Consider the following 144,179-nt stretch of genomic DNA (forward strand, 5'->3'; position numbering starts at 1 on the left):
GGCCTTCTAGCTCTCCCTATAAAATTATGCTGTACACTTACAAGGGGTGAATTATATATATATATATAATTTTTCAATAAAACTGTTAAAGCAAAACAAAACAAAAGAAACATACCCTGGTAATTATGTCCTTGGGTAATTTTTAAAAATTTTTTTAAAATTTTAATTATTTATTTATTTTTTAGTGATTATGTGTTTGAGAAAGTAATATATTAGTTTAGGGAACATAAATTGACAACTCACTCATTTTAAACTCTGATGATCCTTGATGCCAAAAACAGGAGAGAAATGCTAATGGCTAGAGCCATCTTATAGATCCCGCTTTTTTTCTGGGGCAGATCTTTCTCCACAAGGACATACTACTGCCTTCCAGTGTAAATTAGGTACTCACACTGCAACATGCCACCTAGAGTGAAAACTCTTGATTTATACCCATTTGAGCAACTGTGGTGCCTATTTTATTCAATATTAAACCCCACAGTCAATCATACATAATAAAAGTGAAGCCTACATAACTCACTGAGATACAGTGCGAGCCAGCCCCGTGCATGCTGACAGAGCTTACAAACAACTAAATGGCTGTCATTTCTGAATGGCCCTATATCATGAAATTTATATTTTACTTTAATATAAAGGCAACCTAAGTGCTTTGCAATTTTTACAAAATTATAAGAATGGAAAATGTAGGGCCTTTTTGAAGTATCCAGTGGAGGCATACAGATATGGGCAGAAAACAACACATTCGAGTAAACATTGATATGACTTCCACATTAGAAGGAAAAGGAGGAGAAGGAGGATGGACAGCCAGATACACTGAGATTCTAATTCGATAAGTAGCATCCATATTTTTGCCTAAATTTTTGTCAAAATTATGTAAAATCTTTAAAAAAGACTATGCAAGGGCGCCTGGGTGGCTCAGTCGGTTAAGCGTCTGCCTTCAGCTTAGGTCATGATCCCAGGGTCCTGGGATGGAGTCCCGCATCGGGCTCCCTGCTCAGCAGGAAGCCTGCTCTCCCTCTCCCACTCCCCCTGCTTGTGTTCCTGCTCTTGCTATCTCTCGCTCTGTCAAATAAATGAATAAAATCTTTTAAAAAGGGGGGGTCACCTGGGTGGCTCAGCCGTTAAGCGTCTGCCTCCGGCTCAGGTCATGATCCCAGGGTCCTGGGATCCAGCCCCGCGTCGGGCTCCCTGCTCAGCAGGAGGCCTGCTTCTCCCTCTCCCACTCCCCCTGCTTGTTCCCTCTCTCGCTGTGTCTCTCTCTGTCAAATAAATAAATAAAAATCTTAAAAACACACACACAAAAACTGTGGTCCTGGGGCGCCTGGGTGGCTCAGTCGTTAAGCGTCTGCCTTCAGCTCAGGTCATGGTCCCAGGGTCCTGGGATCGAGCCCCGCATCGGGCTCCCTGCTCGGCGGGAAGCCTGCTTCTCCCTCTCCCCCTCACCCTGCTTGTGTTCCCTCTCTCGCTGTGTCTCTCTCTGTCAAATAAATAAAATCTTAAAAAAAATAAAAAATAAAAAAGACTATGCAAATTATAAAGAAAATGAGAGCTTTTTAGAGGCTCAGATGCTATCAACTGGTTTTTATTGCGGTATTATTCTAAACCTTCATTAAGTATTGTAGTCAATGCTATAAACAAGACAGAAATTAATTTAAATCCCTACTATTTTATACATCATGGTGGTCACAGTACAAAGGTTTTTATTTGTTTGTTTGTTTCAGTGTTTAAGGATACAGGTCACAAAAGAATATAGATTAAGGGTAGAAAATCGCTGCAGGTAGGAACAGGCGGTAAATAAAATCTTCACAAATATGTACTTTAAGCCAGTTCTTAAAGGGTAGATAGGTTGTATTGGTGAAGGACGACAGTAGCTGGTAGGATTGATTGGCTAGATTGTTTGAAACACTGTAATCATTCACTTAAATTTTACTCTGAACCTCGTTTCAAATAGTATATATGGATATTTATAATTTTTTACTTAAGTGAATAGCATTACTGGTAGTTTTTTGTAATTTTAAAAGGCATCTTTAAATAAAAGATAACTTTACTATTGAAAAGACAATGTAATATCCATTAAGAATTAAATAAAAACAAAACCCATAATCCCACGTTATATTTATACTTTTTTAAATTGACTTTTAATGTTGCCATATAGACTCCCTTGCTTGTATTTTTCAGGAAATTTGTATTTTTTTTTTCCTGAATCTTGGATCTCAAGAAAAAATTAGTTGAGAAGTCGGGAAAGTGGTTATTTTGCAAGAATTAAAGCTTAAATCAACATAAAGACATGCCTGGTTTGAAGGAAGAAAAGCTGACACAGAGTCCATAGTTAAGGATGCTGTTTTTCGGGCTGAAGAGAAATGATCCTGACCTCATCAGCCAGTCTTACCTGTATCCTTCGCTGTGTTATGGGCATGTGTTTATGATCCCGTTTTAGGCTAACCCTGAGTTACCCTTGAAAATAAGGTGTCCGGGGCGCCTGGGTGGCTCAGTTGGTTGGGCGACTGCCTTTGGCTCAGGTCATGATCCTGGAGTCCCGGGATCGAGTCCCGCATCGGGCTCCCTGCTCGGCGGGGAGTCTGCTTCTCCCTCTGACCCTCCTCCCTCTCATGCTCTCTGTCTCTCTCTCTGTCTCAAATAAATAAATAAATAAAATCTTTAAAAAAAAAAAAGAAAATAAGGTGTCCAAGAAATAAGTTTAGGCAACAAAGTAAGTCCTTAAGATGGTGATTTGGAATCACTCTTCCTTTGAATCCTCATTCACAGGAAATACTGTAAACACAATTTAAAGAGTGTCATCTTGACAGAGTTTCTAATAATGTTTTCCTGCACATATGGTGTTATTCTTAGCACGTAATACTTGTCTCTGACTCAATATGAGGTCATTTCTGTGATTTAGCAAATCTACCGTCTGTTTGTACAAACATGCAAATACAGGGTGCCTTCGTTGTTCATCTCACTGCTTTTCGTTGTATTCTTCCAAGGCTTATGTGTCAACATCATCAAGTTCTGTTACATGACCTTCCACCAAAAGCCATGTGAAGATCTACAGAATAGTTTCACTTGCCATGGGATATTAAAGTTTTAATCTAAATATTTTAGACTTATTTATCTTAAACGTATGTTTTTGATGGTCTGGTTGGAGATTTCGGCATTCTCAGTTCATACATTATGAGAAGTAGGTTTAGGAAGTAGCTAAGAGAAAACTCTAAGGATTATAATAAGCAAGACACATTTTGATAAGAGTACAAGAATGATTTATCACTCAAATCAGGCTACATTTAATATCCTTGCTTGTCTTGTGGAAATTGACACATCGCTTTTTCTTTCACACTTTCTTCTGCAAAGCCCCTGAAGCAATCTGTTTTGAGAAGAAGGTCAAGGAGGAAGAATGCTGTCTTCAGCATCATTCTGATTTCAAACCTAAAATTACATCTGCCCTGGATTCTAGAAAACATCTTTAACTAATAAAATGCTTCATCTAGTAAATCTGCTCTAATTCCACAGTCACATTTCCAGTGAACCCTGGGAAATTTGAGAAATTGTGAGCCACAGGTGATAGAAAATAATAGCTGTGCGCACATATTTTAAAAAGTAGTTTTTTAGGAGATACTACATTTTTGACAGTGACATAATATAACATCCAAAAAAATGATTCAGTAAAGCAACGGGAGACTGATTTGTTAAAGAATCACATGACTTTCCATATGCTTGTCATGTTGATTTCTTAATTCCATCTACTCAAAACTAATCATTTGCTTGAAAAGTGAACAGTTATTTTCCATATGTGTTATACAAAGAAGAGCACGTGAAACCTCTGTAAAATGGGGCCTCATTAGGAGCCCAAAGAGCAGCGAGTGGGTTGCAGACACGGGGGGAGGCAGCTGGTGAGGCCCCTCAGCCGTGGGGCCATTTATCTTGAATTCCCACGAGCGATTCCCGACCTTGTAGCTAAGTGCAAACTTGCTTGTTTCCTGCGTAAGAAGATAAACACCCCAAACAACAGCACTGCACAGCAGAGGTGAACTTTTTGTCATGCATAGATTTGCAGCGTGCTGGGCCAGGCTGCACGGTGAAAGTGTGGGCCCAACCATCACACTCAAAACTAGCTCACCGTGAGGATGCTACAGAAAGCAACGATAGTCAGAGGGGAATGTGACACCTAAGAGTGGGTGCCACAGGGCGGTTTTCTGTGAATGATGCTGTGTTTTAGTACCTAAATTTTAAGTGTCATCTCAAAAAGTCTTCTAGAACAAAAACATTCATGAATTAAGGCATTCCAAATGAGCTAAAATGTTAGGTATCCTGGAAAGAATACCTCTGTCAGTTGCCCCTCACGTGCTCCTAATTGTCCAGGAAACTAGAGAGGGTGTTCATTCTACTTGCCTTTGCAGGTGCATCTTCAGGGTGCTCTTCTGTTCACTCCTGTCCCGATTATCAAGGCTCAAGAGCCCCTGAACTTCGCTCGAACACGGTGAAGCTCTCCCTATTCCACTACACCAATCCCTTGTAATTGCCAGAGCAAGAACTAGTTTAAGAACTTAATTATCATTTCTAGGTTATGATAAGATTAAAGAAAGATCTCCTTCCCCGTCCTTGCCTTCATTGTCCTTAGTGGTTAGGGGTTCAGGCTGTGTGATCTTGGTGAAATTATCCAATTTTTGTGGTCCCAAGTTTCTTCATTAATAAAATAACATTAATACAACTCTTTTTTATTAGGCGATTATGAAGATTCTTTAAGGTAAACCTGGCAAAGTGTTTATCCTGATGTCAGGCATATAAAGAACCCCTAATAAATAGTTAGCAGTCGCTGTTGTGTTGCTGTGCTTGGCCCCGTCATTGTCCCTGACATGGTAACAGAAGTGGGCTGCAGATAAGACCTCGCACCATGTGTTTATTAAGGACCTGGTTTTACTTGTTCATCTCTGTATCGTTAGCAGTTAGACAGGGTTTGATAAGTATACTTTGGAATGGAGTAGAACTTTACTGTGGATCCTAAGATATCACTCAGATGGCAGACATTTCAGATCAATTAAGAAGGAGAGGAAGTCAGCTGACGCTAGAAGGCATGAGACGGTGCCCAAGGTGTGTGTCTGGGAGTGCGCCCCCGAATATTCCAGCACCTGCGTAGAGTCGATGGGCCAGCCTGGGGTCCGTTATCCTGCCTGCTCTTAAGGTTTCACTCTTTTTTCTCCGGAGAACATAGACAGTTGAGCCCCCACGGAGGGTGAGGGAAGTAGTGTGAAGGGTGAAGGACAACTACACAAACAGCTAGAGGAGTTCCAGGTTAAAGGTAAAGGCCCTTTACTGCAGATGCTCAAGGTTATTTTTCTCCCAAGTTTGACTATCAGATTATCCTTTACTGTCAGTGGTAGAAGCTGTGATTCACGTTTTCTCATTTTCACAGCCAGGAGTATACATGTGACTCTTCCTTGTGGATGAGAAATTCCTACTGTGTTTGGAAGAAAGCCTCCGGGCACATTTTCTTCTGCTGTACATGACAGGCAACAACTAGGTAAAATACTGCACTCACTGAAGCGATCTGCGCTTTCTACCAGATGCTGGGCCACAGAAGGGACATCAGGCCATCTTCCAGAAGTTAGGGGTTCAACTCAAACAGTGAACCTATAGGTAATGCCTGGCTCCCCCATGATGAAATCCTGGGGCAGTTACCTTTCTGGGCCACACTTTTATCATATGTAAGATGAGAACAATAATAGGATCCATCTTACTAGGTTGTCTTGGAGGTTAAATGAGTTAATCCCAACAGACCGTTTAGAACAGTGGCTGGTCTGTATCCATGCTCATTCAGTAATAGCAAATAGAAGTAGCTTTTACCCTCCCCAGGAAGAATCACCTTCTTTTCATTTAGTTATTAAATGTCAACAAGTCAGGCAATTAGGTAAGTCTCTTACTTTATTAAAATCTCAGGAATAGTGGTTAACCAATGTCCTACCAAAGCCTTCATTTAGCACCACATAAAATCTGGTCCTCTATCTCAGTTTACAAATCGGGTTTGAGAAACTACCTGGTTGGGGGACAGAAGAGTTTTCAAATTCTTCCACATCTCTCTTCTCCCCTAAAACAAATGCCTTTGTGCATTTCACTCGGCCCTGATGCTGATGGCTGTTGATTCATTGTAATCCACCACAACTTACTTTTAATAATTCTTGAGATAATCATAAAAATGTAAACTCACAAAGGTGAACAGGACTTTGTGGTCTTTGATTTCAAAATTTACATTTATACTTGAAGAAATTTGTCTTCATTTGGACTCAATTAAACCCTTTCCCTTTCATTTTGAGGAGGAGAGTCTAGAATGGGAATCGCTTGCCTGCTGCGTGCACTCCCGGGTACTTGCCCTGAGCGTGTCTGCTGAAGGCAGTTCAGGGCAAGGACTGGACAACCCTGCTTTGCCATACACATGGGGCCTCGTCTGACCCACTCCGGCCATCATGTGATCACCAAGCCCACAGGTACCGTTTCAGCAGCAAAGACCTATGTGAAGCTTCTTGAGTTCCAAAGGACAGTGTGGTGAATGTAGATATGAATCCCTTCTTGACCTGGAATTCCTTTGAATTTATTAATATATGACCTGGCATTGAAGTGTTCTGGACTTTACACTATGCGTATCGATGTTTATACCTAATTGCAGTGGGTTCTGAGTAAGTGGACCCCATACAGGACAGTGCTGAGGTTTTTCAGTTCAGATTTAGAATGGCTGGATGACAAAGACAAAAGTAAGTAGATGTAATGCATTTAATCCCCTAATAGATGACAAAAGTAAATCGGGGTAGAGTAAATATGCACAGTGGCGCTCATAAATACTAGTATGCATCTGGTAGACCACTCGCTGGAGGAAACATGATGGCCCAGATACTGCCGGTGACAGCTTTGGCCCGAGGTAACCAGACAGCACCCGGTTCCATTCCAGATGACACAAGAGGCTCTCCATGGTGTGGCGTTTGTCTAAACTGTGATCATGCAGTTTCGGCTCCCACGACTTCTCAGAGGGAGCATATCACATTCTTTTTTTTTTTTTTTTTTTTTAAAAGATTTTATTTATTTATTCATGAGAGACAGAGAGAGAGGCAGAGGGAGAAGCAGGCTCCCAAGGAGCAGAGAGCCCGATGCGGGACTCGATCCCAGGACCCTGGGATCATGACCTGAGCCGAAGGCAGACGCTTAACCATCTGAGCCACCCAGGTGCCCGCATATCACATTCTGATACAACTGTCATAGAAAAAAGGGAGAGAGTATAGCTTTACATGCCTAGGAAATGGAAAAGGGGAGTATTATTATTGTTTTAATATTGAGTTTAGTATATTTTTATGTTGCCAAAAAAATAAAACAAACTATGCATGTGTATGTGCACATAGCACATTAGTAGCTCTCTTATTTGTGTATATTCAAATAGTATTTGAGAGTTTCCTCTCATCTGCAATAAAGGATGGTAAATGGAATTTTCAAGATTAATATGCTAAACAGTTGAAACGATGAAGGAAAGCACACATATCTTGTATAGTGATATCCATAGAGACGGGAGACCAAATGGAAGATTACTGGTTTGTTTGCTTTTTTTTCCATTACATATGTAGAAAGGTTTCTTTTTCTGACATTGATTTTTCTTGTTTAAATACTGTTTATATAAATCAATCTTAAGGGCGAATGACTACCATCTGTACACATCTGTATTAATGGAAGTGATTAAGAATATAGATGATTCGTAAGCAGTATGTTTTTGATATGCATATCGCTTTCTACAGCCTTGAAGAATACACACAGGACAAGCAGACATACGCACGTGCCCCTTCAAAAAAAACACAGATAAGGGCGCCTGGGGGGCTCAGTGGGTTAAGCGTCTGCTTTCGGCTCCAGTCATGATCCCAGGGTCCTGGGATCGAGTCCCGTGTCAGGCTCCCTGCTCAGCAGGAAGCCTGCTTGTCTCTCTCCCTCTGCCCCTCCCCCTGTTCATGCTCTCTCTTGCACCTGCTCTCTCTCTCAAATAAATAAAATTAAACAAACACAAATAAAACCACATTGCATTGCTATGATGCATTATGATGCAAAATAAAGTTGTTCCTTTTCTCTTCCTCAAGTGCAAGGGCATATACTCTTGAAGAATAAATGAAATGGTAGAGCAGGTATGACTATGACATAAGGTATGGAAGTTTCCCAGGGAAACAACAGCAAAGTTACTGTGAGTGACAGCATCTTTCTAGGACTCTATGCAATACTGCAAAAGACTATTATGAATTACAGGTTTGTTAGGAAGTAGTTCACTTCACAGGAACATCCTGACCTCTCACTTCTCAAGACTTTATGAGAAGGAGCTCTCAGCCAGAGCTGCCAAACACATTAGAATAATCTGGAAAGTTTTTTTAGAAATACTCGCAGCCCAACTCCACTTAATTTTCACTTCCTGGAATATTAGAAAACAAAATATACAAAAAGAAATAAGATCTGACTTTTAGACCTCAATATTCCAGTCACTAATACATTAGGTAAGTCACTTAATATCCTGACACACATACTCATCTGTAAAACAGCTTCCCTTATTTGCAAAATAGTAAATTCTTATGGGGTTGTGGGTTTAAATGAGCATTAATTGAGGTAAGGGATGTCATAGGGCTTCCAAATGCAGAAAATGCCATTCAAGCGTAAAATCTTATTATAGGAACTTAAAAATCTTAAATGTTTTACTCTGTAGGTATTTTATTTTTTCTTTATTTTTTACCATCTTAATCATTTTTAAGAATACAGTTCAGTAGTGTTAATCTCTATTATGTGTTTAAATTTCTTTACTGAGGTATAACTGGCAAATAAAATTGTAAGATATTTAAAGTGTACAGTGTGGTGATTTTATATATATACACATTATGAATGATTCCCCCATTGAATTAATTAATACACCCATAACTTCATATTTGTACCATTTTTTCTTTATTTTGAAAACATTTAAGTTCTACTTTATTGCAAATTTCAAGTATACAATACAGTGTTAATAACTATAGTGACCATGTTTTACCTTAGATGATCAGACCTTATAAATCTTAAAAATGTAAGTTGGTGCCCTTTACCTACTTTTCCCTATTTCTCCCCATACCTCAGGCATTCACAACCACGTTTCTGCTCTCTATGTCTATGAATTCAACTTTTTTTTCCTTGTTTTATTTTTTTTAGGTTCCGCATGTAATACACTACAGTATTTGTCTTGTCCTTCACTGTTGGCTTATTTCACTTAGCATTATGCTCTCCAGGCTACTCCATGCATATGGCAGGATTTTCTTCTCTTTTTATGGCTAAATAATATTACATATTGTATATATCACATTTTCTTTATCCTCTCATCTGTAGGTAGACGTTTAGGCTATTTCTGTACCTTGGCTATTGTAAATAATGCTGCACTGGATATGGCAATACAGATATCTCCTTCAAATAATGGTTTTGTTAGCTTTTGATATACCCAAATGTGATACTGCTAGATCATAAGGAAGTCCTTTTTTAATTTTTTGAAGAAACTCCATATTGTTTTCCATTATGGCTATATCAGTTTCCATTCCCACCAACACTGCAAAAGGGTTGGCTCCCTTTTCTCTATATTCTCACCAGCATTAGTCATCTCTTGTATTTTGCTAATAGACATCCTAACAGGTGTAAGGTGATAACTCATTGTGGCTTTGATTTGCATTTTCCTGATGATTAGTGATGTCGAATACCTTTTTATGTACTGGTGGGCCGTTTGTGTGTCTTTTTTGGAAAAATGTCTCTTCAGATCCTTTGCCCATTTTTAATCAGATTATCTGTGTAGTTTTGTTTTGTCTTTTTGCTGTTGAGTTGTATGATTTCATTATGTATTCTGGATATCAGCTTCTTATCAAATTTATGGTTTGCAAGTGTTTTCTCCCATTCCATAGGTTGCCTTTTCATTTTGTTAATGGTTTCCTTTGCTATGCAGAAACTTTTATAGTTTGAAATAGCCCCACTTCAATTTTGCTTTGGTTGCATTTGTTTTGGGGGTCAAATAAAAAAAAAAATTTACTAGACCAATGCCAAGGAGCTTACCCCGTCTGTTTTCTTCTAGAAGTTTTAGTTTCAGGTTTTACATTCAATTCTTTAATCCATTTTGGTTGATTTTTTGTGGGTATGGGAAAGATAGGAGTCCAGTTTCATTATTCTGCATGTGGCTATCTAATTTTCCAAAAACATCTATCAGAGACTATCCTCTCCCCATTGTATTTTCTTGGATCCATGTTGTAAATTAAACAACCATATATTCATGCATTTATTTTTGTGTTCTCTATTCTGATCTCTTCAGCTATGTGTCTGTTTTTATGCCAGTACCATACTGTTTTGATTATTATAGCTTTACAATATAGTTTGAAATCAGGAAGTATGATGCTTTCAGCTTTGTTCTTCTTAAGATGGCTTTGGCTGTTCAGGGTCTTTTGCAGTTCCATGCAAATTTTAGGATTGTTATTTTCCACATTTGTAAAAAATGCCATTGGAATTTTGATTGTGATTGAATTGAACCTATAGATTGCTTTGGGTAGAATGGACATTTTAATAATATTAGTTCTTCCAATCCATGAACACAGGATATCATTTCATTTATTTGTATATTCTTCACTTTCTTTTGTCATTGTCTTCTAGTTTTCACATACAGATCTTTTACCCCATGGGTTAAATTTATTCCTTTGTATTTTACTATTTTTGATGCAATTGTAAATGGGATCATTTTCTCTGATAGTTTGTTGTTGGTGCATAGAAAGGCAACTGACTTTTGTATATAGACTTTGTATCCTGCAACTTTACCAAATGTGTTTCTTAGTTCTAACAAACTTTTGGTGGCATCTTTAGGTTCTTTATAAAAAATATCTTATATCATGTTTTCTGCAAAAAGAGGCAATTTTACTTCTTCCTTTCCAATTTGAATGCCTTTTATTTCCTTTTCCTGCATAATTGGCTAGGACTTCAGTATTATTTGGTATCAAAATGGTGATAGTGGCTCTCCTTACCTTATTCCTGATCTTAGAAGAAAAATTTTCAGCTTTTCATTATTGAGTATGATGTTAGCTGTGGGTTTGTCCCCTCTGGCTTTTATTATGTAGAGGTACATTCCTTTTATACCCAGCTTGTTGAGACTCTTTATCATGAAAGGATGCTGAATATTTTTTTAAGTTTTTTTTCTGCGTTTGTTGAGATGATCATATGATTTTTATCCTTCATCTTGTTAATGTAGTGTATTACACTGATTGATTTGTGGCTGTTAAACCATCCTTGCATCCCTGCAATAAATCTCACTTGACAAAATGGACTTTATACCAAAGATTGTAATAAGAGATGAAAAAAGCCATCAAATAATGATAAAGAAGTCAGTTTTTCTTTTTTTTTTTTTTTAAGATTTTATTTATTTTTCAACAGAGAGAGAGAGAGACAGCGAGAGAGGGAACACAAGCAGGGGGAGTGGGAGAGGGAGAAGCAGGCTTCCCGCAGAGCAGGGAGCGCAATGCGGGGCTCGATCCCAGGACCCTGGGATCATGACTTGAGCCGAAGGCAGACGCTTAATGACTGAGCCACCCAGGTGCCCAAGAAGTCAGTTTTTCAAGAGAATATAACGTTTCTAAATATTTTTGCACCCAACATAAGAGCACTTAAATACCTAAAGGAAATATTAACAGATATGAAAGGAAAAAATAGACAGCAATACAATAATAATAGGGAATTTCAATATCCCACTTTCAACAATGCATAGATTTTTCCACACAGAAAATGAATATAGAAACATTGGACTTAAGCTCTGTTAGACCAGATGGATCTAATAGACATATACAGAACTTTCCAACAAATAGTGGTAGTATATACATTCTTCTTGAGAACATATGGAACATTCTCCAGGATAGATCATATATTAGGTCATTACATAAGTCTTATTAAATTTAAGGAGATTGAAATCATATCATGTATCCTTCCTGACAACAATGGTGTGAAATTGGAAATTAATTACAAGATGAATATTGGAAAATTCACAAATATGTGGAGATTAAACAACATGCTCTGAATAATCAGTGAGTCAAAGAGGAAATCAAAAGATCAATTAAAAAAATACCTTGAGACAAATGAAAATGGAAATGCAACAGATCAAAACCTATGAGATGCATCAAAAGCAGATCTAAGATGGAAGTTCATACTCATAAGTACCTACATTACAAAGAATAAAGATCGCAAGTAAGCAACCTAACTTTGCACCTCAAGGAACTAGAAAGAAAAGAATAAATTAAGCCCATGGTTACTAGAAGGAAGGAAATAACAAAGATCAGAATGGTAATAAACGAAATGGAGCCTAAAAAGGCAATATAAATGATCAATGAAACTAAGAGTTGGCTTTTGGAGAAGATAAGCCAAGTGCACCAATGTTTAACTGGAATCACCAAGAAGAAAAGAGAGAGACCTCCCATAAATAAAATTACAAATGAAAGAGGAAATGTTACAACTGATACAACAGAAATACAAAGGCTCGTAAGAGGCTACTATGAATAATTTTATGCCAATTAGTTAGACAACCTAGAATAAGTGGATAAATTCTTAGAAACAAACTGAAGTCTGAATCAGGAAGGAATAGAAAATCTGGACAGGCCAGTCATTAGTAGGGAGATTAAATCAGTAGTCAAAACTTCCTAATGAAAAGTCCAGGACCAGATGGTTTCACTGGTGAATTCTACCAAACATTTAAAGAAGCATATTAATCCTTCTTAGACTGTACCAAAAAATAGAGGAGGGAATATTTCCAAAGTCACTTCACAAGGCCAACATTACCATAGCCAGGCAAGGAAATGACAAGAAATGATAACTACAGGCCAATATTCCTGGTGAGTATGGATGCAAGAATCCTTAATGGGATATTAGCCAAAAGTTCAGCAATACATTAAAAAGATCATGCACCATGGTCAACTGGGAGCTATTATAATTAAAAATAACATAAGACATTGAGTGATCAATAAACCAGTACCTAAGTGCTTCTGGAGAAAAAAAAAAATCAGGGCTACTTGTCAGTGTATCTAAATTTAGTATTGGAAGCAGAGGGAATGTGTAGAATGAGAAAAGAAAATACCAGAATTTCGAAAAACAATGATATTAATGGGAGAAGGTATGAAAAAGAATAAGTTTCAATAGAATAAGTTTCATAAAATGCTATGAATTGTGTACATATAGCACAGACTTCTAGGAATTATTAATTCTAACCTTTCATTGACTTTGGTCTATTTTACAAGTCTTTGTAAATTGTAGGTCACTGATACACATGCAAATTATGTCTTGTCTGGTGGAGGTTTAATTATCTTCACTCTACCCTGTGGAAAAACCAGTCCTGCCACCATTTACATATCCATTTCCATACTCTTGATCTATAAATGTGCCCGTTTTTTAAAATATCTTTTGAACCAGATATAACATCTGTCTGATTCCCTCCCTAAATTAGTAGAGCTTTAAAATATGTTCATTTTGAAAGTCATAATCTTATCCTTTACCAAAAATTATATTTTTAAAAGACCAGAAGAAAAGTCAGCTGAAAAGAGGGCAATTGAATGATTATTCAGAGAAGCAAAAGGACATGGCGAGTAGGATGTTCCTGAGATCAAGGGAGGAAAAGGTTTTGGGAGTGAGGGAGTATTCACACAGCTCTAGGGGTGAGAGTTGAAAGAGTTTAAGAGTATTGCACTTGGCAACCAAGTGATTGTGGGTATCTCTGCAAGAGTATTTTCGTAAAGTGGTGGGGTTATCGAGTACAGTGCAGAATTTGGAGGAATGAATGAAATATGAAAAAGGAAAGCTGTAAAGCGAGACAATCTTTTTCTGACTTTTTTTTTTCTTTTGACCCTTATTCTGTAACCATAAAAATGATAAACCGGCCCCGTCAAAAAATACATAATCCAAAAATATTTTTAAAAATTAATGCAGGGGCGCCTGGGTGGCTCAGTCGTTAAGCATCTGCCTTCGGCTCAGGTCATGATCCCAGGGTCCTGGGATCGAGCCCCACATCGGGCTCCCTGCTTGGCGGGAAGCCTGCTTCTCCCTCTCCCACTCCCCCTGCTTGTGTTCCTTCTCTCGCTGTATCTCTCTCTGTCAAATAAATAAATAAAATCTTAAAAAAAAAAAAATTAATGCAAACCCCACCTGAAAACACACTGACACTTTTTGAGCATCTTTCTATATGTTACTTGAAGTGCACATGATTTAATATAAGTAGAATCATAATATATCTCCCTGCTGTTAGGTCTCTAACCTAATTTTTTAAGCCATGTTTTAATCAATCTTCTCAAACTTTTTGTTTCTAATTTTAGTGCTTTTGTTGAAAATATATACTTCTGGCAAAGAAAAGATAAATAACAAGATAGGTAATTTGAATCTGTTTGCATGACGATTAATTTCTTATATTACATCTGTATAATATTTTACAATTTACAAAGCATCTCCCCTTGTTTCATTTCATTTAACCCTCAAATTCTTTGAGGTATACTAAGGAGGCATTATTGTCTCTATTTACAATGAGGAAGCTGAGCTTTAATATAAATACCTTGCCCAAAGTCAAAAACTAAGTGGCCATTGTATATACAAACATAAAAGAAGTGTTCTTTAAGCCACTGATTCAACAAAAATATGGCAGAGACCATGAAAATAAAAATGAATAGAAAATGGTTTCTTCTCTTCATTCTGTAATTCAAAGTTTAGTGAGAAAGGCATATAAACAAACATAAGAAATCACTCTGAGAAATCTGTAGAAAAGGCCTGACGACTCTAGGGGAGGGAAGTCACTTCTCATTTGATGATAGGATCTGGGGCTCAGATCACAATAGAATAAGTATGTCATGAACTAAACCAAGAAAAAAAAATTGGACAAACTACCTCAAAGGAGATCTGGTGAGAGATGAGGTAATGCCTTTGTTAGGGATCTCTTCTTTAGATGTGGATTTGTCTTTAAAGGAAAAAAAAAAAACTTGATTCCAATAATTCACTAAATTTTTTTTATTTATTTATTTATTTATTTATTTATTTATTTATTTATTTATTTTTAAGATTTTATTTATTTATTTGACAGAGAGAGAGAGTTAGCGAGAGCAGAAACACAAGCAGGGGGAGTGGGAGAGGGAGAAGCAGGCTTCCCGCCAAGCAGGGAGCCTGATGCGGGGCTCGATCCCAGGACCCTGGGATCATGACCTGAGCCGAAGGCAGACACTTAACGACTGAGCCACCCAGGCGCCCCAATTTACTAAATTTTAGTGAGCAAGCAGAGCAAAATGAAAGTGCAAGTCTGTGGACTTCTTTTCAAGGTAAGCCTGTCATGGAGACACAATGAAGATGAGTTAGAGAGTTTTACCAAAACACTATTAAAGTATGCATGTCATCTCTTCAATTTAAAAGATTCATGCTTTCTGTCCTTACCCAGAAAAATTGGCTATTGTTAAGGAAAAACTCTTTGGAGCTGAAATATGCAGCAAGCTTAGGCAATTTCAGATATCTCTTAAAACAGCAGAGAGAGCAGGATGCCTCCACATCTGACCTGGTTCAAAGCTAGGAAACATTACTGTTTAAGCAGACAACCAAAGTCAGCAGTCTCTGTTCAGGAAGTGAGGAGGCAGTGACTGGTAACAGAAAGACAGAAAGTGTTCGCTTATAAAAGTCTAGAAGTGAAAGAGAACTCCAGAAAAATAAAAGGGTCTACTTGGAACTGAGCACAATTACCCTACTTTAGAATTGAATTCTGAGTTGATTTCAAAGGGGTTCTGCTGACCTCTTTAGATACAAAGGGTTTCTTTTTTTTTTTTTTTTTCTTTCAAAAAACAATATGAAGGGGCACCTGGGTGGCTCAGTTGATTAAGCTTCTGACTCTTGATTTCGGCTCAGGTCATGATCTTGGAAGTCCTGAGATCCAGCCCCATGTCCATCTCCATACTCAGCAGGGAGCCTGCTTCTCCCTCTCCCTCTGCTCCTGCCCCCAACCCATGCTCACTAAATAAATAATAATAAAATAAAATAAAAGCAATATGAAGAAAACTCAAAGAACCATCGGAATTACTGAGGGACATGAACCTAACCTAGGGATACTAGACTATGTTATAATCAGCTGACAGTGTTAGAACTACAGTATTGTACAAATGATGCAACCCGTTAATATTCCTTCTTTGAGGATGAGCAAATTCATTATTTTAAGGAATAAAGAAAATTAAAAAAAAAATATTTTGAAAACTCAGCATTCAAGACCCAAGGCTTCACTAAGCCTCATATCAGAATTTAGATCTTTTTCAAAGAACTTACAATCTTTAATTTTAAGAATTCTTTAATTCAGCTCTTAAGAAAGTTGCTGTGCATTGTAAACTCAGCTTTGTAGAAATAACCAAATAAAAATAAAATACTAAATATCATCCTTCCTAATGTATGTTATATCTAAGTAAGCTAATCCTAAATAAAGCATTATGTCAACCTAAGTGGGAAAGAAGATGGGTTTTTTTTTCACTTGCAGTCATTCTACTTTTAATTTAAACAGATGAAGTCATCTCTACATTTTTAGTTCAAGATCAAGAATGACACTTTGTGCATTAAGATCTTCTCCAGGAAAATAATTTATATGTAAGAGAGCAGATTTTATGAATAGGGACTGGGGCTTCATATTTAATTAACTTAAAGCTCAGTTGCAGAAAATAAGTGCCATAATAGATAGAGTGGGGATATGTGCATTGAATGGCACTTGTAATTTATGTAACCAGAGAAATTTCTTTCATTTTGAGAAGGATTTCCATTGTGTGAATCCTATAAAAATGCTATAGAATGCAGTTTGAAATATAAAACATGAAATTTATAAGTGACTTTAATATTTAATCTCTTTGGTTTAGAAATGGGATTTCATCAGTGATTGCTCAGTTACTTTCGTGTGCCTGCAACAGATGTGAGTTTTGATCTACAAACCCAGGTGAGCATGTATTTCCACATTTTTTGTTTTGTTTTTTACTGTGAACCTACTTTATTTCTACTCTGAGCACAGTTCCCAGAATTGGGTGAGAATTCAACTGTGGTTCTTACTCTTTGGATGGTACTCTCTGTCCCAGGTTTTGAGGTCTGCTTAAGTTTGGAGGTCTTACTTGGAGCCAAGGCATGAGCTTGTCTTGGCGATTAGTTTCTGTGGACACTGATTGTTGCTAAGAATCCCATTGTCCTGGCCTGTTGAGAAACATCCAAGCTGACACTGTTCTGCTGCTAGCATGTGGAGACATGGGGACCTCTGATGAGCCTGGGAGTCCCAGGCCTGCAACCAGGACTCCTGGCACACCACGCTGCTGATTCCTCAGTGGTACCCCCATAGCCTGCAAGCTCCAAAAGGGACCGTCTCCAACCTTCTGCTGCTCACTGGTCCCCAGACCCTGATCTCTTTTCTCCTACTTCAAGTGATAGTATTTGAATATTACAAATCCCTCTCGCTTCATATATTTTCTCCAGCTTTTGGAAATAAATCCCCAAAACCCTGCTACTAACTTCTTAAGCATGTATGAAGCAAGGTGTCTGCCTACTCGCTAGAATGGAAGGAATGGGAGACGAAGGTGAGGAAAATAATAAACTCAAAAATTGCTTTTCCGTACTCTTAAACAAGAATTTGATTTTCATGCTGTTTCTAGGTCCACAAAGTAATTTACTAGTTTTAATGGATCTGCTGTTAAAAACCAGCCCTTCTCCCCAACAAAAAAAATCCAGTTGGTCAACTCCTTTGACTTTTTCAGACCTGGATGTAGTTCAGCCGGCCAAAGCTGACATGAATGTAAATACGGACTTTGTATCACATTGGGTCAAGATAGTATATTTATTCTGTGTGTGTGAGTGAACATGCACATTCACAGTTCTTCTGTGTGGTATGTTGCTCATGTACTCAATCAAAATACTTTAAAGCTCCAGCACCTTCAACTATCAACCTAGAGGAAATAAAAATATTGTATCTCTGTTTCCCATCTTCCCTTCATACTGCATCTATACTTCTTTTAATGCCTCATCACATTATCTTTTGCTTATTAACCAGGTGACTGCATTTCTTATTTACCTTATTTTCTTTAGGTTAGGCTCTAGAGACAGGATTTCAGTTTCAATCCAAACATTTTCCAGCCCTGTGACATTGAAAAGCTTCTTACAACCTCAATCTCTTAATTTGAAACTGATATTATAAAAACTATCTTGCAGTGTAGGACAGGGGATTCTGTAAAAATAGGAAATGTGTACAAATCTGTTAGCATATTTTCTGAGACTTGGTTGGTGCTCAATCAGTATTATATGGTAACTTACCCAACCACTAGGGAGTCATTTGGTTAACAGATAGATTGAGTGTTCTTCTCTTCTTTTATAAATATATATGCATATCTAGAAATATATAGATAAACATCTACTTTAGCTTATTTCTGATCTAAAAATATAAACAATTTTTAATTATATGATGGATACTAAACATTAATGACTTCAGGTATCTCTAAATTTGGCATTTTTAAAATATTTATGTTAACCAAGAGTCTGGTCCCATCTTGATTTGAAATACCATCTTGGATTTTTAGTCTTCACTGCAGTAAGGTTACAATATACATTAAAGACTGACATTTTTTAAACAGTGACATCTGCAGATAATTATGCTCCATAGAGTAATTTGTAACATGGCTGAAATTAAAGAAAAAACAAAAGGAAAAGAAACTGCTGCCTACTTAAATACACCAGTCAACCTTCTCATGTTTATCTCTACTATCCTGATAGAATCTGCCTGTAGAGTGTTCGTGTTCATTCTTGGCCCAGTGGGTTATATTCAGTCATTGTCGGTTCAGCTGGGGTTTGTTTTATTCCTCGTCTTTCCTCATCACCCTCACTGTATAAAGTACTAGACGATCTTCCCTAGACGTTACCTTATGTTTTGACTTCCCTTATATACAGCATAATACTTAAAATCCAAGCATTCTCCATGTTACTACAAAAAATATTTTGTGGCTCATTTTTTTTTTCATTAATCATATGCTACCTTATAGTATATACATACTTTTAGCCTCACACATGCTGAAGCACCTGGAAAACATACTCTTACTTGAAGATTGACGTGGAGGAAGTTTGCTGGTGAATATCCTCCAGAAACAAGATTTGGGAGGACAAAGAAAACAGGACTGGGCTGAGGGAGGTGAAATGCAATGCATCTCCACCTGGGACCTCAGCCAGTCTCATGGGGCACATATCTGAGCTGGGATCAAACTTTAGGGACATACAGTATTAAAGGGTTCTACCTTTGTACCTGATCCCAACTAGCAAGTAAATGTGGGCTCTGCCCAGGGAGGAGACATGCACTTGGTGTGGCTCTTGTCTTTGTCATAAGTTAATTCATGGGGATAGGCTTCCTAGGGAGCCCTCAGCAACCAGCATTCTTTGCATTTGAGCGAGAGAGCCTAGGTCATTGGAGAGGGGGGATCCGAAGGGCACAAAACAGCATCCCCATTGAGCCCTTTAGATACACTTGCTTTGTAAAAATAAGTGTATCCTTTCTAGGAACAGCTCCTTCAGGATTCCAAATGGTCTGGTTTTTTTGTAAGGAAACTTAGATAGAGAGGGAGGAAAAGATACCTCCAGCTGTAGCTGCTGCTCCCAGGGCTACACTTGAAATTCATCACCTTCTCTCCTTTTTATTTTCCCATCACACTCTGCTAGCATCAGCTAGTTTTGGAGTATTATCTGCTGGCATGACACAGACTCACATCACTAAGAGGGCCAAATATCCTTCTAAGTTTCTGGCTGCTATACTTCTTTATGCCATTGAAATTAAGGAGGGGAGTGCCAAGACGCCCCCAGTGGGCCCCTGGATGCCAACTGTGCCTGCCCTGTCCTCCACCCCTAATATATAGCATCAGCCCTATCTTATGAAGATCAGGGTTATTTACCCATACCTGGAAGCTGACTCCATTCCTTGTCTGATCGTCTCTTGGCACAAGGAGCCCAAAATGACGAGGCAGCGGTCATAGCTAAAAGGTACTGAGATTTTTCCTGAGCGCTCGGGGAGAAGCATTTCTCCTTTGGAGGCTTCTAGAACCAAAGATCTCTGGGTTGTAGGACAAAAGAGCACAAATTCTACTTCCTGAGCTGTTAGGAGTGTCAGGGAATGGAACCACCTTCTACTTCTACCTGTAATTCTAGGACTCCTGTATTTTACCTAGTGGGTACATTGCACCATAAAATAGTATTGATTGAGGGTATAGCCTACATCCTGGAGATTGGTGTGCCATTTTTACAGAGTATGGTATCCAAACTGGAACCTCTGAAGAGACCTTCCATCATTCTTTCAGATTGGCCTCTGTGTATCGCAGTCTGTATTAGAACTGGTAGATTCATGATCAGTATCATGCCCCACACTTCCTTTTCTGTAAAACGGATTCCTTGATTGATGCAATATTATGTGGGAATCATAGGTAGATGGGAATATGTATTCCTTTGGATAGCATACTTGTTTAGGTTTTGAGGATAGGAAATAAATGTAAACTTAACCAAGAATATTTACTTATTTTGATCATGATATCTCACTGTCCCTTCCAGGATAGAAGGGATTTAGTGTGATCAACACGGCAGCAAATGCCTTGGTGTTCTCCTCTGAGGAATGCTTATATCAAGGAATCATCATTGGTCTTTATTTCTGGCAGAAATTGAGATGTTTGACTGTGACAGTAGGCTTAGATATATCAGTCTTTGCAGATACTTGATAAACAGTTTTGGTTCTTACTTCAGTAGGCATAATCTACAATCAGGGGATCTAGCTCTGAGTGAGTTGACACAGAGCCAAATTGTTCTGAGAAGAAAGGCCAGGAAGAACATTAAATGCCCAAAGAAGGAAAAGATCAAACCTAGACTACCAGATTAGTCAAGAAATATCCAGTAATGTTATGTTTGGAGTGAAATGCTTTGTGATGTGCAAAATAAATTCTTCTGTCTCTCTTAAGAAAAAAAAATATTAATATTTTTACTCCACACTAAAATTTATGGTATATATTTTCTTGGGGAATGTCCAGAAGGGCTTTTTTCCTGCTTCAAGGCTAGCTTTAAGCAGAAATAATGTTGCCACAACAGAGAGTAAGTAGTCTTTACTATGCTTATATACGAAAGAGTGAATGGCACCCTCTCAGAAGCACAGGGTTGAGTAGCATTAAGTAACTGGACTTTACTACCTCCATCTTCTTTGTAGTGTATGTATGTTTCATTCTGTATGAGTTAGATAAAACAAGATATACCTCGTCTGTTCATTTGTTACTAATGCATCCATTTGCTCAACCAATATTTATTGAAACTGTATTTTAGCATTATTATTATTATATTATACTAGTAATCAGGGGTAGACAGTATCTTTCTTGTACTTTTAGTTTAACTGCGAGATGTTCCATCAAGCGACAATTAAAATATAGAATAATAAATGCTATGACAGGGGATATAAAGATGCTGGTACTTACATGTCCTGGAAGTGAGTTTAAAAAAATCAGAAAAGGCTCTTACTAGGAAATAGAAGACTGATATTAAGGCCAAAATAATGGTCAAAAGTGATCCAAAGAAAGGGGGAGCAGAGATGCACAGCAAGTGGTCATCACATGCAGAGGTATGGTGCATGTCTGTGGGAAAGCAAGAAGAATGAGGGACAGAGGGGATCGGTTGTGACTGGATATTAGAGTACAAGGCAGACCATAGCTAGAGACTATGATAGCTCTTATAATCAAGTCTGGTATTATTTTATCTCATGGACAGCAGGGAAATATTGGAGAATTTAGAGCAGGAAAAATACTGTAGAGACAAGGAGTCCAGTAAGGAGATATGAAAAAATTATCCATGTGAGAGACTATATTGGCCGTAATGAAAACTTTGGCAAGGGAAAGGGAAATAATGGATGACTTTGAGAGTTATAGGATTTAGATTGAATTGATGTGGATGGAGAGAGAGGAGGAAGACAAGGAGGGTGCCTTGTTTCTGGTTTTGTTGCTGATACCATTAACTTCAACTGAGAAATTAAGATGTATAGCAGGTTAGTTAGGCAGGGATAGGATGACATCACATTTGAAATTTTTGTTTTTGTTTAATTTTTTTAAGTTTTATTTATTTAAGTGGTCTCTACCCCCAACATGGGGCTCGAACTCATGACCGTGAGATCAAGGGTCACATGCTCTTCCAACCAAGCCAGCCAGGTGCCCCTGAATGGTTGTTTTTGAAACCTATCCACTGGAGAGACTGAATTCAGGGTTGGATTTATAGATCTAAAGCTCAGGAAATACATAGTTTGGAGCCATCCCTGTATACATGGCCATCGAATCCCTAGAGGTAAATAACATATGCTAGGTAAACCATGTAAAGCAAGACCTAGAAATGAAGAGATGAAAATATCAAATAGAAAATGAGCTATAAATGACGAGCCTGCCTTTGGGGAAATCAAGAGAGAAAGGCCATAGAATCCAAAGAGTCCAGGAGGTTAGAAATCAGCCATGACATTTGCTGGAGAGAAGTCAAGTAATTAAACATTTTTACTTTGAGTTTAGGAATAATCAGTGACCCTGGCAAGAGCATTTTCTGGGAAATAGTTGTGAAAGGAGTCAGACTGCAGAAGCTTGAGAAATGCGGACACATGAAAAAGTGGGAAATGTCAATTGCAACAAGCTATTGAATGCTGCCGTCATGCAGGAATTTGAGATTTTTAAGTTGAAATAAATGTGACCACAGTCAGAAGATGTCAGCAGAAGAGAAAAGCTGTAGTTAACACAGGGTACCTATGTAAGAATTACACTAGGACCATGTGGCTCTAAGTAGAAGACACGGAAAAGGGGCAGGATAGCACTCTATGTTCCGAAACTCTTGTTGTTTTCCACCATGTCCGAAACAAGTCACAATGCATTCACCCTCTCTATAATTCTTTCCGTCCTTATTTGTGATTATGGGAGTATTTTTTCCCTTCATTATTGACCAGTCTTGACATTTTTTTTGCCAGGGGGTGGGTTGGAAGAGCTAAAATCTCATCATATAAAACAATGGAGAAATTAAACCTTTATCTAATAGTCTTTTAGGAATGAATAACTGTTCCCACCCTGGTACCTCATCCATTAAACAAACTGGTACTGAGTGTCTACTAAGTGTGAAACAGTTGGGATATAGAAAGAAATAAAGTATTTTTAAAAAATAAAACAAGAGGTTCTAGTTCAAGAAGGCCACCTGGGAGGATCATGAACTCATTTCCTCCCAAGACACTGTGAATCTACAGCTACACACAGAACAATTTTTTCTGAAAGAAATCCAGAAATGAAACAAGCAACTCCTACATATCCAGCAGACAACAAAGGAAAATACTCACCCCACCCACCCTGAACTGGTTAGAAAGCCTGAGACACTCTTGCTGTAAACTTCACCCTTGGCACAGTGACATACCATCCAGAGGGAACTCCCAATTCCCAGCTGCAACCTGAGAAACAGAGGGTTTAGACCCAATATCCAGCACCTACCTGTCAACACTCCCACCTGAAGGACAGCCCCCCAAAAAGGATATCTTGAAAAACAATGGAACTTGTATCCATGAGAACCACAAGACTATAGTAGAGCAAGAAACAGTTCCTCCCAGGGCTCAGCATGAACAGAGCTGACAGAAACACTAATCTCACAGTCTCTGTCTGCAAGAGGCCTATTTCCATAGTTTAAAGCTGCTGCCTGAAGGTCAGGATGACTATGATCCTCCCCCGACACCTGGGAGGCTTAGGGGGCTTCCTCTGGCCTCCTCCATGTAGCTAGAATATCCCTTGGGAGAGCTTGTGCACATGTCTGGGACTCCAGCTTTTGTGGCTGCCACCCAAGGGAAGCACCTCTTGACTATTCCTTGGTCCCACAGGACTGTAGCAAGTGAAGAAACAGTTCTTAACCAGCTCAGCACAGAGGGAACAGACAAAAGTGTCTATCTTCCAGTTTTTCCTTGGAAGAGGCCTATTTGCATACTTTAAAAGCCACCTCCTGAATATCTGGCTTCCAATCAGCCTGCATCCAGGTACTAACTGGGCTTCTCCCCCACTGGGACACTGACAGGTCTGGGCACTCCCTCAACTACTGGGAGCCACTAAGAACAAAGAAGGTAGTTTGGACAATCACAGAGGTTTGAAAATGAATCAAGAGCTTGGGCCAGGGTGAATGAGACTGGTCTGTCAAGAGTGGGAGATGTGGCTGTTACATCTAAGGCATAGAAGTCAACACAGAGAGTCAAGGAAGATGAAGAAAAAGATGTTCTCCCCTCACAAAAAAAGATGAGAGAACTCCAGAAACAGATCTTAATGAAATGACAATAAGTGATTTACCTGATAAAGAGCTCAGAAGGCTAAGTATTAAAAATAACTATAACTACAATAATTTATTAATGGATCCACAAAGGAAAGAGATGTAAATTGTGACATCAAAACATAAAATGTTGGGAGGAGAGAGTAAAAATGTAGAGCTTTAGTATTCATATGAACTTCAGTTGTTACTGGTTTGAAATAGACTGCTATAAATATAAGGTGTTTTATGTAAGCCTCATGGTAACAACAAAGTGAAAAGCTAGAATAGATATACAAAAGATAAGGGGAAAAGAATCTAAGCATACCACTACAGAAAGTCATCAAATCATAAAGGAAGATAGAGAAGGGACAAAGGAGTTACAAAACAGAAACAATAAAATAGCAATAGTAAGGCCATATTCATTAAATAATTACTTTAAATGTAAATGAACTAAATTCTCCAATCAAAAGCCGTAGAGTAGCTGAATGGATTAAAAAACAAGACTCATGGGCACCTGGGTGGCTCAGTCAGTTAAGCATCTGACTCTTGGTCATGATCTCAGCTTGTGATATTGTGAGCATGACCCCAAGTCATGCTCCTCATTCAGCAGGGAGTCTGCTTGGGATTCTTTCCCTCTTCCTTTCCCTCCCCACCTGCCCCCCCCCCATCTCTCTCTAAAATAAATAAATAAATAAAATCTTAAAAAAAAACCAAGGGTGAATTATATATTGCCTACAAGAGGCTCACTTCACTTTAAGGGTGCACACAGACTAAAAGTGAAGGGCTATAAAAAGATATTACATGCTAATGGAAATCAAAAGAAAGCAGGGAAGATATATATATATACACACATGTGTATCTATATACATATTAGACTTTAAGTAAAGACTGTAATAAGAGACAAAGAATATCATTATATAATGATAAAAGTGTCAATTTAGCAAGAGGGTTTAACATTCATAAACATGCATGCCCCCACCACAGGAGCAGCTAAATATGCAAAGCAAATGTTAGCAGACCTGAAGAGAGGAATACATAGCAATATAATAGTAGAGACTTTACTATACTACTTTCTTTTTTTTTTTAAGATTTTTATTTATTTGACAGAGACAGAGAACACACAAGCAGGGGGAGAGGCAGAGGGAGAAGCAGGCCTCCCACAGAGCAGGGAGCCCGACTAGGGGCTCTATCCCAGGACTCTGGGATCACGACCTGAGCCGAAGGCAGACGCTTAACCAACTGAGACACCCAGGGGCCACTACACTATACCACTTTCAACAATGAATGATCAATAAGGGGACATTAGACTTAAACTACACATTAGACCAGATTGTCTTCATAAATATTTATTACATATTCCATCCAACAAACAGCAGAATACATGTTCTTTTCAGAAAATGTGATGCCTCCAGCTTTGTTCTTCTTTCTCAGGATTTCTTGGGCTATTCATTCTTTTGTGGTTCCATATGAATTAAAGGGGTTAATATCCAAAATAAAATAAATAAAATAAAATAAAATAAAATATCAATAAAATAAAATAAAAAATAAAAGAACTCATTTGACTCAATAGCAAAAAAAAAAAAAAAGTTAAAAAATGGGCAGAGGAACTGAAGAGACAGTTTTCCAAAGATATCCACATGGCCTACAGATATATGAAAAGGTGTTTAATGTCACTAATCATGAGGGAAATTCAAATCACAATCACAATGAGGTATCACCTCATGTTTGTTAGAATGGCTAATATCAAAATTACAAGAGATAGCAAGGGCTGGTGAGCCTGTGGAGCAAAAAAACCCTCGTGCACTGTTGGGAACGCAAACTGGTACAAACATTATCGAAAACTATATGGAGGTTTCTCAAAAATTAAAAATAGAACAATACATGATCTAGCAATTGGTCTTCTTGGTATATACTGAAAGGAAATGAAATCAGTACCTGTAAGAGATATATGTGTTCCCATGTTCATTGAGAACTGTGTTCACAATAGCCAAAATATGGAAACAACTTAAATTCTGTCAAAGAATGAATAGATAAAGAAATTCAGCCATAAAGAGGAAGATCGTTACCAGGAGCCTGGTGGTTAGTCAGTTAAGCATCCAACTCTTGGTTTCTCCTCAGGTCATGATCTCCCAGTTGTGGGATTGAGCCCTGCGTCAGGCTCTGTGCTCAGTGAGGAGTCTGCTCTGGATTCTTTCTTCCTCTTCCTCTGCCCCTCCCTGTTTGTGTGCTCTCTCTCTCTCTGCTCTTTCTTTCTGTCTCTCTTTCAAATGAATAAGTAAAATCTTTAAAAAAAAGGAGAAGATCCTTTCATTAGGGACAACATGGATGAAACTGGAGGACATTATGCTAAGTGAAATAAGCCAGACACAGAAAGAAAATGTTGCATGATCTCACTCATATGTGAAATCTGAGAAAGTTGTATATGTAGAAGGTGAAGATTAGAATGGTAGTTACAAGTGTGGGGAAATGTTGGTCACCAGGTGAAAAGTTCCAATTGTGTAGTATGAATAAGTCTACAGATCTAATGTAGAGTATGATGACTATAGTTAAATATACTATATTTATCCCAAAAATTTACTAAGAAAGTAGATTTCAGGTGCTCTCACCACATATTAAAAAAATGATAACTCTGTGATGAGATGAATATGTTAATTATCTTGAATGTTGTAATCATTTCACTATTTATATGTATAACAGAACATGTTGTATACCTTAAATATAAACATATTTATTAAAAGTAAAAATAAATAAAAATTGTATTCTGATTTCATTTTCAAATGTATGTTGTAGCTTCATACTAAAAATGAAAACAATATATTTTTTTTATTATTTGAGTAGAGTTAAATTTTGTACCATAAATAACCTTTACATGATTCTGCCTCATTGGCTCAGAGGAGTCATTGGTCTGCAAGACCTGTCACTTTTGAGCTTACACCATCTGTAAAGCCTAGAAAGTAGTTTAGTTATAGTATGATGTATTTGAAAGTGTAATTTTAGTTTAGTATATTTTTCATTCCACAAATTTGAAGTATAAAGGAGAAAGGAATATGACAAAATCATGAGGCTCTCAACACAGCAAGCAACTTGGAAATTGTCCAATTAGCAATAATTGCAGAATCAGCACTTATCATACACTTGAAATAAATGCCTCTTAGAGAAACTACAATTTAAATATTTCTCATACAAATATAGAAAACAACACTGTCTCAAAAGGAAATAAAATAAAAACATGCTGATTGGCAGCTGAGGTAATTGCTGCGTTCAAGTTATCTTGTCTGTTTTTACATTAAAAAACATATGCCCTACTTTATTCCCATCTACAGAGATGGAAAAATATATATATATTGCATCTGAATTGAAGCCGTGGCTTGATAGTAATGTTTCTTTGAAGATAGTAACATATACTTAATGTCTCATAATATTGGGGAAAGAGTAAAGATTGGGGAAAGGGTAGAAATGGGAAAAGATCCACATTAACAAATTTAACATAATTGATGTGTTTGTGCTCATAAATTCTCTACCAGATTTTTTGAACAAAATGGACAAAGTATATATAGTTTAACGTTTTGACTGTTGGAAGGAAGCAAAAATAAATACATTTTGTTTTATTGTGTTTTTTATCTTTTTAAAGTTTTTATTTAAATTCCAGTTAGTTAACATACAGTGTAATATTGTTTCAGGTGTACAATATAGTGATTCAACAATTCCATACATCACCTGACGCTCATCACAACAGGTGCGCTCCTTCATCCCCATCCCCTATTTTCCCCATCCCCCACTTACCTCCCCTTTGGTGACCAGCAGTGTGTTCTCTATAGTTCAGAGTCTGTTTTCTTGGTTTGCCTCTCTGTTTCTTTCTTTTTTCCCCTTTACTCATTTGTTGTTTCTTAAATACCACATATGAATGAAATCATATGGTATTTGTCTTTCTCTGACTGACATTTCACATAGCATCATACTCTCTAGCTCCATCCATGTCATTGCAAATGGCAAGATTTCATTCTTTAATGGCTGAATAATATTCCATTGTATGTATATACCACATCTTTGGACCTTTGGGCTCTTTCCATAATTTGGCTATTGTTGATAAGGCTGCTATAAACATCGGGGTGCATGTATCCTTTCGAATTAGTATTTTTGTATTCTTTAGGTAAGGATCATTGGGTAGTTCTATTTTTAACTTCTTTGAGGAACCTCCATACTGTTTTCCAGAGTGGCTACACCAGTTTGCGTTCCCACAGTGTAAGAGGGTTCCCCTTTCTCCACATCCTCACCAACATCTGTTGTTTCTTGTGTTGTTGATTTTAGCCATCCTGACTGGTGTGAGGTCATCTCTCATTTTAATTTTGATTTGTATTTCCCTGATGATGAATGATGTTGAGCATCTTCTCTTGTGTCTTTTGGCCATCTTCTTTGGAGAAATGTCTATTCATGTCTCCTGCCCATTTTTAATGGGATTATTTATTTGGGGGGTGTTAAATTTTATAAGTTCTTTATATATTTTGGATATTAACCCTTTATCAGATATGTCATCTTCTCCCATTCCATAGGCTGCCTTTTAGTTTTGTTGGTTGTTTCCTTTGCTGTGCAGAAGCTTTTTATTTTGATGTAGTCCCAGTACTTTACTTTTGCTTTTGTTTCCTTTGCCTCAGGAGACATATCTAGAAAAAAAGTTTCTACAGTCAAGGACAAAGAGGTTACTGCCTGTGTTTTCTAGGCTTTTAATGGTTTCAGGTCTCACATTTAGGTTTTTAATCCATTTTGAATGTATTAAATAAACACATTTTAAATAGTACTTTATTTCTTAGCTATTAGTATTTTATTTCTTATTACCCTTTGTCATTTGATAATTCATCAAATATGTATGGAAAATCTAGATTTTTTTTTACTTTTATGTTGAAATAATTATGGATTCATAGGAATTTACCAAAAATGCATACACAGAGCAGACATCAGTGAAAATGGCATAGTAGGGAGCTCCAAAAGTCTGTCTCAGCAACAGTAGCCATGAATCAACTGGTAAAAGCTGAATCACCTTTTTGGGAATTCTGAATATTACTCAAAAGCCTACAGCAACCAGGGGAATGCTTAGTTAAAAAGAACAGAGCAGCTGAATCTCAGTAAGAGAACTTCATAGCATTTTAACTTAGTCCCTTAATCCCCAACTTGGTAGTCGTCTTGAAGACACCAGCCCGCGTTCCCAGGACAAGTGTGTAATACCAGAAGGAGTAGAGTGGATCTTACTTTCAAAGAATTATGGTTACCCACTGTGACCCTCTCCGTCTGCCCCTCCTCCCTCCCTCTCCCTCTGCCCCTCCCCCTCAAATAAATTTTTAAAAATGAAGTACTGATACATTCTATAACATGGATGAACCTTGAAAATAGTTTTATGTTAAGTGAAAGAAACCAGACCTGAAAGACCTCATGTGGCATGGTCCCATTTACAGACAGTGTCTCAAATAGGCATGGAAAGATTATAAGGCAGAGGCTGGGGAGTGACTGCTTCATGCGCATAGAGTTTCCTTTTAGGGTGAGGAAAATATTCTGAAATTAGGGAGGGGTGAAGGGTGCCAAAGGCTATGAATACACTAAAAGCCGCTGAGTTGTACACTATAAAATGGTTAAAAGAATGAATTCTATTTTATGTGAGTTTTATCACTTACACATGCTCACGCACATACACACCGGAGTGGCTGTGGGCCACACGTGGAAACGCAAGCTGTTTAGGCCATGACTCTCCTGCTGTGTTCTGGGGTGGTAGGAGCACTGGGGTCCCCTAGTTCTTCCCCTGAGTCTGTAGCAACAGGCAAAGCCCCTTCCCCTGACCTTTTGCTTTCAGCATTGATGAATGTGGTTATTTCATTTCTGTCTTTACCAACCACACAGAAGTCTCATCCAACCTATAGGACACTAGGTTCCCACATCAGATTCTCAACAAGGGCCCACCGAATAAAGGGTATAAAATAGGAGGGGAAAGAATGTACAGAGATCCGATGTACCTTTCATCCAGTTGCCCCCAGAGTAAGCACGATGTAAGGATATGGAAATGTGTTGGTATAACCCTGTTTGAAGATAGATAGATGCATGATAAGACTTTAAGACTCAACAGTTATTAGTTTATTGGGGAGCTCTGCATTAGAGGCTTATCTTACTTTCCAAAATATAGCAGCAATAGTCAATATGATTCTGAGCCTATCATGAATATTTCGATGCAAACATGGTCTTTAAAGAAATCAGCTTCTAATGCTTAGAATTATGGGCTTGGGACTGCATGTAATGAACTTGATATCTGATCAAGATAGACTTAACATTCCCCTTGGCTTGACTGCATTTGAGGCAGACTTCTTTCTGAGTCCAGGCCCCAGTCTCTCTTTTCTTTGAGCATTTAATTTAGAAAACTTGAAATTGTGAATTCCCTCCCTGCTCCTTGAAATGTAAATTTGCTAGTCTTTTGCCGGTTTTACTGTCCAGGAGCGTCTTGTTTCAAAGACCTGAGAGCTATCTCTTTGAAGTTATCAGGAAAGATAGAGCCCTGGTCCTCTAGTCTCCATGAGAAGGCAGGAGCTTCACTTCTGTAAGTTCCAGTTAGCAAACACGGATGGCCTCACGCACTACCTAGCCTCTCCACCCGTGTCCTCCAGCACTTCTCTGCTAGTTCACCCCAGTGCTTAAAATCACTCCCTCCTTTTGTCCCAGTTGAGATCGGTCTCTGTCCCCTACTGCTGTAGTCTGGAATAAATTCTGCCTCACCTATTTGACTGGTCTGGTGCTTTTTCTCCTACATTTCTTCAAACAATATTCTGACCTGAGGATATACACTTTGGTTACAATCTGGCATTTCCTAAAATTGCTTATTACTTGCATGCTTAGGAATGCAGGTAGTCAAAGGTGGAGCCAGAAGGAAGAGTCTGGACCAGGAGATTGGCATGCAACCTGTTGGAGTTCAAATTCGTAGGGATTAATAAAGATAGAATTGTCAGGTAGAAGCAGTGTGACGACCCAGGGACTCATGTATCTGGAGACTTAGGAAAATAAATGTAGTGGGAGAGTGGAAACTTCACTGCAGTAAAGAAAGGGACAGAATGGGGAAGTTTAGCGGCAAGAACACCAGTTAACAGACTGAGAGTTGGGGGCCGGGGAGGGGTATGCAGAGGGCAAGAGATTCAAGCATATAGTATGTTGAAAAAAATAAAGGAGCAGGGACGCCAGGGTGGTGCACTCTTGGTTTTAGCTCAGGTCCTGATCTCTTGGCTTGTGAGATGGAGCCCCACAGCCAGGCTCTGTGCTTAGCAGGGGTCTGCTGGAGATCTTCTCCCTCTGCACCTTCCCCCGCTCATTCTCTCTCTCTCAAATAAATAAATGAATCTTAAAAAACAAAATAAAATAAAGGAGCAAATCTAGGCAATGATCTGTGTACATGGCCTAAGACCCCAGCTACAAAAACTATCTTTCCTTCTCATGGAAGGTACTGACTGAGTCCCAGGCAAACAGACATGATTACAGCTTACATTTCAGGAACCAGCAACTTAAAAGAGACATAATCCCCATTAACACCACATTAACACCTTTCGTCTATGTTTGTACTTATGTTGGGACATTTTTTTTGTGACCTGAAATTATCTTCTCCATCCTTTCTGATCTGTCGTTGACACATTGTACCACACTCCACTTCAAGAGCCTTTCTTGCTCATCCACGTCTGGGTTAGCTGTTCCTCCTGCCCATTCTGTGTGTGCCCCTCGGTCCCAGATGCACACCTTGAAGGTTGAATACCTGTTCATGAGAGGCCTCCCCCCTAGGCAGTCTGTGCCTTGAGGTCAGGGACCACATTTTCCCTTTCTTTGTAGCTCCAGCTCCTAGCACAGTACCAAGCACCTCACTTCTGCTAGCAAATGTCTATTAAATGTGACTAAAGTAGGAGAGAAAATAGAACCAAAAAAATTTGAATTTACTTTCTACATTATGTCTTCATCAGTGAGTGGGGATGAGTTTTCTTTGGTTGTATTAAAACAGAGTTTGACTAATAAAAGGCAATCACTTGATTCCTGTGGGGGCCAGGTGCTGGCCCCTCCTCACTTCTACCTTCTTTCTCACTCAAGATGTGGCTATTTCAGTTTTTGCCAGAACCATTCCTAGATCTGTCAGTCTTAACCTTAACTTGTTTACCAATCACTGCACTTGCCTGTTTTCCATGATAGTCTAACCCTTTGCCTGGACACCTGCCTGGCTAAAATGCAGAGGCAGATACAAACCCAAAGAAAGAGTTTGGCATTGGTTCAGACCCACAGATAGCTACTTTCAAAACATTAATAACCAGGAAAACGAGAATTATTCTAACTATGGAACATATTGTTTAAAAAGGGATAAGATACTAATTTGCTTCTCAGGTATCCACTGTAGGCAGGTAATCTATGCTATTTTTTTAATTTTCTTTTTTGTAACAAAATTTGTTTGCATTGCTTTTATTTTTGCTTTTTTATATTTTTCTATAATGCTATAAAACAAAAAAATGTTTAATGCAATTAGTGAATAAACTAGCTTACTTTGTGTATGTTACACAGTTTTTTTCCCTTTTTTTCATGCAATTTACCATCCTTTAAATTTTAAATGTCACTTTTCCCCACTTTTTTTCCTAAATGATTGTGGATAGCAACCAAGGGTTCAGGTGAAGTGAAATAACATAGACTTGTCTGTATTGTGTGGTCAGGGGAGCTCATAGCAGAAAGAGGTGTTTAAACTAGAGAGCTAGGAAAAAAGAGGAAAGTTGTTACCTGGAACCATGGTCTCTTTCTTCCTTGATTTCTAATGGCCTACAAAGGATGTGTTCTGCTAACCAGGAAGGAATAACACCAGGAAAACTCTGCTCCTTCTATCTTTCTGTTCCCTTCTCCTTGTGGGAAGCAGAGTGATTTCTCTAATTTGTGGGATTGGAAGATGATATTGCATGTACTGAGTCCGACCTCTTGCTTGCCTGTTTTTGGGGGACATGTCCTTAGAAAATACTCATTCTTTTCTCTCCCGCGAAGTGAGTTCAGCACAGCAGGGACTGTGAATGCCTCGAGAAGGAGGCTGTTGGTATGGGATGCTCGCTTACCCCACTTTCAGGCTGAAGGTGTTCAAAATCCGATGAGGACACCAATTTTATGGGTAACAAAGCGGCTGTTTTTATTTCTATTTCCCTGAATAGTGTGTGTGCTTCTTAGAACTCAGTGGGAGGCAGAAGAATGTAATTAACCATCACCCACAAATCCCAACAGTGGTCAGTGCGCTTTACCTGAACATATCCCTTGGGTAGATGAGTTCTCTCGTAGCAGACAAACAACTGAAAGCTTTAAGGATGCATAATATAATATCACTTTATATTAGTTTTGGACTTAAAAACAATAGCAACAACGACTGAAAAATTATTAAAGGATACAAATAACCCCCACTTTATACATAAGACATGTTTTTGTCTTGAGCATAGCAAGTCATGATCTGGGGTCATGGGATGATTTGTTGTATTCGGAAGCCAGGGGCGATATAATGAAGTTGAGATCGTCACAGCTGACTGCGTTATACTCTAGGAAGAAATCAGAACTGGACGATATCTCTGAGTCCTTCATGAGGTAATATTATAGCCGTGTCACCAAGATGACCCCCTCCGAGGTAGCATAGATCACTGTGTAGGTCCCACGTCAGGAAAGCTTCCGCATGTTATCAGCATCTCTCCCTGCAAATGCGGGGTTGATCTGAGGGGTCACCCAGTGATCTGAATGGAAATGAAAGGAAATCCATTCTGAAAGCTACAAATCTCTTTGTTCAGAAGATTTTCTCTTGTTCAAATAGAATTGGAAAGACGTGGAATGAGTCTCTCAAGTCATGACTCTTATTTTTCTAGGAGTCCTTATCAATATCTAACACTCTTAAAAGAATCATGAAGACCGTGTATCTAATGATGTGCTTCTGGTATCTTGGCATGAAGATAAAACACTTTGAGTCAAAAAGGATATTCAAATTATTATCTACATATGATTTTATTTCCTTCCCATCTAGCATACTCTCCGGTCTTTGTGGCATCGGCGAATCCACATAATTTGGGGGAAGATCTATATTAGTTGGGGGAGTTTTTCTCATCTCGTTAATATTTCTGAGCACCAGTTCTGTTTCACATGGTCAGGTAGGAGCTGTGATATGGGAATAAGGTAGGCATGGTCCTGACTCTGATGGAGCCTATTCCGTCCACATTGGGAGGTGTATTAATCCAAACTGTGACAAGTGCGCTGAAGGAGAAAGAAATCGCTAACTTGAATGCAAGTAGATAACAGGGCACCTAGTTTATATTAGGGGTCAGACAAGCCTCTGTGCAGAAGTACCTGTTAAGGGATGGCTGAAGGAGGCGTGTGAGCTAAGCCCGTGGACATTGACAGGAAGATTATTTCAAGCAGAGGGAGCTACGTGTGAGTGTGTGGAGGCCCCAAGGTGAGAAATCGCTCGGCTGAGTGTGACTCAGAGAGCACAAACAGTATGAAATGAATGAGCGAGGTCAGGAGGGCCTGTTGAGGATTCTGTATTTGATCCAAGGTCCCTCTGGCTGCTGTCTGAAGAACTAGTCAGAGGCAGGGGTGGGAGCGGGGTCTGATGTGATCAGGAGACGGGGCTTCTCATAGGAGTTCGGCTGGGCAGGCCTCTCCTTCCTGTTGCCTGCTGGCCTGTGAGGACATCACCTGTTGCCTAAGAAAATGTGAGTCTCCGGGTTCCTCATGCTCAGGGGGTGTCTTCTCTTCAGTGGTTTTCTTCAGTTAGGGAAGAAGCCAAAACCCTCCTTCTCCAGTTCTAAAATTATTAGAAAACAAGGATGTGTTTTTCCTGAAAATTGTCACTGAGTTCTAGGAGAGGATCAAACGTTTGTGAGACGGAGAACCCATGGAAGCAGGACAGAGTGGGGCTGAGAGAGGCCTGCCTTCCTGCTCTCGCACCCCAGGGTGCGCGTGCGTGCACCTGTGTGCCCTAGTTTGGGAGTTCCCATGTGTGCTCTGTGTACGTGTTGGGTACTGATATCATTTCTCCTTATCTTCAAAATCCAAATTGTTCCAAAGCCCACTTGTCATAACAGCATTTTTTCGACTTGCCTTCCTTCAGAAACTGAAACTCCCCAGTGAGTTCCAGGCTCCTTTTTCCTCCTTGGATCTTTCCAAGTCCGGTGCCTCACATGTTTGACTGATGCTGGTGGAGGCTTTCTCCTGCCTAGGTTTTGCTAACTCCGGTAAAAACCAGGGGCTCCATTATCTTGAGATGGGGAATTTTCCTCCTTCTCTCCAACAGTGAAAGTTAAAGATGGATTTCCTCACCAGTTACTTGAGGGCAAACATACCAGTTACAAGTTTATCAAATTTTCTCCCAAAGAATACATAGTTTAGTCTCATTACAGATTATAAATTTATTTTATTAATTTGACTTTGAGCCGACTTTAAAGTTAACAGCCGTGGCATCATGGTGCTGAGAAGCATTTGCCTCCTTCCCACGTCTCCTTCCAAGACCAAAGGCCCCTACAGTCACTGAGTATTCGTTTTGTGGGGAGTTACCATGACACAGTGATAGCCGTCAAGGACACTAACCACCCCGCTGTCCCAGAGGTCACACAACAAAAAGACTTACAGACCAAATTAAAATGACCAAATAACATAGCTTATTGGATTAATTAAAATACTGAGCAAGAAGCAAGAACGAAAAGAGGTAAGGGAATACACTCAGATAGCGCAAGATGGGTAAAAGGGCCACACTCCCTGAGTCCTGATGTGGACATTTTTTATAAATCCTGCTTCTCTCTTGCTGTGTCAGCCTTCGCAACAGATGGCTTGGCAATGACGACCAGCCTTGCAGTCAGAACAATGGAGGGTCACAGAGGAAAATCTCTTCATCTACCGACACACACCTACCCGCCCTGGAGTTGCAGGGGAAGTGCACTTGAGGCAAGAGAAGCTGCCAGTCACCTTGTTGAACAGCCTCTGGTCTTATTTTTGTTTCTCGAGTAGAGCATATGTAGAATCCAAATGGAACCATATTGGGTGACAACAAATGGTGGCCAATTTTGATGTGAAAAAGTTCTTCTCGGGGCGCCTGGTGGCTCAGTCGTTAAGCGTCTGCCTTTGGCTCAGGCCATGATTCCAGGGTCTTGGGATCGAGCCCCGCATCGGGATCCCGGCTTGGCGGGAAGCCTGCTTCTCCCTCTCCCACTCCCCCTGCTTGTGTTCCCTCTCTTGCTGTCTCTCTCTCTGTCAAATAAGTAAATAAAATCTTAAAAAAATAAATTAATTAAAAAAATAAACTTTAGAAAAAGTTCTTCTCTAAAGGTGGTGTGATCATGATGGGGGTCTTTCTATCCCTTTGTATCTTTAAGCCGCCTATTTTTGTTCTACTGCATCTTCTATTTTTTTCTATCTTTGGCATGTCTCACATATTACTAACTTACTATCTGTATTTACCAGATCATATGAATTCTGTCCATGTCTCACAAGTTATGTCTTACTCATTATATATACTAAATCTCTCCTTTGAGTTTTACCTAGAACTCTTACATTTACTTTCTAGTATATTACTATCTGTGCTTAATACTTCTTATGAATTCCATCCATCCTATTTGCTTTCCTGTCTTCTATAGCAGAATTAAATATTCCCAACAGTACAGGAAATGCCCATTACAGAATGCCATTAGCTGATCCATCTAATTTGATTAGTGTCATAATCACAAAATCCATTCTTTCTATTCCCCACTGTTTCCTCTAACAAAAAAAAAAAAAAAAAAAAGGAGAATTTGCGTATTTTAATGACATTAAGAGATGCTTGTGGTAGTTCAGGTGAGAGATGATGGTGTCTCAGCTTGGGCTGAAAGTATAGGATGGTGAGAAATTGATGAAATTGAGAGGGAGTCAACAGATCTAAGTGACCAAATTGAAGTGGAGTTTGCAGGAGAGAAAGATATCAAGTGTAACTCCCCACTTTCTGGATCTACACATGTATCATTTACTAAACGTGTGTGAGAAGACAAAATTGAGGAGTGAGGTCAGGGTGATACCTTTTTAACAAATCAAAGGCTTGTGGTCACCCTGCACTGAGAAAATCTTTTGGCACCATTTTTCCAACAGCATTTGCTCACTTCCTGTCTCTGTGTCACATTTTGGTAATTCTTGCATGTTTCAGACTTTTCCATTATTATTTTTGTTATGGTGATCTGTGATCAGTGATTATGAGTCACTGAAGGCTCAGATGGTGATCAGCATTTTATAGCAATAACGTATTTTTCAATTAAGGTATGCACATTGTTTTTTTTTTTAAGACCTAATGTGACTGCACACTCAATAGACTGCAATATAGTGTAAACATAACTTTTGTCTGCACTAGGAAACCAAAAAATTCATTTGATTCGCTTTATTGAGATATTTGCTTTATTGCAATGGTCTGGAACTGAACCTACAGTGTCTCTGAGGTCTGCCTGTAATGTATGCAAATTAAATTTTGGAATTATGCTCCAAAGGAGATGTTGAGTTGGTAATTAGTTAAATATTACTATGAAACTTAGAAGACAAATCTGTCGAGTATATACAATGAGAATATTTCTACATATAGATGATACTAACCACCATGAAATTGAATGGCATCATTTAGAAAAAGAATGTAGAAGGGAAGAGAAAATCAATATTATAAGCATATATACATACATATTTATAGTGTTGATATGCAGGTCACATTTTTAGTTTTATATTACATCCATTTAGCTAAGCTAGAACTAGGTTTCTCAAAATTTCCTTCCATGCAAATTTTCAGGTTAGCTTCATGCATATGAGATATTTTTCATGAAATTTGGAAGATTTGGAAGCAGTAGCCATGTGCTTTTTAAACATGGATGGTCAGTGAAGGACATAAGCTGCCACTCACATGCTTGGCTTGAGAAAATAGCCAGTTCCCAACTCCTCCAGGTCCAGCCAGAGTTTCTCCTTCAGCTTTTACAACTCTTGGGTCAGATGAATGTTTAGCTCCAGGTGTGAGTTTAGTGTGAGCTTCTCCTGCAGGACACGTCCATTTCTAAGTTGGAGGCTTGGAAACAGTGAGAGGCTGATGACCATTATCTTGGCTTCTATCTGATCCTTGCAGGTTTCCGCTTGTCTTGCTCCCTTCACTTCAAATCCATCTTCGGTTGCCCGGTGGACTTCTGGCTCCAGCCATACACAAAGAAGCATCAACCTCACATAGACCATTTTACTAACTTCCAGAGGCTTCTGTCTTCTGATTGAATCCTGAATGACACAGGTAAACAACCTTTCTCTTTATTATTTTGTTGTGGTGGTGGTGTTGGTGGTGGTAATACTATTGTAGCATCAAGAAGAGAGGAGCAGCATGAACTTGACCAGCAACAGAGGACAATGCCAGGCATGATACTCTTCTCTCTGGTACTGGGGATGGAATTCTACAAACTCCAAATTACTCTGGTCAGCCTACCTCCCATTAGGTTCTGCCATTAAGGAGCAAAGACAGAGATAAGAAAACCAGGGTGAGAGAAGAACCTACTTATTTCTCGGTTCCTGTCCACAGTGACCCTTCGCTCCAGAAGTAGTGGTTAGTTTCTGATCCAGGCTAATCCCATCACTCTAGAGCCCACCTAATCCCACCTGCTGAGGAACTGGCACTCCCATGTCCAGGCTCTAAAACACCAACAGCACTCCACCGAGCCCCTTCCTCCGAGGTGTGCATCCTAATTTTGCAGCATTTTTATTTTGATAACTTCAGCTCCTTCTTTTACTACCCCTCCACCTTAGAATTGACTGCCAGGTGCTTCCTGCAGATATCACCTTAGTGTTTCCTCCATATTCCCTCTTTTTGTTTTCAGTGTTTGAACACCAGACTCTGAAATCTCTGTATTAAGTTTAATTGCTTCATCTATATGGAGTGGTGTCTTTTGTCTTGTGTGGACCCTGTCTGATACATACTGCCTCTTAACACGTGTGAAAACATACTGGAGGAGTACCCAATAGTTGGGAGAAAATTATCAAAGAAAATTTCTTTGAGGAGCTGGTATCTGAGCTGAATCTTCAGTGCAGAAATGTTTATAGAATGTTTTACCAAGTTCCTAGCATAAATAAAAACATTCAAGATGAATATTTTTTCTCCTGTTTGCACATATTGCCACTGTGACTATTTTTTATTATTATTAAACTACTATTATGAGGCATAATCAGGGATTAGACAGCTAAAAGGGTTCTGGAAATGGGTGTGGTCATTCCTGGGCATGAGATTAGGACACAGAAGGGCACCTAGAACACATAGACACACAGAGAGCATGACATAGGGAAGGGTAAGTCATCGTAGATGGGCTTCCAGATGGAAGAGGAAAAGTTGAAGGGAGTTAGGGCACAACAGAGTGTGTGAATTGTGAGACCAGGTTTGCATATGGTTCTGAGGACAGGGAGCTAGTAGACTGATGGCTGACATTCCATACAGAGCAGTCTCTCTGATGGAAGTCCAGTTACATTTCCAAAGGAGACACATGTGGGTTGAGGTTGACCAGGGATGAGTCTATGCACTATTTCCGATGAAGGTTAAGGTTGTTGGACATGAATCAGAGAGAGTGGGTATGGGGAGAACAGAAGAGATTTGGAAGTCAGGAAGTAGAATTGGCAGTGTCGGTGACTGATTTGTTGTAAAAGGAGAAAAATAAGAAGAAATTAACTTGCGAAGCAAGGTTTCTGGCAATGACAATGAGTGTGAATGGAAGTACCAGCCATCAGCACAATGCTTCTAGAAAGAGGAACAGAGCTGGACTAAGATTCTTAGTTCAGTTTAAAACCTGACATGTGTTTTGGTCCATGTGGGCTACAAAGTACCATAGACTTGGTGGCTTGTTAACAGCAGAAATGGACTGCCACAGTTCCGGAGGCTGGAAGCCTGAGACCAGGGTGCCAGCACAGTCAGGTGAAGGCCCTTGCAGACGTGTCCTTGAATCCTCATGTGGGGGAAGGGGTCAGGGATCTCTCTGTAGCCTCTTATACGGTCACTAACGCCATTCCTGAGGGCCCAGCCCATGACCTTAAGTACCTCCCAGAGACCTTCTAATAGCGTCACACTGGGCAATAAGATTTCAACACATGAATTGTGGGGACACAAGCATTCAGACACTAGCTGTGTGTGTTAGCTATCTATATGAAGTAAGCTCCGTGGATGTAGCGAACTTGTCTGTCTTGTTCATGGTTACATTCCTGACAGCTACTATAACATCAGGCAGAGAACAATCACACCAACACTGTTCATGGAAGGAATGATGTTTGATTGTGAAGGAAAAAATGTATTACGAATTTTTAGCACATAAATAATAGATGTTCCCAGAGAAGAATCTAGAAAAAAAAAATAGGTTTGATAAAATAGGAAAAAAAAAAACAACAAACTAATCACTAACTTAAAAAAAAAAACCCTAAGTTTTGTATTGCCAAGAAAATAGTTTGTATTGCAAAGCCATTTGCAAAAATACGTATTTTATCTCCAGAGCTCCACAACATCATGTTTTGTACATGGATTTATTCATCTAGTCAAGAAGTGAGGGTCTGCTCTGTGCCAGGCACTGCTCTGAACTCTGTGAATCCCGTAACAGAGAACAAATCACTGCTCTCGTGGTGCTTATATTCTTATGGGTTGAGATGCACATATAGGTAGTAAATGACATCCTGTGTCACAAGTAATCAGTCCTGTGGAAAAATAATCAAGAAGGGTAAGAATGTAGGGAGTATCAGAAGCAGGACAAGGCTGGCTATTTCGTTTAGAGCAGTGAGGCTGCTGATAAGGTGTTCCTTTAGTGGATGCCCCGAGAAGGGCAGGAGCAAGTCAGGTCGTCGTGGGGATGAGAAGGCTGATCGGTTCAGGCAGAGGGGTGAGCAAATTCTCATGTAAGGCTGTGCCTTTCCGGTAAGAGCAACAGCCCTGGTGGGGCGTGGAGCCACAGCGGTGGCCCAGCAAGCAGCTCCTGGAAGGTTATGGCCCCCCACTCAGGGCTGGCAGACCGAGACGAAGCCCCAGCTAACATTTAACTTGACTACAGTGACCCATAAGCATGCGAAAGGACGCCTAACCAAGTTTGAAAGCAAACGAAAATTGAGTAATTTGGATTTGGGCCTGATAAATGAACAAAATAGATGATGCATCATGCTGGTGAAAATATAGGAAAATGGGCCATATTACGTTCAGCTCAAGGGGAGTGCACATTTGGACAATTTTTTTGGCACTACCCTACTTAGAAGATTTAAATTTTAATGCTTTGGACCCTGTCATTTCAGTTCTGAGAGTATTCCAGTAATATTATCAGAGAGAAATTTCAAGACGTATTTATGAGGAAATTTATTTATTATAAAACTGTGTAAGATAATAATAAATTCGGAAATTCCCTAACGTAGTAAAATGCATTCTGATACCTCCGTAAAATAGAATATTAAACAGCCACCAAATATGGAAGCCATCTCTGGCAGAGACCGTCGAAGAGCCCCAGTATCTGTTTTTTTCCCCCCTTTCCTGATAGAAACTGCATGTTTTTAGCTAGGCCTTTGGCCACGTAGAACAAACACTTCACTTCACCATTTCTGTGCTGCCCTGAGTTTACTCTGTGGGGACTCAGTGGTGGTTCTTGGCTTCCAGGAAGAGAAGGCTCCCTGAAAGGGAGGGGCCTGAGTCTTCTGTGTCTTCCTCTTTCTTGCTGGCTGGAGGGCTGCTCGCGGTACCAGTAAGAGCTGCAACTCCAACGGCGTCTCTGACCAAGATGTGCTCTCTGAGATACAAGGTGCTCAGTGACGAGGACAGAAGGGACAGCCTGAGGACACCTCGGAGACCCCCCCACCCCCCAGTCAGCCCTGGATGGCTTTCCCCTGCCCTCACAGGCTCACGCTGTTTGCCTTACTCATCAGAATCCTCGGCGGTTATTTTGAAAAAAGAAAAGTGCGGGTCACAGAGTATCTTAAATGGTTATGTTTCTAAATACATCTGTGAGTTTGTATATGTGGGGAGAGAGAGAGAGACAGCAGGATGGAGGAAAGGGAACATAAATCATTTCACAGAACACATGATTTTTCACTTCCTCTTTATAACTTTCCATTCTAAAGGGACATTTTTACATAATCGTATTGTTCCCAGGATTAAAACAAAGTAAAGCTTTTTTTTTTAGTGCTTATATAAATTGGCCTTCATTTGCAGTTTGAATGTTAAAATAATGAATATACAGATACAGATATATATTGGTAATTTTTTTAAAAAAAAATCAACATTCTGATAATTTTTTCATTGTTAAAAATACAATTTTATTTTTTTAAATTTTTTTATTATGTTCAGTTAGCCACCATATAGTACATCATTAGTTTTTGATGTAGTGTTCAATGATTCATTAGTTGCATATTATACTCAGTGCTCATCACAACACGTGCCCGCCTTAATGCCCATCACCCTGTTACCCAATCCCCCTCCCTTCAGCAACCCTCAGTTTACTTCCCAGAGTCCAGAGTCTCTCATGGTTTGTCTCCCTCTCTGATTTCCCCCCCTTCAGTTTTCCCTCCCTTCCCCTGTAGTCCTCTGTGCTATTCCTTATGTTCCACATATGAGTGAAACCATATGATAATTGTCTTTCTCTGCTTGACTTACTTCACTTAGCATAATCCCCTCCAGTTCCATCCATGTCGATGCAAATGGTGGGTATTCATCCTTTCTGATGGCTGAGTAATATCCCATTGTATGTATGGACCACATCTTCTTTATCCATTCATCTGTTGAAGGGCATCTCGGCTCTTTCCACAGTTTGGCTATTGTGGACATTGCTGCTATGAACATTGGGGTGCATATGGCCCTTCTTTTCACTACATCTGTGTCTTTGGGATAAATACCCAGTAGTGTAATTGCTGGGTCGTAGGGTAGCTCTATTTTTAATGTCTTGAGGAGCCTCCACACTGTTTTCCAAAGTGGCTGCACCAGCTTGAATTCCCGCCAACATTGTAAGAGGGTTCCCCTTTCTCCGCATCCTTGCCAACATTTGTTGTTTCCTGTTTTGTTAATTTTTGTCATTCTAACTGGTGTAAGGTGGTATCTCATTACATTCTGATAATTTTAAAAAATTACTACTTAGGAATAAATTCACACTGGCCTTTATATGTTTTTAGGGGGACACCTGGGTGGCTCAGTCATTAAGCGTCTGCCTTCAGCTCAGGTCATGATCCCAGGGTCCTGGGATCAAGCCCCGCATCGGGCTCCCTGCTCAGCGGGGAGCCTGCTTCTCCCTCTCCCTCTGCAGCTCCCCCTGCTTGTGCTCACATGCGTGCACTCTCTCTCTCTGACAAATAAATAAAATCTTTAAAAAAAAATATATATATATATACATATATATATATGTTTTTAGGTGAACTTATAAATGAACTCGGAGATAAAAGATTTTTGACATTCTGGGGTTCAAAAAAAATACTACTTGTCGTTCATTACAAAATATTATTAAAAATATCCTATGGCCAAGTTAGAAATAAATCAAAATAAATGAGAACCCAGTCTATAAATATAAATGTGGGAGTTCCAAGTCAAATATTAGTAACATTATCTCAAATGGAGAATAAATGACTGACCCTCTATGACAAAGATTTCATCCCAACAATATAATCATTGCTTAATATCAGGACTCCTATTAATGTAATCATATTATTTATGCATTAACTATTTTTTTATGTTTTCCTATACTTAAACTTTGTTTTGCAGTGAAAATGATTTACTTCTACAATAAAATGAGAAAACAAACATTATTTTTTAAAAAATTTATTAAGCACTAACTCAGCAACAGTATGACTGTGGTTTTAGCTTGGCGTTGGCTGAGGGTGGGCAAGTGGGAAGTTCGGTAGAAAAATATTCACGATTAAACGTTAACCTTTTAAAATAGTAGATTCACAGAGAACAGAATGGCTCAATTTTCCTGGAAAAATTAGAGAGAAGAAAACATAAGTAAAGGTGTTATTGGAGGTAAGATATAAATAGAACTAATCTCTACTATGAGGTGTGCCTTCACAGAAGGGCTATGGGCCCATCATTCCCAAAGGGGAGGATCTGCACGGGGGCCTCACTGTCTCAGCACAGACCCAACAGCCATCAGTTGACCCTGTGGTCCAGGTGGGCCTCATCATATATAGAGAAGGAATGAGACTTGGCCCAGCTGACTTCTTGGGGAGGAAGCCACATGTCAGCTGTCTGTGCAAGGCCAATTGTTTTATGCATGCATCGGAACAAAATATTTTCTACTCACTACGTAGGTCATTGAGAGACATGAAGACTGAAGAATTTTCTAGCTGGCTACCATTAGACTTACAATTTCTGATAATTTCAAATGAAAGCAGAGTTTTACCTAGGGCCATTAAGAAAATGCAGAGGAGACTGACTAGTGGGCAGTTGCTCTCGGTTCCCGCTCTCCACTCTGGATTATATGTACAGACTCTGAGAAGGGAGCACCCAAATCCGTTTCTTGGAGACATTTACCTGAGATGCTTCATATGGATTTTTAATTCCCAGGAAAGAGGTAGAAATATCGTGTCATGGATAATCTCTCAATCGTGGGCATCTGGATCATTGTATTTGGCTTCTCAAATGCATTTTGAACCTAAGATAGTAAAGAAAATCTTCAGAGATTTCCTAAGAGGGAAATCTGGACTTCTCTCTCAGGAGTAAGAAAATTTATGGAGTGTATTAAGGCTAGTATACACAGAAGAAATTTTTAGCTTTTCCTTGGCTATAGTGCATACATGAACAAAATAGTATCATCAAAAGCATTTTCTGAATAAGCAAAGCTACCAGAGTCAGAGAAACTCACTCTGGTTCCATGCGGTACTTCAAAAAAACCTCCTCTTTAAGCAAACCTGGGGTACCGGAAGGAGTGTCATGATGGCTTAAGATCTTTCAGGATTCCCAAAAAAGGGTTTAAAAATGGTTGCACAGCTTTCCAGGGCATAACAGTGAAAAGACAAGAAACCTACCTTTCGGAAAATCTCCTCCAAATGGTGACAACAAGAATACTCTCCTAAGTAGTAGATAAGTTGGGAAATGAAGACAGAGCCCTCTGTGTTCATTCTCCAAGAAACATTATCTGCAAATAAAAGGCATTGAAATATTGGGAGATATGGCCTTCGTATAAGTGTGGAGGACTCTTAGAGCCATAGCTTTTGGACACGGTTTGATTTCGATGCTTTGGAGGAGAGAGAGACAAATCTGGATAAAGCTGGGTGTCAGGTTTCCACAGCAGGCGCAGAGAAAACCGTCGCGGGCCCTCAGTTGAAAACGCCCTGCGTGTTCCCAGGCAGAGCCAAAGTTATCCCCCCGACTACTGCAGGAAGTGGAAAAGAACAGAATTCCTTTCAGCACTTACTATATAACCAAAAAAAGAATCTAGATCGCGCGATGCCTTGAGTCTGGACCTCCTCACCATCTGCACTGTTTGCCACTGTAATACTGTACCTGCACTTCTTCTTCACGCACGTGGTTTGAGCCTCTGCTTCTCCTCACTGTTGCAGCGTGATCAAACAGCCGATCGTCCCCTGTTCGTCTCTTCACCTGCAGCTGCCTCCCTGTTTCTTCTTCCTTTTTGTAGTTACATTTCTCGGGCTTGTCTCACTCACCATGTTCACACGCTCCTAGCCCGCTCACCCCGGGCTGCTGACTGCCTGCCGCATTAACTTCACGCAGAGCTCCCCTCCCCGGCCAGCCATGGCCTCCGAGTCATTAAACCTCACGGTCCCTTACTGAGCCTCACCTGTACCTGATCCCTCATTCAAATCAGAAACTGGCCATAACTCCCATAGATTCTTTTTGGTAACTCTGACAACACATACTCTTCTTACTTTGCTTTCTTATATTCCAACCATACTCTCGGGTCCATTCTGCAGACTGGGACTTCCATCTCTCCAGTTCAAGCCTCCGCTTTGGGATGTCTTCTCAATCTGTTCTCTGTTCGTGGATCATTTTGTCCACTGTTAGAACATTAAAGATAATCCCTAGGCAAGCATCTCCCCAAATCCTGATGCCGATCTCTTTTCTCAAATATACAGCCTTGTAACTCTCTTCTTTTCCTCCTGAAGTATGCTGAAGGCATTTCACACTTTCTTGCAAGATTCCCATTTTAATGAAGGCACCACAATCATCCCTGGTGACCTCAAGTCCCCTGTGTCACCCCTTCTATTCACCTGCCATTTCCACTAAACACCGGATCATACAAATTTTACATACTAATTATTTCTGGATTCAATAGCTATGTCTTCCCAAGACTGGCATTATCACCTGTGGCCCATGATATTGCAGTCACATTTTAACCTGCCTCCCCATATCGCCTCTTGCTGTACCATAACCCATTTCCCACAGAACCCCCAGAGTGGTCATCTAAAAATGTCAGTCTTATTTCATGATGTACTTTTCACCAAAATTTCCTATTACTATTACTGTAAAGTAATATTAGTAATAAAGCATGTCAACATAAAAGATCAAATCCTTCCCTAACATAGGAGGCCTCAAATTATATGGCCCCTGCCTACCCCTCCATCCTCTCTCTTGGTACTGGCCCCTGGCTCAGTGCTCCAGACACACTGGCCCTGTTTTCCAAGCTCCTCTCTTTCCCAGGTTCTCTGTGTACAATGCTTTTTCCGTCTGGAATGTCCTTCTCTTACTATTGACACAGTTAACTCCTTCATTTTTCAACACATTCTTCCTGAAAGCACATAACAGGGTTGACAGTTATTGTGTTCTTGTGTGAGGTGGTGCCTGTATCTTCCTCTCAGTCCATCTCTGCCCCTCTGCTCGTCACTCCGTAAGGCTCAGCAAGCACGTCTGCTTCAGCTGTGCATCATATGCCCTGAAACAGTGTCTCCGCTCATCGTTACATGTACAGAAAGGAATGGAGGAATTACACATACTAGACTTCATGCCCTTAAATTAAATAGTCTCTTAGAGCATACATCAGGCTGGATAAGCCTTTTTAACTTCCTTTAGTAGCTAAAAGTAGAGAGCTCTTCTTTCCAATAAAACTTTATTCAAACTCCAACATGTAAGACAAAGTAGAGCTGTTCCAGGTATGGAATGGGTGTTTTCCACACGGCCTGTTTCCTGTTTCCCCAGACTAGACTCAGAGCATCCTCCTGGGCCAGCGAATCTCAGGCCCTCCCCTGGACCTACGAATCGGAACTCTACGTGTAATGACATTCTGTGCACATCCAGGTTTGTATTCATTACACCAGAGCACTTAGAGCTGTGACTTGTGTGGGGCACCTCGGTGGCTTGGTTGGTTGGACCTCTGCCTTCTGCTCAGGTCATGATCCCAGGGTCCTGGGATCGAGCCCCGTGTCGGGCTCCCTGCTCCGTGGGGAGGCTGCTCCCCCTGCTTGTGCTCACTCTCTCTCTCTCTCAAATAAAATTCTTAAAAAGAACTGTGACTTGTGTAAACTAGATTCTGGAAATTGCCTGGGTTCTGTAAATCACTCATAAAACAATACCATAGATGACCGTTAAATAGATTTCCCACAGGTTTCACCATGATCAAGCATTATCTTCTGTTTCTATCTTTTACTATGTCTTTCCTGCCAAAGAAGGATTTTCAGTCATTGGCTCCATTACACTGAAGTCAGGCATTTGAATGTTAACTAAATTTTTAAGACTAGATTCAAATAACCAGCCAAGAGGTTCTAGAATGTGTGAAGCAAGTATTACAGTGTTACTTGATTGCCTTCTTTAACTGCTAGTAGATGATCAGGTGGACCAAACCATGGGACTAAAATACACTTCTGTGCCATTGCTATATTAAGTGAAAAGCAAACAAACAAACAAAAACAACTCTTCATTTATTTATAGTTACACTATTTTAAGTTCGGATCCTCACGAAAGTCCGGTTTACTTTGAAAGTTTCCTCCAAAATCAAGACTTCCAGCTTTCTAGTTACAAAAATAATCTCAATATTTTAAACCTCTTCTCTATAAAGCCTATCATTAGAGAAGAAATGTTCTTCTATTAGTGATCAAGTAGGATCATAGCCAGGCCTGTGATCTGGAAACTGATAGGAGATTGAGAGACTGCTCTCTAAAGTCACTTACGTGGAGTCGAAGATTTGAAAGCGATGAAGTCCTTCTCCACATGGGTCTTTTCTATGGCATCACTGGAGATATAATGCCGCAAGGGCTGGTAATATGTCCACGCAAACGCTTCTCCCACATCAGTCACCCAGACAGCCCCGTCACCTCCTGGAAGAGAAACCCTTGTCTTACGAAAGAAGTTACACACACAGACACACACACAAAATCTCTTCTACCATTCTACCCTTACTTCAGTACATTCCAGTATGGAATTTATTAAAAATGCAAGTATGTCACTACTAGAAAAACCAACTCACTGACTGGGACCCATACAGAGCCCACTTATGTTTAGAATGACCTTGTCCCAAAGGATCGGGACATTCGTTATTATTCTGGCATGCTTCACACTTCTTAAAAAATGATACAGACTTAATTTCTCTCTTTTTTTCCAGATTATTTATTTATTTATTTGAGAGAGAGAATGAGCGGGCGTGTGAGCACATGAAAGAGCAGCAGAGGGGGAGGGAAAAGCAGACTCCCCGCTGAGCAGGGAGCATGATGTGGGTCTCAATCCCAGGACCCTGGGATCATGACCTGAGCCGAAGGCAGAGGCTTAACAACTGAGCCACCCAGGCGCCCCCAGACTTAATTTCTTTCTGGCCCAGACCTGAGTGCAGTTCTAAAATGTTGTCTCTGTCACCCATCCCTGGGACAATGAAGGCTAGCTGCTAGGCGAATAGAAAAAGATGCCTGGCCCCACCCTGGGTCCCCTAACCCCAACTCACTGCCTCGGCAGGCCTGCATGATGATGACCTTGGGCTTGTCTTTGAGACTCCAGCAGTTACGGTTGTTGAAAATCTGGAAGATGGTGTCATCGGGAAGAATGTCCGGCTCTTCATCTCTGTGCTTCGTGCCACAGATCCCGTCTAGGGTGCCGTGGGACATGAACACCAGGAACGTGCTGTCGGAGAATCTGTGCTCTTGGCGGGTGGCGAAGTTCTTCAGCTCCGTTTTCATTTCCTGAAAGAATCTCTGGAGTCACTACCTAGGAGCTCTCCATCTACAGTTTGTACTCAAATAGTAGGTGGAGCAGGCTTTAAGGAATCAGACGGTTTGGACAGAATGGAATTGTAAGAGAAATTTTGTTCTGACATAAAACCAGAAAATTAGACATATAGAATGTAAAGGTTAGCAGGGTTTTGTTTTGCTTTTAAGATTTATTTATTTATTTATTTATTTGAGAGAGAGAGAGAGTTGTGGGAGGGGCAGAGAGAGAGGGAGAATCTCAAGCAGACACCATGCTGAGCACAGAGCCCAACACAGCGCTCAATCTCAGGATGCGGAGATCATGACCTGAGCCGAAACCAAGAGTAAGACGCTCAAACCAGGCACCCCTAGTGGGTTTTTCGTACAGTGTGTAGCCCGGTGGTTTTCAGTAGAGGTTTTAGGCTGGGGGAGGTGCTGGGAGGTGGAGTATAAGGAGGGGCACGTGAGGTGGCAGGTCTCCCACCGGAAGGCTTTGCTTTCATCTGTATTACATGTTGGGGTTCCCCTAAGTTTTTATTAAAAAAGAGTGAGACAGAGAGTAAGGGACTGTTTCTTATCGACATAAAGTAGAGACACTTAAATTTCTTCTGAGATTTAAAATGGTTTGTCCAAAATCACCCAAGAAATTTTTTGGCAGAGACAGGATCACAACTTTGTGTGTATGTGTGTGCTCACAATCTTTTTTTTTTTTTTTTGACTGCATACTTGGCTTTACATTTAGACACATAATATTGAAATTATAAAGGCCTCAGAGTTGTGTTTCACATAGACTATCAAGTCATCAGTGCCTCCCAAACTGAGAGCATTAGACAGATCCAACATTTTTAGCAAAATACTACCCTATAAATCTTTGCTGTAAAAATGTGCATTGGAAGAGGCTGAAACCCAGGGATGCCTATTCTGGAGAAAGAGAATTCTGTAATGTGCACTGTGTTTTTCCAGCTGCAAAGGAAGAAGTCCAAGAAGGAAAGGGGAGGAAGCTTATCCCACTCTCCTGGGCCATTACCAGAGCTGTGAGATTTTCCTTTATAACCACCGAATATCCAAGGTTTTCAAGCAGGCCTCGCATCCCTGAAATGTCATTTTCAGAGCCTTCTCGCTCAGAAAGATAGTCAAATTCTTTGTTGCAAATGATGAGGGCCAGGCGTGTTCGGCCCTCCTTCTCCATCACTGGATATATCTGCAAATAACAGACACAGGGTGAGTTACATGTGGCCTCCCCACTTTTGCCTCCAAAGTCCACACAAAACAGACTGGATGGCTGGAGGACTTGGGGATGGAAATAGGTACTCAGGCAGAAAGACACAGGACTCCAGACTGAAAGCATGTACAATAGCTGAGCATGCACTCCGGGAACCTGGCTTTGGTTCAGTGGTGGGGAGGAGTTTCAAGTATGTTGGAGGACGGGCTGAAACAGACAGGAAATCTGATGGAAGGGCCACTTAATTAGATGACATGATTAAATAACATCCTATGCCTTTTGGGCCGATCCAAAGGCATCTGTATCAAGAACTAAAATTCCCAGTGGGTTCCCAGGATGCAGTTTGAGTGGACAGTCCTGTGTGTTCCTACTCCAAAGGGTGTTACCTCATGTACTCTTACAGTCTTCAGTCCTTGAGAATGCTTACAGGGACAAAGCTTCAGCACATCCACTTGGGAAGCCTGGATTTCCTGAATAACTATGAAAGAAAAAAAAAAAAAACTCTTTAGGGAGTAGCACCCCCTGCCTTGCAGTCACGGAGATCTTTTCACTGGGCTCTCATTCTTTGGCAATGCTTACTGCCATCCCTTCAAAAAGCTTCATATAACAAGAAAACCGTTTTGTATAAAAAATGACAAAAACAAAAATCTTGAGTAGTCCCTCTTTCTTTTTGCTTCTTGCTGACCCCACCGCCAGTTTCTGTTTTTGTCAGTGGTCATGACAAATGGTGGCTAATCTTTCATACCCAGCACATTAGACTCACATAAGCACAGTACCCAAGATCTGGAAGGAGGCCTCATGCTCATCTGGCCTGGTCAAGTCATTATTCAGATATCTGAACTCCACTCAAGGTATCCCTACTGTGTTGTTATTACCACTAGTGAAATGTCTCCACTAACGGGGAACTTGCAGTGTTCTAAAGCACTCTGAACAGTTCTGAGGACCCCAAAGCCTGAACCTTGTAAGCACTGGTACGTATTTCCTGCACTGGGACCATCCAGAAAAATGTCTAATTCCTTTCCCGCTGAAAGCTCATGAGTATTTCTATGGCTTCAAAATATCTTACCTTGTGTTTCAATTATTTTATGTAAATGCCCCCAGAAAAACAATGATTATATTTTATCTTAGTTGTGTTTACTGTATGGTAAGCTTAATTAGGACAGGGAAGGCGTGTTTAATTTTTGTATTTCCAGCATCTAGAATGATAGTCTGGCACAGATTAAAAGTTTATAACTGCTTGTTAATGAATCATTACCTTCAGATACTTGAAAATAGCCACCAGGTATCTGCCACCTTCTCCTGCTTTTTGTTTTTCCAGAGGGAAACCAGCCTTCTGTTCCTTCCAGTATTTTTGTGTAAGAATGATTTCATCTTTTGAACCAAGCAATCTGTTAATTTGCCTGCATCTCTCCCCATCTACTGTCCTCCCCAAAAAGAGGAGGGAATATACTTCCTCCTGTCTTAAATGACTCTCTGTGCCCTGAATTCCAATTCCTCTCACCCGCAAGAACTTGACTCAGGCCTTTATTCAGCCCCATCCCATCCATGTCTCCCTCTTCCCCCTGCTATGTTCTCCCCATGGCATATCACGTGCCTTCACACCCCTCTGGTCTCACAGACACCTCCCCTCCATGCCCTTCCCCTCCAGCTGTTGTCCCGAGTCCACGTCTCAGCACAACTCCTTAAAGGTGGTGCCCTGCTGCACTGTTCCCACTTTCTCAACTGTCATTTTGTTCTTGTGTGCAACACACCCTGGCTATCACTCTCACCTTCAAATCCTTGTGATCAAAGTTCCCACTGACCATTTGTTGCTTTTCCAGCATTTAATCTGGCGGAACACATCTTCTTCCTTCCTTGAACAGTGTTCTCCAGGATTCTGTGATGCTGCGTGTTATGGCCATTCTTCCTCAAGCTGCTGGCTTTCGCTCTCCTGCCACACGTCTAAAAGTTGGGTCTTTCTACATTGGACCCTCTGTTATCCTCTGTGAGTCACCTCTGCCCAGGCGGCCTCATCAGGCACATCATCTTACTTACTGTCTACATGCTCCTGAATCCCCAGAGCTATTCCTAGGCCTGGTTCTTCTGTGAACAACTGGGTTGAATCCACCTGTGTATTCAATGTCTACCCTGGGATGTACTACACACATCAAAGTGAACATATACAGGGAAGGACTCCTAATATTTGTCCATGCCTAGAGATCTGTTTCTCCTGAGTTCTCCCTCAACTACAAGTTTTCTTCTACCTCAGTTAGTCATAACCTTCACCTAGTTGACAACCAAAACCAAGATTCATCCTGATTCCTCTTCTTCCTGCATCAGCCCACAGCCTATCCATCCGTGGTTTTTGTTGACTCTACCTCCAAAAGAGATCAGATGTCACCACTTGTCATCCTCTCTGTTAGTACAACCCCAGCCTAAAAGCTATTATTTCTTAACTGAAATATTTGAATACATTTGGCCTTTCTGATGCTATGCTTCTTTATCACTCCTCCATTAAATACTTCTAAAGGCTTTCCATCGCAAATAGAAAAAAGGCCCAGAGTAGTATGGTAGCTTCAGCCTGAGTCCATAACAGCTCTACCTACCATGTACCCTAATTTGCTACTCTCCCATCAGATTGGCTTTTTGACATGACACATCCATGTGTGCTCAGGGCCCTTGGACTTGCTTCTTTTCCATGGGATGCTTTTGCTTTAGAGTGTGGCACAACCCCCCTCTATAGTTCATGTACCAAAATATCACCCCAAATGAGTTATCATAATTGTTCACCCTGGCCCACATGCCTCGCCTCTTTTCTCTTGTCCATTTCCTGACTGGTACTACTTTTTTTTCATGTTTACTGTCTATGTACCTTCACTACACTGTCAACCCCATGAAAGCAGGACCTTGATTTATCTTGCTTACTGCTATAAACAGTGATTAGAAGAATAGACAGTAGTTTTCAGTTAATGTGTGTGTGTATGTGTGTATACATCTATATATGTATATATATACAGCAAATAAAAATTAAAACGTTTTTATGCCTTTGTAAACTTGTCCAGAACTTCTGAAAATATGGTACTCACAACACAATACAACACTACCCCTTTCTACACACTGCGATTCTTTGATGTGGTTCAGTAACTCCTCAGTTTCTTTAGTGATCACACAGTATGTGTAACTAGTCCTGTTGTGTGCTTTTTAACATGCTTTTCTCATCCTTGCTCTGATTATGCGGTTGTTACTTGCTTATCTGTTTGGTGTTCTATGAATCTTTTAAAGATGTTATTAATATCATTGAAAACTGAGTCCCAGAAATGCTGGGTTATTTACACCAGAGAACATGGTTAGTCAGTGGCCATGTTGGGCTCAGTGTACAGATTGCTTGCGTTTTATTCCAGTTCTCTTTCTACTACAGTGTACGGCCTCTCCATCTTAGCTCACAGAATGTCACCAAGCGTCCGTGACACTGCCTGTCATAGGCAGAAGCCACGTGTGCAGCCTCCAGCCTTCTCCCTAATTTCATGATCTTCACTTTCACTTCCAGATTCTTAGAAGATGGAAGAGCAGGGGGTTAAATGCTGACCTTCCTTTGACACGGGTAGGCAGAGAAGGAAGAAATCACTTGGAATTTCTGAACCCGTCTCTTGCCTCTCCACTGTAACTTAGGGCCCCTATCACTTAGGGCCTTACGCTGAGTGAGGTCTGAGGGTTTGTGTGAGCCACTGGTTTGGTGGCACCTGCTAGAGGGAGAGCCAATGCCTGGGATGACTCAGCGTTTTCTTCTTCCCCACTTCCTTCAGGATTATTTCAGATTCTGAGGTGGAATGAACAAAAAGTTAAGGATCAATGTTCTACGCTGAAGATTATTTCCAGAGATGGAAACTGACTAAAAACAGTTTCCTAGGTCTTCACTGCAGTGCCTTCTGACAGCCCTAGTGGTCTGAGAGTGTTCATTTGTGATGTGAGATTTGAACGCACTTACCTGTCAGAGAAGATGACTTGCTGCTCTCAGATTCATCATCTTCATTTTCAGCATGAGATTCTGAAAGAATAGGAAAAGAAGATTTGTTAGCAGAACTAGGTTTCTAGAACCTACACGCCAGAAACTCCTTCCCTTGCACTCACAAGAAAGTGATGATGTTCGGCATGGGGTAACTATGAAGCATGGACATTTGGCTCATTTTCTAAGCTCCAGGTTTGTCTTACAGGACTGTGACTGTGCCATGTGAAGGAAGAGGCAGAGTTTCCATGATACAATGAAGAGCTCCTTATGTTCCTGCTTATATAATTCAAGGAATAATCAAATTCTTTAATCAAGGCTTTTCTGCAATAGCATTTCTCATTGTGAGGAGAGAATGTACACAGCTCTATAATGTTTGGTAGTCTTTCAGCAACCACAAAATGATCCCAGAAGGATGTTCCAAGTATTGGGAATACACTCATGTATATATTGTACTCTAGAGCGGGGGTCAGGAAACTCTGGCCCATAGGCCAAGGTCAGTTCAACAGCAGTTTTTTGGTCAATAAAGCTTTATTGGGACACATCCACAGTCATTTTGTACTGATTATCTATTGCTAACTTTATGCCACAGCATCAGATTTGAGTCACTGTGACAGAGAAAGTTTGGTCCAAAAAACTTAAAATATTGACTCTCTTGACCCTTCAAAGAGAGAGTGTGCCGACCCATGCTTCAGAGAGAAAGACACACTTATGTTCCACCAATGTTCCCCAGATTCCCTAGGTACTCCTTTAACAAAGACAGTGTAGGTTCTCAGAGATTTATCCCTTGAGCCAAGCCACAGCTAAGTAGGAGACAGTGGATTTTTTTTTTTCTATTGAACATTTTACATGTGGGAATAACTCTGGAGTCCACAGACTATGGCCAGAGTAGCACAGATTAGCTAAAGACTGTCCCTGAATTTACTAGAGCTCCAGCAACATTTATGCATTTCACAAGTATTTACTGAGCACTTATTATGTGTTAGATGCCATTTCCATAGTTGGGGCTCTCTTCATGAACAAAGCAGACAAAGCTCCATGCTTCATGGAATTTACATTTTAGCAGAGGGAGATACAATACAGCAAATAAGAAATGTTAAGGGATGATGGAAGGTGACAGTTGCTGAGGGAAGAACAAGATGTGTAGGAGTACAAAGTGATTTTGGATGCTGCCACATGGACTGGGGGGGCCCGGGGCCTTTTGCCATTTTATATAAGTTTGTCAGGCAAAGAAAGTACTAAAGATGTGGATAGTTTGTTCTCCCCTTGCAAATAGAAATAAGAAGACAGAGATTGCATAAGAGAGCAGATAAAGAGTAAGTTAGTAGACCTTTGGCCCAAGATACTCACTTAAACTCAGCAGGCTCGAATTGATGAAATGGTCCATAAATACTTGACCTACCACTTGAGTTTTCTCCGTGAGATCATCAACCAGGTTTTCAGTCTTATTCACAATGACGTTCACTTTTTTCCCTATTGTTTTTAAGTCATGTTTATCTAACACCTTCTTTTCCTTCAAGTCCTCCAAGAAGCCACCAAACATGGTGCTGGCAATCATCTTTATCTCATTGACTGGATCTTGTGGTGATCTCTTCTCTGTGAGAACAATAGGATTTTAGGAATTGATAGGACTTTAGATCTCTGAATCTAGGCCCATGGTTCTCAAATTTAACAAGGGAGAGTATCTGAGAGCTTGGTAAGCAGAGCTTCCTGAACCCCATTCCCAGAAATCTGATTTGATAGGTCAGGGTAGAGTGCATGAGTCTTTAGTTCTACCAATGTCTCAGGTGATATCAAAACTACTATTCTGAGGACCACATGCAGAGTACCACCAATCTTCCCCAATCCTATGCTTTTTTACTGGTGGAGAAAGTGAGCCTCCAGGAAGGAAGCAAGTTCATTAAGTAGCTTAGTGATGGCTGCCTCATTTCAGCTTGGTATCATCTGTGATCCCTTCACTTCCTGTCACTTTTCTCAATACCTCTTTTAAAAACACACTATAGTTAATACAGCTCAGTCGTTAAGCGTCTGCCTTCGGCTCAGGTCATGATCCCAGGGTCCTGAGATCGAGCCCCACATCGGGCTCCCTGCACCGTGGGGAAGCCTGCTTCTCCCTCTCCTACTCCCCCTGCTTGTGTTCCCTCTCTCGCTATGTCTCTCTCTGTCAAATAAATAAATAAAATCTTTAAAAAAAAAAAAACTAACCCAAATGTTTAAAAAAAAAAAAAGTATTACCACCTATGGAAGAATGCTTGTTTCCCTGGCCAGGGCAGGCAGGGCAGGTCTGTATTCTGAGATTGAGAGCACACATTGTGGCTGGCTTGCTCACTGCTGGAAATGAAAGGTCACACAGAGAGCAGAAATATGGAGGAAATGAAATACACTCTCTTCAACTGGATAGCCCCTCACCCTGAAGAGAACACTTAAGAAATGGTGAGAACACTCAGTCAGTATGAGTTCAAGGAAAAGACTAAAATCACAGGAAAGTTCTGAGAATGTAGGTCCAGATATTTTACACTTCCCTTTTTTCTCCAAAAAGCTGTAGCTTCTCAGCCAAAATACTGTGTCTGCTCCACACTTGCTTACTGTGCCCCAAGCTCCCATCCCTCACATTCCCAGAGTAAAACAGTCCTCTCTCATGAGAGCCCCCTTTGGGGGGGCTCTACCTCCTGCACCACACTCCTTCCTCCTGAGCTGTAACTCCCCCAGAACACGGACCTAAAAGACAGAAAACAGGCACTCACCAGCCATGCTGCTCTGGCTCTCTGCGCAGGAAAGGTAGTGAAAATGAAAGCAGCCTTCTCCCTTTGTTCTCAGTGGACTGGTGTGCTGGTGTTGCCTAAATGGGAAACTCCAGCCTTTCAAATTCTCTTGTCCATGCAGAGATAGAATTTGACTCTTCTGATATGTATCTTACTTCCTTTGGAAAACAGGAAGCATATCTGTCTTTTCTCTTTACTCTCACACAGTTTCTATGTTCTGTTTTGCAGTCTATTTTGACACAGTTAAGGAGTCAAACGGATCCTCATTCATCTCTGTGCCATCCCTTAGCCACTAAATGGCAGAGAGGCCTCACCATGGATGCCCACTCAGCCCCCGAAGTGAGGTGTGAGTTTGCAAGGCTTAAGGGGAGCAGGAAACTCACTGGAGCCCGACAAACAGTGCTGCTCCTGACACTGTTTTTAAAAACCCAGGTAAGTGATCTCTTTCCTTCTCTCTTTCCTCATCTGTGTACTTGTCAGTCCTGGTAAAATGTGCATATTTTGGTTTATTGACTCTTTTACTCAAGATGAGTTTTTTAAACAATAGATGTTTGCTATCAACATTAAACAATTTAATTTTTATGAAATAGAGTAAGATCATCTGCCTTCTTTAATCTCACACCACAAACTAACCACAATTATATGCTTAGCTTACATCAGTGAGAATTTTTGTCCTGTGCTTTTAAAAAGCACTCAGTGTAGTACTGATGTTATTGATGGCCCCCGTCAGGAGTCTCTTTGTATCCTTTGGTCTGACTATAAACTCACCTCTGACTTGGTTTTGCCATTGTGACACAGTAAATGGACCCTGTGCAGCTCTTTGCCAGGTCAGGAGATATGTGGTTCATTTCTCAATCTTGGACACCTGATGGTCCATGTGAACAAGCCCAGGCTAGATTGCTAGAGAATCAGAGAAATCACATGGAGATGCCTACCCTGTGTGCGGGTGATCTCAGACACATGGATAACCCCAGAGACAAAAAGAACCACAGGGCTGACTGATCACCTTGTGAACAATAGTAAAGGCTCATTTTTTTAAGTCACTGTGTTTTAGGGCAGTTTCTCACCAATAGAGAAACACATACTTACTGATAACTTTTTTCCCATATCATCAACAATTTGCTTTTTATAATTTCCCAATGTATGACAGACATTTGTAAGAATCAATACCTTAGGAACTATCTCATTTTTTTGATGACCATATGGTATTAACAGTGTTGATAGATTTTAAGTTTTAAATGTTATATCAAAGTAATGTATGCAGCAGGCATCTAATTCAGTTGTACAGAAAAGTGTGTAATAAAAACCATATTCTGCAGTACAACTCTCCCATCTTCAGTCCCACATTCTACATATAATTTCCCTAAATTATTCATTTTTATTTTCTTGTGCTAATTTTCAGATCTCTCAATAACATGCCTATTTTATCCCTCTATTTTTTGATATACCAAATACAATATTCTTGACTACCTCTTAAGAAAAATAAGATGTAGTTCACTTACACTGCCCTACTCCCTATGCTGCCTAATATTTAAAGATATAATGATTTTCAATTCTTTTCTCGATTAATTTTTAAATATTAAATAATATATTTAAACAGTTGCAAAATACACAAATAAGGAAATAATACCAAAAGCAGTAAAGGAAAAAAAATCCTTAACCTACAAAGGAAGACAAATAAGGTTGACAGTAGATCTATCCAAAGAAACTTGGCAGGCCAGAAGAAAGTGGCATGATGTATTCAGTGTGCTGAATGGGAAAATATGCAGCCAAGAAAACTCTATCCAGCAAGGCTGTCATTCAGAATAGTAGGAGAGATAAAGGGTTTCCCAGACAAACAAAAACTAAAGGCGTTCATGACCATTTAAACAGCCCTGCAAGAAATATTAAAGGGGACTCATTGAGTGGGAAAGACCAAAAGCAACAAAGACTAGAAAGAATCAGAGAAAATCTCCAGAAACACCAAATTTTTAGGTAATACAATGGCACTAAATTCATATCTATCAGTAATCACTCTGAATGGGGATACCTGGGTGGTTCAGTAGGCTAAGTGTCTGTCTCTTGGTTTTGGCTCAGGTCAGGGTCACGGGATTGAGCCCTTTGTTGAGGTCTGTGATCAGCACAGAGTCTGCTTGAGATTCTGCCTCTCCCCCTACCCCTCCCACGCTCAAATAAATAATTAAATCTTAAGAAATAATCACTCTGAATGTAAATGGACTAAATGCTCCAATAGAAAGACATTCGGGGGGCGCCTGGGTGGCTCAGTTGGTTAAGCGACTGCCTTCAGCTCGGGTCATGATCCTGGAGTCCTGGGATCGAGTCCCGCATCGGGGTCCCTGCTCGGCAGGGAGTCTGCTTCTCCCTCTCCCACTCCCCGTTTGTGTTCCCTCTCTTGCTGTGTCTTTCTCTGTCAAATAAATAAATAAGATCTTTAAAAAAAAAGAAAGAAAGAAGAAAGACATTCGGTATCCGAATGGATTAAAAAAAAAAAGAAAGAAAGAAAGAGAAACAAGACCCATCTATATGCTGCGTGTAAGAGACTCATTGCAGATTGAAAGTGAGGGTGTGGAGAACCATCTGTCATGGTAATGGATGTCAAAAGAAAGCTAAAGTAGCCATATGTATAACAGACAAGCTAGATTTTAAACCAAAGACTATAATAAGAGATGAAGAAGGGCACTGTATCATCATTAAGGGGTCTATCCAACAAGAAAATCTGACAATTGTAAATATTTATGCTCCCAACTTGGGAGCACCGAAATATATAAATCAATTAATAGCAAACATAAAGGAACTCATTGATAATAATACAGTAATAGTAGGGGACTTTAACACCCCCATTTACGGCATTAGATAGATCATCTAAGCAGAAAATCAACAAGGAAATGACACACTGGACCATGTATTTCCTGTAAATGACCACAACAATGAATGACACACTGGACCATGTGGACTTAACCAATATATACAGAACATTTCATCCTAAAGCAGCAGAATAACCATTCTTTTCAAGTGCACATGGAACATTCTCCAGAATAGGTCACATACTACATCACAAATCAGGCCTCAACAAGTACAAAAAGATTGAGATCACACCAAGATTGAGAGCACAGTGCTATGAAACTTGAAGTCAACCACAAGAAAAATTTTGGAAAGATCTCAAATGCATGGAGGTTAAAGAACATATTACTAAAGAATGAATGGGTTAACCAGTAAATTAAAGAAGAAATAAAAAAAATACATGGAAGCAAATGAAAACATGACAGTCCAAAACCTTTGGGATGCAGGAAAGGCAGTCATAAGAGGGAAGGGTAGAGCAATACAGGCCTTCCTCAAGAAACAAGAAAAGTCTCAAATACACAACCTAACCTTATACCTAAAAGACCTGGGAAAAGAACAGCAAATAAAGCCTAACACCAGCAGAAGAAGGGGAATAATTAAAATCAAAGCAGAAATAAATAATATAGAAAAACAACAACAAAAACATAGAAGACATCAACAAAATTAAGAGTTCATCCTTTGAAAGAATTAACAAAATTGATAAACCCCTAGGCATACTTATCAAAAAGAAAAGAGAAAGCACCCAAATAAATAAAATCACAAGTGAAAGAGGAGACATCACAACGAATACCACAGATACATGAACAATTATAAGAGAATATTATGAAAATTTATATGCCAACAATTGGGGCAGTCTGGGAGAAATGGATACATTCCTAGAAGCTGAATCAGGAAGAAATAGAAAATTTGAGCATACCCATAAGCAGCAAAGAAATTGAATCAGTAATCAAAAATCTCCCAAAAAACAAAAGTCCAGGGCCAGATGGCTTCCCAGGGGAATTCTACCAGATATTTAAAGAAGAATTAATACCTATTCTTCTGAAACCGTTCCAAAACATAGAAATGGAAGGAAAATTTACAAATTCATTCTACAAGGCCAAAATTACCTTGATTCCAAAACCAAAGACACCACTAAAAAGGAGAATTATAGACCAAAATCCCTGATGAACATGGATGCAAAAATTCTCAACAAGATACTAGCAAATCAAATCCAACATAATATTGAAAGCATTCTTCACAATCAAGTGGGATTGATTTCTGGGCTGCAGGGGTGGTTTAATATTCGTAAATCAATCGATGTGATACACCATATTGATGAAAGAAAGGATAAGAACCATATAATACTATCAATAGAGGCAGAAAAAGCATTTGACAAAGTACAGCATCCATTCTTGATAAAAACCCTCAACACAGTTGGGTTAGAAGGAACATACCTTAATATAATAAAGGCCATATGAAAAACCCACAGGTAATATCATCCTCAATGGGGAAAAGCTGAGATATTTTCCTCTATGGTCAGGAGCAAGACAGGTATGTCCACCTTCATGACTGTTATTTAACATGTTACTGGAAGTCCTAGCCTCAGAAATTAGACAAAAAAAGGAAATGAAAGGCATCCAAATCAGCAAGGAAGAAACCAAACTTTCACCCTTAAGAGACAACTTGATACTCTGTAGAAAACATGGAAGATTCCATCAAAAAATTACTAGCACTGATACATGAATTCAGCAAAGTCACAGGATATAAGATCAACATACAGAAATCTGTTCATTTCTATACATCAATAAGGGAGCATCAGAAAGAGAAATCAAGGAATCAATCCCATTTAAAATTGCACCAAAATAATAAACCTAATCAAAGAGGTAATCGATTTGTACTCTGAAAACTATGGAACACTTATGAGATATATTGAAGAGGACATAATGAAATGGAAAGATATTCCATACTCATGGATTGGAAGAATAAATATTGTTAAACTGTCTATACTCCCCAAAGCAATATACACATTTAATGCAATCCCTATCAAAATACCACCAGCATTTTTCACAGAACTAGACCAAACAATCCCATAATTTGTATGGAATCACAAAAAAATCCCGAATAGCCAAAGCAGTTTTGAAAAGGAAAAGCAAAGCTGGAGGCATCACAATTCCAGGCCTTAAGCTATATTACAAATCTGTAGTCATCAAGACAGTATAGTACTGGCAGAAAAACAGACACATAGATCAATGGAATAGAATAGAAAGCCCAGAAATGGACTTTGTATTTCTGTATACACAGGGAACTGTATGGTCAACTAATCTTTGACAAAGCAGGAAAGAATATCCAATGGAAAGAAGACAGTCTCTTCAACAAATGGTGGTGGGAAAACTGGGCAGGAACAAGCAAAAGAATGAAACTGGACCACTTTCTTACACCATACACAAAAATAAATTTAAAATTTATTTCCTGTGAGATAAGAAACCATCAAAATCCTGGAGGAGAAGACAGGCAGCAACCTCTGTGACATCAGCTGTAGCAACTTCTTACTAGACACGTCTCCAAAGGCAAGGGAATCAAAGGCAAAAATGAACTACTGGGACTTCATCAAGATAAAAAACTTCTGCACAGCGAAGGAAACAACAAAACTAAAACAACCTATAGAATGGGTGAAGATATTTGCAATGACACATCTGATAAAGGGCTAGTATCTAAAATCTATAAGGAACATTTCAAACTCAACACCCAAAAAACAAATAACCCAGTTAAGAAATGGGCAGAAGACATGAATAGACACTTTTCCAAAGAAGCTGCAGATGGCTAACAGACATGAAAAGATGCTCAACATCACTCATCATCAGGAAAATACAAATCAAAACTAGATGAGATACTATCTCACACCTGTCACAATGGCTAAAATTAACAACACAAGAAACAACAGATGGTGGTGAGGTTACTAAGAAAGGGGAGAACACACTTACACTTTTGATGGGAATGTAAAGTGGTGCAGCCACTCTGCTAAGCAGTATGGAGGGTTCTCAAAAAGTTAAAAATAGGGGGCACCTAGGTGGTTCAGTCAGTTAAGAGTCTGACTCTTGATTTTGGCTCAGGTCATGATCTCAGGGTCATGAGATCAAGCCCCAAGTCAGGTTCTGCCCTGGGTGTGGAGCCTGCTTAGGATTCTCTCTCTCTCCCTCTGCCTCTCACCACCCCCCACTGCATGCTCTCTCTCTCTCTCTCTCTCTCTCTCTCTCACACACACACACACACACACAAATAGAACTACCCTACAACCCAGCAGCTGCACTACTAAGTATTTACCCAAAGGATACAAAAATAGAGATTTGAAGGGGTACATGCACCCCGATGTTTATAACAGCATTATCAACAATAGCCAAACTATGGAAAGAGCCCAAATGTCCATTGACTGATGAATGGATAAAGAAGATGTGGTATGTATATGTACAATGGAATGTTATTCAGCCATAAAAAGTAATGAAATATTATCACTTGCAATAACACGATGGAACCAGAGTTTATTATGCCAAATGAAATGTCAGTCAGAGAAAGACAAATACTATATGATTTCACTCATATGTGGAATTTAAGAAACAAAACAGATGGACATAGGGGCAGGGAAGGAAAAATAAAATAAAAACAGATAGGGAAGCAAACCGTAAGAGATGCTTAACTATAGAGAACAAACTGAGGGTTGATGGAGGGAGGTGGGGGAGGGGATGGGCCAGATGGGTGATGGGTATTAATGAAGGCACTGGTTGTGATGGGCACTGGGTGTTGTGTGTAAGTGATGAATCACTAAATTCTACACCTGAAACCAATTTTACCATATATGTTAACTAACTAGAATTTAAATAAAAACTTGAAATTAAATAAATAAATAATTTAACCCTCATTTCTTCTTGTAAGTGTTGCTCAGTAGCTTAATTATCCCTATGTAATTTTCTGTATAGAAGTTGATAATAGTCGCACCCATACAATTTCCTTTATCTACAATTACAGCTATTTTTAACCTGTATTTTTTATTTTACATTGTCTAACGTCCTAAGATTTTCATTGACTTCTGCATCCACAACCAAGTGTTCTGTGCTTTGTTCATACAATAACTCTAAATGTTAAGAAACAATGAAAAGCATTTATATTATTGTTGGCTGTGTGTATTATCTCTGGCCAAGCACTGTGTTGGGACTATATTTCCATATTTTGGGGGCTGATCCCTCCAGTAATTGTCCATTCAGAGAAGAATATTTCTAGCCTCAAGATCTACCACCTTGTTATTATCTGGTCACACATGCTTGCTCTTCTCTCCTATAATTCTAGGCTAAGGCATCCCTTCCCACTTGACTCCTTCACGCTCTCCGACCTAAGGACATCGTTCAGTAATAGTCCCAATGCTGTCCTACATCATTTTCCCACTGAATGATGTCATTGCTATAACCATAAAACACATTATAATGAACCCATTATAATGAACACACCCCTCTCTTCTCCACAACATCTCAAAAGCTCCCCAAACTCCCTTTTTTTTCTCTCAAATCAGTCCCAGTCTTTTCTCTATTCTTGTACCAAAAAAAAATGTAACCAGTGTCTTCCACAGTGCCAAATTAAATGTTTAATCCTCAATCACTGTTTTGACCAATTAGAAGTATTTCATAGTGATATTTGCACCTCTTCCAGAAACCCTTCATTCATTTTTCTTCCAAATCACAACTGTGTCTTGGTTCTCCCGTTACTTCACTGGCTGCTTCTCTTAGTAAACTTTGCCAGTTAATTCATATCTCAAGGCCTCTGTTCTATGTATCCTCACTTATTTAGCAGCCCAATCCCGTATCTTGGTTTTCAGTCCTGTTGATACAGATATACAGCACACAATTTTATCCTCCAACCAATACCTATCCCCTGAATGTCACAATCATATAGCCAGTATCATATGGGCATCGATTTGAGTACCTGGTCGACATCTTAGTCCCCCTAAACCTACCACCTGTTAGAGGGTTTTCCATGTTATTCTTACAGTTTTTCAAAGTAGAACGCTTAATTCTTTCTTTTTTTAAAGATTTTATTTATTTATTTGAGAGAGAGAATGAGAGAGAGAGAGCACATGAGAGGGGGGAGGGTCAGAGGGAGAAGCAGACCCCCTGCTGAGCAAGGAGCCCGATGTGGGACTCGATCCCGGGACTCCAGGATCATGACCTGAGCCGAAGGCAGTCGCTTAACCAACTGAGCCACCCAGGCACCCAGAACACTTAATTCTTATGTCCTTTCTCTCATTGTTGAGCGACAATTCTGTTGGCTTTACCTTCCATTCATGAAGATTGCTCCCTCCTCTTCCATCCTTCTTCCAGATCCAGACTACCATCAACTCTGAATATCTGCAATAGCTTTCTGAGTCCTCTTGCCGGGTCTTCCTTGGCCCCATCCTTCTTATTGTCATCTCAACCCCGTAGCCAGAGTGATCTTGATAAAACGTAACTCTAATAAATTCATTCATCTGCTCAAAATTTTCAAGTAGTTTTCTGTCTTACAGCAAAAGGTGAAAGGTCTTTTACAGTCATAGCACTCTATGTGGTCTGGACCTTGGGCAATTCCTTGATCTCATGTCCTTTCCTTCCCCCACTCCTCTCTGCCCATGGATTCCAGCCACATGAACCTCCTTGCTCCTCCTCAAACACACCAGGCACAGTCCTGTCTCAGGCCATTTCTCCTTGCTTTTCCCTCTGTCTGGAATGCTCTTCCTTCACATTTCTCATGGCCAGCTCCCTCTCTTTCATCAGGTCTTTTCTACTGATAAATTCATTTCTATATATAATATAAATATAGTTTCTGTATCATTCTCTTCCCCACCAAATTACAAGCTCCATGAGGACAGGAACTGTGTTTTCTGCTTGATGCCCAGTGCCTTAAATACAGTCATTATTCACTATTTGCAGGTTTACAGAATAAATGAATCTTTTATTGATTTTGTGCATTTTTAAAAGTCATTCCCCTGAGGTGCCTGGGTGGTGCAGTTGGTTAAGCGTCTGACTCTTGGTTTCAGTCCGGGTCATGATCTCAGGTTCATGAGATCAAGCCCCGCATCATACTCCACACTCAGTGCAGAGTTTGCTTGAGATTCTCTCTCCCACTCGCTCTGCCCCTTCTGCTCATGGTCTCTCTCTAAAATAAATAAATAAAATCTTAAAAAATATAAATAAAAAGTCCTCCCCCTGGTTTCTGAACCTTCTTTTTCTTTTATCATCTTTGAATTCACTTTTATTTTCATTTTTTAAGCTTTGTTGACATATAATTTATATGCAAAACATTACACTTGTTTAATGTATACATATTGATGAGTTTGGACACATGCATCCACCTGTGATACCATTACTTCTGTGAAGGTTTAGCATTATATATAGTGTTCTTAAATTTTATTGTATTAACTTTGTCTTTTTCTTTATGCAGTGTACTTTCTGAATCTTGGAAATTTCCTAATACTCAAATCTCATAAAGACATTGTCCTCTATTTTTCTCCTCCTCATAACTTAAAAGTTTCAGTTTTCACATTGAGGTCTTACTCCAGTTGACATATACTCTTGTGTAGACTTGAGATAGAACAAGTATATGTGTGAGATTGTGTATTTTTCTGCAAACTAATTTCTTTTTTTTTTAAGATTTTATTTATTTGACAGAGAGAGAGAGAAAGAGCAAGTGCACAAGTAGGGGAGCAGTGGGCAGAGGGAGAGGGAGAAGCAGGCTCCCTGCTGAGCAGGGAGCCCGATGGAGGGCTCGATCCCAGGATGCTGGGATCATGACCTAAGCCAAAGGCAGATGCTTAACGACTGAGCCACCCAGGCACCCCTGCAAACTAGTTTCTTGAATCTTTTTTTTTTTTTTTTAGATTTTATTTATTTATTTGACAGAGAGAGAGAGACACAGTGAGAGCAGGAACACAAGCAGGGGGAGTGGGAGAGGGAGAAGCAGGCTTCCCGCTGAGCAGGGAGCCCGATGCGGGCTCGATCCCAGGACCCTGGGACCATGACCTGAGCCGAAGACAGAGGCTCAACAACTGAGCCACCCAGGTGCCCCTCTTGAATCATTTTTTATTTTAACTCTGCAACATGACATAGTCTATATTGTTCATTTTTATCCTTTGTATTCTTTTCTAAGTCTCTGTCTATCCATATGCCAACTGATAGAGCTTTTTGTGTCATATTTTTATTTAAATTCTACTTAGTTAACATATCATATAATACTGGTTTCAGGAGTAGAATTTAGTGATTCATCACTTACAAATAACACCCAATGTTCGTCATAACAAGTGCCCTATTTAATACGCATCACGCATTTAGCCCATTCCTCACCCACCTCCCTCCATCAACCCTCAATTTGTTCTCTATAATTAAGATTCTCTTATGGTTTGCTTCCCTCTCTTTGTTTTTCCCTCCCTATGTTCCTCTGTTTCGTTTCTTAAATTCCACATATGAGTGAGATCATATGGTATTTGTCTTTCTCTGACTTATTTCACTTAGCATTATACTCCCTAGCTCCAGCCATATCATTGCAAATGGCAAGATTTTGTCCTTTTTGATGGCTGAGTGATATTCCATTGTACATATATATACCACATCTTCTTTATCCATTCATCAGTTAATGGACATTTGGGCTCTTTCCATAAGTTAGGTATTGTTGATAATGCTGCTATAAACACCAGGGTACATATGCCCCTTCAAATAAGTATTTTTGTATCTTTTGGGTAAATACCTAGTCAATTTTTAACTTTTTGAGGAACCTCCATAGTGTTTTCCAGAGTGGCTGCACCAGTTTGCATTCCCACCAACAGTGTAAGAGAGTTCTCCTTTCTCTGCATCCCCACCAACATCTGTTGTTTCCTGTGTTGTCAATTTTAGCCATTCTGACTGGTGTGAGGGGGTATCTCATCATGGTTTTGATTTGTATTTCCCTGATGATGAGTGATGTTGAGCATATTTTTTTGTGACTGTTGGCCATCTGTATGTCTTCTTTGGAAAAGTGTCTATTCATGTCTTCTGCCCATTTCTTAACTGGATTATTTGTTTTTTGGGTGTTGAGTTTGGTAAATTCTTTATAGATTTTGGATACTGTCCCTTTATCAGATATGTCATTTGCAAATGTCATCTCCCATTCCATAGGCTGCCTTTTAGTTTTGTTGATTGTTTCCTTCACTTTGCAGAAGCTTTTTATCTTGATGGAGTCCCAATAGTTCATTTTGCTTTTGTTTCCCTTGATAGAGCTTTACATCATGTCTTGATTTGAATTTAGGCAACCTCCATCCCTTTAACACAAAATTGTTTTCTTAGCTCTTCTTACTATTTTACTTTCTAAACAAGGTGTATAAACAAACTATCAAGTTCAAGAAAATTCCCTGTTAGGTTTTCTTTGTTATTCTGTTGTGTTTATAGATTAATTTGGGTAAGAAATTGAAACCTTTACTTTTGTCTTCTAATCAATGATGGTGATATCCCTCACAGTAGTTAAACCTTTTTTTCATGTCACTCAGTGATTTTTTAAAATTATTTTTCCATACATACCTTGAAAATATTTGTTTATAGTTACCTTCAAATATCTTATGATGTTCATTGTTATTGTAAGAAGAGGCTTTAAAAAGCAAACACTTCTATCATCTATTAAATACAAGAATGCTGTTAAATTTTGTATATTGATCCAAATTCTTCCAAATCCAGGGAATATAGTATTAATTTGAAGAGATTTTTAGTGAATAAAATCATATTTTTCAAGAATAATGTGATTTTTTTTCTTGTGTTTCATACATTTTACTTTTGGCTTTATTGGCTTGGAACTTTAGTGCAAAATTGAATAGAAATGTTTTTTACTTGTATGTTATTTAAAGGTAATACTCAAATATTTCTGCATAAGAAGGCTATAGATTTTCACACATTGTTTTTCCTCTATTTCTATTTTGTTAATATTTCCTATTAAATATATGCATTCGGTTAAGGAATGGATTTTCTTCCTATTTTTCTAAGGTTTTAATTATTTTTATCATAAATGAATTCTCAGTACTATTGAATCCCTTTACAAACTTCTTAAAAATATTGCATCTACTTCTTAACCTGTTATTTTGAGGAAAGCTATCCTAAATATGTCTGTTATGAAACTGTAACCACATTCTTAGAGTAAATGCTAGTACCACTAAATACTAATCAATAAATATTAATATTATTTCAGATATGGCTAGATTTGCTTTGCTAACATGTTTTTTTAGAATCTTTACATGAGTGTTTGTGAGAAATCAGCCAGTATTTTTCCAACTTTTCCTCTTCTTCTCTAATTTTGTTTCAGTTTTGTATAAGCCCTGTAAAAGAATTTAAGAAGCGTATTTCTCTTTTTTATGTGAGTGTTTATTGAAAGTAGAGCTTATCAGTTTCCTAGAAGTTTCGTAAGACGTGTCTTTACAACCATTTGGGTCTAACCTTTTTTGCAGATAGGTATGACAAAGAAAAATTAATTTGTTTAATGTTTATGAATCCATTCAGTTTTTTATTTTATCATGTATTAAGTTTATTAAACTTTTCTAGAAAATTTTCCATGTATTTCCTCTGTGTTATGTATGATATTCCCTAATTTTTTTTTCTGTATTTATGTTTATCTGTATTCATCAGACCTTTTTATGTCCAATACTGTCTTTGTGCTAATTGTTTTTTTCACAATATGTCTTGTCTGGATATCTTAGATTCTAAAGATTTATTTATTTATTTATTTGAGAGAGAGAGAGAGAGAGAGACAGTGAGCACGAGAGGGGGGAGGGTCAGAGGGAGAAGCAGACTCCCCACTCAGCAGGGAGCCTGATGTGGGACTCGATCCCGGGACTCGTGATCCGGAGCAGTTGCTTAACCAACTGAGCCACCCAAGCACCCTAGATGTCTGAGATTTCATTAGTTCTTTTAAAGGGCCAGTGTTTGCTTCAGTGACCCACTCAGTCCTTTGTTTCATTACGATTTCATTCATGTGTTTTTGCTCTATATTATTTGCTTACTTCTATTTATGTATTGGTTTAGTATTTTTCTGACTTCTTAAGTTGAATGCTTAGTTCATATGTTTTTCTTCCTGGTTTTTGTATGTGCATATATGTACACATAGTTCTATGTTTGGAAGATGTGTGTGTGTGTGTGTGTGTGTATTTCAGTTTTGCGCTATATGCAGATGTGAGGCAGTCTTTCTGTTATTGGGTTTCTAATATCACCACTCAGTAGTCAGAGAATGAGGCATCGGTGATATGTATTTTTGGATCTTTGTGATGTGACTTATGTGTCTACATGGGCAGGCCAAGTCCAGAAATAAAACCATCATGAATCCTTGTAGTGTTAGTCAACCCTTGCAATTCAAAATTCAATTAACCCCTACAATTAAGAATTCGTACAATTTTAGTCTCTCCTTGCTTTGGAAAGGCAACACCACACAATGGCTAATAACTCAGATTCCAGAGCAAGTCTAGAGCTTTCACCTGCTAACTGCGTGACTTTGGACAGGTCATTTAAGCTCTACGTTATCTGTAAAACAGGGATGCTGATAGTAATTACAGGACTGTTATGAGGCTTAAATTAGTTACACAAAAATCCCTTTCAATAATCGAAATCTTTACAATAATCCTGACATACAATTAATCTATATAAAGTTTAACTATTATGTTTATATTTGACATCTAGAGCATCCTTTTATTATTTTTTTAATTTTGTTCAGCTATGTACTAAAATGTGTATCCATCATTCTCTGTGGACATAGCAGAAGTGGTATACCTCCTTACCTAGTAGTTCCAATGGCCATGCAGCCAGAATTCCTCTACCAACATTCCATCCTTCCAGAAGAGTGAACATTACTCCTTCTACTGCTGACACTCCCTTGCACTTTGCTGTGATTTATCTAATTATATTTGCATGTCTGTAAAAATATACTGAGTTTACACCATCTTGGACCAAACCCCAACTTATTTTAGACAACAGCCAAGGGCTTGCTAATGGATAAAATTTTCCTGAAATGTGGAAAGTACGAAAGTCTGGGGGAAAAGTACTTAACAAGAAAAACGTATAGCAGGAAGAAAGATACATGGGATTAATTTGCTGAAATCAGTTTACTGAAGGAAAAAAAATGAGCTCCACCTATAATGTTGGTTAAGTAATAAATTAGAAAACTTCTTCTAGATCATTCTATAGATCCAGGGTTTGATAAGGATACAATTGAGGAGCTGACCAATATATAGTTCTTGCCTCCGGATAGGTACTGCCTGCCTCCCATCACCCTATTGCTGAGGGCAAGTCATAGCCAGTTATGTTCCCCCAGCAAAGTGCACACGCTCTGTGAGTCATAAAGCTGGAAAATCCAGCTCAGGTCTTCCACTTCATTTCCATTCAGCCACCATTTTAACTGAAATCCTATTCTCCGCTAGAGGACGTAAAAGACACAGTTCATTTGTTTCATTTTTATTGAAATACGAAAGGTCACACGAATGTGCTGTGCTAGGAAAGGTGCTTTTCGAAGTTGGTCAAGAAGGGCTGGACTGCCTGCGACTGCCTGAAGGAGAGAAAAAGAGCAGAATGTCAAGATAGCAATCCTGGGAAGACCTCAGTCTGTCCCTTCTCATGGTTCTGTTTCCATCCTCTTCCAGGTACCTTTTGCCACTTCCTTTGGCTCATATTTGTGACCCTTGTAGTCTTCTTGCCCAAAAGTATTCCAGGTGATGTTTGCAAAATCTCAGTTACTAGATTATGTCATTTCTCTGTGCAAAAGCACTTGAAGGGTTCTCTCTGTCTCACTCAGGATAAAACATTTAAAACCTTTATCACATGACCACCAAGGTCCATGTGACCAGGCTTCCCACCACTTTTCTGAATTTGTCTCTGCCATTTTCCCTAATCTCATTCTCCTCCAGGCTATTGCCTCTTGGCACTTCTGTAGACACGTGAAGCACATTTCTACCTCGGGGTGTTTATACATGCTGTTCCCTGAAGCTGTGATACTTTTCCCCCCACAGGGACCACAGGGTTCACCACCACCACCCCAGTCTGTCCATTCCTTGTTCTGACTTTACCATTTTATCACTGAAGGAAACTTTGCCTGAATAATCTATCTGTAGCAAGACAGCATCCACCCTCTGTGTCTCTTTAGCCTCCTTTATTTCCCTTAGCTCTTCTCCCTCTCTGACACAGGATCTATTTCCTTGTGTAGGTAGAGTCTGTCTCCCCTCACTCGAGCATGGCTTTCTCAGAGCAAGGACTCCACTTATTTTCTTGCCTGGTATATTGCAAGCATCTGGATCAGAACCTGGAACATAGTACGTGCTTGATAAATACTAGTCCTGTAAATAATTCAGTCCCCAAATGTGGTTCTATTGGACTAATTAGGCCTCAAAAGCTGTTATACTGAAATATCTGGGCAACAGTGCAGTGACTGTGTCAGAAACCAGGGGTAGGAGATGGCATGAGCATATATTGAAACTACTGAGATAAACCTCACAATAAATAGAATTTAAATTATGTTTCTGAGAGGGGGACTCATAATTGCCTATAATACAGAGCGATATAAAGCTGCTGTGAGTAAAATAATTTTAGGTCTAACCTTGATGTACCCATCCTAAAGCATTTTGGCCAAAAATAATAGTAACAGTAATACTACTACGACATGTGAAGGTGAGTGCTCAAAGGGGCTTGTGAGCAGCATGTGCAGGTGTGAGAGCACACTCTGAGCGTGAGATCCGCTCTGTGAGAGTGGTGCAGAACCAGAGTCCTCCTCTACACAGGGCAGCTTTTATACTCTCTGGTGATGGTAGCTTGGAGTAGCAATGCAATGCATAGGCACTCAGAGGACCAAAGTCCTGCTTTGTTCTTGCTCCTCTGTTTCCTGTGTGCTCAGGACCTGAGGCAATGTGTGGTAACTCGGCATGTGGGAGGGGTGGGCAAAGGAGGGAATGAGAGAGATGAAGGAAAGTCATAATGGAAACATGAAGAAATTTCTATTTTAATAATTACTACCCTGTGTCCTGCATAGTTCATTGCTTCCTAACTTGGTTTTGCTCAACTCACAGATGGGTTGATTGTGGAGGTGGAGGTAAGATCCAGACGCACATAAGTAGAGTAAAAAAACAGTAACTAACCACCAAACTACATCAACAAGAAACACTAGTGTGACCATCTATGCTGTCAGCTGCCATTTGGTCATAGGACCTCACCACCAATATTACTCTCCCATTTACTTCACTTGCCAACAACTCTTGACCCTTACCATTTTCAGTTGCCAGGGAAGAGATAGAAAGGCCTTGTCATGGACATTCGTTCAATGGTGGGCATCTGGGCTTTAACATTTGGTTTTTCAAATGATTTTTGTACCTAAAAACAAAAAGAGGGGTAAGATGAGACATGCCTCTTGTGAATTCTCAGAAAAGATTTTCCACCATGAGCCAGAAAATTCTAGGAATGCAGGGTGCTCCTAGGATTGATGGGGCCAGCCCCATGGACACTCAAACTCTCTGCCACTGCTGCCCCACCTGTTAAAAGTGACACCCATGTCAGAATACACTCTTTATCTCAAACACTTTGTGCCTAATCCAAGCCCTTTCAAACTCCATTTCCTGTTTTCTGTTTCTGATCTAATAATCAATTTTCCCTTGGGGTCTGTTCATGGGAACTGGATCTTGAGAATTCTCGACTTTCTACGTCCACCAGGGTTAACTCCTCAATTCAATGAGACTCAAATCCCAGGATTTTGTTCTTAAGTCCAGAACACTGAGCAACTTTCACATCCCTGCTACCAAGCTGACCTGAAGTCTTTTGCCACAGGCTGATCAGTGAGATCCTACTTAACCTAGACCAATTATTTCTAGTCTTTTCCTGGAAATGCCCTTCCAAGTGCAATGTCTAAATCCTACTCATCCAAAGGACTTAACGTGCTAAGCTCCTATTCAGAGACCCAGCTCATGTCATGCTGCTATCTTCTCCAATTTACTATTGGTATAGCCTTCTTCTGGAAGAGTACAACTGTTCTCTGTGTTTTTGAATGAAAATACAACCACGCTTTTCCATGTTCCTAATACCGATCCCTTGCTCCCTAAAAAAGGAGGGAGCGTATATGTATTTATTCATACATTTATTCATTCAACGAATATTAATTCTATGTGCCTGAATGTTGAGGCGTTTAGCAAATCCCTGCCTTCGTAAATTCATATTTGAGTGAGTTAATACAACGTAAACGAGGTAAAAAACGAACCTATAGAAAAAAAACCTATAAACTGAGTGCGTGGAGGGAGGAAGGAGGGGCGACTAAGGAGTGTCCAGAGCTGGGGAAGCAGCATCAGGTCTCCCCTTCTTGACCACTTCATTCACAGACAGTCTTCTCCTGGCTTCTCTTTCACATGTCCTCAGTCTTTTTCTTTACAGATCCCATCACAATCTGTAACCACACATTTGTTTGTTGACCTACTTGTTCAGTGGCCATGTGTCTCACATGCATGTGTCTCGTTTGCCCCTTTGTCGCCAGGATAGGGCCCACAAGTATGCCACCCAGTCCATATTTATTTAATAAAGTAAACAATGAAAGTTAATGCAAATACCTCCCGCTCTTTGAAATTTAAGAACTTACACCCCATGACACACAAGCTTATATTTTAGATTATTTTTTATATTTCGATCTCCTGCTACAGTGCATTTTTTTTTTATTTCCTAAATCAGGTTTTAAACACTTAGATGACGGGAACCAGACCCCATTCCACTTGTGTTTGCCTGACCAGTTCTGCCACTGTCACCTAGCAAAGCCTTCCTGCCCAAACCAATGACGAGAAGAGGAAGGACGAGCTCACCTTCTGAAATACTTCTATGAGGTGGTAGCACCAAGAATATTTTTGGAAGCATGTGATGAGTTGTACAATGAAGAGAGATCCCTTTGTGGCGTGTCTCCAGGATACATTATCTATGAAGACAGGAAGTGGTAAGCCTTGGGCTGTGGCCTTCACTCTCATTTTGCTTACAGTCTTTTCTAAAGCATAGCTTGGTAGTTACCTTGATGTGTTTAGGAGAAGCAGCTATAACCCAACATTAACTCATTTTGCACAGATAAGAAGAAGCAAACAAATGAAAAACTAGCAGAGGCTGAACTAACAGGGCAGCTCATCAGAACTGCAGGAGAGGGCACGGTGGTTGCATTATATTCTTAGGACCGACTGACTTTTAATTATGTGCCCTATGTTCATGCACTTGGCTTTCAAAAGAGGCTTGAGAGATAACTGGAATTACCCCATTTTACAGAGGAAAGAATAGAAGGATTCAAGAATGTTGCCACATTTTCACAGGTGGCCACTTATAGATTATATACTGTGCTGTCTTTCACAATATAATAAACAAAATAGGTGAACAGACCCAAAGGAAACTTTTGGAGGGGATGGATATGTTTATGGCATGGATTTTGGTGCTGGTTTCACAGATAATACTTATCTCCAAACTCATTAAGTCCTAGCGAACGTCAATCATATTTCTATAAAGTGGTTTAAAAAGACTGAAAAGAAAAATTTGCAAATTAGAAACACCCAATGTAAGGCTTCTTCAGATGATTACGTAGAGGTCAAGAACTAAACACTGCTCTACTGTTAGTAGATTACGTAGAGGTCAAGAACTAAACTAAATAAGCCCCCAGGTATCATTTCCTACTTCTTTTAGAGGGGCATCCCCATTGTCCCGGGGCGTGTGATAGCGCCATCCAGACAGCGCCAGACGGGGAGCACGGAGCAGAAGGCTTGCACTTGATCACCTGAGAAAGGGCAGCCAGTCCCAGGACCCAGGAAAACTCTTCTCAAAATGTTGAATGGATTTAGTAGAAAAACGAATCAGTCATTTGCTTTAAAATGGTATATGATAAAGGGAGTTCCTTGCATTAGTTTGTTTTAATGTTTGGTGTACCTTTGACTGTAAAGCACAACACTTCTAATAAAAGCACAGTCTTAGAAAGCAAGGGGAAAAACAGAGGCTTCATCCCCATAGAACAGACGAGACAAGATTTAAAATATATCGACAAGACTTAAAATTTACTTTGGCTCATTGCTGCACGGAGCCTATGTTGATTTTCTAGAATCATTCAGAGGTGGCCTCAGGCCCACAAATCCCTGTGTGCACTGGAAAGACACATACGTGGGGTCGAGGAGCAGAAAGCAACGAAGTCCTTCTCGACGTGGACCTTGTGGATGGCATCACTCTCCAGGAGCAGAGGTCGATGTGAGAAGCTGTTGGTTGAGGCCGCTGGTGAGTCACTGACCCACACTTCCCCAGAACTTTCTGTGGAGATATCAACTTTACACACTGTGTGCCTCTCAGGATGCCTAGAGCAATTGCCCACCTCTTTGTTTTTAAGTAGTTATTCCAACCAGTTAGACACATGCACGCGCACACACACCATGCACACATAGTGCTCTGCCTTTCTCTAGGGTCCTTCAGCAATGTGCCAATTAATGCTGACAGCATCACAAAACTAGAAGAAACCATTTACTAAGAGAATAGAAGTTAAAGCCTTAGTTGCCTAATTTCAGAGAGCATAGTTACATTTTTTAGGTAAATTATGTTTGTTTCCTTTTCCCCCCAAACATTGCTCCACAAAGCTAAAGGACAGTTGGAAGTCAGGAAAAAAGAAGTTTCTTTTGACTGCCATCCCAAGTTCCCTCACCTTCCTACTCACTTCCCTTTCAATATGCCTGATTTAAAAAAAAAGGATGCTGCTATTACATAATATGCTCACTTTCAAAGGAAATTTTTCTCAAGCCAGAGATTGTCAAAATGACTGTAAAACATTAACAAGGAAAGCCCTCATTAAAATCATTTTGTCCCAGGCTTTGGATATTTATGTTTAGCTTCAATTTAGTAATTCTGGTGGTCTTCTTCACCACTTCCCCTGGATTAAGTTGAACAGAAATTTGTCAGCTGATGGGACAAATGCTCATGATACCAGCCCCCTCAGGGGAGGTTCCTATTAATTCAGTCTAGTTTATTTGCCCTGAAAGGGGTCGAAGATCGTCTCCTCTAGAAACAAAGCACACATCACAGTTCTCCCCCGACACCTTCATGACCGTTGGGGTTTCCATCTCAGAACTCACCACCTCTGCAGGCCTGGATGATGATGACCTTGGGTTTGTCCCTGAGGTTGAGGCAGTTACGGTTGTTGAAGATCTGGAAGATGGTGTCATAAGGTAGCACATCCGGGTTTTCCTGGCTGAAGGTAGTCCCGCAGATTCCACTCAGGATTCCGTGAGACATGAGCACCAGGAACGTGCTGTCTGAGCACTTGTGCTCTGGGCGGGCGGCGAATGCCCTCAGTGCTGACTCCATATCCTGAAAAAGACCTCCAGAGCTCACTTTGATAGGAGAAGCATTTCAGTTGGTCTCACCTCCTGCTTATCCTGAGCAGCAGTGTAAGAAACATCCAGAATGTTCCACTCGCTATGCCTTCACGCACTGCTTGCTCAAGGACGGCTGTCTGATGTTTCTTTCTATAATGGAGCAGTGGGTAGAACTTTCCACTCCTGATGACATTGTATACACTCCTCTTGATATATTTGACAGTCACTTTTTGTCACTGAGGTACTTTTTCCTTTCTGTCTCTCTTTCCTCTCATTACTTGATAAGAGCCTTGGGTCATAAATGCATCCTACCAGATCCCATAAAACACTTCCCACTGTGCTTAGAATAAAATCAAACCTCTGATGTACAAATACTCCTCTCTCATGCTGCCTCATCTCCCCCGGTCTCCAGCCACCCCGGTCTTGCTGTACAGCTACTGTGTGGCTTCCATTCAGTTCCGAATGCAGTTCATCCACAGCTGTCCAGAGCTGTGCGGTTCCCCATACTCATGTGTCCACTCCTGTAGTAACTCCCCAAAGATCCCATCTCACATCATGTTTGCTGGGATCCCCACTCACCAGTTTGCTCTCCTGCTTCCTTTTCACTTCCTTTTAACTTTCTTTTCACTCTTACAGAGACGCACCAAAGCTGTGAAATTTTCTGTTTTGCTTATGGTACGATTATCCTGCACCAAGCGAGCCTAGAGCACTGCAGCTGGGAGTTTCCTGTCTCATTCACAGACCTGTGCCCAATGCCAGGAAGTGCCCCTGGGACACAGTTGGGACTCGATACATACATGGTGAGTACACGTCTATGAAATATACATCACTCTAGGATTTTCTAGGCACTGTTGGGGCTGAGTTCTAATCACCCCACTTTGGAACTAAGGATTGTCTGGATACACATGCCAATCACTTTGTCCAGTTATGGAACTGAGGATATTTAAAGCTCAAAAAAGACATGGATTTTCCCTGTTTCTTACTTTCATGTTTTAAACACACACACACACAAATATGGCCTAAGGATGTCAAAGTATTTGCCTAATATGCTAAAGCTAACATCTTCATAGTAGGATGCGTATTGAATATATACATGTTTGGGATGGGTGAGGGGCCCCTACCTTAGCAGTGAGGTTCTCTTTCACATCCACACTGTAGCCAAGGCCCTCCAGTAGACTCTTCATCCCTGCGATGTCAAGTTTGGCCCCATTCCTGGGAGAAAGATGATCGAACTCTATATTGCATATGATGAGAGCGAGACGAGTACGATCCTTTCTCTCCTTTATTGGGTAGATCTGCAGGAAATGGATATACAGTGAGCTTGACTTACTTAATCTCCTTTGACACCCTCATCCACCAGTCACTGTTACTGTGCTCAGGGCTCCTTTAGCTGCCCTGTCCCCCGTCCTGTACCAGAAGACATTGCCCTCCTATCTCTCTGTAATGGATTGAGTTGGCAGAAGCAAGAAGTGCAAATTGGGGGCGCCTGGGTGGCTCAGTCGTTAAGCGTCTGCCTTCGGCTCGGGTCATAATCCCAGGGTTCTGGGATCGAGTCCCACATCGGGCTCCTTGCTCGGCGGGAAGCCTGCTTCTCCCTCTCCCACTCCCCCTGCTTGTGTTCCCTCTCTCGCTGCGTCTCTCTCTGTCAAATAAATAAATAATTAAAAAAAAAAAAAAAAGAAGTGCAAATTGGAAGTAAGTTGTCTTTTAAGAATCCACAGCAGGACCCAGTATATAGCTGGGATGGTGACTCAAAAATCTTCAGGAGACTAGACTGCTCCCTACCCTCTCCTCCTCTCTCTTCTCCACCTAGTCGTCTTTCTTAGCATTCAGTCCAGTTTTGTAGAAGCCAGGAGACACTTGGCACTGGCTCCAGCTAAAAATGAATACATCAGGGGCCTTTTTTCTTTGGTAACATTATTATTTTGGTACTTTTTTTTTTTTTTAAGGCATCAACATACAATGCTATGCAGACTTTATCTTTTTTTAAAAAATATGCTTTTTGTCTAGGCTTTTCAACTAGAATGCAAACAACTGTTACTCAGCCATGTTCTCTTATAAATATTTTGCTTCTGTAACTACAGCTAAAATTGTCATAAATAACAAATAGATTCGAGAACAAATAAATGAACAAGATGAGAGATCTGTATTCTGTCATGGGGTTGAAAGAGAATTGGAGTCTGTGGGAGGCCACATGATTTCCTCCCTGCTCAGAGTATCTATGGATAAGATTGCCACTGTCCCCACTCCCCAAATCTGCAATCAGCATTTTAGGAAATCGTGTTGTTAGTGAAAACACTTGTTTCTCTCTTATTCTCGATGTCATGGACCGAGCATAGCACCTCTGCAGCCTTCTCATTATACAGTTTCATGAATTCTTCATGAGGACAAAGCTTGAGAGTATCTGTAGATTCTTCTGGCTCAGGTTGCCCAGGCACGTCCTCGGGACCTGCAGGATACATCACGGATCATAAATTAGGATATCTGCCTTTGTGACCCAATTTTCCCTTAGGAATACTGACAGAGAAGGGAAATCATGGGAAAAAGATCTTCCAGCGTGTAGGGGTTATGATTGTGTGTCTAACCTCTAGTGTGAGGATGTTTCTTTTGAGTAGGAAAGAACAGGAAGATTGTTAGTAGAGGAAGCAGATCCACCCGAAAATGCAGGTGTAGGTTTCTGATAATTCTGACGAAAACACCTTGATGATTTGGGGTCGAATTTGGCCTTGCCATATTCAGCAAAAACAGTTTGATTTTTCCAATGGTTTTGCTCTAGGGCCCTCACTCGTCCACTCATGGACCTTCTATTGTCTCTGATCAAGAACATCCTGAGTTAAGATTTATTGGAGTGCTGTCCCTTAGAAATGAAATTGAGCCATATGTGCAATTCAAAATTTTGTAATGTCCTTGGTAAGAAACTAAAAAGAAACAGATGAAATTAATTAATATGAGTAATATATTTTAACATGATATATGCAAAATCTCATCCTCTCAACGTGTGTTCCTGATCACGACTCCAGCCCTGAGTAGCTAGGTGTGGCTGGTAGCTATCCTGTTGTACGGTGTACAATCCTGAGTCCACTCCCACCCCAGGCAGCACGTGCAGACACCTGCGCACACAGGCGACGGAATCTTCAACTGTGCACGGATGCTTGACCTTTGTGGAGGAGACAGACTGTGGTGGCTCCTCACCAAGACGTGAAGTCAGCGACTTAAAGGAGAAACCTATCTAGTAACCGGCCCTGTGTCCGGGGTCGACCAGACAGTCATCTGCTAGGGATCGTAATGTGCTCTGGATGTCCTTGCCCCCAAAGTGCGAACTAACTAGCATGAAGTTTTCAATCCATGTTTTCAAATGTGAGAAAATACCTCCTCCCACCTGGGGAAGTTTGTCTCTGACTCATCCTGACCTGATCTCTAGAGAAATGTAGGACTGTCCGACCCCACTTGGCCTCGCTTAACTGAGATTGTGCAAGAAGCTTGGCAAGTCCTGAGCCCGCCCTTGGAGAAATGAGGAAGAGGAATCCATAAACAGAATTTAGCAGTTTGCCAAGACGTAATGTAACAAGGATTTTGTCCCTGAAAGGAATAAACCTTTGTGTTCAGTGACACAAGCCAACCAAGAAATCCTCTGATTTTCTTTTATTTAAATGACAAAAGCAATGTTATCCTGTACAAAATTTTCAGTTTTTATATTTTATACTTTTTTTTCCTGTTTCACTCATTTGTTTCCATTAGTTTTTAAATAACATTTTTGTGATAAATGTCTTTCTAAACTGAATGCTAAAAACCTGACCTCTGGAGATGCAGCGGATTACAAGTCTTTAAAGAAACCGGGCTTTCTGAACATTTCTTAAACAGAGACAGTTGCTCTCCCTTTGTATTCCAGAAGATTCCACCAATGTGAGGATGTCCAGGCTCCTGGGCTAGTCTCTGGTCAGAGGATAAATTTTCTCAGCAAAATTCTCCTGTTTCCAGGTTGTGTCCAGGTTTGGTGAACATCCTAATTAATGAACATCAGCTCCTAATGACCATCTTGTATCTGTGTACAGATACCATGTTTGCAGATAAAATTGAGAATTAGATAGGATTTCTATCTCACATTTAATAGTAAAGTTAGCATGAAAATGAATCTTTCATTACAACATAATAAATACTGTAGTGCAGCCTGCTGCCCAAAGGGGGTTGCATTTGCCTGGCAGCACACAGAAAGAAATGAGAGAATTCGTAGTTTAGATAAAAATTTTAACGTTTGTCTTATCTGTTACTTAATGAAATGCTCAAGAAACCCCTTAAACTGATACAAAAAGGAAGAGACTGGTCCAAGGTAAAACAGAGCCATCTCCCTTGGCAGGTAGGCATCCAAGTAGTTATTCCCAAGATTAACAGTGCTCGTTGCATAGAATGCACATATATGAGTTTGTTATATCAGAATGGTATCTGTGTCCAGAAGGCCTGGCCAAGGTCTTTCCATATGCCAGTAGCCCAGCTCACCCAGCTTCCTGGCCTGCAGGTGCCCTGGGACTCCTCTGGGGCCCCCGCGTGCAGAGAGCACCCAGGGAGCCTCACATGGACTTGTTGAAAAAGCATATTTGCTATAGTGAGGTCTCTACAGTTTCTATTGCACTTTGTTTTTTTGTTTTTTTTTTTTAATATTTTATTTATTTATTTGACAGAGAGAGACACAGTGAGAGAGGGAACACAAGCAGGGGGAGTGGGAGAGGGAGAAGCGGGCTTCCCACAGAGCAGGGAGCCCGATGCGGGGCTCGATCCCAGGACCCTGGGATCATGACCCGAGCCGAAGGCAGACGCTCAACGACTGAGCCACCCAGGTGCCCCTATTGCACTTTGTTTATTATTGCTTCTTCTTATTATTATTATTGATCAACTCTGAGCTTTCAGGACTGGGATTTGAGCTTAACCTCTGTAGTGAATCAAGTCTGTCACTGGTGAACTTGGGCAAGGGGCCATTTAGGTTCTAGTAATACTTATAATTCAATCTAGGTCAGAATTAAAGTGTTTTAATAGATTGAACACTTTACAGGTGTTCTCCTGAGCATATTTTGTAATGTACAGAAATGAGTAAGCACTAGAAAGGTCTAAATACTAGAAGCGAAGTAATACTTTTGAAAACTAGTATCTACTGCATGCCTGTTCTTTATCTCTTGCATTCATCCTGTGTTTATGACATGCCTGCTGTGTGGCTGGCACTCTGCTGAGAGCTACTATTCCCTCATGAAGAAAACACCTGTGCTCTCGATGAAGAAACTTGGTGGATTATAGTCCTGTCGAATTCAGAACAGATCTGATGAGGGGAATCAAGTGTTTAACTCTACAGATGTTAGTTTTGTGAAGTCAGTGGAGTCTTTGGATGGAAATGTTGAATGTGCAGCGAGAGGTAAGTGTATCTGGAGTTCAGAAGAGAATTCTGGGTGAGAGCTACTGTCTTCGGAGTTGTCAGCCTGTGCCTGCCACGAAGTCCCTAGCCTGTGAAGAAGTTACCAAAATTGTCACCGTTTCCCAGATCCTGAGACTGATGCCCAGGGAGGTTAAGGAGCTGGAATGAAATCATGGAGTATCTACAGTGATGGAACCTGGGTCCACATGCGGATATCCTTTACTACACCATGTCCACACTCAGCTCTTTCTATGAGCAATGGGAGCACAGCGACTCAGCTTCTTAGCTAATTGGAAAGTGGATCCCCTCCCACAAAAGGCAAGATGGCCTCTCAGAGGATGATGACAGATTTAGTAAAAAATTATACATTAGTAATGGAAGGATGGTGGGATTATGGAGGACCCTGGAGGGGCCTTGGTGTTAAGTAGATTCTGGAAAATTTGAGACACCCATTGTTAAGTGATTTCAGTTTACCTTTTACACTGGTGGAATATTTGTCCGTTTTAATGAAAGTTTGGACAAGGGCTTGACCTGCCTCCTGCCGTTTCTGTCGCACAGAGTCCAGAAAGACCCAGGGTTTGTCTTCAGGTTTGGCATCATAAAATTTTTTCTTTTCTCCTTCCTCCAATTTCAGAACATCTTTTTCCAACAAGCCATGCAAAACACCAGTAATGAGTTCTTTGCCCACAGTTTCCAAAATCTTAAATGGGTTTTTGTCATGTTTGTCTTCTGTCAGAAATACAAACACTCCTTCAACTATAGGTACAACTTAAAGAGTTTTGCCCTGTCTCTAGAAAGTTCCTCATTATGGGAAATACCCCTGAAAATGCCTTCTGTCTATTTCGCCATTTGCCCCATAAAGTATGTCCTCTTTCATCATATCCATAGAGTTCTCTGAGCCCATCAAATTCACACTGGGCTGCGTTTAATGATTCATCCCCACTGAAGATTTTTGGAGGGAGCTTCTCATCTTTCTTCTGTGACACTGGGCCTAATGCTAACTTCCTGGCCACCTACTGCTTTCATATTTCTCTTTCTCACAGTGATGATGATAATCCGTTTGTAATATATGCTCCAAGGAAAGGCCATGCTGTTGCCTAGAACTGTAAATTTTTTCCACTAGACTGTAGGATCTTTTCTTTCTTCTGTATTGAATTTCCTTGGTAAAAGCACAATGTCTTTGATTCCATATCTTTGTACCCACATCTCATGCCCACATCTTTGTGCTTAAAATACTTATAAACACTTATATGCTTGCTGAATGCATAAATTAATGAAGAAATGAATGAATGACTCTAGACCCCTAATATTTTAAGAACTTATCTCAATAAGAATTCTTAATTGAAAATCATCTGATGACTAATCTTTCCATATGATAGATTAACTTGACACCAGGGTAATTTACTACTGTCTGGGATCATCTTAGCTGATAGGGTTGTGTGTAGTGTCATTTCCAACCCAAAATTTTTGTCTAGCTTTAATTTAATGGTGGAAATTCTTAAATACCTATTCCTTCATATTTTGTGTATTTTTATAAGAGCAATAAAAGCAGGAACCTTGTTTGTCTTGTTCATTCCTCTCTAAACAGTCCATAGAGCAAGATCTATAACACAGTTGGCATGTGTCAAATATTTTTCTTATGGCCTAGTATACTAGCAATTTTGATGAAATTATTTAGTGAAATAGTATTTTAACAAACATTTATTGCATGCACACTGAATCAACTACTGTGATGGGATCTTACCTACAAGTAAGTCAGGTGTGTCTAATTTCCTCATAAAGTTTAAAGTCCAATAGGGGAAAAGGATAGATTTAATTCTTTAATGACAAGAAAAATATAGTAGGAGTTATGGCTGAAGAACCATAGGCCACTATAAGAATCAGGATTCTGAAATATAGTAGCAGAAATAGAAGTGGAGAGCAGGATCTGGATTTGAGAGAGGAATCAGTAAGCTTGGCCACTGCTGGAATGTTGGAAGTGAGGGAAAAGAAAACCCAAGACAATTCAGGTTTCTGGTTTGACTAACTGGGTGATAGTGGTGCCATTACCCAGGACAGGGGCAAGTGGAGGAGAAGCAAGGTAGGGGAAGGATGACAAGCTCAGCTCCCTGAGGGAAACAGGAGCGTGTATGTTCAGTAGGAACTAGAATAGTCAAGTGTGGTATTCAAGTGGGTAGTCAGGTTTGGGACACAGATTTAGATTTGTGAGTATGAACATGGTGGTAAAGCTACAGGGATGGCCTCTGCTAAAGCACAAAGATTAAGAAGAGAGAAAGGCATAGGACCAATCCATGAGAGTAACCTATCGCCCTCTCACTCTGGGGTCATCCCGTAAACACAGAGTTAATGTCAAGAAAGATGAGGTTCAAAAAATGTTCTTGCTTGGAAAATACCGTTACCTGGTGAAGGAAGAATTGCTGCTTGAGAGTCTGAGTTAAGTTGACTTCCAGATGGTGCACCTGAGGAAAGATTCAGGACATTAAAATAGTCACTTATCATCTCCAAGTAATCTCGCCCGACCTGTTGGACACCCCCCAGTGAACACATCTTCTGCAGGCCTGTTCAAGGTGCAGCTAACTTAGAACTATACCCGTCACTGAGAAGCCAAAGCCTCTAGCCTGGCTGACTGAACGTTCCCCCTGGAGGCAGAACAAAGGAGTGTCTGCAAGTTACTTTCCATTTCTGCTTTCCAGGGTGAAGGGAAATGGAGACAGCAACTGATGTAGATCAAGAGGTCTCTTAATTCTCCTGTCTCAAGGTGGCTCCTGGGGTGACCACTGCTGCCCGACAGGTGTGTGCCATGTTGCGTGTGTCACTCAGAGCTGGCCTGGACTTCGGAGAGAAAATGAAGAAGAACAGGCATGTGCACATGGACGCTTAGCTTTGCTAAGATTTACCACAGCAGAAAATGAGGATGAGGTGACCCCCCTGGCCAACCCTCAGTGTTAAGTCAGTTTCCCAAGTGTCATTGAACAGGAAGGTGGTCAAGCCAGGATACATATGCAAACTGTCTTTCTTATCATCTGTGGGCTCCTAAGTATGCTACTCCTCCAGCCCACAAAGGCCACTATCTGAGGACGCATGTGCCAGGATCCCTGACCATCACCTCCATAATCTGCATCTGTCATACTAGGTGGCAGAAGCCACACTCAGAGGAGGAAAACAGTGGGAAGCGCAGTTACAGTGTTTGGTTGCATAAAATCACCCAAACCTATTAAAAGATCCTCTTCGGTCACTTTTATGATTGTTGATTTTAAGGACAAGAATTGAATTTAAATTTGTTGAAGGTTTTATGAGGATCTCAGTATGACAACATCCACCTGAGAAGTTTATTCCAGAAACTTTCAGGATTGGCATAAGCTAACAAGTGAGAAATGCTCCCCAATCTTCATTTTATAGTACTTATTGAAGACAGGATTTCCATAGACAAAATATGGTCCAATTTCCTGAATGGAGGGAGTCACAGCATCAAGCCCGAGGTGGCACACTACAGTTTGTCCCATCCTTCCCATCTAGACTGCTGGAATGCATTAACCATCAGTGAATTCAAGAACATTCTCTGAGGGCACCTGGGTGGCTCAGTCATTAAGCGTCTGCCTTCGGCTCAGGTCATGATTCCAGGGTCCTGGGATCGAGCCCCGCATCGGGCTCCCTGCTCAGCGGGAAGCCTGCTTCTCCCTCTCCCACTCCCCCTGCTTGTGTTCCCTCTCTTACTGTCTCTCTCTCTCTGTGTCAAACAAATAAAATCTTAAAAAAAAAAAAAAAAAAAAAAGAACGTTCTCTGGTGGAGGCCTTTTTTATGGCAATAGGAAGTAGGTCTTCTTACGACCAAGAACTTTCTTTTAGGAAGATCTCTCCCATTCAAGTGCATCCAAATATTATATCTCATTGTCATAGTCTATGGACCTACAGAAATTGGCCAATGGATGAGAGAGAGATGAAACCATGAGGACGCTGACCGGGGAGGGACACATGACAACTGGAGCGGCAGACTCCAGGCTAGTATGTCACAGTGGGTTGGACAAGTGCCTCCAGGCCAATCCCCAGGAAAAAAGGCTTCTCATTTTCAAAGAACATCTTCTTTTTCTAAATGGCTTTGGCAAGTGCCTAAGAGACCAGGGCTGGACTCCACTGGAGCTCCTGTCTTCACTATGTGCAGGGACTAAGTGACCACAGAAGGGATTGTTCAGATGTCTGCGCCTGGTCTTGGGCTCTCAGAAGAACTGGAGGTACAGGGGGCTGGGCCTCATAGAATGGTCCACAGCCCAGAACCATACTAGTGGACACTCTTACTCAAAAGAAAATGCGAGGAGGTACCTAGAAGGAAGAGTCCACTTAAAATCCTTACTTTTCTGTAAGCACTGAATTTATTCTGAGTGTTCCACCATCCCTGAAATATATTTTGTTCCTCCTGGAGAGTCAGATTTTGGAGAGATGTTATAAAAAGTATCTGAGTCTTTACGTCAGATGACTACACAAGTTCCCAGGGAGCCCTGGACTTTAAGGAGAGAGAGAGACTGAGAGAGAGAGAGAGACTGAGTCAGTGCTTTGCCAGGATGACTAGAGAATATAGTATGAAGCTTTTCAGACTGTCCTCATGAAGTTCCACAAAGGAGGTATGGCGTATTCAGGATGGGACGTGAGCATCAATCAAAGGAAGGATCCTGAGGTCAAAGGACCAGGACAAAAAGGAAGAAGCAGGAGACTTGCAGTAGAGCTACTGATACAGAAATGGGGCCCTGAGGCCAGGAACTGGGACGTTGTCTGCAAACTAACCTGACCAAGGAAGAAAGCAAACGTTGGGCACGAGGACATGGGCCCGCCATGCACCTCAGTGGGAGGAATTGACCCTTACCTGAGGAAAGCCCCATCTTCTCTGCAAGGAAGGAGTCCTCTTCACGAATATAACAAATAAAAATATCGCATGCCTGTGACCCTTTCCGGACAACAGAGTCAATCAGAGCTCGGGCCTTATCCATCACTGTAGCATTTTCATACCGCACTCTCTCCATCTCCTCCTGGTTCAGCACTCTTTTCTCTAAGAGCTCATCCAGCAAGCCGTTGAGCGTCCCTGTGTTCACTGAGCTGACAAACAGCCTCCGCTTGTCCTTCAGGGTCTTGTCTGAGTGAAGCACAAGGATTCCTCAAGTCATGAAAGCAGTCTCATTTCCTCTCAGCTCAGCACCAAGGAGTAGCCTGCTTTAGACTTGACGTCCCTCCCCACGCAGCACAGGACCCCTGAAGACCCCCACGGTCTCTCAGTGCCCCCTCAGCATTGACCCTGGGTGCTCACTGAGCAGCCTGAGGACAGAGTTGCTCTCCCGCCATTTGCATCTGAAAACCTGGGATCATCCCCACATGCCCCACATGTACTCAACTCCACAAAAGAAAATAATGAAGAGTGATGTCCCATGTCCTTTCCCGGGCCACTTCGGCACCCTCTGTCACACTCAGGCCTTTAACATTCAGTTAGGACTGCAGAGCATCCCCAGGATGCCAGTGAAGCCCCAGTTCCCTCCTGGCTGTGGCCTGGCCTTTCTCCAGGCTGCGAGGAGTCTCCCGGGCCCTCCTTTTGCCTTCCCACCTGCTCCCCGGTGGCCCCCATCCCCCGTTGTGCCCACCCACACAGTCACAGAACTACAGACCAGCCAGGACTGTGTTTCCCCCAGACATGCCCTTTCAGACGGTTGGAGACTCACCAGCCATGGCTTTTCTCTCTCAGCTTCGAAGGACAGTCTGAAACTGAAAGCGTATCCCCTTCCCTTTCAGCAGGGCGTGTGTGCTTATTGAGAAATACCCATTGCTCATGCACAATCATCCTGTTTTGTTTTCCACCACCCCCCCACCCCCCACGAAAAATAGTTCTCCGAAACCTGCATCAAGGAATGTATCTTTGGGAAATTTCTTTCCCTGGCACTTGGATGAGATCAGAGGAGGGGAGCAGGGCTTGGAGAAAAAGTGCAAAGTGGGAAAGTGCACACAGGGTTTGACTCGCACAGCGCTGACTCTCCCATTCGTTAGGAATTAGGAAGTGTGATCTGGAAAAGTCACTCCTACCTTGGCATCTTAGTCCATCTAGGCGGTGAGCGCGAAATACCATAGACGGAGGCTTCTGAAGGAGAGGGATTGGTTTCTCAGGGCTCTGAAGGCTGGGAGTCCACGCTCAGGGGCCAGGCTGCTGACTGCTCACCCAGCCGGTCCTCACCTTGGGAAAAGGCAAAGGGTTGTCTGGAGCCTCTCTTATAAGGGCTCTGCCTTCATGACCTGATCAGCTTCCAAAGACCTCAGCTCCTACTAACATCACCTCGGGCATCAGGTTTTCGGCACACGGATTCTTGGGGGGACATAGACACTCAGTCTGAAGCATTTGGAGAAGCTGAGCGCCTGCACCCTGTGCCCCATCCAGCAGCTCTGGGTGGCATTCCTGTGAAGCCATCTTGCTTTTAGGAATGGAAACAGTTGGCACCAGAATCAAAAGTTTTCTTTTCTATTGCTCTCCCATGGCAGATGGCTCTGTTTTGAGGGACACCATAGAGAGTAAAAGTCAGGCTCTGGACTCAGAATATCTGACGTAGCAGCCTAACCATTCATTCCTTATATAGTCTTAAGAGAGGGTGCCTGGGTGGCTCAGTCAGTTAAGTGACTGCCTTCGGCTCTGGTCATGATCCTGGAGTCCCGGGATCGAGTCCCGCATCGGGCTCCCTGCTCGGCGGGGAGTCTGCTTCTCCCTCTGACCCTCCCCCCTCCCCGTGCTTGCTCTCTCTCATTCTCTCTCTCTCAAATAAATAAATAAAAAATCTTAAAAAAAAAATCATTTAAGAGAATAAGGACACAGAGTTATTAAAATATCCTCTGTGTGTATGTGGGTGTGTGGCTGTGTGCACACGTGTGAAATACGTGAATAAATATTCACAGCTGTAGTATTGTTGTTCTAAAACTCTATGTAATTAAAAACAAACTTGCCTTTTGACGTGTATGTGAGTCACCAGCTTGGCTTCCTGTGTTCCAGGATAAGTGTTAGATTTATATTAATTAGAATAAAATTGACCATGTAGATTCTTTTTTTTTTTTTTTTAAGATTTTATTTATTTGCGAGAGAGACAATGAGGGACAGAGAGCAGGAGAGGGAGGAGGGTCAGAGGGAGAGGCAGACTCCCCGCTGAGCAGGGAGCCCGATGCGGGACTCGATCCCGGGACTCCAGGATCATGACCTGAGCCGAAGGCAGTCGCTTAACCAACTGAGCCACCCAGGCGCCCCACCATGTAGATTCTAATCTGAGGTTTTTTTCGGGATACTTTGATTTCACTTTGCTTCTTATCCCACGCACTTTGGGGCACAGCCTTGCGCTCCTTGCCACACAGAGAGACGTTGCAGGGAAGGAAGCGGAAATGATAGGTTCCCTGCTGCAAGGAACCTGTCATTCCCGCTTCCTTCCCGCTTTTATATGTATATATTTTTGAAACACCTTGAGGATTTTGCATGAGGTTCTCTGCCCCAGCCGGTCACGGAGCAGAAGCCTGCTGGGGTGCCATCCAGGCCTGGGGATGCAGAAATGCAGGTGTGGGTCCCGAGCAAGAGCCACTCCATAGCAAAGGCCGCTCACAGTAGAACAAATACCTTACGAGTCCAGTTATATCAAGTTCTATAAAGAGTAGGAAAACCTAACGTCCCCTGTTGGAAATCACTAACTTCCTGAGGACGAGGCAAGGGAAACTGAGCCTCATGGGCAGGGGGGCTCCTCCGGGGGTGGGGGCGGTGGGGGGGATGGAAATGTTCTGCGCCCTGACTGGGATGACCTTATAGTAGGACGCACATTCATCAGTAATCACACTGTACCATTAAGAGGGATACATTCTATTTCTTGTAAATTATGCCATGATAGCACTGAATTTTAAGCACTAAAATCAGTGGTTATAAGGAACGCCTGGATTGGAATGGAGTTTCTTCCCTTTTTTCTGGATGCACTCAAACCACCACAAAGTGGTCAAAAGTGGTAAAAGAGGGAGAGTTTCCATTAGTGACTGAAACAGGGACGCCCACAGGTAGATGGGGGTTGTAGACAGAATGGAGATAATTTACAGAGAGGATGAGTGTATCAACTAAGATACGTACCTAGCTAATAGCCTTACATGGAAACACTCATGTTAAAATAAATTAGTGTTGCAGTTGGACTGTGAGCAGCATTTAAATGGAACGTAACGATTCAGCAATCCTCATGTCACAATGGCCTGGGGTAGCCTGTCTGAGCAACACTGCCCGTTTCTGATATTAGCACCTGTGGGAAGCTCGTGCACAGAGGGCATTTAGAACATTTAGAAAGCCACCTCCACTCTCAGTTTATCTGTCACGCATTCTTATATATTTTTAGAGCCGTTCAGACATGACGATTAATGCAACTTAGTGAGAGCACTCACCAAATATAAAATATTATTTTTTTCTTCACCTAAAACCTCCCCTTTTCTGCATCCTATTGTCACAGACTTTGAGGCCCAACAGCCCTGGGATTAACTTGCATTCCTTAGCTGCAGATCTTGGAAAGTTACTCACCATCTCTAAGCTTCTGTTTTCTTACCTATACGGGGAGGGAGGGCTCGCAATCATTCTTACTTTCCAGGATGGAATGGCATGAATACAGATCAGGCCCAGTGCTTCCCATCTATCAGTAGTCCTGATCTATATCCCGGAAGGAAGGTCGTGTCAAAATGCACGTCTTTGTAAAATGCTTCCTTCTTGTTTTTTTTTTTTTTTAAATCTCATGGCCTCGGCAACTGTGTACAGTAGACAGGTTCCATAAGGATGGATTCCATTTAATGAATGAGAAGACCCAGGTAAGCGGCTGGTTCGGAGACTCCGCAAGCACAAGCCGTGGAGCTTGAGTGAGAAGACAGGTCCCCCCTCCTTTCCGTCCCTGCTCAGGTGGCAGTGTGCAGCGCTCAGCCTCCTGCCCTGGGCAGTGGGAGGACCCATCTCCGCACTTGCTGCTGGGAAATGGAAGATGATTTGAGGAGATGAAGTGTAAGCATTGAGAAGGACTAGAATGACAGTAAATGAGAGCGTAGATAAAAGTGCTGTGGGCTGTCAGGAGAGAGTCAATTACAGATGACCTGGAGCAATTAGGGACGCCGGCAGAGCCTGCAGCCGCAGAGGGGAAGGGTTGGGGATTGGTGATGGAGGAGGGCGAAGACGACTAACCTGAGACATTTCTGTGTTCTAGGTACTGAAATAGGTTCTTTCCCCCACCCAGAAATACTGGAAAATTATTAGTAGTAGCTCAGTTTTAGAGATCAAAACACTAAGGCCCAGAGTGGACAAGTCTCTTTCTCAATAGTAGAGTCCATGAGTATGTGGTGTCATTAGATTGCATTACTCTAAAGTCGCTTATCTGTCAGTGACCTATCTATCATCTATCTATGTATCTATCTATCATCATCTACCATCTACAAAAAGTACAAATGTGCAACCAGAACAACCCAATGAGGAGAATAATATAAATAAAATGCTGAGGCCAGAATCCTAGGAAGGAGGGAAAAACAAAATTGCTTGAATCAAAGGGTGTTTGTTTGGGATTGGGGGAAGTGCATTTTGAGGGGTAGATTAGGTCTAGATTGTGATGATTTACAAACAGGCAGCCTCAGTGAGGAATTTCAAATGGAAACTGATGTGTCAGGCAATGGGGAGCCAGTGTGGATTCTGGAGTAGAAGAGTCATAAGAACATGCCTCCCAAGTAGCTATTTTGCATTGAGTGCTTAACAAAAACTAGGCCCTGGGATACTTACAGACACACCTTGTCTGGTTGCACTTTGCAGATACTGTGTTTTTGTTGTTTCTTTTTTTTACAAACTGAGGGTTTGTGGCGACCCTGCATCAGGCAAGTCTGCAGGCGCCATTTTCCCCATAGCATTTGCTCACTTTGGGTCTCACAATATTTTGGTAATTCTCACAATATCTCAGACTTTTTCATTATTACTGTATTTGGTATGGCGATCTGTAGACAGGTCCACTCTCAGTTTATCTGTCACGCATTCTTATTTATATTTTTATACATCCTGTATAAATCCCTGTAGTGAGGGATTTTTGATGTTGCTATTCTAATTGTTTTGGGATGCCCGAAGTGTGCTCCTGGAAGACCACAAACTTAATCAGTAAATGCTGTGTGTGTTTTGACTGTTCCAACGCCCAGCTCTGCCCCATCTCTCTCCTTCTCCCCCAGCCACCCTACTCTCTGAGACACAGCAGTGTTGAAATCAGCCCTACGCCTAACCCTCAGTGACCTCTGACAGCTCACACTTCTCTCACTTTTCAACCAAAACCTAGAGATAATTAAGCTCAGAGAGGAAGGCATGTCAAACGCCAAGAGGGGCTGACAGCTAGGCCTCTTGACCACACAGTTAGCCCAGTTGGGAACTGTTAAAAAGAAAAACACAGGCCCAACATGGTGTCATTTAGGACAAGTCAGCAACCTGGGGCTTCACCCCTAACCTAATTGCAGTTTCAGACTTCCCCAGAAATGTTGTCTTAACTGGTCAGCCAAGAATTTTCTGCTTCAGTGATGTGATCTGTCACATGAGCCCTCTTCATCCCCCACCAAAGGAACCTGAGGTCTCATCCACCTAATAAGACCTCCTGCCCTTACCCACTAAGGGAAGGTGACCTTGCCTTGAGCAATCCTTTCTTTTCTTTTGCACGTGACTTTCTTGCCCCATCCTCCTTCCTATAAAAACCTTCCATTTTGTACACCTCCTCAGAGCTCCCCTCCACTTGCCAGATGGGATACTGTCTGCCTCATAAATTGCTTAATAAAGGTAATTAAGCCTTCAGATTCACTCAGTTGAACTTGTGTTCTTTAACAGATTTGGTGGCAGCGTTGGGATCCAAAGCAAACTTCTGTCAGCACTTGGGGACAAAGAGAAACAGAGACATGGTGCCCTGCAAACAGGTTTGAGTTCACTGTCTTTTTTTGCCATTTCCAAGGCCCGTTGGTGAGTTCCTGTTGGTCTGAGCTCTGGTCTTTTTGTGTTGGAGCTCTAGATCTAATCAGCTTTGCAGCCCAGGGTTCACAGAGCTCTCGAGAGTAACAGGAGGCTCTAGCAGAGTGCCGGCCCTTAGCCCTTGGTTCAGTCCACAGCTCCATGTTAGAACCCCTTCTACAGTTGTATTTGGCGGTCTCCTTGAACTGGGGTTTCCTGGCTTAGTCCTGTTTCCAGGCCTAGTCTGCGCTCCGCATTTCCCGAAGTCTGCTGATTAGTCCACACTGAGAATTGCTCATGGTCACCGGAGGACTGGACAGGGTCAGAGGTAAGAACTCGCCTGGGTCCGGGACCAGACTGGGTTTGATTTCAGCTGGACTGAGGCCAGTGCAAGGCCTCTGGGATTGCTTTAAATAAAGGCCACTTGCTGCTAAAGGGAATCTTGGAAGTCAAAAATAAAGCCGCAGACACTGATGGGCATAGGTCAGCATTTAAAGGCTATTAGAGCACTCACCCTCTCCAAGAATCTGTGATAGGGTAAGTTGGTCATGGGATGGGTTAGACAGGCACTAGGTTACCTGCCAATCAAGAACATTTCCGTGCAATGAGGTACACTGTAAAGCACCCCCCCACCCCCCAGCCCTGTGGCATGTCCCTTTTAGGTATTAGTTTGGCCCTGAGGAGCCCAAAGGCCTAGTGAGAAGATGGACGAAGTTTTATATCCTTCCAGCACACCTGCTTATTTTATGTGTAAGAACCATGGTCCCGAAAGTTGCCAATATCTAACAAGATGGAAAAATTTTACCAAAGATAACCTGGAATTACCATGGCCAGTTGTCGGGGACATTCTCATTAAATAAGACCATTTAAGAAGTGCCCTTGAAAGCAAACAAACAGAATGGGATACTTATTTTAATTGCCACGTAGCAGGCTCCAAAAGGTTTCAAAATTCCAAAATAGTTCATTGCAAGATTTATTGCTAAAGGCTAATGAAAAACTCAAGAGAGCAAAGGTACCTGTAGCAAAAGGCCTTAAGATGATTTTACAACTCCTGTCCTTGCAGGACCAGAGGCGTGGCTCCAGGAACAATTCAGAGCCCAGCAATATTTCTTTTTTTACCAATTCCAAAACCTCCCTGTTTAATCTCACAAGGCTCCCAAGCATTGTAGAAACTCTGGCCTTTACTGGAACAAACCTCCTTCTAGGAGGGGCTTGTGTTTTTCTCCTCTGCCTTTGAAATGTAAATTAATTGGAAAAAATAAAATTAAAGGTTGCTGCAATTGGCCCTTCCAAAAAAAAAAATGAAACGTAAATGATCTACCTGGTCTCAGAGACTCTTATCAAGGCTATCTCTTTAAAACGCAAATTTGAAGGCAGTAAATCTTATCAAGAAAACAAAAGGGGGAAAGGTCTTTTGGAACTGGACTTGTCAAGGACAAATGCAGGTCCTGTGTCTTCTCCACAAATACTGGTAGAAGAAGCTTTAACCATCTAGGCAGGTAATTGTACCTTTTTCCATCTACCAGAAACACAAATTTAGATCCAACTTTTATAATGAGTGAGTTTTGTTCATGGCAGTGATTTTAAAACAGAAGCTATGAGGTCTCAGTTTTCATCTGTATGTTCATGTGTTCCTATAAATGTGTTGCAGATGTGTTTACCTCCAGATGGTATTGCCAACAGTTTGTAAAAGGTCTCTCTTTTATAGTCTTAAACAAACAGGCACTATATAAACTATTCATAAAAACTCTAAGAGATGTCACAGAAACTGACCCAAATGTTTTCCAAGTTCACGTGTCCTGGGATAATCTTCAGTAAATTAAAGTTAGTTTCAGTTTGTTGGTTTATAGTCATGTCTTTAGAGTTATTGACAATGAATACAGTGCAGTTAAGCAAATTAAATTATGTATTATAATTACCTGAATGGGTTTTGGAATATAGGTAAGGTTCAGTGGGGTGGAGTTTGGAGCCAATGACCAAGAAAGAATTCTTGAGATGTCTTTGTTTTTTTTGTTTTTTTTTTTTTAAGATTTCATTTATTTATTTGACAGACAGAGAGACAGTGAGAGATAGTGAGAGCAGGAACACAAGCAGGGGGAGTGGGAGAGGGAGAAGCAGGCCTTCCGCCGAGCAGGGAGCCCGATGCGGGGCTCAACCCCAGGACCCTGGGATCATGACCTGAGCTGAAGGCAGACACTTTATGACTGAGCCACCCAGGCGCCCCTTGAGTTGTCTTTGGTGCAAAATGGTGATTTATTAAAGCACAGAGACAAGACTATAGGCAAAAAGAGCTACTTCCCCAGGGTGGTGAGGGGTGGCTGATTATATACCACGGGGTTGGGGGAGGTAAGGAAAAAGGGAGGTTTCAAAAGGATTTTCATATGTTAAAGAAGACTCACGAGATAACAGAGGCCTTGCCATTGTCACGTTAAGGTTGTTTTTCCCCTCTAGCAAGGCATTAACATGAAGATAGTTGGGAGCTTCCGGGAGGAACATTACATTCTGCCCACTTCAAGTATCTCTCAATGGACTGCAAGTTACAAGGACATTTAATCTGTATTTACATTTCCTTCTGGAAGCTAGGTTATTGACAGATTGCTTTGTTCTTGTAGATTGCTAAACATTTGTAAAATGAGGGAGATTCAGGTCTTGCAGGACTGTGATCTCTATTAGTTAACTGTTTTTCCTGTCACATATATCCCAAGGGGGGGTGGGGGTTGTGGGGTGTCAGCTTCTGCTTTGTCCTCAGCTTGCCTTCTGTTCCCTCATCAGTTACATTCATGTTATTCTTTGTAATTTACCAGCAAAAATACTGGAGCAATGGCTGATTTTTGTCTGATGTCTCATGAAGTTTTCATGGGTAATCTAAACATACTTCTGGGAGCGAATGATTTAGATGTAAGTGGAATAAGAGTATACCCATAAACTTTTCAGAGACAATTATATTTTAGGATACATGTACTTAAAAATAGCTTTCCAAAACTTTTGGTAACTCGAAACTTTAGAGTCTTGCTAAGTTAAATCAAAGACGGAAATTTATTTTTTTTATTTTTATTTTTTTTAAAGATTTTATTTATTTATTTGAGAGAGACAGAGAGAGAGCATGAGAGGGGGGAGGGTCGGGAGGGTCAGAGGGAGAAGCAGACTCCCTGCCGAGCAGGGAGCCCAATGCGGGACTCCATCCAGGGACTCCAGGATCATGACCTGAGCTGAAGGCAGTCGCTTAACCAACTGAGCCACCCAGGCGCCCAAAGACAGAAATTTATTATTTAGATCATTTCCAAATAAGATAAAATAATGAAATACTAGTTACTACACTAAAGAGGAAAAGCATAGGACAAAATCTGATTGCAGAAGTGAAAGCTATAGACAGTTGGTGGGACAGGATTCTTTGAAAAGGAATTTTAATGTGTGGTCAAGCAGGCTAAGATTAAAATGAAATTAAAAATGAATTTTAATATCAGAAGTAGGTTGGTGCAAAATTAGAACTTAGTTTTCTTTCTAAGAGGACAAAGTTTTCTTGGACTATTGGTCTGCTTTTAATAAGAGATTGTAAAAGGTTTTTTTGTTTGTTTTCCTTTTAAGTAATATGCCTGGAGAGCAAAATTTCTGGGTATTGTCAAGATAATTTTACGTGACTTTATGAGGTCTTTGATTCCTTAAGAAAGCTGAACTCTGTTAAGAAAAGCTAAGGTTTTATTTTTTGTTTGCTTTTTCAGCTTTTAACTTTCTGTGTTTGCAAAATCTTTAACTGTCAGTGGTTAAGTAGACAATTTGTTGTTTCAGTGACCTGTGGTCTTATTTGACCAAGTGTTGTTGGGTTTTTTTATTTGTTTGTTTTTTGTTTTTTTGCTTGTTGGTATTTTTGACAAACTTATCAAAATCGAATTGTAAATGAAGTCTTTTGGACCTGGAAATACTTTGGGATTTTTTTCCAGAGTGTCCTTGGGACATTTCAAAGGATTTGTTCAACTAACCAGGCTTATTAGATAATGTTAAAATACACGGGAAGTATTGGCAAGTAAGAAATGATACTAGGTCCTCTTTATGTTTTCTTTGTACAGGTCTGTCAGTGTTCTAGAAAATCTTTGAAATACCTAGAAATCTGATATGTCCTGGTATAACGTTATCACTTGTAATTACTCCCTTACCTTCTGAGTTGCTGTCATCAAAATTGAGGCTCACAGTGAAAGGACTGAACCAGAGTATTAAGGGATGCCCCTGCTGACTTTCCTGTAGAGTTTATAAAGACTGTGGCTCAGGTGCATGAAGTCCATGCTGCTTCTGCAAAAAGCGACCCCTTGGAGCCAGACTTTTGCCATCCTGATATTCTTGTGACATGGCAACACTCTGCTCCTGTGGCAGAGAAATTAAGATGGACAGACAATGCCTGTAAATTAAACAGACAGGGCTCTGGGAAACCCAGGATGGCCACTTGATTCTCCCTGGCTTTCTGGCAAATCTCATTTCCACGGGGTGGGGGGTGGGGCTTGCAATCCTTCACCTTAAATGCATAGTGCATTTAAGATGACTCAAATTATGAATTGGTGAGGAGACATCTATAAAATTGCAAAAACTGACAACCAGCAATGTCTGACCTGTTAGGTCTATCATTTTGGAAAAACTATTTTTGTTCCCAGAGGCTTCAGACCTTTTCCCTCTGGACCCTTTGAATACCTGCAGCTAGCCTTCATCTGGCTACCACTCAGTATGAGTTATCAATATGTTCTGAATGCGTGTGTTTTCTGGATGGACTGAAGCTTTCCCCTGCTGCGAGGCTGATGTGCTTATGTGGCAGAGAAACTGTTAGAAAATGTGTTTCCCACTTGGGGTTTGTTCTCCATGATCCCCATTGATTGGAACACCCACTTCACTGGGCAAATCATATGAATGTAATGAAAACCCTGCCAGCTTCTTAAAATTACCATGATACAATCATGTCAATCATCAGACAAGGTTGAGAGAACTGATAGGATCCTCCAACTTAAAATTTCTAAACTTGCCAAAACCGCTGGACTTCCCTGGTCTAAGGCATTGCCTCTGGTCTTGCTGACTGTTCACAGTTTGCCATTGGGAAAAAACATGCTCCGCATGACATGGGCACCTGCAGACCGGTGTCTAATGGTATACAAATTTCTGCTGATCCCTTGTTGTCTCCTGCTAGGATGACCAGCTCCTGTACGTCTCCAATGCCTTACACTCAAGCCTATCATCAACAGGTTCAAGAAGTTTTCCCAGATCCCAATTCAAAGGACCCTGTTGGTCCCAGTCTAGAGCCTGGTGAACTGGGTATTCTGGAAATGTCATGAGAGGAAGACAGCTCGCAAGCCCCATAAGAAGGGACCTTACCAAGTGCTCCTGACCACGAACGCTGTTAAAAACCACAGGGTGCTGGAGATGTCAGAAGCAAATTGAGGAGGAAGGCAAGTAGCTGACATCCAGGTAGACTGCTTCTGCCCAAGACTTCATATTTTAACTGATCATGAAACCCTTCTCCTTTTCATCTCTGTTCCTCTGGCATTGGCCTAGAAAGATAACACCCTCATCTGTATCTCTCAGGTCACTGCTAAGGAGGTGGCACTTGGAATTAGATTTCAGGCTAGGAGACAATCTTAAGTGTGCCGCCTGTTTTTCAGAGGCAAAGTAAGACATCTTATTGGTCAACTCCCCTGACTTTTCATTGTCTGAGTTAGAGAAGGCCTACCGAAGAGGCTTTCATGATTCAGGATTCACTCCTTCGGCAGGTCCCTACTTCCCTGCCTAGGCATAAATGTAAATAGGCTATGATCAGGAACTTCTAAATTCCTGCAATTTTGGAATCCACTGTCTATGGCATTGTATCCTCTCAAAAGCTCTTAATGCATGTTCATGGCCACTAACTACCAAGCACATGATCTCCCTAAGACTGGAACATTGGAGGAGAAGCAGCGAGAATGACTGACTTCTGTGACCTGTGAATATCTCAGAGATTAAGCAAAAATGGGATGACCTATGGATGCCACACAGAAGGAACAACAAACATTTCAGGAATTTCAGAGCTGAGCTGAAAGTGGCGCTAATGCCTTAAATTTTTATCACATCTCTCAGGTAAACTGAGAGTCTGACCAAAAGAGGGGGAATTGTTACAAAGAAAACCACCAGCCTACAATGGAATCAATCACTTAGGACAAGTCACCAAATGGGTTTAATACCTAACTTGATTGCATTTCCAGCCACCCCCAGAAATGTACTGTTAACCTGTCAGTCTGGAATATTCTGATCAGCATCAGTGAGGGAATGTGCCTCATGGTCCCTCTCCATGTGCCAAAGGAAGTTGAGGTAATCCACCTAATAAGACTCCCTCCCCTTCTCCCTGAGGGAAGGTGACCTAACCTAGAACAATCCTTTCTTTTCTTTTGCTAATAACTTCTTTTGCCTGTCCTCCCACCTTCAGACACCTTCCACTTTGCACAACTTCTTGCCATCGCCCTCCACTTGCTAGCTGGGATGCTGTACCATTCATGGATCTCCTGATAAAGACAATTCAATATTCAGATTCATTCAGCTGAACTTTTGTTCTTTAACAGAACACAAAGGAAAAGTTCTTGATAAAAATTTAAAAAGTGCTACTCCAGTGAACATACAAGTGATAAGAAAGTGAAACAGTGGGGCACCTGGGTGAGTCAGTCAGTTAAGCTGCTGCCTTCGACTCAGGGTATGATCCCTGGGTCCTGGAATCGAGCCCCAGGTTAGGCTCCCTGCTCAGCGGGGAGTCTGCTTCTCCCTCTGCCCCTCCCCCTGCTTGTGCTGTCTCTCTCTCTCTCTCTCTCTCAAATAAATAAATAAAATCTTAAAAAAAAAAATGAACTATGCCAAACCTACTCTGCCTGTGCTCTAGAAATGGAACAACAAAGCCTGGATGACAGCGTGTCTGTTTACAAATGGTTTGCTGAACATTTTAAGCCCATCGTTGAGACCTACTGCTCAGAATAAAAAGATTTCTTTCAAAATATTACTGGTCATTAACAATGCCCCTGGTCACTCAAGAGCTCCGATGGAGATGTACAACAAAATTAATGTTGTTTTCATGCCCGCTAGCGCAATATCCATTCTGCAGTCCATGGATCAAGGAGTCGTTTCAACTTTCAGGTCTTACCACGTAAGAAATACATTTCATAAGGCTGTAGCTGCCATAGACAGTGATTCCTCTGATGGATCTGGGCAGAGTACATTGAAAACCTCTGGGAAGGGATCACTCTTCTATACGCCATTAAGAACATTTGTGATTCATGGACTGAAGTGAAAATATCAACATTAACAAGAGTTTGGAAGAACTTGATTCCAACCCTCAGGGATGACTTTGAGGGGTTCAAGACTTCAGTGGAGGAAGTGACTGCAGAGGGGGTGGAAACAGCAAGAGAACTAGAATCAGAAGTGGAACCTGAAGATCTGCTGATCTGCTCTGATCTTATGATCAAACTTAAATGGATGAGGAGTTGCTTCTCTTGGATGAGCAAAGACAGTGGTTTCATGGGATGGAATCTACTGGTGAAGGTGCTGTGAAGATTGCTGAAGTGACAACAAAGGACTTCCTATGCTACAGAGAACTCGTTCCTGACAGGAAGGGTCCGTTGATGAGGCAGACTTCACTCTTATTTTGAGAAATTGCCAAAACCACACCAAACACCCCGATCAGTCAGCAGCCATCAACAGAGACACAAGACCCTCCACCAGCAAGAAGACTGTGACTGGCTAAAGCTCAGATAATGATTAGCATTTTTAGCAATAAAGTATTTTGTAATTAAGGCAATGTACATTGTTTTGTTGTTGTGTTTTGTTTTTTGTTTCTTTGTTTGCTTGATTGCATCCTTAGTAGACTACAGTACAGTGTAAGCAAAACTTTTACAGAGCCGCATGCGGGTTAGAACAGAAGGCAAACATGAGTGACTCTCGGGACTCCCATCATGAGCATGGATATGTTTCTTTGACCCTCACAGATTTGATTTCTTTTGGTGTTGATTATTTATCAGAAGTTAAAAATTGTGAGATTTTAAATACAATTTTGGATCACGGGCTTCCCTTGCCTGCATTTCCACAGCACAGTAATTACCCGGAACTGAGTCCATATCCTACATTCCCAGATTCATATGCTCTCCTGGTTTGCCTGTACCCACATAACCCGATTAATGCAGTTAATGTCTGTTGCAAAGCCTACGGGTTGTTTACATTTATGGCCTCTGCTGGGGAGATTACAGGCCAGACTTTGGATCAAGCCATTCTTAACAATCTCAACACTTTACACCGGTGCCATGATTGACAGGATAATTATCCAACTCAAGTCTCAATTTCCCTTCATTGAAACTACTTGCCTTGGAGAAGTTGTTGGATTAAATTTAATGCATGAAAATCAATATCACCTATTGAACAGCAGGTTTCCAGTAATGTTAATTATAACCTTAATATAAATCTTCAAGTATCTATAATACTAGTGGAATATAAGAAGTATCCTAAGAGAAAGGTTCTCATAAGAGAGAAACAGTGTATTTCCACAAGGAGTTCAAAAGATTGAATAATTACATCCATTTCAAGGGTAGAGGGAGGGTGACATGGATGTTTTGTTGAGTAAAAAAGAAAATAAATTTAAGGCATCCATAATACAACACACTCCACAAGCAGTGTGGTATGTGGAGCTGATTTGGACTGTGCATCTGAGAAAATCACCATTAGATGCATGGCCCCAGAGCCTGCCTGAGTGCCCCTGAGGTGCAGAGCCCGGCACGTGGCCAGTGTCCCACATCAAGCCACTATGCCTCCAGTTCTTTCCGTTTCATTGTCTGGAGATGGTCACCAGAGAGCTGAGGGCTGCTCAGCTGTGAGCACACCCACCCAGAAGTTTGGGTGCAGGTCTGGGCTCCCTGCTGAAGGCAGACTTAAACCCATGGAGGCCAGTGGTCACTTGGTAACTGTCTCCCAATTCCCCACCTTCTGCTAAGGTAGAGTCTACACTATTCAAGAGGATCCCCCAGGGAGACTGAAAACTGGTTGCTCAGAATAGGAATGAATTCATTAATGAGACTTGTTTGGGTGATTTTCTCCCTTGCATCTCCCTTTCCCACTACTGCTTCCTGGGAACCCCTTCCAAATAAGCTACATGCATGCAAAGCCCAGACTCCATCTCTGCTTTCAGGAGCATCTCAGTTGAGAGAGTTGGGGTCCCCATCCCAGCTGTCATCCTCCTCATCCTCATCTTTGCCGAGCACTTACTGTGTGGAAGGGCTGAGCTTCGTTTCCTACATGTATCATCTCTGGTAGTATTAACACTCCTTACAGGTAAAAATTTGTCACCAAGATTAATGGCATATGTAGTCACATATCTAATAACAAAGGTCAGTTTGAGTACATATCCAGATTAGGTTAGCATCCAAAGTCTGCTCTAAACAGAGCACGAGATGAATTTATCTGTAATAGCCCGTGCATCTCTGCACAATGTTCTTGCCTTGGCTTTTAAAGCCTAAAACTGTGTTACTGATACGTCTTATCAGACGTACTCCCCACTCCTGTTCACTAACTTTCAGCAAACCACGCTGCTGAATAATCCCTGAAGTCTTTGTCTTGTCCACCTAGTCAGACCAAACTTTTTGTTGCTTGAGTTTCGTTTTGTGTTTGTCTGGGGGAATCTCTACATTTTCCTCTGATTCTTCTACCACCCCTTGCAAAGGTCATTAAATGATAGGTAAACTGCCTGTGGCAGGGAGACACAGGCTCTGTTTCTGGGGACAAGTTCCATGGAAGCTGAGACAGTACAGAGAGGATCACATAAAACACATGCAAAAATCGTATAAAACCTAAGACACTCATTTCAGCTACCTAAATGTCCTCACTAGGGTCTGCAGATTGTAAGGCCTCCTGCTCTTTCTATTTGGGGATTTGTTGAAGTCTGGGTACTGGTGACTTAAACTTGTAAAAACTATCTAGAAAACTATTTCCTAGAGCTCGAAGGGAAGAAAGCAAAAAAGTTTTCCTCCCGGGGCACCTGGGTGGCTCAATCGTTAAGCGTCTGCCTTCGGCGCAGGTCATGATCCCAGGGTCCTGGGATCGAGCCCCACATCGGGCTCCCTGCTCGGCAGGAAGCCTGCTTCTCCCTCTCCCACTCCCCCTACTTGTGCTCCCTCTCTTGCTGTGTCTCTGTCAAATAAATAAATAAAATCTTCAAAAAAAAAAGTTTTCCTCCCATGGGAATTGTTAATGGTGCCATCTGGGTCCCCTAAAGAAGTAATCCCCAGTATTCTAGTGACATCTTCACCCATACATGTTTTTTCACAGAGCAGATTGTTTTCAGTGCTTGTTACTCACTGAAAAGGATAAAGAAAATGTTGGTGTAATCATCCTATTTTCTTTCTCTTCAGTAGTCTCCTTTCTTCTCCATCGTTGTCTCTCTGCTGTCTCTCCCCTGCCGCCCCCCCACGCATACACACACGCGTGCACATGCACGCACACCTAGACACTCATTCAAAACCCACTGCCTCACTTTCCTACAAATAGTCAAGGCTATAGTCTGCTTTTTCTGAAAAGAATGCTAATTTAGCACAATAGGTTTTGAAAACATATAAGAAACTCATCGTCCAGCAGTAAAATACCGGATTAAATATTCACCTTCAAGTTGCACTGTCGCTTTCTAGCAAGATAAATGCAGCAAGAAGATAAGGTCCCCGGTGCACCTGGGCCGCTCAGAAGGGGGGTGGGCTGAGGAGAAGGCCGTTGTGATAAGAGGAGACCAAGTATAGCAGGGCGAAGCATGGAGAGAGGAAATGAGGGAAAAGTCCATGGAGGATTCAGCATAAGGGTTAGTGCCCCCCACGGGGGGCTGGCTGGTCACGAGGCTACGCAGAAGGGCCTGTTAGTTGTGTTAAAGGCCACCAGATGGAAGCTGTTGTTATGTTTTCAGTAGGCGTCTAATGTGCATTTCCCACAGAATCTTCCAGCTTCAACAGTGGTGGCTCACAAAATACTGGGTAAGAGGGGCTTGTGGGTGACCGTCCGCTTGAGAGCGAAAGGAATGGTTTCGAATTGCTTTTCTTAGATCTTACTGCTGAGGGCAGACCTGTCTTGCCCTCACACCTGTGCTCTTGATCTGTGAGCACACTGCCAAAGCATCCTCAGAGTGTGATTCCTTTACCAAAGCGTCTTTCTTCAAAGAAACTATCTGATTACACAGGAAAATGAATCCCCGACCCCTCCCTCTGGTGTTTCACAAACACACACTTTCCATCAGCGGACATACCTCCTCGGGGGAGGGAAGCACTGAAAATTTCACCTGCTGTAGGTGGTGTCCACCCAGAATAATTGTTTCCTGGCACTTACGACCAACAAGCTCAAGAAGGAAAAGAACCACGTTATGTTTTAGTTTAGCGTCATAAGAAACTCATCAAAAGTGCACAAACCTGGAAAATCCAATAAATGTTTGGTCTTGGTTCCTGGGCTTCCATCCTTTGCTACAATCTTCACTGGAAATTTTAGTTCTTGGCATGAGATGACAACATAGAAACCCTCCCAAGGTTTCTGGAAGACAGTACTTCATTATTTATTACTAGATGCACAAGGAAAATAGAGCATACTTGGAATTAGTGGCCATTTCCCTGCTCTGCAGATGCCACCACCCTGTGCCGATCCCTCGGGCAGCAACAGCTACAGCCTGTCCCAACCTGCATATTTTGTCCTGAGAGACTATATTTATTATCAGTACTTTCATGAACATTTTTTGAGGAACCTTTTTTTCTGGCAGTGGAGTATCTGTCCATGGGTTTTGTCTCGTCCTCTCCCAGCGAGGAAGGTGTGTTCATTACCTTGGGTAATTATCATAGACCTGGCTCTGACAAACTAGTGAACAGGTGAGTGCATTACCAAGAGGTGATGCTCTTAAAGGCTGACTGAGGACTTGCTTGCCCATTAAAGCAGAACCCAGGAGCTAAAAGCAACAAAGTGGGCTGTTTGTATGTCTACTGGATTACAAGGGAACCAAACAGAAAGCCAAGAGAAGGGGGCATAGTTTTCTCAATGAGAAGGCAATCATCCAGGGCCTTCGCTGTTACTGATAGAGTTGGGTTGGGACGGGGAGGATGAGAAGCAAGCATCTTAACAGAGTGAGAGATTTATTAAAAATAGATGACCATGGAGACATCCGTCGGCTTTGCAGAAGCAGATTGTTTTTCTCCTACACTTGCATCTTCTTTCTCCAGAGTGGCTTCGGAAAGTGCAGAAAGCCCACCAGCTCACCCATCTTCACTCTTGGAGGGCCAGCTCAGACACCAGAACCTGGACCTGGGCCCTTAGGAGGCCCGGGGGTGAAGGTGCTAGGCCTCCAAGAACCACCCACAGGCTGGAACTTAGCCAGTGGGCAGTATTACACAAAATAAAAAGCAAGAGTTGATTAGAGAACAGAATCCATGTGTAATGTGATGCACATGTAATTAGTTAATGTACACTTAATTTTATGTACATACTCGATTTGTTCTTTGACAACTCCAGCATCACTGTATATTCTGAAGAGTACATGAATAGGGAGATGGGTTAAATTAGGGGCAGGTGGGTAGAAAATAGTACATGTCTTCTCTTCCAATAAATGCAAGAGTCCCTAGAGCTCCAGGAAGAGATGTCCCACGCTGCATCAGAGGATTCAGGATGAAGACGTCTAGACTGAATGAACCACAGTCAATGAGCTGCTACCTCGCTGAATTGTCATCAGCACTGGGAGTGGAGAGAAGAGGCCCAAGGGACACAGAAGTATAGAGACAAGAGAACACACACTAGGGCCACACATAGAAGAATGGGGTCTGAGGCTGAGATGACAGGAACCCTGTTCTCAGGTGACACGGCGAATGAAGATGATAGATCCCAGGCCTAAGAGCCAGCGACTTCTTGGGCCTCAGCTTGGGCCACTGGACCTTACCTGAGTGCAGCCCTATTGTCTCCGTGAGGTCAGGTCTTCACATGTGTGCAGGGAGTTTCTGGCAGGGACGGCACGCTGTCCCCATCACAGGGTCACTCAGGTCTCAGGCCCTATCCATGACTCTGGCATCTTCATCTCTCACTCTGTCACCTCTTCCTGGCGAATCAGTCCATCCGCTACGAGGTCATCCAGGCCAGCAGAGCATTTATGGTGCTCTGGCCCCCCTCTCTTAGTCAGGATCTTGTCTGTCAGACAAAGAGACTTGAAGTACTGAACAGAGCTCAGTTTCCCTCCCATTTCACCAACAGGGAAGCGGTCCTTCTAACCCTTTTTTAACCCACTTTCATCTCCACGGGGGTCAGTTGTCTTGAAGAATGATCTGCTATCTTTGAATCTTGCAGGCAAGATGCGGAGGCATCCTCTGCCCATAATTCCTTCTGATCTTTGCATCGCCCGCATATGCTCACTGAGTGAGCTGGGACACTGCGTGTCCTGATTTTTCTGTTAGCCTCCTGAAAGTCAGAGGTCACTCTGCTCCCACACACCCCAGGCTCTTGGATTCTGGAGCGTCTGACAGGCTGTTTCCTTTGTGAACACAAGCTGCCGATACCCCTCCTGTGCCCATTCTCATCTGCAGGTGATTCATAGCTGCAAATTCAAGTAGGACTAGGAAAATAATAGCAGGATTCCCCTGGAGCTTCTTCTTGCCCTTTACTGTTTACCTCAAAAATGTTGTAAAAGGTTCTCTGAGCTCCTTCCCTTCCTCCTCCCTCTCCCCCTCCTCCCCAGTGTCACCTATGTAAATCTTCACCAAGCCTGATGAGGACGGCGGCCCATTCCCAAACTGGAAAACACTCACCAGCCATGGCACCTCATGCTCGCCATGGGTGTAAGGTTGAAATGGCAAGCAAGGTGGGCCTACCTTTTTAGGAGGGGCATGAGCACAGATTAAGAAATAATGATGACACCTACATATCTGTGTTAATAATTATGATGTCCTAGGAAGTTTTAAATTATTCTCACTTCCCAAGATGCCTTCAGGTCACTGAACCTTACATTGTAGCAGACATTGTTCCCCTAAAACATTTGCTTCACCATTGCCTGGGGAGGTGAGAACATAGAACAAATGAGAAGGCACACACAGAGTTAAATATATGCACTAAAGGATCTTCACGTCACTGAGGTTTAACTAGACAGTCAACCAAAGGGTCTGGAATTTTTGTCACCTAAATCTAGAACGAAGACTTCTTTTTTTTTTTATTGTAAAATAACAGTAATCGTAAAGTTATTTACCATCTTCACCATCTCTAGGTGTTCAGCTCAGTTCAGTGGCATTAAGTACACGCATCCACATCCTTGTGCAACCATCCCCACCACACCTCTCCAACTCTTCTTATCCTGGAAAAGTGAAATTAGCAGCTGCTAAACACCAACTCCCTGTTTCTGCCTTCTACCAGCTCCTGGGGACCACCAGCTGCTTCCTTTCTGTCTCTGCGAATTCCACCCCTCTAGCTAGCTCGTCTAAGTGGAATCACACAGTATCTGTCCCCTGGTGAGTGACATTTCACTCCACTTCCCTTTTAAGGCTGAGTAATCGTGCACGCGTATGCATTTTGCTTCTCTGTGTATCCACCAGCGGGGACTTGGGCTGCTTCTACCTTTTGCTACCGTGAATAATGCTGCCGTGAGCATGGGTGTGCAAATACCTCTTGAAAACTCTGCTTTTGTTTCCTGTGGCTGCATACCCAGAAGTGGAATTGCCAGATCATAGGGTCATTCTATTTTTAATTTTTTCAAGGAACTGAGCTAGCGTTTTCCACAGTGGCTGCACCATGTGGATTTCCACCACCAGTGCGGAGCACTTGCTGTTTTCCCACATTCTCACAAGCACCTGCTGTTTTCTGGGGGTTTGTTTGCTTCGATAGCACCCATCTTACCTGTGAGAGGTGGCCGAGACATCTCAACTCCTTTCCCCCGTGCTCCGCCCCGGCTCGGGGCCGCCTCCGGCTGAGAGGTGACCTGTGTCCCCGAGAAGCAGTTTGGCTTCTAGGTATGAAAGTGGTTTTTTTCTTTATCTAAGGCTTTTCCTCTTCAGATGGCTCCATGTTAAGGGAACTACATAGCAGAGACTGAGAGCAGGGATTCCGAAGCCAGAATGGTTGAATTAACATTTTAACTGCCGATCACAGGCAAGGAACTTCACTGTGACTTGGTTTCCCCATCTGCCAGATGGGTTTCATGATAATTCCTATATTGTAATGTTACTGTATTTAATGAGTATCTTAAAAGTCATTAAAATAGTACCTAGCTTAGAGGAAGCATTCGATAACTACTGTGCGTGTTGTGTAATAGCCCCCGTTCATCTCACCAGTTCATTCAACATTAATACTTGACATAGACACTGAGGACCGGTTCATGTGCCAGACACTGTTATAGATGCTAGGGATAGAGCAGTGACCAAAACAGACAAAATTTCCTGCTGCAATAGAACGAACATTATAATGAGAGAGACAAAATACTCATTGATCGCACGCAAAATACTTTAAGAGTACTCCATGTAAGGAGGAGAAATAAATGGGGGTGGGACGGGACTGGGGGGATTGGATTATATATTGAGGGGCCAGAGAAGGCTGAGGAAAAAGTCAGTGATCTTCATAACATATGTTTAATTAAGTATCTCAGAAATAAACTCAGTGTGGCCAACTGCTTCATCAATATATTTGTTGAAAACTGGAGTACGATCTAGATGCTAATGCAGATAGTCCCTAACCCTTGGTAGATGTTTTAACAGTTAAAAGAAAAAAAAATCTCAGAAGATTTGAGGAATCACATTTCTCACTAATAGCTTATGTGTGTGACATAATTTGGTATGTACTTAGAATCTGAGCCAGGGGCCACAGTTCAAGTGCCTGTGAGCTAAGGTGTTTAATCACCTGAGTGAGGCAGTTGGTGAGGAAAGGTCTGTGCCCACCTAAGGAGGAGGCTTGTCCTGTCTGAAGAGCCCAGACTCCTTAGACCCAACTGATTTTGCCCAGGAGAATGAAGATCCAGTTTACTCTATCTTACATTTGTGTGCATTTCATCTGTCATTAAAAAAAAAAACTAACTGGTTTGCTATTGTTTTAAAACACTATGCAGATGAAACAAAGCTTATCTGTGTTTCATATCTGACCCATGGGTCACCTATTTGTTTTTTGTGCTCTTGGCAAAAAATGGCATTTGCTTTGGGAATAGAATCCTCTGTCTCAGCAATGTGTAGTAGAAAATTGGGGACATTTAATCTATGGTTTTCTTAAAGTATTTTTTTTTCTTTCCCTTCCAACTTCCTCAGCTAAACTTGTCAGAGGCTCTGTGTGTAGGAGGCTCTGTGTCCTCTTGTCATAGGGAATATCTGACAAAGCAGAATTTAGAAATGTCCAGGAAGACACTGGGATCCAGAGAAAGAGAAAGACAAGGTGCACGTGTGAGCGCACACACACGCACACACACACACACGGAATGTCACTGTGGAAAACGTAGAAGAATAATATCTTCATAATAATAGAGTTTCTCTCTCATGGACTGGGAGAAGAGTCAGAGGTGTGTGAGCTTGCCCCATCCAGCCGGGATGGCACACCACTGCTTGGCAGCGTAACTGGTGTCCTTAGCACAGAGAGTGGTCAAACCATACTTGCAGGAAGCAAACCCGGAGGCGCCAGGATGGCCAAAGTCAGGCGTGGTTCTCAGGTTTTTGGAAGCCTAGCAGAGCGCTACTAGCTATGAGAGTCCATTCCTGGCTTTAAAAGTAAAAATGTCCATGATGAGAATGTTTGAATGGAAAGAAGAAAATTTTTGTTTCCTCGTTTTTCTGGAGACCATGCAAGCACATGTAAATCTGCTAAAACTGAAGGAAACGATGGGGCTCCTGTAAATGGCTGATACTGGAATTACCCACTACTGTTTAGATAGAGATGTGGATTCAGAATATAATCTGGATTCAGATATAATGATCGTACAATAAATGAATGATGGAGTAAACAATAAGCAGGTAATGACCTGAAAATTTAGATCTAGGCCCATGTCCGATTTCTGAGATTTGATTTGCTGCTGACAGTTCCAGTTTGTGATCAGATTTGTGTGGGTGCAGGGAACGGATGTCATATGGCAGCAGAAGGTCCCTAGACCTACCTGTATTGTCCATAACTCTTGGAGAGACCCAGTGTTTCATCAATCATTCCTCTGTCTATTCTTCACTGTCGACCTTCTAGAATAGATCTAGTGAATACATCTTAGTGGGAGCACTAATCAAATATAAGATTTTTCCTTTTCTAGAATCCTTCCCCTCTTCCCAGATTTGGAGTCACAGCATCCTTGATTCAAGTACCCTTTATAAGTTGTGTAATGCTGAATGAGTTAGTTAACCCGTCGAAGACTTAGTTGCCTTATCTGTATGATTACCTCATCTGTATCATTTCTGTTATCTATGTTTGTTTCAGTATAATATGTATAAAATCATTGCCTGGCCATGAATGAAAGAGATGGCTAGGAGACTGGCGATAGTCTTGAAGGAAGGTATTTATTCATAAAGTACTTACCAATTCTTCATATCCCTTATTTCATTTTCTTTTTAAAATACCTCTCTATGTTAGACAAATCTACCTCTGTTTTATGAAGAGGAGTACTAAGTATCAGTGGTTCAGAGACTTGCCCAGCACAAGGGGCCCCTTGTGTGATATGTGGCTTGCTCCCAGCCTAGCACTATGGTAGGAAATATGGAAAACGTCAGCAGGTAGCATAGGACTCAGTCCCCACTCTTAAGGAGCTCAAAATAACTTGGGGGTGATAGGCATAAGCACAGGAAACTGTTATGGGGCAGTACGGGAGAACGCAGGACGAGTGTAAGATCTCAGAGAACGGGGGCATTAAATGTGGTCTGGAGCAGACGGGAAGCTCTCACACAGGTGGTAGGACTCCTAGAACCTGTAGGGTGTAGGTATCTAAATAGTACTGGGGGAAGAAATAGGGCTGATGATTTGTTCTGTTCTCACTTGCCTGGCAACACTGGGAAAATGGTATTTGCACGCAGCTTTGCCAATGGGGAAACTGAGGCTTCCAGAAAAATAAACTTCTTGCCCAAGAATATTGAGTCAGAGAACCAGGGGGTAGGGTGGGAAACAACACTAGGAAACAACCCCTATGAATGGAAGTTAGCCGAAACAAGAATCCAGAAACTTAGAGTCAAAGGATTCCCAGGTGTTGGGATATTCAGATAAAAACTACACATGACCAACGTAGATATCGCTGAAATCAGTCCATGAAGAGCAAGATCCATAAACATCGTGAAGCAATCACTTTTAAAAAGATACATTTTATTAAAAAGGTTTTTCCGGAAATAGGAACTCTAGTCATTGCAGTAAAAACTCAAAGGACAGGCTAAACACCTACACAGTTGATAATGGATTGGTGAACTGTGAGATAAATGCAAGCAAGCTCTCTAGAATGGAGCAAATAGAAATGAGGAGGTGGGAACTCCCAGAGAGAGTAAGAGGTAGGTAGCTTAGAATAACAAAGTCTAGCATATTAGCAATATTAGTAGCCTATTGCTGCCATGACAAATCACCACAAACACAGTGGCTTAAAACAACACAAATTTATCTCACAGTTCTATAGGTTAAGTTTCTAACACAAGTTTTACTGACCTAAAACCAGGCTCTCAGCAGAGCTGTGTTTCTTCCTGCAAGATCTGGGAAGTAATCTACCGCCAAGGTCATTCAGGTTGTTGGCTGAATGCAGTTCCTTTTGTTGTAGGACTGAGGTTGTGTGTCCTTCCTGGCGTCGGTTGGGAAGTATTCCTAGCTCCCCAGGACCTCTCTCTGGTTCTCAGGTGTGGCCCTCCATCTAGAATCGGCAAGAGTGTTTCAAAACTTTCTGAAACTTGGAATCTTTCTGACTTCTTCTGCTATATCTCCTATGCTTCCATGCTGGAGAGAGTTCTCTGCTTTCGAGGACTCATGTGATGGCATCGGACCTACTCAGATCATCCAAGATGGTCTCCCTATTTCATGGTCAATTGATCGGTCACCTTTATTACGTCCACTGAGACTCGGAGCTATGTAGCATTACATATCCACAACTGTGACACAAAGGTGTGAAGACCATAAAGGCCAGGATTCAGCACATCTCATCCCAGATGGACACAATGGGAAGAATGAGTAAGGAACTATTTCTAAAGAGAAGTTTTCAGAATCATGTCAGAGAGCAGAATATCAGGGTTCTGAAGTACACAGACCCACAGCTAAAGAAGGCACGCTTCATTAAGCATGACAAACACAAAGAAGGCCAGTGCCTTACAACAGCCCTGTGAGATGCACATTATTGTTCCCACTTTGAAGAGGAGGTAAAAAGGGGAAGAGAGCTGTTTGTCAAAGGTCATTCTGACCGCCTAAGTCAGGTCACGAATAGGGTGGTAGAGGTCCCTTCATGCCTGTCTTCTCCTGAAATTATGAATGAAGAAGATTGTGGAGCTGGCTTTTATGTGTCACAGAGCGTGTGCAGAATATAGCCCCATGATGCTTTGGGAGTGCTCTGGTTATGGCTCATTTGCATACAACAGAAACCACTTTAGCTCGTTTAACTAGGAAATGATTTATTTCTGTGTGTAGCTGGCCACCACTAACATGGCCCACGTCCCAATGTTGTGCCCTCACATAATACCTTCTCCTTGAGAGTAGGCTGAACATGATATTTTGATTCTAATAAATAGAATAAGGTAAATGTGATGAGGCGTGTTTTGCAAAATTAGGCAACCAAAAGACTGATTTCCATCTAGTCCATTTCTCTTCATTCTCACTTATTCGCTCTGGTGGAAGGTGCCTGCCATGTTGTGAGCTGCCCTGTGGAGAAACTGACATGGTAAGGAACTTGAGCAGAGCTTCTGGCCAACAACCCGTGCTGAACTGAACCCTGCTAGTTGGGGAGCAGGACTCAGCGCACCATGGGCTCGAGTCTGGGAGCAGATCTGACCCTTTTATTGAACCTTCAGATGAGACATAAGCCTTGCATGACAGCTTGTTTGCTGCATATTGCCTGGATTCCTATCACACGTAAAGAGTAAGATGAGTCCTTGTAAGGTGTCAAGCCACTGCATTTTGGGGCAATTTGTTCCACAGTGGTGTAGTGGGTGGCAGACAAAAATCAATGTGAGAGCTTAAGAGCAGGAGCTAGACTGATTAGGAAAGGTACAGCCAGAGACTGCTGAGTCAGGAAGTCAGTGACTGTGAGTTCTTCATCCATCCCCATTCTCTCACAGACAACGACCACCATAGGAAATAACCATGAATGAGATCATCTTTATGTCCTTTCTTATTAATTTTGTCATGCCTCCTTTCTTTACCCCCTTCGGCCCTTAATTTTATCTTGTTTTTGTATCTGTTTGCTCTTTCTCTCTTATACACACACACACACACCCCATTAGCAACACCTTTACTTCTTTTTTTCCTACAAAGATCTAAAGATGTTTTCTCTAATTGTAAACAGAATGCTGATTTAGCATAATAGGTTTTAGTATAATAGGTTTTGAGAAAAGGAACTATATATATGTATGTATAGCAGTAAAATATGGGAGCAAATTCTCCATGTTGAATATTCACTGGAACCAAAGAGCGTAGCACAAAGGACAAGTCCCAAGAGGTATCTCCTCCAGGGCACAGGGACCAGGTCATCACAAAACCCTACAAAAGATTAACTTGCAAATTATTTTATACTTCCTACACACTAAGACAACACAAACTTCATTCCGTGATCTGGGCTGGATAATGATGATCGTCAGCTTATTCTTAAAAACTGGGGCTAGGTGTTCAATGTTGGGAATGTGGTGTGGTTGCTAGATTGAGAATATCGCATAGATAATTCATGCCATGACTACTCTCTGGGATATTAGGAGATTAAAACAGTAAGAAAGCAACTAACGGAAGTCTAGAGTTTAGGGGAGGAAATGAATGACAGCTGTGCTAACATGTCTTCCCAGAACTCAGGGCCACTAACTCTGGGGCATTTGAACGTCTATGGCAATAAGCACAAATAGAGTTTATTCAATTAAATTCCTTCAGCTCCTCCTCCTCTCCTGTGCCCTCCAGACCACCCTAACCCTATTCCTATGGGAAACTGTTTTCACAATATCACACAGTAGATATCCAGTTAATTTAACAACAACAAAAAATTATTGGAATACAAAATGATTTTAAAAAGTCATGTGAGACAGGTAAGTTCCCTCCAGGATGTAGATACACAAGGACTACACTGCTGTGATTTTCTGCAGAATAGAGAGGTAGCTAGGTGTGATAGTAGTTGCTCACATCAATTCCTGTAATAATGAATACCTTCAGCATTGTCATGTCCCAAATATGTCTCTGTTAGTCCCAAATATGTCCGTAGTAGTCCGGGAAAGATAAGGAATACAAGGAAATGTTCATACTGGTTTGCAGCCCCAAGCTTGCGCTTATACAAATATATCATTGTAAGCTACTTACATTATATGTACATAAGAGTAATATCTGAAAGTAAAATGTAATAAACTAAAGGCTCATATTGTAAAATCTATAGCAATTTCTAAAAAATAGTGGTATAGCTAGTAAGAAGTAAAATAAATACTAAATAGAAACAATTAATCCAAAAGGAAGCAGGAATAAGAACGGATAAGACATACAGAAAACAACCAGCAAGATGTCAGACTTAAACGGAACCATAGTAAATATAATTTAAATTTGTAACTTAAATAATTAATTATAATTCACCTGCACATTCTGAATAAAAGACACAGACTGTTAGACTGGATTTAAAAAAAAAAAAAAAAGTAAAACACAATTCATCGCTGCTTAAAATAAATACACTGTAGATGTAAGGATATAAAATGATAAAGTCAAAGAATAGAAAACGAGACACAATTCAGCCCCATAGCACAGGACCCAGAAATCACAGACCACATAAGAAAGAGAGAAAGAAAAAAAAAAGATTTAGTCATTGTAACTTTAAAAACCTTTGCTCCCCAAGATACCATTCAGAAAATTAAAAAGCAATCAATAGCTTGAAAGAAAATATTTATAATACATGTATCTGGCAAAGATCTTGGAGCAAGAATATTTAAAGAATACTTACAACTCAAGAAGGAAAACTACTCAGTAAAAAATGGACGGATGATATGGACACTGTAAGAATGAAGATGCACAAACAACCAAGTACATGATGTTTTCACAACTTTAATTATCGGGAAGATACAAATTGAAGCCATAATAGGATATTACTACGGTAGTCAAAATCGGCAAGTTGCCCAAATATCCATCACCATGTGAATGGATAAAGTGATCTATATTGATACAGCATAACATTGAATCATGTTCATATCCTAACAACATGAACCACCTACTTCTATATGCATCAAAGTAGAAAACTCATAAAAATATTTTGTTGATCAAAAGAACACTTACACAAACAGTACATACTATTTCCATGAAAAGAAGGAACTAGCAAAACTGATGTATGGTTACAAAAACGAGATCAGGAGTTTCCTTGACCTCGGGTTGGTGCAATTGACTATAATCTGACTTGTTAAGATAAGGGAAATACTCTGCAAGTAGACTTTGGTAGCAAAGCCCACTGAACTTCATACCTAAAATGGGATGCATTTTATCGTGTGCAAATTATACCACAGTAAGTTAATTCAAAATAAACTGAAGCAAACGAGTCAAAGGACACTTATAACCTGGAGGCAAGGGTTTAAATATAAGTAATATACCAACTTTCAAATAGGAATTAATTCACAGATAGTAAGCCAGGCAAACACATGCATAGGGCATCCATCACTAGAGATGACCTTCATTTAGAAGAGAGGATTAACTATTAATGATGATTAATAATAATTAATAATGATTAACCATTAACATGATTAATAATGGTTAACCATTAACCATGGTGAAACCAGTTGTTTGGTTGACTGAGTGTTGTGAGGTATCAATGTCTTATCCATTCTAAAAGGCATTCATTATTAATCATTTCAGGTTTAATATGCTTTTTCCTCCTGACTTGTGAAAACCTTTACACATACTGATATTGCCCTAAGGTTTTTTGGTTTGTGTTCTGTGTGTATGAAGTGTTCAAAGTTTTTGTGGTTGTTTTAGTTTAGTTTTTTTTTTTTTTTTTGAGTATTGAGAGTTCTTTGCTTTTCATATATTGTGAATAAAGGTTTTATATATTATAAATAAAAGTTCTTTTTATATTATGAAAAAATTAAAAATTTTCTCCCAATCTAGAATTGTCTCTTCGATCTTCTAAATATGTCTTCAGATGAGGAGACAACCTGATTTTTGATAGTCAAATATATCATTTTTAAGAGATTCTGCTTTTGATGTTATGGCTAATAACTGCATAAACAAAGTTCTCAAAAAATTCCCTCTTAACTTTTCCTCTAGAATATTTATAATTATAGGTTTTATATTTAGGTCTCAGATCACTCGGGATTAATTTTTACATATGGTTTTAGGGTGAACAGGAGTTTGTTATTTGCAGAAGGATATCCCATTGTCCTTGTACCACTTCTCCCCCAAATTACATTTATAATGTTGCCAAAAACCAGTTGCCCTTATATGTTTCCATCTGCACCCCCAATATTTTTTCCCCCAAAATTTTTATTATGAGGTTTTTTCAACCATACAGAAAATTGGAAAGACAAAAAAAAAAAAGTCAATACAATGAACATTATTATGTTCACCTCCGATTGTTAATAGCTTTCTGTATTTCCTTTATTTGTGTTTCTTTCTCCAAATTGTGCGTGTGTGTGTGTGTGTGTGTAACCCTGTTTCCCCATTATTGTTCAGGCTGCCACCAGCCTTCATTCCCTGAACACTTGCTTTGTGCCAAGACCTGTGCTTGGGGATTTGTATGGAACATCTCATCAAATTCATGCCTCAACCCCACCACATAGGTGCTTTTCTTATTTCCATTTTTATAGAAGAGACTTGGGTGTATAGATGTCTCATTTCTGATCTCAGAGGATACGCACTAGAGTTTTCATAGGTATTCTCCATCACTGTAAGAAAGTTCTCCTCTTAGGTTTCTGAGGGTCTTTTATAAGAAAGGGGTGTTGGATTTTGTCCAATGGTTGTTCTGTGTCTTGAAATGGCCATATTGGTTTCCATCCTTCCTTCTTTCCTTGCATTCCTGGAATAAAACATCCTTGGTCATGAGATAGTTCCTCTTTTAAAAGATTGTTGGAGCTGCTCACTAAACTTCTGTTGGGAATTTTGCATCGACATTCATGAGAAATATTTGTCTGTATTTTGCCTCTCTTATAATGTCATTGTCTGTTATTGTTAGCAGTGAAATGCTGGTCCCGTAAAATGAGTTCGGAAGTATTTCTTTTTAATTATCTGGATGAGTGTATATAGAATTTCTATTATATCGTCCTGAAATGTTTGGTATAATTCAAAACCGAAGCCATCTGAGGCTGGCGTTTTCTTTGTGGGAATGTTTTTAAGCATAAAATTAATTTGTGTAATTTATATAGGGCTCTTCTGGTTATTTATTTCTTCTTCATTGAGCTTTAGTGGTCTGAGTATTTCGAGGAATTTATCCATTGCATAGAAGTTGTGGTAATCATTTGCATAGTGTTGTTGATTATAGTCCCTTGTTATCCTTTTACCATCTGTAGGATCATGGCGATGTCAGCTTTTCCTTCTTGATAATAATAATTTTTGTTTCTCTCCTATTCCTATTCAGTCTGTTTGGAGTTTTATCTGGTTTGTTAATCTTCCAAGAGAACCATCTTTTGATTCCATGTACTTTCTCTATTGCTTTTATATTTTCCAGTTGATGAATCTCTGTTCTCATCTCTGGTACTTCCTTTCGTTCTAAGTTTTCTTTTCACTTGCTCTTCTTTCTCTAGTTTCTTAAGGTGGAAGATGAAGTCATTGTTTGGAGACATTGCTTGTTTACTCATTTCATCGTACAGTGCTTAAATTTACTCCTAAGTTCATCTTTACTAGCATCCCAGTTTTTGATATGTTGTGTTTTAATTTACATTCAAATAAAATTGATTTCTAATTTCCATTTTAATTTCTCCTTTGATCCATGTGCTCTTTAGAGTGAATTATTTAATATCAAATATTTGCAGATTTTCTACAGACCTTCCTATTACTGACTTCTAATTTTATTCCATTTTGGCTAAAGAACATATTCTGTATGACTGGAATTACTTTAAATTTATTTAGACTTGTTTTGACCAGACTGCTTTATATGCCAAAGGAGTCAAGTAGTTTGATTATGTTGTTTATATCTTATCTGTCTTCTTTGATTTGTTTGTGCCCTTTTTCTATCGATTATTGAGAGAAGGTTAATGAAATCGCTGACTTTAGCTGTGGATTTGTCTATTTCTCTTTGCAGTTCTATCCATTTTGGGTTCTTTCATATTAAAACTGCTACTAAGTGTCTAAAGGTTTAGAATTTTTATGTTCTCCCTATGGATTTATCCTATCATCCTTATGGTCTTACACATTTTTATTCCTGTTAATATTCTCTGATAAGAAATTTATTTTATCTGAATCTAATCCGTTTTATTGTTGACTAGTGTTAGCATGATATAATTTTTCTATGATTTTATTTTTAGCCTATTTGTCTCATTATATATATTTTAATGTAATCTCATAATGTCTAACATTTAATTGGTGTGTTTAGACTATTTACATTTAATGAAATTATTTGTTAGGTTTAAATCTATCTTGCTACTTTTTATTTTTATTTGTTTATTTATTTTTTAAGTAGGCTCCACACCCAACCTGGGGCTCGAACTCATGATCCTGAGATCAAGAGTCACATGCTCTACCAACTGAGCCAGCTAAGGGCCCTTATTTTGCTATCTCTTAAAATTTGTATTACCTGGGGCGCCTGGGTGGCTCAGTCGTTGAGCGTCTGCCTTCAGCTCAGGTAATGATCCCAGGGTCCTGGGATCGAGTCCTGCATCGGGCTCCCTGCTAGGCGGGAAGCCTGCTTCTCCCTCTCCCACTCCCCCTGCTTGTGTTCCCTCTCTCACTGTGTCTCTCTCTGTCAAATAAATAAATAAAATGTTAAAAATGAAAAAAAATTTTATTACCTCTTCTTTTTTTTTCCTTCTTTACAGCTTTTCTGCTTTCCCTTGGACTGAATATTGTTATGATTATTTTATTTCTTTTGTTGCTTATTAGCTATAATTTTTTATTCTGTTCTTTTAGGAGTTAACTCAGTGGTTATAATGTACAACTTTAACTTATATTTTCACAAGTGTTATTATTTTAGTTTAACCCATCAATTTCCCTTTAAAGAATGTTTTAAAATAACATATAGTTTTAAATATCATATTTATTATATTAATAATATAATTTAATATATGGTATATTTTATATAATTTTATATTTTTATATATATTGTATCTTACATATATTTTTTCCCATGTAGTTACCATTACTAGTACTTCCATTCACTTTTACAAACCTGTATTTCTATACGGTATCATTCCCTTCTGTCTGAATGACTGACATTAACATTTCTTATAGTTGACGTTCACCCATGATGGAATATTTCAGCTTTTCTATCGAGGAAAAAGTCTTTATTTCACCTTTGATTTTGGAAAACATTTTTATGTTTTTCTGAACTTACAATTTTTGGATGACCTTTTTTTTTTTGTCTTTCACCACTGTTTTCTAGCGTAGATTGTTCTGATAATTAATCTGCAGCCCTTCCTTACTCTCTTTCTCTATATGTAGCATGTTTCTTTTTTTCTTTGTTTCTTTTTCCCTGTCTTTTAGGACTATCTTTTCACCAGTATTTTATAGAAATTTGATGATGGGCTTTGCTGTATTTTTTTTCCATTTTTTTAATACTTCAGGCTCATCGCCCTTTTTAAATCTATGGGTCTATAGTTTTTGTTACATTTGGAAAAATTTTGGCCAATATTTCCTCAAATATTATTTTGCTCCTTCTTCTTTGGGACACCACTTACACGTATCTGAGGCTTTTCGAGTGTGTCCCAGAGCTCACTGATGCTTCATTTTTTTATTGTATTATTTTCTGTTCTCTGTGCTTCACCTTGTGTAGTTCCCTCATGTTCACTAATTTTTCTTGTAAAACATCAGGTCAGCTCTTCATGCCATCCAGTGTATTTTCCACCTCACACATTCTAGCTTTCATATCTCAAAATACAATTTAGATCTTTTAATATCTTCCATGACTCTACTTACCTGTTTGAACATAGGGCATGCTGCTATAGGAACTGTTTTTTTGTCCGCTTCTGCTAATACTGTCCGCAACAGTTATGGATTAGTTTTGATGGATTGATTATTTCACCCAACTTCTACTTTATAGATGACCATACTTCACATGGAGCTTTTCCTGTATTCCCCCTCACAGACCTCTCTTATTGTTTCCCATAGAAATTGGAAATGGCATTTTTTTAATAAAGTGGTTTTTTTACTATCTAGATCTCCTAGTAGAATATTAGCTAAGCAAGGAAGGACTCTGTCTGTTCTCTTTTATTGTTTTGTCTGTATCAGATAGTCCCTAGTTCTTGCTTGGAAAGGAAATCAATATTTATCAAAAATAAATTTTTATACCAAAATTTTTCCATCATCTAATGATGTTGATGGGGCTCCTCGCACTTCTCCAGGAAACATTATCTGTGCATAAAGGAAATGATACATTCTGAGTTCTAGCCTTCTTCCTTTCAAAAAAGTCATTGTACAAAAAATACATTGTATTTCTCTCTAGACAGACTTAAGCAGGTAAAGGAGAAATAAAGACTCAGATTTCTGTGCCTGGCTTTCTATACAAAGTAACATGATGAACTTAGATTGAACCATAAAAGATATCACGTAAGGGTTATGGGATAGGTTCTAGAATCATAGTTCTGAGGTTCAAACTATAAAACTGATTTTATATATATATATATAATATTATAAAATATATATGTATATTTTTTAGAGAGGGGGAGAGAACAGTGGGGGATGGGCTGAGGGAGAGAGAGATTCCCAAGCAGGCTCCATGCTGAGCACAGAGCCTGATGCAGGGCTCGACCCCACGACTCTGAGATCACGATCCGAACCGAAATCAAGAATCAGACACTCAACTGACTGAGCCACCCAGGCACCCCTAAAACTAATATGTTTAAATTGATACCATAGAGGGGCGCCTGGGTGGCTCAGTTGAGCATCTGCCTTTGGCTCAGGTCATGATCCCCGGGTCCTGGGATCGAGCCCCACGTCAGGCTCCCTGCTCAACGGGAGGCCTGCTTCTCCCTCTCCCACTCCCCCTGCTTGTGTTCCCTCTCCTGCTGTGTCTCTCTCTGTCAAATAAATAAATAAAATCTTTTTAAAAAATTAAAAATAAATAAATAAATAAATAAATAAAAATTGATACCATAGATAATATCTTCTAGTAAATATTTTCTCAGTCTTGAAAACGTCCTGGGGCTGGAACAGTTACAGACCGACAGAGCGGTTATGGAAGCCACATCTGTCTATCTCAGAGGATGCCCTAGTGAGCACCACAGACACCCTCTTCAGATGCCAGGCCCGCCATCCTGTAACTGTCAGAGCACGCTTTCCGAGCCGACTCGGGCTGGTCCGGTTCCTACATCAGCCACAGAGATTGCTTTCGCTAAGGCTGCCATGTTCTGGTTTTTTAGTAGCCCCATTCCTGGGAACAAAGCCTACACGTTTCTGATGTCGGAAAGGGCCAAGGTTCTAAAGAATATAGCCTGTCTACTGCTTTTGTTGGTTTAGTTAAAATAGTCCACACTTCAGAGTCAAACTGACTTGGATTTATATCTAGCCAAATACCACCAGTGTTTATTCAGGCAATTTATGACTTCTATGAGCTTTCATTCCCTTTTTTTCTGCGTGAGTGAGATAACAGTGTTTACCTAATAGAGATGTGCTAGAGATTGACTTGTATATACTTATGTATATAATATGTTTATTTATGTGTGTAACATTTATTTATATTCATATATATGTATAAATTTGTGCATACATATATATGTATGGGCATAAAATAAAATGACATATATTAGGTAAAAATGATCATTTTAGAAATTCTGTCTGCCTTTTTCCTGGCCTCGGAGTTCTATTATACTATCTTTAAAAAAAAAAAAATTACATCACCTTAAATATGATTGTTTTTAGAACTGATCCTCTAAAACTCTTTCCTCCCCCAGGTTGTAATCTCACTTTACCAGATGCTACTAATTATTTGATGATTTTTTTACCAATATTTCATACCTAGATTTCTTGCTTTCCAAACCAGAAGGTGCAGTCTCTTCTGAGCAGCAGAAGCAATGCCATTGTGCAGAGGAGACCCTCTAAGCCCATGCTGCTCTGTTGAGTGATCGGGTATGCAGAGGACATGGCAGGCTGTGGCATGTGGGTGGTGGGGGGCGGAGTGGCAGGGCCCATGGGCATCCATAGCAAAGCTAGAAAAGAAGGCTGCAGGAACCTGGATGGCCGTCCCTTCCTTTAAAAGTGCCCTTCCAAGACGCTCAGCCTGTGTGCTTTCCTGGGGTAATGGGCCAAATCATGTAGGCAAGCAGGCCTCAGTTACACAAATCCTTGCCTGCAGATGGAAGACAGATGCAGGGCTGAGGAGCAGAAAGCAGTGAAATCTTTTTCCACGTGGATCTGTGGACTCCTTCACCCTTCAGGTCCTCTGGAGACCGTGCAGAGCTGTCTGCTGAGGCTGCTGGGCAGTCACTGACCCACTGCTCTCCACCGTGTGCTGAGGGGACACCGTCCTGCCCTTCAGTGTAAAGCCACTTTAGCCGTCTTGGACAACTCAAGAAATCAGATGCCCCTTCATGAAGGTGTTCCAATTAACTGCACACACACACACACACACACACACCCCTTTCCTCACATCTAACAGGCTATCAGTGAACAGCAACCACTGGACTTGGAAGGCGCCCATTCATCAGGGCCAGTAATGATGCTAAAAACTACGATTGACTATTCCTAAGTAAAGTGAGCAATCTCCAGTTTATTGATAGTAAAGTAACAACCATCCAAAGTCAGGGAAGAGAGTATCTGCTTCATTCAACAGTAGACACAAGATTCTGAAACAATCTTTTCACCCCCTTTTTCCCATGGTCTTTTCTTTGTGAGCCCTTCCCCCAGTGGCACAATTAAAGTTTGAAGTAAAATATTTATGGGAGAAAGCAAGGTCATAACAATTTGGCTTATTGAGGCATAATGTACATACAGTACAGTCACCCTCTGTAGGTGTCCAGTTTAAATAGTTGGGTTTTTTTTAAGATTTTATTTATTCATTTGAGACACAGAGATACAGAGAGAGAGAGAGAGAGAGAGAGAGAGAACATGAGCAGGGAGAGAGGCAGAGGGAGAGGGAGAAGCAGGCCTCCCGCTGAGCAGGGAGCCCGATGTGGGGCTTGATCCCAGGACCCTGGGATCATGACCTGAGCCTAAGGCAGACGCCCAACCATCTGAGCCACCCAGGCACCCCTAAATAGTTTTTAAAAATATCTAGTCATGGGGCGCCTGGGTGGCTCAGTTGGTTAAGCAACTGCCTTCGGCTCAGGTCATGAGCCTGGAGTCCCGGGATCGAGTCCCGCATCGGGCTCCCTGCTCGGCAGGGAGTCTGCTTCTCCCTCTGACCCTCCCCCCTCTCATGTGCTCTCTCTCTCTCGTTCTCTCTCTCTCAAATAAATAAATAAAATCTAAAAAAAAAAAAAATATCTAGTCATGTATCCACCACTGCAATCAAGGTATAGAACGACCTTTCTATCCTCCACCTCAGACCATCATGGACCTGTTTTTGTCCCTTTACTATTGCCATTTTTCTGATGCCATAAAAACAGAGCCATATGATATGTAGACTTTTGGGTCTGGATTTTTTCACTTATTCAGCTTTGTATTAAATGTTGATCTCTGACTATCATGTGAAATACTTTTCAGGTCAGGGGTCATCAAATTTTGATTAGAAATTTTTGGAATTAAAGCCTTTCCATGCCACAATTTTAATCCTATGATAGGATAATTTAGAGTTAACACCATCATCATCACTTATGGTTTACTGAAAGTGGATGGTGTCTGTGTTGAAGCTGGATACCAGTCTCTCTTTTGCCATCCTCTGAATACTCTTCCCAAAGACATCTATTTGGTACAATTGCACTAAAGTGAGCTGTAGGGCCGTTTTCACTGCATGTGGACCCCAGTACTGCCCTCAGCCTGCATGAACATCCCTCCCTGAGCTCTAGACCCCATCTGAACTCACCATCTTTCCAGGCCTGGATGATGGTGACCTTGGGTTTATCCTTCAGTGGGAGCAGTTGTGGCTGTTGAAAATATGGACGATGGTGTCATAAGGTAGCACAGCTGGCTTTTCATTTCTGTGCCTAGTCCCGTAGACCCCATCTGGGGCTCCATGAGATACGAACACCAAGAATGTGCTGTCTGAGGGCTCGTGCTCTGGGTGGGTTGCTGATGTCCTTAGCACCAAATCCACGGCCTGAAAGAGTGTATCTTTAAACATCAGATCGTAATACCTACCCTTTCTCCCAGCCGTGCTTTGAGCAATAGAATAAATGGGAAGTGCCTGACACAGGATTTGTCACATTAACTGCTCATAAGTGTACAATTCAGCAGCATTAAATATATTCACAGTGTTGTGTAGCCATCGTCACTATCTAGACCCAAAACTTGCATCATTCCCAACAGAGACTCTGTACCCGTTAAACAATAACTCCTTATCCTGTTCTCCCGGGCCCTGGGAATCTCTATTCTACTTTCTCTCTTTAGGAATCTGCCTATTCTAGGTACATCCTGTGACTAGAATCACACAGTACTTGTCCTTTTGTGCCTGGCTTATTTCTTCTTTTTTTTTTTTTAAAGATTTTATTTATTTATTTATTTAGGAGAGAGAGAGAGAGAAACAGCATGAGGGGGGGAGGGTCAGAGGGAGAAGCAGACTCCCTGCCGAGCAGGGAGCCCAATGCGGGACTCGATCCCGGGACTCCAGGATCATGACCTGAGCCGAAGGCAGTCGCTTAACCAACTGAGCCACCCAGGTGCCCATGCCTGGCTTATTTCATTAAATGTGTTTTCAAGATCCATTCATGCTGTAGCCTATATCAAAATTCCATTGCCTTTTGTGGCTGAAGAATATTCCATTTTAATATATATACTAGATTTTCCTTATGCATTCGCTTGGTTTTGGACATTTAGATTGTTTTCACCTTTTAGCTACTGGGAACAATGCTGCTATGAACAGTGGTGTACAGATATCTGTTCAAATCACTGCTTTCAGTTCTTTGGGATATATACTTAGGGGTGGAAGAGGTGAGTCATATGGTAGTAGCATATTCTGAGAAACCACAAAACTGTTCTCCACGGTGGCTGCACAATTTTACATTCCCACCAGCAATGCTCAGATTTCCAGTTTCTCCACATCTTCACCAATATCTGTTAGTGTGTGTGTGTGTTTGTGTGTGTGTTTTAATAGCCCCCCCAGAAGGTGTGACATGGCATCTCATTCTCTCAAATCCCACTTACTGAGGTGAATAATCGTTTTAATACGCTGTTAGACATAATTTAGTAGTATTTTGTTGGAGATTTTTGCATCTATATTCGCAAGGGATATTGGTCTGTGATTTTCTTATCTTACAATTTCTTTATCTAGCTTTTTAATTCTAGCCTCAGAATAAGTTAGAAGGTACCCCTACTCTTCAACATTTTTTAAAGAGTTTGAAAAGGATTGGTGTTACTACTTCTTTAAATGTTTGGTGGAATTCACCAGTGAAAACCTCTGGTCCAGAACTTTTCATTGTTGTACAGTTTTTTATTGCTAATTCATTCTCCTTAATAGTATAAGTTCATTCTGAATCTCTCTGTCTTCACTATTCAGTCTTACTAGGTTGTGTGTTTCTGAGGATTTGTCTATTTCATCTGTTATTCAATTTGTTGGTATACAATTGTTCATGGTACCCTCATAATCCTTTTTATCTCTGTAAGGATAGAAGAAATGCCCCCACTTTAACTTACGATTTTAGTTATTTGAAACTTCTTTTTTTCCTTCTTTGTCCATTTGACTAAGTGTTTTTCTATTTTGTTGATCTGTTCAAAGAACCCAATTTTGGTTTCATTCATATTCTCTCTGATTTTCTTATCCTATTCAGTTATCATACCTTTCAGCTTTAGAATTTCTTTTTGGCTCCATTTCATAATTTCTCTTATCAATATTCTCATTTTGCTCATATATCTTGTTCCTGTCTTTGCCCATGTCCTACTTTGGCTTTTTGAGCATCTTTAAGTTGTTGAAAGTCATTGTCTAATAAGTGTGCTACCTGGGATCCTTAGGGATGGTCCCTTTTCATTTGTTTCGTTCCTTTGAACGGCTCATGTTTCCCTATTCCTTCATATACCTTGTGATTTTTTTGTTAAAAACTGGATATCTGAATTTTATAATGCTAGAACTCTGGAAATCAGTTCTTCCGCTGAACCCCAGGGCTTGTGGCAGTTTTTGTTGGTGGTGCTGTAATTATTGCTTAGCTTCTCTCGGCACCAGAGATCTGCTGAAGGTGAAAGCTACAGGTGTTCTCAGGTATTTTCTGAGCCTGGGCACAGGTAGTACCTTACTAAATGTTTCCATATTTGTGGTTGACTTTGAATGTCCCAGTGAAACAACAGCTAAACATGTGCAGCTCCTTTAAATTCTCTGGAAGTCATGTCAGCCCATGGGGATTGAAGCAATGGCATCCAGCTTTTCTGCCTACCAGTCAGTGATCCCACACAGCAATACAAGGTGAGAACCAGAGCCCCGATATTTGGCGCACAGGGGCCTCTTTGCCCACTCTGGGTCCATCCGATGGCACCATAAATGCAGGCTGCTGTTCCCACAGCTCCTGGCCCTGGGACCGCAGGAGGGATGAGGGATCAGTGGCTAGCAGTGCACTCACAGCTGAAGTGGATGGACATTAACTGCAATTCACCAGCCAGGCGTTCCCTGGAAGCTGCAAGTGTTTGAATCAACTCCAGAGTTCCAAAATCATCACCTCAGATCTTGGCACTTCCTACTCCTCTGTCCTCCCTGCTGTCTCTCTCGTGCTGGCTATTTTTCACTTGCAGTGCCTAGATCCGTCCCCTGCTCTTATCGTCCCTGCTTGGTTGCTCTACGGATCATACTCACTGGGCTTTATTATCAGCAAACTCTGAGTTGTATTTGGAGGAGATCTGCGAGCAGTAGAAGAGAGGGGTGGGGTGTTCCAACCCCCACGTACCCGCGCACTGAAGTGTTACCACAGTTCTGCCAGAGGTTGTGTTCTCTCTGACATCAGTGCCTCCTGGGAGCACTGCTGTCCAGCTCCCACCATATCATCTCACCCTGGAACCAAAGTGTGTGTGTGTGTGTGTGTGTGTGTGTGTGTGTGTGTGTGTGGTGTCTAAATAAAGGGAGCAATTTTTGGTTTAATAATAGTGAAATAACTACAGTAATGATGGCAGCATTGTGGCTGAAATATATACACACATACACACATATGTATGTGTCTGTGTATGTGTGTACATACAATACTCAAGGAGTTATGGGTTATAGATACCAGCTCTAACTTTCTTCATTTTAAAGTTGAAGAAAGTCGTTCCAGAGACTTTTAATGAACAGCCTCCAGTTACAAAGCTGGTTCATCATTAGGCTCATCATAGGGACCATGGAGGTATCTGTGTACTACACGGGGAAGGGCTTCTCCCCCTGGCTGGGAGACTCTTCCACGTGCACAGTGTGATGTAGTTCTTCGGGTTCTCCTTTCGTCCCAGTGATATCATGCTGCGCCCCTCAGGCCTGGGACGTGGTCAGTCTCTGTGACAGGTGATGAGAGCCAGACAAGCGCAGCTCCTCTTTTCTTATGTTGGATAAATCTACAGAGCGTAGGCAGGTTCGATGTATCGTGCTGCTTTTCACACATCCACAGCATGGTCAGAGCCCCACTATCGAAGGTAAGACAGCTATTTGTTTGTTGGCTAATTTCTGCCAGAACTGTTTCTTTACTCTCTCCTACTAACAGATAGTGGGAGGAATTTCTGAAAAGAAGCAGAGGGGATGGGCAATGGACTCTAACCCAAGGTATGATTAAAAGAACAGAACCCCAGAGGAGTGAGGAAGAGCACATATAAGCTTTTTATTGAGTGATCGATAGAATGGATGGATAGATGGACTTGAATTTTTCCCTCCTTCCTTCTCCCTTCTCTTCCATTTAGCTAAACTTTATCTAATATTCAAAATCCATCTCAAGTTTTTGAACATTAAAGACATGCTCTACCTACTTCAGTCTACACTGATCATAACTTTTTTTGTGCCTTCTTGGGGCATTATTCTTATGGTCTCTGTATAAAAATAAATATTTGTAGCATCTATATTGCATGCATTCCAGAATTACTACTTATTTCATTATTGCATATCTATTTTTCCTAAAAGAATGAAAATCCCTACTGTAATTATTTTTTAACACTTTTGGTACCTCAAGACATCACTGAAAAAGATATTTTCACCCTTTAGGCCTCTGCACATGTTTTGTTTTGTTTTGTTTTTTTAAAGATTTGATTTATTTATTTGACAGGGAGAGACACAGCGAGAGAGGGAACACAAGCAGGGGGAGCGGGAGAGGGAGAAGCAGGCTTCCCACGGAGCAGGGAGCCCAATGTGGGACTTGATCCCAGGACCCTGGGACCATGACCTGAGCTGAAGGCAGACGCTTAATGACTGAGCCACCCAGGCGCTCCTCTGCACGTGTTTTTTATCTAGGGAACTACGAACCTCAGTTTAACCTCCTCTCCCCCATTCCACTCATTGATCGTCTCACCCTTCCAGCCTCCGTTTTGCATAGTTGCAGCAATCTTTCATGAGAACAAAGTTTGGGTTTGCCTGTGGATTCTGCGAATGCAGACTCTGCTTCTAGTAAGAGTTTCTGCAAGAGTGTTAGAAGTCATGGCATTAAGTTGTGATACCTGGTCTACTCTCTGTCTTATTGGGTCCCATAATGCTATTCCTCCATAGAAAACATCACAGAGGAGGGCACTCATTCTCTTGAAAGAGAAGAACACTTTGTAAGAAGACCTCTTAGCTTGAAAGAGTTTTAAATTTGTCCAACATCTTGTTCACAGAGATGGATTATGGTCAGGTGAGCTTACACTTCTTTGTGGGGAAAGTCACCTGATTATAAGATCTAGCCAAGAAGCAGAGATGCATTCATGTGAGTCTTTGGTGAAGACTAGAAGGAAAGAGGCCTAATAAGGTTCTATTGGTCTGCCTCAGTTCTTGGAATTGTAAGAATGGCCCTTAAATGTAGTCTGTGTTCCTAGGAATTGTCTGGATTCTCCCTGAGATCAAGGGAAGTGACTTAACGTTTTGCATCGGTACCTCCCTCCCATCTCTCCACAACACACATGGATAGAGACACTGCTTTGACTTTTTTGTGTCCCATATGATGTTATTAAAAATCTGGGTTCTTGCGTCTAGTCAGTGATGAAGGAGAGGCTTTCTTTGCTGTCAGTGGTGTTTTTGTTGCTTTCCTTCCCTGCTGATTGTGCGCTGGCTAGGGGGCAGGGCGGCATGAGGTGAGGTCTGCTGTGGTGGTGATGGGGGCGGGAGGAGACCCAGGGCTCAGGACAGAGGGCGGTCTCCCGAGATGTTGAGGATCATCAGAAAGGCAGCTGTAGGCTGGGGGATGTCAATAACCACTTCTTTTCTGACGTAGTATTCACTTGACTTTTGGGAAATGATTCCCCCAAAGACCTACATGAGCCCCCAGAGAAAGGAAAAGAACAGGGCAGAAGGACTCTTTTGGCTTTACTTGCTATGAGCCTAGAGTGGAGTAAGGACATGATCAGAATTAACAGTATGTGTGATCCAGAGTCACAAATGACAGGATTTTCGTAGACCTCTATGTTTTCAGTGTAGCATCATTGGATAGAGAGGGCTGCTTATTTAAGAATCACTACATCTGAATAACCACAAGGACGGACTTTGGGAGCAGGCTTAAGTTTTCCTTCTACCACTGAGTAGCCATGTGAACTTAGATTTCATAATGTTCCTGTTCTTCAGTCTTCTCCATGGAAAATGAGGACAAAACTAGCCCTGTCCCATTAGATTTTTGTGAGGATTCAGTGAGTTCATATACAAAAAGTGGTTCCAGCAGCACCTGCATATATTAAGCTTTGTTTAAATGTTAGCATCATTATTATTATTTAGCTACTACAAACATCACGTGGACTCAGGAAACAATGGGATCGGAATCAGGTTTTATATACACATGTGTGTTTCACAAGGAATCACAAAGTAACAATGTTGCCTCCCTGCTATTGCTCCTAGGGATTGAGGTGAGTTATTTTAGTCTAGGGTTCAGTGCTGTCTCCAATTCTCAGGATACTGAAGTCATCTGGTGCTTTGCTCCAGACCCCCTTTATTTTTCCTATTTCACTGTGCTCTCATCCAGTCCCATGGCATTAAACTGATTGCTCCCAATTTTATGTCTCTGGTGCTTCTGATGTCCAGAGTTATGTAATCAACCCTCTTCTTAACATCTACTCTTGGATATAGGATAGGCATCTTGAATTTAATGCATCCAAACCTTTGATATATTCAACCATCCTAATTGATTTTCTCTTGTGTTTCTGCTTCTTTCATAAATGACACTATTAGCCACTCAACTGCCAAGCTGCAAACCTAGAGGTCCTCCCAGATCCCACTATTTCCGTCCCCCTCCACCCATTTCATGTCCAGATCCATTCCAGCAGCATATCCTGTTGACTCTACCACCAAATTATATCCTGCGTATCAGTTCTTAGCTGCCCATTACTACTCTCCTGTTCCCAGTACCCATCAGCTCCCGTATGGATCACTGAAATAACCTGAACACGTATTTGTCTGCTCCTCACCTGCTACATTCCATTGCCGTAACAGTGACCAGATGGCATTTTTAAAAGGTACATAAGACTTTTTCTTTCTTCACTTCTGAAGCTCATTCACTGTACTTTCTGCCCTTAGTGCAATGTCTTTGAGAGCAAAGATTCTATAAAAATACATGTAAATATCCTTGAGAATAAAACTTATATCATAATCATAGACATCCATCAGATAATTTCACAATCCCTTCTCTGAGGAGACACTTTGGATTAACTTTTCCTTCTGGGCCATTGTCACTGAATGAAAAGCTCCACTGGATTCTTCTCACGCTTAGAATAATATCCATGTGGCTTTTATGTACTGTTCGAGGACCTATATGACCAAATCCCTGCCTAAACTTTGACTTCCTTTCATTCTTGCTCAACGACAAAAATATTTTTCCTGTGTGTTTCTGAAACACCCCATGCCTCTTTCCGCCTTGAGAACTTTGCATTTACCTTCTCTATTTGTGGTTTTCTCTCCCTACTTCCAGGTAAGACTGGCTTTTGTCATTCATGTCATTAGCATGACTGTAACTCATCATTTAATCCAGGGAGCCTTCTTATCATTTGCTACCTACCCTATCCCATTAGAATCTTTTCTTTTTCTTTATAGCTCTTACCAATATCTGCAAACATTTCATTTACTTTTTTACTTCTGATTGCCACCCCTTTCCCACCAGAGTCTCAAATCCATGTGAGATTTTATTTTAAAGTTCTATATGCCCAAGGGGAGGAAGAGTGATTGGCAGTAGTTACTCAACATTTCTGTTGAAAAAAAAAAAAGATATGAATGAATAAGGGAAGGGAGGAAGAAGGGAAGACAGGAACTGTAAGTTTTAAGAATATCAGATTAAATTTTCACCTACATGGTTCACACACTGCTTCCCCTTGGCAAGGTTGGGGGCAGGATGTCTGGGCCCTATTATCAATTGAGTACATGGCCCTTGAAATGAGAGTGAATGGGTGCTGTTAGAAGAAGCCCAATATGACAGGAGCATGGAGAGCTGTGTGTAATGGGATCAGAGCTGCTATTGGAGAGGCAGAATGCATGCCTGCTTAGGAACTGTGGGCTGTGGCTTCTGGAAGATGAGAGGACAGCATGTTTCAAGTCATGGAAAGACATTTTCTTGAGCACTCCATTTTGTGCCCTGTTGCCATGAGTATTTAGTAGCTTCCTGAAGCAGAAGTGTTGGATCTGGCACAATGAAGCCTACAAGGAACATTTCTAAGACTTCTAATTGTAAAATTAAAACAACAACAAACTAACAGAAAACCAGAAAGTTGGGAAATGAATGGCACTTGGTTTCTGCAGAAGAGATGACTTGTTCATTCCATCATTATCCAAAAACTTAGATTGTTTATTTTAGGGGGGCAGGTACATATTGCCAGAGAAATGGCTTAAAAACATACCTACGTCCAGTGAATAGAGAGGAAGCGAGGGGGAAGCTCTTCATGAAGGTCTCCAAGGACCTTCATGAACCCCAAGGGTGTACTGTTCATGACCAAAGTAAAGGTCTTTGTCTTGTATTTACTTGGGGAGTTCAGAATGAAGTCTTTCAAATTGTTTCTGTAGGACTGAATTGCTGTCCTCGCATTGATACTTCTAACAAACAGTAAGATATGGCCATTCCTGAAGCAGAGGACTGAAAGGATTTTGTAGGGATGAAGCGAGCAGGTCAGAATGCTTCATGGCCTGTGGATGGGAGCCTGAGGGTGAGTGGACAGGCAGTTAAGAGCTGCTGAGTCGTGTGCTACCTGGTAAGTGAATAAGAAAGCACACGCCTGGTGCCAGAAACAAGGGCAAGTTGGGACATCCCTTAAGCAGAATTGAGGAATCTTACCTGAAGAAAATGCCACCTTGCAAGCAAGGATGGAATGTGTCTTGCAGATACAGTCAATAAACGTGTGGCTGGCACGGGGCCCGTGGCAAACCACGGTGTCGGACAAGTCACGGGCCCTGGCTGCAGTCGTGACGTTTCCCTTTATCTCCATTTCCCTCTCCTTGGTTCGGCACCTTTCCGCTTAGCACATCCAGCAAGTTATTAAGTGTGTCCTCAGATACTGAGTTAACAAATATTTTCCTTTTTTCCATTAGTTTCTTATCTCTTAGAAGCACAGTCATGTTGAGACTTATAAACACCTTAAGAAATCTCACTCTATCCCCTCAATCCTGGGATGCTCCTTTTTCTGTATTTCTCTTTATAGGCTGGGAATCCAAAGAATGACTGACTCACTGTACCCAAGATGCCTCCCCTTATTTCTAAGCCCATTAATACTCACACCCAGAACTCTAACCCAGCTACTTCGAGACAAGGCTACACTTACCCAAGCTGTTCTCCTTGCTCTGCTTTGCTGAGTTCCCAGGCAGGGCCCAGGGAGCGCAACCTGAGCTCTCGCCTTGATGACTATGTCCATGGAAATCAGGATCAATGATGGTCATATTCATGTCGTTTTAATTTCTCTTATTTAAGGACAGCAGCCCATTCATGGTTATCTTGTCAAGCAGATTCTGAATTTCAGTCATGTTTGGACATTTGAGCATTCAGGGAAGATTCCAAAAGAGCCTCAGAAAATGAGGTCACACACCTTCCTGGCATTTACTTTACCTTTTCAACCTCAGGAAAACCCAGCTGAACATTTGGCTTATGGACCCCCATACCTCATACTCCTAGAAACAGAGTATGCTCTTGGTTGCCAGGGGCTAGGGGGTGGGGGAAACAAGATGTTGTTCAAAGGTTACAAACTTTTAGTTATAAGATGACTAAATTCTGGGGATCTAATGTGCAGCTTGGTGACTATAGGTAACAATCCTGTATCATATACTCACAAGTTGCTAAGGGAATAGATTCTAATATTCTCACACACACACAGAATGATAACTATAGGAGGTGACAGATGTGTTAACTAACCATCTTGTGGCAGTCATTAAATATATATATAAAATCACATTGTACATTTTAAATTTATACTGTGTTATATGTCATGTCAGTATCTTAGTAAACCTGGAGCAAAAAAAGAATGAAGTAGGAGAATTAAACACTGACATGGGGAGATGGCTAAACTGAAAATTAAGTCAGTTGGATTTATTACGAACTCCCAAACCCATGGGCAGCTCATCCCAGCTTTCTGGGTCAGTGAGCTGACCGCCACAGACAGAAGGCAGGCTGCATGAAACACCTGTCCAGAACCTTTCTGTTCCCAGTGTCAGCAAAAGTAAGACCTCTGATCTACCAGAGGCTCCAGTTCACCTTAGAAGGAAACAGACTTATGGGACTTTTTTTTCTTTTTTTAGTCTGGAAACACTAGTAACATTTGGGGCCAGCTAATTCTTTGTTGTCGGGGTTGCCCCTTGCCTTACAGTAGGTTGGGCAGCATTGCTCACTTTTTCCCACTGGAGGCTGGTAGTACTTCCCAACTGTGACAACCAAAACTGTGTCCAGACATTAGCACACGTTGCACCCAATCCTCACTCCACAATGAGCCTCCCTACATTGTGAGTTAGACATAGGTAGGTAATAGAAGTGGGTCACCTTGGACTTAGTGTCAGTTGCTCTAACAATATAATGGGGATAATAATAACATAAGCACTGACGTGTGGGTTAATGACACAGTATTTAATAACCACTTACATAGTGCTCTGCGCAGGCACATTTCAATTATTTATTAATTTAATAGACATGATGTTTCTGTGCAGTGGGTCGTGTCATTAAGTCCATTTTACAGATTAGAAAACCAGGACACAGGAAGGTTAAATGAGTCTCCCGAGGTCATACAGCAAGTAAGGGGGCAGGGTCAGAGTTTCAAGCCAGGTAGTCTGGCAACTGAACCTGGTTCCTCCTTATGCCAGGCTTCCTCTCAGAAGGTGGGTGTAGATTGCTTGGCAGATGTCCAGCCCCTAGCGAGAGCTGAACACATTGTATCGGTGGTTAGATTTGGATTAGCGTTATTATTTCGTACAGCCCCGGAAGCAAGCACTATGCCAGATGTTTCCTTCTGCACTGTTCTACACCATGTCCTTACAGCCACCTGGGGAGCTAGATGGCAGGCAAGTAATAGCATCTTCATCTGATGAATAATGAACCTGCATGCTTGCCAGAGAGGTGAGGTGAGGCTGAATGAAAATCTCGTCTCTCTCATCCCCGGGCGAGCTCTCTGGAGTAGCACAAGCCACTTCCTTCTGGAGCACTGTGCCAAGTTTTCCGAGAACACAAGGAGGATCATATTATGGAAGGATCTGCTTTCAAAAGGCTTACGATGGGCTGTGGGGACAAAAGCATAAGCACAAGAAAAAATGTATGGTGATGGAAGAGAGTGGAGAATCCACTAACTGTAGAAGGGACGGGGCGTGCTGGGACAGGATTTCCGAAGAGGAGGGACTTAAAACTGCTCTGGGCTTTGCAGGATGGCAGGGGTTTGAATGCACAGGTAAGAAAGAAAGGGGGCTGCATTTAAGGAGCACTTACTGCGTGTCAGGGATTGTGGGGGGCACTCTCCATACATTAGGGTCCTGTTGACTCAGCGTCCCAGTGAAGAAGTGGGGATGCTGAATCTCTGCTTTACAGATGGGCTCATGCTCTTGCAGGAAGTCACATTGTTCATCTCTGGTAGAAATCAAATTTAAACTCCCTCTTCCAGTTCCAAAACCTAAGCTGTTTCATGTGGAAGTACAAAAGAGGGAAGGGCATGATAGGCTTATAGGGCAGCATAAAGATGGAAAGTACGTAAACCACAGTGACGTGGGTGAAAATAGACATTTCCTTTTAAACAGAGAATGCTTGTTATAGAGCAACATGGAAGCAAACTTGTTGTGGTAAACTGGTTTATTTCCAAGGACCCACCATTAACCTATATTTTCTGTTGTTTGTTTACTTATTGACTGTCTCTCTCTACTACCGAATGAGCCCCCATGAGAGGGTGACCTTCAGTCCCTAAAACAATGGTTGCTGTCTAAAGGGTAATAAGTATATATTGCAAAATAAGAATGTTTTAGAGTGAAAGGAAGAATAAATGATAAACATAGCAAGTTAGTGAATGAAAAATAATTTAGAAAAATATCTGAGAATGTAGGGCAATTAATTTAAAATTCAAAATTAAGCCATGAAGATAAATGTAGGGAAGATAAATATGAATTATTGAATTTAATCATAATACATACCCTGATTTATTTTCATTCATTAAGTACATATTTATAGAGTGTCTAATAAATGTCCGGCAGTGAATTAGGATCGAGGGATTCAAAACGAGAATAAAATATTGTCCTTGTTCTTGAAGATTTTTACCGACTACTAGGGAATTTGGACATGTGAGTTATTTATCAGTGATACAGAATTAAAAGCTGCACAGGTTGGGCAGGTAATGCATGTAATCAATGGTTCCACCTCTGGATGAACAAGTTTGGAAATAGCTTTTGTGTAGAATTAAAGTCGCTTGCTATTTTTTTTCTTATACATTTAATGGGAGCTAGGACAACTCAATGAAATCTTAGGCCATATTAACCTTAATTCACAATCTAAATCACATCCAGAATATTTCCATCATCTATGAACATCAATTTTAAAAAATTTTTGGCAAAATAAAGAATGTGTAGTATTTCAAATCTGGGAGATGAGGGCATAAGGTAACTGCTAAGAGTGATACAATTTGGTTATTTTGAGCCCAATTTACAGTATAATGTAAGATAAAGGATATATAATTATGTCATGGTGTCACCGTCAACATTTTCAGGATAAAAGAAAAGGGTTGCAAATAGAAAACCAAATATATTAAATAAAAACTTTGGAATCTTCAATATGATTTGTCACTATCACTGTGAGTTCATGCTATCTTCACTTTTAATAAAACGCATGTTTCCCAGCTCTGTGCACAGGTCTAGAAGCCATTCCAGTCTAGTGGCAATGGTCACATCTAGTATCCAGATATCACTTTTAAATACCATTTGCCACTAACAGGAATAAGGGCTCCTTCTAGAAATAGCTGATCCCAGGTCAGGGACAGGGAATGTAAATGAACGTGGGATGTCTTCTTGAGCCCAGACTCACACGGGGTCATGCTGAAGCCAACTTGAGACACTCTTGAGCCAACTTGAGACACTCCCACAGGTCAAAGGTGGGGAAATACGTCCTTCAAAAAAATGATGTCTTCAAATTATTTAAAAACATGGGATACATTTTAGACAACCATTGTGCACCAATTTTTTTTTAAGGAGTAGGAGAAAAAACAAAATTCTCGATCACCAGTTAAAGTTACTAAGGCACTCATTATTTATTCTGATGTTTGATAATTAAAGGGAAATGAATTAACCCTTTGTCTTCTTTTTCCTGTATGAATTATATTCCAGGGTAACCAAATTAGACCTAGTATATGAGGGATAATTCTTATATTAAGACTTTAGCTGATTAATAGAAAAACCACCATTTCATGATTTGTAATGAAAGATATATCATGGTGATGGCGGGAAGGGCAAAAATCAAGAGTTAAAGATTGACAGGGATCTTTAAAAAGAAAAGAGCAGACTGCCATCACCGGACCCACCAATCATTGTTAGCACTGTTAAAGCTGAGGCATCCCGGACATGATGTAGCTTCCTGTATGATCCAGTATGAAGTACTCTGCACAACCCAAGAAACCTTCTTACAAAATAAATTAACTGGACTCTAATCAAGACTTTAGAATTAATTTCCAGTATACAGGAAATCTGGGGCACAGACGAACTTGCTAAACACAAAAAAGCAGTCAACCAAATTTAGAATAAGAGATATTCTGTAGCTCAGTTTACCCAATTTCTTCAAAACGTTCACTGAACTTGAAGAGAAGAGGCGTTTTTCTATATATATTTGTAAGAGATTTAGATATAACCAAAAGCAAAGAATACTTTATTCGGATTCCAATTTAGACATATCAAGTATAAAAATCCATTTTTTTCAAAATGAATAATGAGCTAGATCACAACCCAAAGAATTAAATAAGTATCCATGAGTCCGTAATGATGTAAATGAATGAATGCATAAATAAATAAGAGGAAAAAGACAAATCTTCCTTACAGAAAAACTCAAATAATGCATGTAGATAGTCTTTCCTCAAGGAGATGGACAGTATGAAAAATAGGAAATTTTCAGTGGAGAAATCCAGCATACACCACTACGCATTCATAATGGTGTATGCATGAATGTGTGTATATGTAGACATGAATATATACATGCGTGTGTGTGACGCACTCCCACAATATGTCACTTTAACCAGGTGATCAAGGTTAGCATTACCCATGGTAAATCGTGTTGATAACAAGAGACCCCTGGTATGAAGCACTGAGAAAGTCACTTAACCTTTGCGGTCTTTCTCCCAAAAACCTGTGACTCCAGTCTATTCATGGAAAAACATCAGACAAACCTCAAAGAGGGACCTTCTACAAAACACTTCTTTTAAAGTATCAAAGCTATAAAGATCAATTTAATTTTCTGTAAATCTAAGCCTTTCCACTAGATTTACACTAAAATGTGTAACAGGGTTTAGGGTTATTCCTACTCACATAAAGGACTTCAGTTCTTCAGTCATCATCTACTTTGGTGGCTGGGTATCTTTTCTTCCCCTCAAATTAAATGGTATGGGGAGGTACTATAATAATTTCTATTTAGTTTTAGATTCATGGCTATCATGAGAAATTTAGGATGCATTGATCCTAACTTTGGAGATGATGAAAAAGCTACAAAAATTGTAGTGGAGAATGGCCCAGAATGAGGCCGCTGCCGAACAACCCTGGCGTAGTCAGTCACTTTAGAGAGAGAGAAGCGTCAGGGCGCCTGGGGAGCGCAGTCGGTTGGGCATCTGACTCTTGGTTTCATCTCAGGTCATGATCTCAGGGTCTGGGATTAAGGCCGCTGTTGGGCTCCACGTTCAGCAGGGAGTCGGCCTGAGATTCTCTCTCTCCCTCTGCCCCTTCCCCACTGCTCACACCTTCTATCTCTAAAATAAATAAATCAATCTAAAAAAAAAGAAAGAGAAAAAAGGGACGTCAGCCTAGTGTTGAGGGCCTTGGCTCCCGCTAAACAGAGTCTGGAAATGGGAATATTTATGTTACGTGTTTTAATGTCCTGATGGTGAGGAGATATAAGCATGCTAACTTTATCCATGGGTACATGATGACTGGTGGTCGATGGCTTCTAAATGTCAAGCATTTTGCTGTGGTAGGTACTACACCCTTGCTGTGACCATCTAGGGCACACGTGTGTGGGAAACACACGTGAACCCACATGGGCAACAGAAGAGACTGTGAGCTCACCCAGGGGAACTTCACGTTGACTTAATGACATATCAGCCCTGAGCAATCCTGGGAACTTCCAAAGCAATATCTCAACAGAGATTGTGGATGGATATGTAAAAACAGAATAGACCGGGAAATCCTGCTTGTCTCCTTTTCTTCCAAGATAATCTTCCCCCCAAGTTACTACGCCCGAGAATCGAGAGACAACAACAACAATAAGTGGGAAAATGTGGAGGAGTGCGTGTGTGTGTGTGTGTGTGTGAATGTGTGTATGTAGGGGGGCAGTGGGGAGGTTCTGTTCATTGTCCAGCCCTAATAAATCTTCCCTAGATCCCTTTCTCTCTGTCTCTCTCTGTCTTTCTCTGTCTCTGTCAGTCTCTGTCTCTCTCTTTCACACACTTATGTTTTTTCTTTCTTTTCTTTCTTCATTTTTGCCACCCCTTACAAGTGAGTGGCATTGCTAACTACATTTTTTGTGGGGGCGTTAGAGAGAGAGGCAGGTAACACTTCAGGACAGTGCAGGTGCGTCCTGCCCTGGGCTTACAGCTCCGCTCCAACAGTAGCTACTATGGGGTGGAAGATGACCTGGTGCAGCTCCAGCTCACTTGCCTTGTGGTTTTGACCCCCCAACCAAGGACCATACCAGGCCAAAAACTGCCCCTCCTGACCTGTAGGAGGAGAGCTTGAGGGTATTGGGAGCAGCCTCAGTTACAATCCGCCCTAGCTACATCCCAAGACCCGTGGGGGCATAAGAAAGAAGACAACCCTGACCTGCTCCCCAACACACACACACACACACACACACACACACACACGTGCCTTCCCCAGCCTGCCTGTGTCCCACCCTGAGTGTGCTCTCTGAGCAAAGCTGAGCTGTGTACCCTCACTGCACTGTTCTGTCCTTGAATTCTTTCTTGGTAGAGAACAAGAAACTTTCAGCCACAGGGGGACAAACTCTGGAGGTGTTTGGCCTGAGAACCACAGTTCAAGTGTATTTCCCCTCATTTCCCAACTGCTAATGGCTCATGCAATTAGAGACGGCAATCACCTTACTTACATTAGCTGGCAAAAATGTTCTTCTGCCCACTTCGTCTGCTTTGAACCTCTATGATCTTCCAGACATTTACATACCATTTGTATACCTTGAGGATTTATATTTGAATGATGGTAATTATTGAGTATTTGTGTATGTGTGTGTGTATGTTAATGATCACATAGTCTGGCAATTAACAACCTAATATCTTCATTTTTTTTTAAATGGTTTTCCTAAATGCCTCTGAAAATATCATTCCTTTTTGGGAATTTTTTTTTTAATAAGGATGTCCCTGGGTTATATCGATTTCCCTGCCCCAGTCATGGAAGTAGTCATCTTGCAAGGAGCCCTGATTTCTTTTTGTGGGGAACAGTATTAGAGACAAAAATCTGAGAGCTGCAGATTTGTTGTGGAGATGCCTACACAGATGTGTGAGTATTCAAGCTAAAGTGAAGTGGGGTGTATTAGCCTTTCCAAAGATGAAATTCTCTTTTCTCCAAGACCCCATTCACATGTATGTTTCCAATTCAATTCTATTTCTTTTGACCTTGTTCTAATATGAGAGCTAATTTCCTCTTTTTTTCCCTCTTTAACGTATCAAGTTACACGGGGCCAGATGAAACCATATGTATATTCTGGTGCAACACCCCCACACACAGACTTAGCAGTATTTATTCATTTCCTTGTTTTCTTATTTATTGTTTTATATCTGACTCAAGCATCTCAGAAAAGGTTCCAAATTGTACAGGTTCAGGTGATCTTTTTCCCTGATGGTTGCTTAAATCCTAATTGCTTAAAAATAAAAATAGGTCTCAACCTGTCTGCAAGCTTAAAACAAACAACAACAACAAAAATCATTCCCAAACAGAAACCACTTAAAATACCACACCAAAACAACGTATGTGATAAGACAATCAAATACAAGCATTGAGATTTTGTTGAAAATAGTCATTTAAATATCTTCATGGGCGTGAGTGTCAGTCTTTGACTCTCTAGATATTTAGCTTGAATATTTCACTCCACCCTAGTCAGTTGGGTAAACATAGATATTTATTATCGCCGTATTATAAGAGTCCCACATTTTAGAATTTAATTGATGGCATAATGTAAAACCAATAAGAATCAATAAGGAGAAGAATTATCCACGTCTTTTCAAACTGTGCTAAAAAATTTTAAGTAGAGCAATTTCTGCGGTCTCGGGATTCCACAAGGTCTGACTCATGAAAGACAGCATACACATAGGCTATGACTCGTTTTGCCAAAGCCAGAGTGCCTTGCTCCCTGCCTGAGTGTATGTTGGTGCTGTGAACAGCATCCCTCCTCAGCTAGCAACTTGGCATGTTGGACGTATTTCTCACCTGGTCCTGCATCCTGCCACCTCTCCAGGGATCCACGTTTCCCTTTCTTTCCTGAGCTCAACAGCACGATTCCTATTTTTATGGGTTGCAGTTGCTGCATCATCCAGCTTCTGCATGCCTTCTTTCGGCGGGTCGGGTCTGGGCTGTGTCTGTGCCAAGTTTGGCCTGACTGAGGCTTGAACATCTTGACTCTACCACCTGCTCTCTTCACTTTCCCATTTGCCCAAAGCTTTCATGCTGGATTAAATAATCTTGATGCTTTGGAAAAAATTATGTGATGTTGTGTTACCTATAAGTGAACATCCATTGTGTCATTTGAGAAATTTAGGCCTTGGCCAAACATTAGGCCTTCTCTCTTCAACTCCCTCTAGAGATGATCAGGTTCCCCACTCACTGAACTAATACAAATCAGGAGCCAGGGAATCGTACGTGGGTTCCCTCGTCAATAGACTGATAAAATTCCTCCAGAAACAGTCCTCAGGTTCTCAGGCTTCCCTCCCAACAGCTCACTCTTCCTTTCACTGATTCCAACACCCCTTCCAAAATGAAGCCCCACCTGTGGGAGTGTCTTCCTTCCTGTCTGCAGCTTCATGGACCAAGGGGACACACTGATGCAGAGAGACCAAAGACAGAACCTGGCTATGAGGCCCAGGAACTGGGTCAGAGCTCACGGAACGTGAGGGTTTCCACAGAGCAGGCGTGGTGCCACACAGCTGCGTGAACCCATCCTGGCCCCTTGCGTCTTGGGGAGCTCCCTGTCGTAGTCTCTCCCAGGTGCTCTGTCAGGAGGTGAGAGGCGATGGAATTCTTCTTCCACCACTGCCTTTTTGTCTTCAGGCTTACATCATGCTTACGTGGGTAGACTTGACCCTGATAAACTGGACTCTTCCACTGAGGGGATAATGTAGGCCTGCGTGGGGAGACAGGCTTTATTGGGAAGCTAGAAGCAGAGCTATTATTCAGGCCACCTGGCCTTGGCTCTGCTCTCTCCTCCGGATGCAAGTCAGATTCAGGAGCTAGCAAGTGCCGGTCTGGCCCTGGCCATTGTCTTCTCGGACAGCCTCACAGGAAGGAGGCGTGTCAGTACCTTTGGCTGCGTTCAGGCATTCTTCTTTCTTGTCTGTTAACGCACCGTGGTCTTAAAAGTGCAAGGACCATCACGATGCACACCAAAAGCTAGCTATTCACAGGAAGTCCGTTTAAATAAATTAGCCAAATATTTTTATTATTAATCTTTTATTTCAGATAAGTACGCTCTGAGAGGAAGACCAGAGTGATCCTGATGTAGCCCTCTGTTTGGGACACTCCCTATGTCAGGAACCATAAAACTTCAGAAGTAGAACAACCAATTGCTAAACAAGGGCTAATTGTGAGAGAAATACTCTGTTGGCCACAAGTGACCCTTTATTATTATTTTTTTAGGTTTTAAAAATCTAGAGTACAACTCAGGAAATGATCAGAATGTAGCAGTCTCTAACGAAGTGTGCTTCGTGTTGGCTAATGAGCTGGAATTGGCCGACCCCTCTCGCATAGCCCAATCACGGTGGAAGCGACAGAGCTAGGTCAGGAGTCTGCCTTCAGTGAGGAGGAGACCAAAGTGAAGACTGACTCCCTGGGTCAGTCGAGATGCACCATTCAGCTGCTGGACAGAGTCCACCCATCAGTGGCTCCAATAGGGTAGAACTGTATTTCTCTCTCAGTGGTCTGAGCAGCCTGAGCATGAGAGCTCCAGGGCTCAGA

General features: G+C 41.0%; 2 protein-coding genes and 1 long non-coding RNA gene across 4 annotated transcripts; 1 reads left to right on the plus strand and 2 right to left on the minus strand.

Annotated features, from left to right (window-relative positions):
* The first annotated feature begins 38,446 nt into the window (after positions 1 to 38,446).
* On the plus strand, positions 38,447 to 76,437 carry LOC118013167. The gene is made up of 4 exons (XR_004679943.1): positions 38,447 to 38,596; positions 57,608 to 57,811; positions 74,911 to 75,166; positions 76,301 to 76,437. It is a non-coding gene; the product is annotated as an uncharacterized LOC118013167 (long non-coding RNA).
* LOC118013166 (caspase-12-like) lies at positions 44,088 to 57,473 on the minus strand. Its single transcript, XM_035008821.1, has 10 exons — positions 57,362 to 57,473; positions 55,968 to 56,213; positions 54,600 to 54,659; positions 51,022 to 51,113; positions 50,441 to 50,614; positions 49,173 to 49,407; positions 48,409 to 48,555; positions 45,313 to 45,422; positions 44,819 to 44,939; positions 44,088 to 44,261 (listed from the first exon to the last, which is right to left on the minus strand). Exons 1-9 carry the CDS (start codon positions 57,366 to 57,368, stop codon positions 44,841 to 44,843), a joined length of 1,170 nt encoding a protein of 389 aa, XP_034864712.1. The 5' UTR covers positions 57,369 to 57,473; the 3' UTR covers positions 44,088 to 44,261; positions 44,819 to 44,840.
* On the minus strand, positions 71,655 to 88,707 carry LOC118013165 (caspase-1-like). 2 transcript variants are annotated; one of them, XM_035008819.1, is made up of 11 exons: positions 88,656 to 88,707; positions 87,812 to 88,078; positions 85,356 to 85,415; positions 83,431 to 83,685; positions 79,901 to 80,007; positions 78,680 to 78,853; positions 77,316 to 77,550; positions 76,360 to 76,503; positions 75,039 to 75,148; positions 73,469 to 73,572; positions 71,655 to 71,761 (listed from the first exon to the last, which is right to left on the minus strand). In XM_035008819.1, exons 1-10 carry the CDS (start codon positions 88,660 to 88,662, stop codon positions 73,474 to 73,476), a joined length of 1,458 nt encoding a protein of 485 aa, XP_034864710.1. In that variant the 5' UTR covers positions 88,663 to 88,707; the 3' UTR covers positions 71,655 to 71,761; positions 73,469 to 73,473. The 2 variants fall into 2 exon arrangements, with proteins under 2 accessions (XP_034864710.1, XP_034864711.1); XM_035008820.1 differs by lacking the exon at positions 83,431 to 83,685.
* Between the last annotated feature and the right edge of the window lie 55,472 nt (positions 88,708 to 144,179).

This window comes from Mirounga leonina, unplaced genomic scaffold (genome assembly GCF_011800145.1).
Source record: "Mirounga leonina isolate KUSES-001 unplaced genomic scaffold, KU_Mleo_1.0 Mir_153, whole genome shotgun sequence".
In the NCBI taxonomy this organism is placed as follows: Eukaryota; Metazoa; Chordata; class Mammalia; order Carnivora; family Phocidae; genus Mirounga; species Mirounga leonina.

Excerpts from the sequence above, each read along its gene's own strand:
- LOC118013166 (XM_035008821.1), bottom strand. Across the intron at positions 49,408-50,440 it reads AGGAAAATCTCACAGCTCTG|GAAATGAAAACGGAGCTGAA; the intron begins GTAATGGCCCAG and ends AGATTCTTTCAG. Across the intron at positions 48,556-49,172 it reads CATGCAGGCCTGCCGAGGCA|GAGGTGACGGGGCTGTCTGG; the intron begins GTGAGTTGGGGT and ends TTTCTCTTCCAG.
- LOC118013165 (XM_035008819.1), bottom strand. Across the intron at positions 83,686-85,355 it reads AGCAATTCTTCCTTCACCAG|AAGACAAACATGACAAAAAC; the intron begins GTAACGGTATTT and ends TATTTCTGACAG. Across the intron at positions 76,504-77,315 it reads CATCCAGGCCTGCAGAGGTG|AAAGTTCTGGGGAAGTGTGG; the intron begins GTGAGTTCTGAG and ends ATATCTCCACAG.